This window comes from Cheilinus undulatus, linkage group 3 (genome assembly GCF_018320785.1).
Source record: "Cheilinus undulatus linkage group 3, ASM1832078v1, whole genome shotgun sequence".
Classification (NCBI taxonomy): Eukaryota; Metazoa; Chordata; class Actinopteri; order Labriformes; family Labridae; genus Cheilinus; species Cheilinus undulatus.
This window is the reverse complement of record NC_054867.1, coordinates 520163-651752: the sequence shown is the minus strand read 5'-3', so window position 1 is coordinate 651752 and position 131590 is coordinate 520163. Positions and strand designations below refer to the sequence as shown.

Below are 131590 nucleotides of genomic sequence, written 5' to 3'. Positions count from 1 at the left end.
TCCCCTGACCTTTAACCCTACTGAGAACCTTTGGAGCATCCTCAAGCTAAAGATCTATGAGGGTGGGAGGCAGTTCACATCAGAACAGCAGCTCTGGGAGGATATTCTGACATCCTGCAAAGAAATTCAAGCAGAAACTCTCCAAAAACTCACAAGTTCAATGGATGAAGAATAGTGAAGGTGATATCAGAGAAGGGCTCCTATGTTAACATGAACTTGGCCTGTTCAGATGTTTTTGATTGAAATAGCTTTGATTTCAGTAAATATGACCTCCTAATGCTGCAGGTTCAACACATGACCATGTTCACTTCTTTACAGCCTATAAAATCTTTATAAACTCTGTTGTGCTTCATAATGTGGAACAGTTTTAGTTTTCTATTTTAATAAAATGGTTATCACTGGGAGGTTTGTTCTATAAAATGTGAATGATGCTCTAATGGTGGATGATTTGAATATTTTACTCATTTTCATTTGCATGATAATTTGGAGCGTGGTGTTTTTATGTCTAACCCCCTTCTTCACGCTAACTCTGTCTCTACACATGAGTACAAGTCTGATTCTTTTTTGGGAATTCCCTTATTTCTGTTTTAACATTCAGGCAGTTCTTAATTTTAATGCTTGTAGGAAACAGCCTGTTTAATATGCTGGGTCCTTTTATTAGCAGGTACATCTGTCAAAGAATAAAGTACAGGGAACCAGGAGTCCTTGTACTGATCTTCATAGGTTTATTGATTTATTTCTTTAAAATGGTCATAGAAAGCATTCAGATGTTAAAATTCACAAGTTGAATAAACAAAGTTAAATGTCCAACATTAATCAGTTAAAACATTTATAGCACTGTTTAATCAGAGTTAGAGAATACACTTATTAATTTACAGCCATTAAGGGTTAATTGGTCACAAAAATAAATAATCATTTATAATAATTTACTCTATTAACATTTAAATTGTTATATAACTACAACCAAAAATCTGCAAAATCTTTGAGTGCAATAGTTAATGCTTTGAGGGGTCAGTTATCTGTAGTTCCTATAAATAAAATGATTTTAATAAAGCTGTAAAATAAATTAGACTAGGAAAAACAAAAAGACGGTAATACAAATAATAGGGGCGTAGCGGTTCACAGAGATCACGGTTCATCGATGAAAAAATAAAAAGGTCCAGATTTATGATTCTAGATGTCCCTTACCTATAATTATAATAATAATAATTATTATTATTGACCTTTTACTGACATTAGTGCCACTAACGCCTTTGTTACATGTTTCAAACATACATGTGAATCAATCCTTTTCTCTATCTAGTGTTATTTAGAACTGTCATAATAGTTGGTACAGCCCAGATATTACACTAGAAAACAAAAAACGTGAAAATAAAATCAACACAGAAAACAACCTGATATCTCCTCATTTAAAAAAATTAAAAATAAAGATGAACATGATATAAAATGCAAATAAAATGTGTGCTTTTTAGAGCCATCTATCACATTCATGATTTATAAAGTCTGCTGTCATTTTGTTTAAAACGCCGCTGCAGTAGTTAGCGGTGCTAAATCCTGATCTCAGACTGGCTGCAAACAGGAAGGGCCGTTGTTGTCGGTGTTTTTGCTTCTACAGGTCCGTGAAGAGTCTTTAAAATGTTTTAGCAGCAGTAAAGTATTCAAGCCTTTCTGCTTTCACATACAGAGGCTTTTTTAAAAACACGCAGACATAAAGAGAGAGAGTTTTAACTGTTAGGACATATTCATCGTGGGACTGAACCGTGACCCCTGAACCGCAACAGTTCAGGACAAATACAAAAACCGTTACACCCCTAACAAATACATTCATGAATAAGGTATACAAATGTCCATACTTCATTCTTTATGGGTTTAAAAATGTGCAGTTATCGTTACTTTAACGATTACTCCTATCAAAAGTATTTTACAGATCTTCAGTGAAAGGAAGCAGTGTCTGCGTTGCACAAATAAGTTGGCAACGCTTCAGCCTAAGTCTGTCCATCCATCAGTGATCTGAACCGTCTGTCCCAGTGGGGTTGGAAACCATCCCCACTGTTATTACTCCCTGGACTGGTCACCCGCCAAACAACCAGGCAGGTCACTCTCACAACTACGGGCAATTTAGAGCCACCCATTAACCTAACGAGCAGGAAGCCAGAGAACCTGGAGAGAACTCACAGATGCACGGGGAGGATATGTAAACATGGTGTGTCTGCTGGAAAGAATGAACGGTGAGAATGAGCCAGCAGCTAAGAGGCTAACATTGCCTCTTTAACAGCTTTTCTCCCTCACGATGACATAAACATGCTTTAAAGGAAACGCTGATATACTTGAGGGAGCTGGTTAGACTGGAAAATAACTGGGGGCCATGATGGCAAGGATGGAGTGATTTGTAGACTACAAAGGATGACATCATCCTTCTGAAGTCTATGAAAGGAATAAAATGATTATATATAAAAAGGCAAGGCTGTTTAAGACTGTTCTAAAAGCCTTCATCTATAAACACAAGGATGGAATGTTTTATAAGCTTCAAAGGATGACATCATCATTACAGGCATAAGACAGATTGTTTGTGAAGCTTGGGATGTTGGGTCTTTTTCCTTCATTTGTGTGTAACTGAGGCCATAGCTGGCAACTTCTGGAAAAGTGGATGGAGCTGGAGAGGAGTTCAGGCTTCCCTCACTGCCACCAAAGGACAGTTAACATAAGAGACGGATTATCAGCAGATATTTGTTCTAATAATGATAGAGGAAGTCAACCAGCTGGCTCTCCTCTCTGAGGTGGTTTTCTTTCCCCCATTTTGAGGTTTTAAAAGCTCAGAAGAATCATCCAGACCTCTAAAAGGTCCACAGCACCATCTCTCTGAGCGAGGCTGGGCAGAAAAAGATTCTGTTGTTGAAACAATCCCATTTAGGAAAATAAAACTAGTTAAAACACACAGCGGTCAGAGGTCAGAGGTCAACAGGTGTTTGCACAGGTGTCAGAGTTCAGGAGCTCTCCTGCTGCAGCAGCAGGTCGATGGCGGCCTCCACATCCTCCACTATATGGTTTGGCTCCACAAGGTCTGGCTCCAGAACCAGGTCTCTGTGACCGTGGAATACCGTCTCTGAGACCGCGTTGCTCTGGTCGCTGGGCAATGGGGAGCGAGGGTTGTACACGCCAGTGCACACCTGAAGACGAGAGGAGCAGCTATGAGCGAAGGAATGTATGAGAGCACGGGGTTATCAGAGAAGATCTGTGATAGGTTAGTCGGACTGAGAGGGTTTAGTTCCTGGTGACCAGTTTAACTCGGTAACACTAACCACGGAGGGCCGGGTCTAACACATGGTCAGTTATATGATTGTTGATTGTCCCACAAATGGACCTTTCAACACTAAACATCACAATGTTGTAGATTTTAAATTACCAGTTGAATAAAGCTACAGACGCCCTACCAGTATGGAATGACACTGAGCAGCAGCTGACACCAGATCCTCCTCCCCCGGCACCGCCATCGTCACATGACTTCCTGTTCCCTGTGCGACAAGCTTGGTAGTGGTTGTCATGGCAGCGTGCTGCTGAGCCAGGTAGCGGTTGTACAGGTTAGCACCATAGATATCCGTCATCAGGTTGTCCCTAGGGAACAAGACCAACACAGCTTGGTTACTAAGCTGTAGAGACGATGACATGGACAGTTTGGTTACCTAACAGTTTAGTGTCTCTGACAGAGTGTCTCATGGTGTCATGGACAGTTTGGTTACCTAACAGTTTAGTGTCTCTGACAGAGTGTCTCATGGTGTCATGGACAGTTTGGTTACCTAACAGTTTAGTGTCTCTGACAGAGTGTCTCATGGTGTCATGGACATTTTGGTTACCTAACAGTTTAGTGTCTCTGACAGAGTGTCTCATGGTGTCATGGACGGTTTGGTTACCTAACAGTTTAGTGTCTCTGACAGAGTGTCTCATGGTGTCATGGACGGTTTGGTTACCTAACAGTTTAGTGTCCCTGACAGAGTGTCTCATGGTGTCATGGACGGTTTGGTTACCTAACAGTTTAGTGTTCCTGACAGGTTGTCTCATGGTGTCATGGACGGTTTGGTTACCTAACAGTTTAGTGTTCCTGACAGGTTGTCTCATGGTGTCATGGACGGTTTGGTTACCTAACAGTTTAGTGTCACTGACAGAGTGTCTCATGGTGTCATGGACGGTTTGGTTACCTAACAGTTTAGTGTCACTGACAGAGTGTCTCATGGTGTCATGGACGGTTTGGTTACCTAACAGTTTAGTGTCCCTGACAGGTTGTCTCATGGTGTCATGGACGGTTTGGTTACCTAACAGTTTAGTGTCACTGACAGAGTGTCTCATGGTGTCATGGACGGTTTGGTTACCTAACAGTTTAGTGTCCCTGACAGGTTGTCTCATGGTGTCATGGACGGTTTGGTTACCTAACAGTTTAGTGTCCCTGACAGGTTGTCTCATGGTGTCATGGACGGTTTGGTTACCTAACAGTTTAGTGTCCCTGACAGGTTGTCTCATGGTGTCATGGACGGTTTGGTTACCTAACAGTTTAGTGTCACTGACAGAGTGTCTCATGGTGTCATGGACGGTTTGGTTACCTAACAGTTTAGTGTCTCTGACAGAGTGTCTCATGGTGTCATGGACGGTTTGGTTACCTAACAGTTTAGTGTCCCTGACAGGTTGTCTCATGGTGTCATGGACGGTTTGGTTACCTAACAGTTTAGTGTCACTGACAGAGTGTCTCATGGTGTCATGGACGGTTTGGTTACCTAACAGTTTAGTGTCCCTGACAGGTTGTCTCATGGTGTCATGGACGGTTTGGTTACCTAACAGTTTAGTGTCCCTGACAGGTTGTCTCATGGTGTCATGGACGGTTTGGTTACCTAACAGTTTAGTGTCACTGACAGAGTGTCTCATGGTGTCATGGACGGTTTGGTTACCTAACAGTTTAGTGTCTCTGACAGAGTGTCTCATGGTGTCATGGACGGTTTGGTTACCTAACAGTTTAGAGTCACTGACAGAGTGTCTCATGGTGTCATGGACGGTTCGGTTACCTAACAGTTTAGTGTCACTGACAGAGTGTCTCATGGTCATGGACCAGTTCGGTTACCTAACAGTTTAGTGTCACTGACAGAGTGTCTCATGGTGTCATGGACGGTTCGGTTACCTAACAGTTTAGAGTCACTGACAGAGTGTCTCATGGTGTCATGGACGGTTCGGTTACCTAACAGTTTAGTGTCACTGACAGAGTGTCTCATGGTGTCATGGACGGTTCGGTTACCTAACAGTTTAGTGTCACTGACAGAGTGTCTCATGGTGTCATGGACAGTTTGGTTACCCGATGGCGTAGATGGTGGTTAGCTTGCGGTTGTGGTTTTGCTGTCTCAGCAGGTGCTCGGCGTACTGGTACGTCAGCAGACTTGGTTTCCCGAGCAGGGCCTGGTACTGAAGCTCTCTTCCTGTCAGCTTCCTGTAGACTGACTCCAGACACAGCATGAACATCCCATGACCAAACCTACGGCAAAACATCAGGGTCAATGACCAGTATGACCACATTAAGGAGATCCTGATATAACGGATCAAACATTTACACCAGAGCTTTTCTACAGTTATGCATTAACTCCAACCTACCAGGATGTGTTCTAGCTATTTAATATGCGCTGGTTACCGTGGTGACGGGGCCTCGGCCATCCACACCAGGTCCATGTTACAGGCGAGCACTGGCAGCTGGGTGCTCAGCTGAGGATCGTACGCACTCCCAGGACTCCCATTGGTCAGGAGCACGTCGACCAGCAGCTGCAGGTTAGTCTCCCATCTGATTGGCTCGCCAAACAAGATGATTGCTATAGCAACACAGGAAGTCAGAGAAGAGGGTCAACAAAATAAGAGCAAGGAGACATTAGAACAGAAGAAGCTTTCTGCATTTGTTTCTATTTTTATTGCTTTGGTTTTTTTTAAACATTTGTGTCTGAAATCGTCTTTATCTGACAGGACTATAGGAGACTTTCTTGCTGCTGAGACAGAACATCAGTAGGAAATGAAACATGGACATTATCCAGGAATGACTAAATGAAGTAGGGCTGTCTCACACTGAGGCTTTACATCGTCAAATCTGATTGGTCATATTGTGACAACAATCAACAAATCAAATATTGTTTTGTTGCTTACTGATCCATTTTTTCATTTGTAACAGAAAAGATAATCCACAGAACTAAAGTTTCATCACGTCCCTCCTTTTGGAGTGCCCCCCAGCCTCCTGAAACAAAGTGGGGGGGGGGCTCTTCCTCTATGAAAGGGGGCGGAGCTTCAAGTTCTTCATCAGTAGTCCCATGAACAGAGAAAACTTAGAGCTCAAATCAGGCACAGAAATTCAAACCGGACCCTAGCTGAGCTCGTTCCCTCTCATTTACTGTAGTCATGGGCTCTTCAAATAATGGACTATAACCTGATGGGGGTCAGGAAGTGGGGGGCAGATATTAGGAATGAACAGGAACAGAGGACTACCATCCCAACACTTTCTTACACAGTTCAACTGATTTACCTGGTGTGGAGGTGATCCAGATCACTGATAGTCAGTCCTGCAGATCTCCTAGTGTGGTCTATCTAGATGAAGGGAGACCAGAGTCTAGAGGAGTCTAGTCCTGAGCTAAGAGTCTAGCTGAGCCCCTCTAACATCTAAAAATCCACATTTAGTCTCCAACAGCCTTTTATGTAAACGCTGATGTTCTATCAACAGGATAAACCTTGGTGGCTGAGAGAGCGAGGAATGATGGACGAGTCTGTTCTACTAAACGACTCTTTAATGTGAATCTCTGTAGCTAGCTCCTGTTTGAGTGCCAGTTTCCTTTCCTCCATCCTTTCTCCTTGTTTAATCCACATTTAAAGACAAACTGGAACCAGATGAAGAACCAGCTCTACTGAGCTGAGCCACATGATCCGGATCTCTAAAAAGAGACGGATTTCTCATCAGAGAGAGAGACTGGATAGACATCAGCTGAGGAAACACGGGTCAGATCGGAGTTACCGGGCTAGCCCAGGACAGAACTGGACTGGACCAAACCAGACTGCTTTGTGGAAACAGACCATACAGGAGTGTTGGCGCAGCACTCATCCCAGTTTAGGCGGAGGAATTTTATATTTTCACTCTTTGTTTTCTACTTTTTAAACTTTTTTTCTGCATATTTCACTTCCTGTGGGACACAGAAGAAGCTCAGGAATGTAGAATGTTCTTATTTTCACACTCTGAAGCCGTGGCATCGTCTTAAACTGCTGTCTTGGCCAGGACACTCTTGAAAAGGAGTTAAATAAAAATAAATAAATAGATAGACGGAGTGTCTCTATCCAGGAGTCTATTCTCTATGGGGAGTTCTCATCTGTAAAGAACATGTTTTAGGCCTCCTCTAGTCTGAATACTGAGCTGCATGTACAGCGAGGTGAGGGAGTAAATATAAACAGCTGATTATAATAAAAGCATAAACAAAGGGATGTTGTGTTTTACCTTCTATTTTAGGAGGAGTCTGCAGAGGAGACGCCTGAGGGGAAAAACGAAACATTAAAACCTGCCGTCCCATCTTTTGATAAAAACTGAAAAAGGACAGACTAGTCCATAAAATCTTCCCCACTCACCGCTGGTCTGGGTCTCCTGTTATGATCCACCATGTCCAGTAGGGGGTGATGTTCTCTGAGCTGCTCGATGTCTACGACCTTTTTAAAACCCAAACTGACGACACGGTCAAGGTTTCAAAGTGTGAAGAGAAGCAGTCAGACCTCTACTATTAATAAAATTATTTTCAGTTTTATTTTCAAACACATGAATCTACATTTATCTTCATTCTACACTGTGTCCAATATTTAAAAAGTAACATTTCAAGTTCGTGTCATATTTAAATCTCTACCATCTTTATTTGTACAGGATGAAACTACTTTGGCAGAACTGTCCCACTACTGAGTCGTGGTTCTGTCTGTCCTCTGGGGGGCGCTACAGAACTGTTTTATCTGAGATATATGAACCCAGTCCACGATGTCAGTGAATGATCACTCATCTCAGTTAATGTGTTGGATACACATTCTGACCTCCGGCTTTCTGTCCCTTTGTTATTACTACATTACCCATGAGCCTCTGCTGCTACAAAGGAAATAAACAATTATAAGATTAAGTGTGAAGGATACGTGTTGGCGATGTCTGTCACTGGTCCCTGTCCAGAAACTAAGACACATTTATCATGAAAACTCTTCAACATCCGCAAAGGACTGTGGGAAAGAACCACCTGCTCTGGGGCGATCTACAGAGAGAGAGAGAGAGAGAGGATGTAAAAAGGTGCAAACTGACAGTGAGACAACAGAAAAAGGAGACTAATTTATCTCATTAAAATCATAAATCTTTGTACACTAGTGGGATGACATTAACCGTATTATAACTGTCATAGAATGTCAATTAATAAAGACTACAACAAAAATATGATTTAAAAGTCCCAGTTCATATTCTTTAAACATAAAAGGAGTTGGTATGATGTACAAAAAAAAGAAATGTCAAACATTTTGTGAAACATAAATAATTTATAAATTACACAAAATAAACACATTAAAAAAGAAAAATCAGGAAACTCACTATTTTAAGGAAATGTTAGTTAATGAAAGTCTATAGTATTGATCAAATATTAAATAATTCTTTCATTGTCTTGAAAAAATTCTCCAAAGTTAAGTGTTCTGTTTTTAAGTTCTTATTCTGTGTTCTTATTTAAGTTCTTATTGTTTCTGCAGTGGACTCTCTGGACCACCATACTGACAATCTGTTAGTCTACCTGTCTGTTAGTCTACCTGTCTGTCTATTGGTCTACCTGTCTGTCTATTAGTCTACCTGTCTGTTAGTCTACCTGTCTGTCTATTGGTCTACCTGTCTGTCTATTAGTCTACCTGTCTGTCTATTAGTCTACCTGTCTGTTAGTCTACCTGTCTGTCTATTGGTCTACCTGTCTGTCTATTAGTCTACCTGTCTGTCTATTAGTCTACCTGTCTGTTAGTCTACCTGTCTGTCTATTAGTCTACCTGTCTGTCTATTGGTCTACCTGTCTGTCTATTGGTCTACCTGTCTGTTAGTCTACCTGTCTGTCTGTTAGTCTACCTGTCTGTCTATTGGTCTACCTGTCTGTCTAATAGTCTACCTGTCTGTTAGTCTACCTGTCTGTCTATTGGTCTACCTGTCTGTCTGTTAGTCTACCTGTCTGTCTGTTAGTCTACCTGTCTGTCCATTAGTCAACCTGTCTGTCTATTGGTCTACCTGTCTGTCTGTTAGTCTACCTGTCTGTCCATTAGTCAACCTGTCTGTCTATTGGTCTACCTGTCTATTAGTCTACCTGTCTGTCTATTGGTCTACCTGTCTGTCTATTAGTCTACCTGTCTGTTAGTCTACCTGTCTGTCTATTGGTCTACCTGTCTGTCTATTAGTCTACCTGTCTGTTAGTCTACCTGTCTGTCTATTGGTCTACCTGTCTGTCTATTAGTCTACCTGTCTGTCTATTAGTCTACCTGTCTGTCTATTAGTCTACCTGTCTGTCTATTAGTCTACCTGTCTGTTAGTCTACCTGTCTGTCTATTGGTCTACCTGTCTGTCTATTGGTCTACCTGTCTGTCTAATAGTCTACCTGTCTGTTAGTCTACCTGTCTGTCTGTTAGTCTACCTGTCTGTCTATTGGTCTACCTGTCTGTCTGTTAGTCTACCTGTCTGTCTGTTAGTCTACCTGTCTGTCCATTAGTCAACCTGTCTGTCTATTGGTCTACCTGTCTGTTAGTCTACCTGTCTGTCTATTGGTCTACCTGTCTGTCTGTTAGTCTACCTGTCTGTCCATTAGTCAACCTGTCTGTCTATTAGTCTACCTGTCTGTCTGTTAGTCTACCTGTCTGTCTATTAGTCTACCTGTCTATTAGTCTACCTGTCTGTCTATTGGTCTACCTGTCTGTCTATTAGTCTACCTGTCTGTCTATTGGTCTACCTGTCCGTCTATTAGTCTACCTGTCTGTCTGTTAGTCTACCTGTCTGTCTATTGGTCTACCTGTCTGTCTATTGGTCTACCTGTCTATTGGTCTACCTGTCTGTTAGTCTACCTGTCTGTCTTTTAGTCTACCTGTCTGTCTATTGGTCTACCAGTCTGTCTATTAGTCTACCTGTCTGTCTATTAGTCTACCTGTCTGTCTATTGGTCTACCTGTCTGTTAGTCTACCTGTCTGTCTATTAGTCTACCTGTCTGTCTATTGGTCTACCTGTCTATTAGTCTACCTGTCTGTCTGTTAGTCTACCTGTCTGTCTTTTGGTCTACCTGTCTATTGGTCTGCCTGTCTGTCTATTAGTCTACCTGTCTGTTAGTCTACCTGTCTGTCTATTGGTCTACCTGTCTGTCTGTTAGTCTACCTGTCTGTCCATTAGTCAACCTGTCTGTCTGTTAGTCTACCTGTCTGTCTGTTAGTCTACCTGTCTGTCTATTGGTCTACCTGTCTGTCTATTGGTCTACCTGTCTATTGGTCTACCTGTCTGTTAGTCTACCTGTCTGTCTTTTAGTCTACCTGTCTGTCTATTGGTCTACCAGTCTGTCTATTAGTCTACCTGTCTGTCTATTAGTCTACCTGTCTGTCTGTTAGTCTACCTGTCTGTCTATTAGTCTACCTGTCTGTCTATTAGTCTACCTGTCTGTCTGTTAGTCTACCTGTCTGTCTATTAGTCCACCTGTCTGTCTATTGGTCTACCTGTCTGTTAGTCTACCTGTCTGTTAGTCTACCTGTCTGTTAGTCTACCTGTCTGTCTTCTGGTCCACCTGTCTGTCTATTGGTCTACCTGTCTGTTAGTCTACCTGTCTGTTAGTCTACATGTCTGTCTATTGGTCTACCTGTCTGTCTATTAGTCTACCTGTCTGTCTGTTAGTCTACCTGTCTGTCTATTAGTCTACCTGTCTATTAGTCTACCTGTCTGTCTATTGGTCTACCTGTCTGTCTATTAGTCTACCTGTCTGTCTATTGGTCTACCTGTCCGTCTATTAGTCTACCTGTCTGTCTGTTAGTCTACCTGTCTGTCTATTGGTCTACCTGTCTGTCTATTGGTCTACCTGTCTATTGGTCTACCTGTCTGTTAGTCTACCTGTCTGTCTTTTAGTCTACCTGTCTGTCTATTGGTCTACCAGTCTGTCTATTAGTCTACCTGTCTGTCTATTAGTCTACCTGTCTGTCTATTGGTCTACCTGTCTGTTAGTCTACCTGTCTGTCTATTAGTCTACCTGTCTGTCTATTGGTCTACCTGTCTGTTAGTCTACCTGTCTGTCTATTAGTCTACCTGTCTGTCTATTGGTCTACCTGTCTGTTAGTCTACCTGTCTGTCTATTAGTCTACCTGTCTGTCTATTGGTCTACCTGTCTGTTAGTCTACCTGTCTGTCTGTTAGTCTACCTGTCTGTCTATTGGTCTACCTGTCTGTCTATTGGTCTACCTGTCTATTGGTCTACCTGTCTGTTAGTCTACCTGTCTGTCTATTAGTCTACCTGTCTGTCTATTAGTCTACCTGTCTGTCTATTGGTCTACCTGTCTGTTAGTCTACCTGTCTGTCTATTAGTCTACCTGTCTGTCTATTGGTCTACCTGTCTGTCTATTGGTCTACCTGTCTGTTAGTCTACCTGTCTGTCTATTGGTCTACCAGTCTGTCTATTAGTCTACCTGTCTGTCTATTAGTCTACCTGTCTGTTAGTCTACCTGTCTGTCTATTAGTCTACCTGTCTGTCTATTGGTCTACCTGTCTGTTAGTCTACCTGTCTGTCTATTAGTCTACCTGTCTGTCTATTGGTCTACCTGTCTATTAGTCTACCTGTCTGTCTGTTAGTCTACCTGTCTGTCTATTGGTCTGCCTGTCTGTCTATTAGTCTACCTGTCTGTTAGTCTACCTGTCTGTCTATTAGTCTACCTGTCTGTCTATTGGTCTACCTGTCTGTCTGTTAGTCTACCTGTCTGTCTATTGGTCTACCTGTCTGTCTATTAGTCTACCTGTCTGTCTATTGGTCTACCTGTCTGTCTTTTGGTCTACCTGTCTATTGGTCTACCTGTCTGTTAGTCTACCTGTCTGTCTATTAGTCTACCTGTCTGTCTATTGGTCTACCTGTCTGTCTTTTGGTCTACCTGTCTATTGGTCTACCTGTCTGTTAGTCTACCTGTCTGTCTATTAGTCTACCTGTCTGTCTATTAGTCTACCTGTCTGTCTATTGGTCTACCTGTCTGTCTGTTAGTCTACCTGTCTGTCTATTGGTCTACCTGTCTGTCTATTAGTCTACCTGTCTGTCTATTGGTCTACCTGTCTGTCTTTTGGTCTACCTGTCTATTGGTCTACCTGTCTGTTAGTCTACCTGTCTGTCTATTAGTCTACCTGTCTGTCTATTGGTCTACCTGTCTGTCTTTTGGTCTACCTGTCTATTGGTCTACCTGTCTGTTAGTCTACCTGTCTGTCTATTAGTCTACCTGTCTGTCTATTGGTCTACCTGTTAGTCTTTTGGTCTACCTGTCTATTGGTCTACCTGTCTGTTAGTCTACCTGTCTGTCTATTAGTCTACCTGTCTGTCTATTGGTCTACTTGTCTGTCTATTAGTCTACCTGTCTGTCTATTGGTCTACCTGTCTGTTAGTCTACCTGTCTGTCTATTAGTCTACCTGTCTGTTAGTCTACCTGTCTGTCTATTAGTCTACCCGTCTATTAGTCTACCTGTCTATTAGTCTACCTGTCTGTCTATTAGTCTACCTGTCTATTAGTCTACCTGTCTGTCTATTAGTCTACCTGTCTATTAGTCTACCTGGCTGTCTATTAGTCTACCTGTCTATTAGTCTACCTGTCTGTCTATAAGTCTACCTGTCTGTTAGTCTACCTGTCTGTCTATAAGTCTACCTGTCTATTAGTCTACCTGTCTGTCTATTAGTCTACCTGTCTGTCTATAAGTCTACCTGTCTGTTAGTCTACCTGTCTGTCTATAAGTCTACCTGTCTATTAGTCTACCTGTCCGTCTATTAGTCTACCTGTCTGTCTATAAGTCTACCTGTCTATTAGTCTACCTGTCTGTCTATTAGTCTACCTGTCTGTCTATTAGTCTACCTGTCTGTCTATTAGTCTACCTGTCTGTCTATAAGTCTACCTGTCTTTTAGTCTACCTGTCTGTCTATTGGTCTACCTGTCTGTCTATAAGTCTACCTGTCTATTAGTCTACCTGTCTGTCTATTAGTCTACCTGTCCGTCTATTAGTCTACCTGTCTGTCTATAAGTCTACCTGTCTATTAGTCTACCTGTCTGTCTATTAGTCTACCTGTCTGTCTATTAGTCTACCTGTCTGTCTGTTAGTCTACCTGTCTGTCTATTAGTCTACCTGTCTGTCTATTAGTCTACCTGTCTGTCTGTTAGTCTACCTGTCTGTCTATTAGTCCACCTGTCTGTCTATTGGTCTACCTGTCTGTTAGTCTACCTGTCTGTTAGTCTACCTGTCTGTTAGTCTACCTGTCTGTCTTCTGGTCCACCTGTCTGTCTATTGGTCTACCTGTCTGTTAGTCTACCTGTCTGTTAGTCTACCTGTCTGTTAGTCTACATGTCTGTCTATTGGTCTACCTGTCTGTCTATTGGTCTACCTGTCTGTTAGTCTACCTGTCTGTCTATTAGTCTACCTGTCTGTCTATTAGTCTACCTGTCTGTCTATTAGTCTACCTGTCTGTCTGTTAGTCTACCTGTCTGTCTATTAGTCTACCTGTCTGTCTATTAGTCTACCTGTCTGTCTATTAGTCTACCTGTCTGTCTGTTAGTCTACCTGTCTGTCTATTAGTCCACCTGTCTGTCTATTGGTCTACCTGTCTGTTAGTCTACCTGTCTGTTAGTCTACCTGTCTGTTAGTCTACCTGTCTGTCTTCTGGTCCACCTGTCTGTCTATTGGTCTACCTGTCTGTTAGTCTACCTGTCTGTTAGTCTACATGTCTGTCTATTGGTCTACCTGTCTGTCTATTGGTCTACCTGTCTGTTAGTCTACCTGTCTGTCTATTAGTCTACCTGTCTGTCTATTAGTCTACCTGTCTGTCTATTAGTCTACCTGTCTGTCTGTTAGTCTACCTGTCTGTCTATTAGTCTACCTGTCTGTCTATTAGTCTACCTGTCTGTCTGTTAGTCTACCTGTCTGTCTATTAGTCCACCTGTCTGTCTATTGGTCTACCTGTCTGTTAGTCTACCTGTCTGTTAGTCTACCTGTCTGTTAGTCTACCTGTCTGTCTTCTGGTCCACCTGTCTGTCTATTGGTCTACCTGTCTGTTAGTCTACCTGTCTGTTAGTCTACATGTCTGTCTATTGGTCTACCTGTCTGTTAGTCTACCTGTCTGTTAGTCTACCTGTCTGTTAGTCTACCTGTCTGTCTATTAGTCTACCTGTCTGTCTTACATACCTGAACCTCCAGCAGGCGAGACAGCTGCTGGGCCTTGTGATGTCTGTGACAACTTCCTGCGTTGGTGACAAAGACAACAGGATACAGGAAGTTGTTGTTTCGGTCCAGAAGTTTCCTGAAAGCTCGTTTAGCGGCGGGAATCACTGAGCCGCCACGGAGCAGGACACCATCTACATCGAAGAGAACGCCAGCCTGGTGGAGAATTAAATGAGGCTTAGGCCGAGGCTTAGGCCAAGGCTGAGGCCAAGGCTTAGGCCGAAGCTTAGGCCGAGGCTGAGGCTGAGGCTGAGGCTGAGGCTGAGGCTGAGGCTTAGGCTGAGGCTTAGGCTGAGGCTTAGGCTGAGGCTTAGGCTGGGGCTGAGGCTGAGGCTTAGGCTGAGGCTTAGGCTGAGGCTTAGGCTGGGGCTGAGGCTGAGGCTTAGGCTGAGGCTTAGGCTGGGGCTGAGGCTGAGGCTTAGGCTGAGGCTTAGGCTGGGGCTGAGGCTGAGGCTTAGGCTGAGGCTGAAGCTTAGGCTGAGGCCGAGGCTTAGGCCGAGGCTGAGGCTAGGGCTGAGGCTGAGGCTTAGCCTTAGGCCGAGGCTTAGGCTGAGGCTGAGGCTGAGGCTTAGGCTAAGGCTGAGGCTTAGGCTGAGGCTTAGGCTGGGGCTGAGGCTGAGGCTTAGGCTGAGGCTTAGGCTGAGGCTTAGGCTGGGGCTGAGGCTGAGGCTTAGGCTGAGGCTGAAGCTTAGGCTGAGGCCGAGGCTTAGGCCGAGGCTGAGGCTAGGGCTGAGGCTGAGGCTTAGGCTTAGGCCGAGGCTGAGGCTAGGGCTGAGGCTGAGGCTTAGGCTTAGGCCGAGGCTGAGTCTTAGGCTGAGGCTGAGGCTGAGGCTGAGGCTGAGGCTTAGACTGAGGCTGAGGCTTAGCCTTAGGCCGAGGCTTAGGCTGAGGCTTAAGCTGAGGCTTAGGCTGAGGCTTAGGCTGAGGCTTAGGCTGAGGCTGAGGCTGAGGCTTAGGCTAAGGCTGAGGCTTAAGCTGAGGCTTAGGCTGAGGCTTAGGCTGAGGCTGAGGCTTAGGCTTAGGATGAGGCTGAGGCTGAGGTTGAGGCTGAGGCTTAGGCTGAGGCTGAGGCTGAGGCTTAGGCTGAGGCTTAGGCTGAGGCTGAGGCTGAGGCTTAGGCTGAGGCTGAGGCTGAGGCTTAGGCTGAGGCTGAGGCTGAGGCTGAGGCTGAGGCTGAGGCTGAGGCTGAGGCTGGCTGCACAGAGATGATTTTAAATCTTTTAAGAGGGAGACAGACGGACTGTTGAACATTCTCCTCTCAGAGTAAATTCTGGAATATTCAGCCAGACTGTCAGACCAAACTCCTGCTGTTCAACATTTCACAGACATGAGATCTCAGAAACTCAGTAAACTCCAGGGATAAGACAATCATCGAGGACCAGACCACCTTGGAAGTATTCCTGTTGTATATTTATACATGGGTGTAGCACAGGTGGGAAAAAGGGTGCTGAGTACCCAGGCCCCCAGTAGGGAGGGGCCCTGAAGAAGCCTGCAATGACAAGTGTATGTTTTTTTTCTCTGGTCAACAGACTGAAATTTATATAAATTAGAGTGGAATAAAATACTGGAGGCCCTGCTCCTCCCTTAAAAATGTCCAAATGGTGTCGTCCAGCGGCGTGAAGTAACACAAGTAAATTTAATTTAACCAAAGTAAAAATATTGCTTTTGAAGTGGGAAATTATGGTTCAGAAAAAAATATATAAATGCACAGATAATGTAAAAATGCTACTGTCATGCAGCCCCTCCATGTTTTCACTGATGTTTGAAAATTCATGAATGATCAGAGGTGATCCTAATCCTGTGCGAATATATTCACAAACATCTATAAATCAGTGGTTCATAACATGTGTGGTAATGGCAGATAAAAGGTTCCTAGATGACTGAAGATGCCAATAAGTCAGCCTGTAGACTTTACGTTTATAAAGGAATATTGTTTCTTATCTTTTGAGCTCTTTCATCACGCCGTCATTCGTCTCTGCAAATGGATAAAATCTGTGTATTTGTGGACAATTTTTCCTCTTTTAGACAGGAAGACTTTCAGGCTTAATCAGTTCTATTTCAGTTAAAAAACTCTTCTTCTCTGTATAACTGAGGACATATTCTATCTGTATTTCTGGTTAGGAATTAAAACTGTTTGGAAGTTATTTCGGGCTTTGTTTAGACAGCTGAATCCAGGTCTGAACCCTAAATCTCAGAGGGTCCACTCTAAAAGGACGGCGGTCCTCATGATGTGGTAAAAACCAGGAAGAGGTACCCGTAAACCACAAACACACATGTATGCCAACACTGACCTGTCTGCTGGTCGACATGAGCCTGACGCTCTGCTGCAGGAACCCTCGACACCACATGATGCTGTCCGTCCGTCCGTCCGTCTGTCCAAGATGAGCATTGTGCTCTTCATTTATACCAACAGAGCTGTGACATCACTGAGGGGCGGGGCTTCAATGTCACATACCATAGCTGTGTCCCACAGACAGCCTGATTCTTTTCTCTAAACTCCACCGTGATCTCTGCAGGGCAGAGATTTATCTGTCAGTTTAAACACATCACTACTTCCTTTACATCAGTTTGGACTTTTTTACATTTCACAGCTGTGTACCTCTGAGCCGCTCCTTTCCTCTCAGAACGCCATCCAGCCACACAATATTCTCTTTAATTCAAATTAAACTCAGTGAATTTGCTCGGACTGGCCCCTCTAGGCTGTATTTACACTTCTTTATTGGGGGCTTACAGGCTTATCCGTGTGCATGTATTAGTATGGACAACCAGTCTCCTTCTGATGTACAAAACTGAAGCCAAGTAACCCCTGCTAAGGGCACTAGCATGTTTTACTGGTGACACAATCTGTGCCAAGACACGAGAAGAATATTCAAAACATTTTAAAATATTTTACATTCCAAGAATATTCTTTAAAAAATATACATAATAGGTTTAGATAATTGCAGAGTAGCTAAAATACAGCGAAGGTTCATCCACCCTGGAATAAAAAAAAAGGGAGGGAGGGGGGGGATAAGACCCCCACCCCCCTCTGGCTACTGTCCCTCATCAGCCACATCATTCAGTCTCTGCTGCTGTTTAGGTTTAGATTATTAGCCAGAATGTCAGAACCATTCCAGGTAGACTCACCTCAAGCTGAGAGAAATGCTGGTATATGCTCCTGTAAAAAAGCTTGCTTTACATTACCCACAATCCTAGAGTGTCACACCAACGTCTCAGATTGGTTGAACCAAATTTTACCCTGAAAACAAAAGTTTGAGCACGAGTACAGCGATATTTGCCCATCTATGACCCCCTACAGTGAGATACCGCCTCTGTCAGGATGTAAGTCGTGCAACAGAAGTCCTGTTCAGAATAGTTTTTAAAATTCAGCTTTCTTCATTGAGAAACAACTACGCCGCATACTCTACAGACTAAACATTTAATAAATAAAACTGAGAAAAGGTCAGAGGTCATATCTGGGGCTGAATCATGTAGAGACTCGTTTAGAAGTAGTTACACCAACAGTGGCTTCTTTTAGCCTCTTAGCTTAGCTAGCTACGTAGTTATCATTTCTACGTAACCAATGAAGCTATGTTGACTTTAGTTTTAGCAATGTGAGCTTTGGCAAATGTAGCTAATGCTACACAGCTATGTTTGCTACATTGGTAGCCTAGCTACATAGGTAAAGTAGCTGCGTTAGCTTTAGCCTTAGCTACGTTACATATTCCTGTATGTGGTGATTACTCACCTTTAACATTTTGTATTCCGGTTTTGCAGGTCAGGTTTTTAACCCTTACCTTGACCTTAAACAGAAGACTAATCCAGTTTCATTTGAAGTTGTAGAGCGTATTTCTATCCTGACAGAGGCGGCATCTCACAGTAGTGGTCTGCAGGGAGGGAGTCTGAGAGCTGAGGTCTGCAGACTGTGCTGGAACTTTCTGAGGAAATCTAGCCGACTACTGTGAGAGTTGTTAGACACTACAAACTATTTATTCTGTCAGCTCATCAGGGAACAAGAAGAGAAAACTACCGCTGAACAGTGGGGTGGAGGACAGACGTCGAAAGACCAGGTAGGTGTGAGACGCTGGCCTTTATTCATTCTTCAACGTCGTAGTAACAGACGAGCGTGAGCAGTGGTGGCTGCACAGTTTAACATTCACAGATCTATTCTTGTACTAAAGGAGCAGAAATGAGTCTAAAGTCTCAGGATATTGGTAGGTAAACATGCTTAACCAGTGGAAGGTTAAACTTCTACTTTAGCTGACAAAAATGCTGAAATAATAAAATGATTATTTTCATGAAACTGCAGATTTACTTTTGTTCCTCTCATGTTGTTTCAGTGCAGCAGGATCATTTAAATCAACAAATAAAATAAAACCAAATCTAACGTTTTCCTCCAGGCAGAGGTCAAACTCACGGGAATAAAAGCTGTAGAATCAGTAGATGAGAGAAACCTCCAGAATAAACCTACAAACTGAAGAGAAACGCTGCAGAGAGACACACACTCTCACACACACTCTGATTAAATGTGGCTGACGGTAGTTTTCTCCTCACATGACATCACATGCAGCCTTCAGCTATTAATCAGCCAATCACATGCTGCAGAATGCTGCCACCAATCAACCAATCAGCAGCCAGATCTAAACCTTATGATGAGAGCTGGAGAGGACAGAGACTCTGCCTCTCAAACATTCTTCTTGGTGCCGTTATTTTAGGAAAAGTGTCCTGACAATAAAAGTCTTTAAATGTGACATGAAGCGTTCACAGACAGTTCTGTAAGGCCAAAAATATTCAAGCGTGTCTCCAGGTAGCAGAGAGATCACCTCTCTGAGTCTGTTTCATCTCACAGAGCTGGGCACCATGACGATCAGTTCATTGTAGATAGAGACCTCAGACTGTGGTGTTACAGCAGGTTATCGAGCAGGCAGAGTAGTATAAAATTAAGTTTACTGTAACTAACACTAACACACTATGGAGAACAATAAACATTACAGTGCAGTGAAAAAGTATTTGCTCCCTTCCTGATTTATTTTTCCATATTTGTCACCCTTAAATGTTTCAAATCATCAAACTGATCTCATTATTAGACAAAGAAACCCTGAGTAAATACTAAAGTCTGTTTTTAAAAATATTGTTATTCTGTATAAAAGTCCTCCCCCCTAACCCTGATAACATCTGTGGTAACTGTCAGTGAGTCTCTTACATCCCTGTGGAGGAATGTTGTCCCATTCTTCTCTGCAGAATAGTTCTCATTGGAGGGTTTTCCAGCATGAACGGCCTGTTTAAGGTCATCACAGCATCTCAGTCAGATCTAAGTCCAGACTTTGACTAGACCACTCCAGAACCTTCATCTAGTCTTTAGTCCATCCAGAGGTGGACTTGCTGGTGTGTTTGGGATCATGGTCCTGCTCCATAACCCAAGTGGTCTTGATCTTGAGGTCATGAACTGATGGTTGGACATTCTCCTTCAGGATTTTCTGCTAGAGAGCAGAATTCATGGTTGTAGTGGTCCAGGTCCTGGTCCAGACCATCACACTACCACCACCATGTCTGACTGCTGGTCTGATGTTCTTCTGTGTTAGTTTGACTCCAGATGAACGGGATGCACACCTTCCAGAAAGTTCCTCTTCTGTCTGGTCAGTCCTCAGAATATTTCCCAGAAGTCTTTGGGATCATCAGGATGTTTTTAGTCAAATGTGACACGAGCCTTTGGCCTTGGAACTCTCCCATGATGCCATTGTTGCCCAGTCTCTTTCTGATAGTTGAACCATGAACTCTGACCTTAACTGAGTCAGTGAGGCCTGCAGGTCTTTAGATGTGGTTCTGGATTCTTCTGGGACCTCCTGGACGAGTCGTCCATGTTCTCTTGGAGTCATGTTGGTAGGCCGGCCTCTCCTGGGAAGGTTCACCACTGTTCAGTTTTCTCCATTTGTGGATAATGGCTCTCAGTGTGGCTGGCTGGAGTCCCAAAGCCTCGGAAATGTCTTTTTAACCCTTTCAGACTGATAGATGTCAGAGACTTTGTTCCTCATCTGTTCTCTTTAGATGTTCCATGATGAGTTGGAGATCTTTTAGTCTACAGGTTTTATTTAAGGGTTTATTCATCCAACAGGTCTGGCAGTGATCAGGTCTGGATCAAACTGAACCCAGCCTTATTAAAAATGTGGTTAATCAGAGTTACTTCATGATTTAAGGAGGGGGCGATGACTTTTCCACAGGTAGGTTTAGATGGCTTTTTTCTGTAATAAATGAAATCATTTAAAAACTGACTTTTGCATTTACTCTGGTTATCTTTGTCTAATATTAACATTAGTTTAAAGATCTGAAACATCTAAGTTTGACCGATTTGCAGAAATTCAGAAATCATGAAGGGGGACAAACTTTATCACGGTGCTGTCGTTCCCATTTCAGTCCCTCCAACAAAACAGATGCAGAACAGCTGAGCTGATCAAAGATTTAATATGAAACGGTTCAAGTACAAAAACAGTGAATATTTACATCAACAGACGGACAGAGACGGACGGGTTAGAGTCCTAACAGAGTTTTAGCCGTCTGACTCTGAGCCTGGAGAGTCTCGCTGGCGTAACGCTGTAACAGCTCCATCTTCTTCCTCCTGACTAGAGCCTCCTCCACCTAGAGAGACGGTAGCAGCCGTTAACAAAGGATGGACCAGCTGATTCAGCAGACAGGACAGGGCATGATGGTTACAGAGCACAGACTAGCAGTAGTCAGACATTCCCTTATCTCATGGCAGTTTCACTCTAAAAACATGAATGTGCAGGATTTTCATTCCTTCCTTCCTCCTGTGTCTCCCTGTGATGAAGACTAAACCTGAGAGGTGCTTCTATCATTAAGGTCAGTTACTGTCATCACTAAACACCTGCTGGATTTAAATACAGAAATATAAGAGACAAATGGAGTTCATGAGAGGAAACCCTCGCTGATCAGGCGGCGTTAACATCCCGCTGCAAACATTTAAAGAAACAGCCAGCGTGACGGCGTCTCACCTCTTTCTGTGAGGGAACAGGGACATGTGCGATGAAGGTGAGTCCTCCCTCCTCTCCCTCCAGCTCTTCTCGGCTTTCCTCATCTTCTGGCTGCACAAACACACAAAGCAAACACGTTCCCCTCAGTACGTTTACATCCACAGTGAAGCCCAGCTACTGTCACAGTCCGGCATCCATCCAAACAGGCACCCCCTTTATTTTAACTAGAAATAACACCAACCGGAGCTTCTACACATCTAAGTCACAACTGTAGCTGATGCATGTAAGGTTGTATGTAATGTGTCATTCCTCTACATGGAGAGGGAAGCTAACCACAGTCCACATCATTGTTGTGCAAGCATTGGCCAATAAAGCTGATTCTGAGTTAAGACCGCCCTGGGCCCAGGACACTATTGGAGCTTTTCTACTACGGCTTCAGGCCGTGTCACGCTCAAATGGTCCCGCTAATCTCAGGATCAGTTTTATCCATGACACCCTTCTGGTCCTCTTAAACCGGTGTTCTGAATGCGGTTTAGCTTTAGGACCCACTACCACCTCCAACAGTCCCCCTTGTGGGACTAATAAAGGAATATCATAATTCCCTAATTTTACATCATAGCCGAATATTTGTAATGATAAAGGAGGCAGGTGTGACAGAACAAAGAGATGGAGACATTCCCTTCAAAATAAAAGCACATCATAGACTTCATCTCACATCCACGACCCACTAGAAACGCCTTTGTGGGTCTGACTGATCTTAAAGGTCACATATTATCCAAATACACTTTTTCAGGTTTTTCTAACAAGCATAAAAAAAACATGTGCCCCTGGCCTTGTGTACCTTTTCTACCTGGATTTTCTACATTGCTCCTCTCTGCCTCCTGCTGCATGTCTCTAAATCAGTCTCGCTCCTGTCTCACGTGCCCCTGACTGTCCAACCAACAAGATCCAGTTGGGATGAAAGCGCATCGACTAGGAGCTGCCAGTCCTTAACTAACCCAGTGGGGTGAGGTGCTGAGCCCTGGACAGGCTCTCCCTCTGGTCTCCAGACCCTGGTTTAGCAGTGGCTGGTTGGTACCAGACTAGTGCCGTCATGGCCCTGGTGTGTTTTGGGCTTTAACTGGATTTCTGACCTCATCCCAGCAAACCAGCAACAGAAGAAAATGGTGGGTTGGGACCCATTATTGTCTGAAGGTTACCTCTTCATTGTGGACAGTGTAGATGCTCTCCTCTTCTTCCTCTTCCTGTTGTTGTTTATCTCCTGACAGACGAGACTCCCTCTCTGCTTTCCACTTCTGCACCGCCTCCATCACCGCTGCACACAGTCACACACACAGTTCTATTAAAAACACAAGGTACACACAGTACACGCACAAATCTAACACTCTAAGATTCTCCAGCACCTAATCAGTGACGTGTGGTTCTTATGAAGACGGTAGGGTCCAGGTAGGGTCAAAGGTAGTTCTGATACTGATATCAGTGTCTCTGGGGCCTACACTATAGACGGACTAAATAACAACATTCAGCTAAAACATCCATCTACATGAAGAACTGATGCCGCCATTTTAAAGACTAGAAAAACACTCGTCTTAACGGACGCAACACGGCGAGAAAATCTGGGCTGCCACCAGAGGAGGCCAGATCTTTTCTTCTTTTTTGTTTCCTCTGATTGGTGGATACTACGATGCTAAGTTAAACTGGCCTCCTCTGATTGGTGGATGCTTTAATAAAGATAATGTGACTCCAGTGATCCTAACTCTGTCCCACCTTGTTTCTCGTACTGGGCCTCCAGAGGCAGCAGCACGCCGTCGTCCTCGTCTCTGTAGCCGTAATATTCGGCGTCCACATCCTTCATCAGCTCTGCCCTTGTTTTCCTCTGTGCTGGGGCAGCTGGGGGGTCACATGATCAGAGAGGACCAATTAGACGAAGGCTCAGAGATAAACAGTTTGAATCAAACAGGGAGTGAAAACAGAGACTACGTACGCTCCTTCTCAAAGAGCTCTCTGACTCCAGGAAGATCTCTGGCTGCTCCAAAGTATTTATACCCCCGATTACCAGGAACCTCCTTTCCTTCATGATCCAGCATCCTCGGACCCACTCTCTGAAACACAAACCATTAAGGCATTTTCATATCAGGTCTGGCCATCTCAGACCATACCTGAGCCTGACTGTACAGGATCCACAGCTGGTACTGGTTCTAGATAGGTCCTGGTTCTGTTTTGATATTTACCGCGTAGTCGGGGCCTCCCAGCTCTTTGATCCGGACTTCCCAGTGACCTTTTTCTCTCAGCAGCTTGTTGATCTCATCGTTTAGATCACGGATCCTGAACTCGCCGAGACCAGCTGTACACAGAGGCACAGACAGACAGGTCAGACACAGACGGATCTTTCTCTCTCAGCATGTGGATCTGACTCCAGATCCCTCTGACATGAACCCTCTCTGTTAGCTGCAGTCATTTAAATCCACCTGTTCATCATCCAGGTGAATCTTCAGGTTCAGGACACTCACCGTTCTGGATCTGAGCCACTTTCTTCGAGATCTCACTGATGATCTGAAACACAATCACACATATTTCACGTTCATTCATCCTTCTGGTGACTCTGAAACGTTCCTACTTCATAGTTCTCAAACTACAGACTGAAAGACAGGTCAACTACGACTCCCAGGGTGCATTTCACCGACAAACAGCCAGGCTGGAACGTTAAAGTTAAAGACCCTGCAGAGTAAAAATAAATCTGTATTAGGGTTGCTGTTTGCAAAATCGTGTCTGTTGAATGAAATGAAGCCACGCCCACTCAGGAGATATATGATCCCCTCAAATTAAAAAAAATGCTACAATATGATTGGAGGAAAGCTCTCATGCTTTGAGCCCGCCCCCTGACCTTATGTTGACCTCATGATCAGAGCAGCTGCCTGGCTCTTCTGAGTGAACATTGTTATTCACGATATAGTGCACTCATTCCATCCCACAATGCATTGTGAAAAGTAGTGAACAACTGATGGTCACTAGCCCAGCAATATTTACCATAATGCATCACGGTTGCTGCTCTCAAACATGACGGATGAATGAGAGGAGCACAGGAACATGTACAAAAACTTTTTTAGATGCTGTTTTGTCTGTTGGTTTAACCAAATCTGTGAGAAAATATTAAGGATTCAAAACGGACTAACTTTTTCCCCCATTATGATTACAGGGCATGAGACCATCATCTTTGTGCAAAAATAATACACACAAAAATGTAGATTACTTTGTCACTATAGAGACAGCCTTTTTTTAATCTATTAGTATATCTATCTTGTGTGAAAATCCGTTACATTTTTTATCAGTTTTCATTGAAATTCTACCGTTAATTTCGATCCTCAGCCGTTTTCAAGGAAATTTACGAGCCGTTGCTGCTAAATGTTTTAATTGTGAGACGGTGATGGCGTCATCGCCCGCAGCCAGAGTCCAAAATCATTTTTGTGTTTTGCAGTTGAGTCCACTATATAGTCCACTATATAGTCCACTATATGCTGCTCACTATAGAGGGGATAGGGAGGAGGGAATGAGTGCGTGGTTTCACACACAGCGAAAGTCTGTTTCCTGTCTCCAGTCTCTGTTCTGATGCTGTCAGTGATCCATAGACCACTGTGGCTGATAGATTTGGTAAATTTACCTCACAATGAAGAAAAAAACAGCATTTAATCCAGAATTCAGTCACATGTAGATCTCAGAGTTTTCATGTTTGCAGAAACCAGATTCACACATTTCTAGAGTTCAGACAAACTCTGGATTTCACTTTACAGGATCTTTAACCGTCACAAACACAGAGAACATCTCAGAGAGAGGAGCTGACACCACAGGAAGTTAACGTCATGTTGTACTCAGATCTTTAAAGGTCTTACCTGCCGTCTCCATTTCTCTGCTTTAGGGAGTTCGCTGCACTCTGAGGCCAGAAACGGCCTCCTCTCCTGCAGACAGACGGAAAGAAGCAGACGCTCGGTTTGTTTTTCTGTCTTTTAACACTTTAAGAGCAAAATGACCCTGAAACTACAACGCCGCTCTGAGAACACGGTGATTTACCAGAACATCTCTGATCCCTGGTTGTCTTAGTTAAAGGAGAGGTGTTATTTAAGTATTATTATTTATTTATACCTGTGAGAGTGGGCGGGACAAAACATGATAAAGTGACAGCAGTGCTCTGTACTAAAAAGGAGTAAACCTTCATTTAACTTCATGGTCAATCAAAGCAAGATGAAAAAGAATATAACATCTGTCAGTAAGATCACGGTACCTCAGGCTCTGGTGTGTAAGTCAGACTTTTCATACCAGTTTGTTTATCTGCAGGTTGGCTGCTTGGTTAAAGGCTGAGGTCATCTATGCTGTAAAAGATGCAGAGACCACCTTCACAGTGGAACAGCCCTAACGTTAGGGCTGAACCATTCACAAAAATAATCTAATCGCCTTTTTTTTTCCAAATATAGTGATTCCAATTTAATGTGTGATTATTATAAGGTTCCTTATTTTATGAAGATTTGAAAAAATATATCTAAGTGCAACTGATTTTGCTCTTATTGCAAATTTGATACCAACTGCTTATTGAAGGGTATTATCATTTTTATATCAATCTGTTATGATGAAGTGAAACAAGCATAAAAAGGAAGATTTTGTACACCATATATTACATATATATATAAAAACTGAAACTTGAATGTTTGAATAATGTGCTCTGCTCCTGCAAAAATGAAAGCATTAACCTGGTATTCTGGCACATTTCCAGTTAAAGAAGTACTGCACCTTCTGTGGTTCGTAAACTGCACCAGACTATATTACGGTTTGATCTAATCTGTGATTAATTACCCAGCCCTACCTAACATGACTGATAACTCGCCCCATTCATTGTGGAGCAGCTGATGAAATACACAAGACAGACCAGATCGGCTGGGGTTGGCACCACTTTTTAACCACTTTTCCCATTTTTGGGCCTCAATCCTTCATTTAAAGAAAACAGGGAGTTTACTGGTAATTAAATAAAAGCAGTTTGGCTGGAGACTGTCCTCAGAGGAGCTGGGCAGAGAGCTGCGAGTCTGTCACATGGCTGCAGGCTCAGAGCTCAACTACCATAATACAGCTAGAAGATGTGCAAACACCATAACTGGACTAAACTGGACTACCATCAACACAAACGATCTCCACAAAGGACAGTTAAACCTCTTTAGCCCTGGGAGACTCCACACAATAGCCTGCAGCCTTTCTGCTGGGGCGATTTAAATTCTGGGTTTCACAGCGAGGAAAAGAACAATAACGTAAGAACCATGAGGTAAAAACATGGCAGTATAAACAGACTACAGATACAGAAAAGCCCATCAGCCTTTCCTCTTCTGAGTCTCCAAGCTTGGACATCTTCAGAGAAACGCAGAGTTACGTCAAAATGAGGAAGGAGAGACGGTCAAAGGTGGCGTTAATCTGGTCTGCTTTGTTTCTCAGCTCGCTGTGAGCCATGAAGACGCAGCTACAATAAAACAAAGGATGAGGGTGAAAGTCACCATGTCAAACTCGCAGTGAAGACAAAATGTCCCAGCATTTTATCCTGTTATACTGGCTGTAAAAGAAGACAGCCAACGTTTCAGATGAAGGACAGGGAATAAGTCAGATGTTAGAGTACTTGTTTTATGGGAACGTTTTTGGAGCCTTTAGGGAACATTTGTTGGATTCTTTTTGTCCCTACAAGAACTTAAGGTTTATTTTTCACCATTCCAGGGTTTGAAGATTTATACCGTCACATGAGAAAGAAATGCAGGACTCTGAGCAGAAGTGAAAACATAAAGCTGAACAGAAGCCCTACCTTGACTTTCCCCTCCTCGAGCTGAGCCTGTCTGAAGCGAGCCAGCGCCGTCCTGAAACACAGCAGAGGTCAGACGTTACTCAGTTATCCCACCACTTCTCCTCCCTTAAAGCTGAGCCATTGTGAACAATGAGAATAAAACCAGAATATGCCGAAACCTGGTCCCCAAACTATCAGACGTGACTAGAATCATATCAGGGTTTAAGCTAAATAGGCATCACAGACAGACGAGTACTCACATGGCCTTCTCTGCGTTTCTCGCCTGTAAAACAACAGACACACACGTTTATTACAGACTCAGATTCATTCCTACTTGTTTTTCTCTGTTATTCTAATTCTAAAAACTTAATAATACTAGAGATGCTCTGAGGGCTGGTACAGAGGTTTGGAATAAACCCTCAGCTGATGTTCATTCCCACTGCCATGTTTGACCAAAGACTTCTCCAGCCAGCATGGCTACTGGGATCTCTTCTGGGCCAGCTAAAGTGTTTATCAGACAAAGATAACCTGAGTTAATAAAGTCAGAGTTTAAATGATGATTTCATTTATTAAGGGTAAATCCATTCAAACCTCCCTGGTCCTACGTGAAACGGTCTTCCCCTCTAACCCTGATAACAGGACGTTCCATCCTCGGTGTTAGTGATAACTGTCAGTGAGTCTTCCTCATCTCTGTGGAGGAATGTTGTCCCACTCTTCTCTGCAGAATAGTTTCCAGTCAGCCTCACTGGAGGGTTTTCCAGCCTGTTTAAGGCATTTGGAGGTGATGCTAAACGGCTGCACTTCAGCTGTCACGTGCCTGTCCATGCTTCTGTCCAGAGGTATTTCCAAACTGTGTGCAGTGGTGGCTACAGCGGCATGTCTGCGAGGCATCCCTAACCAATGACCAACTGCTGGGATGTCACTGCGCTGCACTCGGAGGCTGGCGCTCTGGCCCTGCTCCAGAGCAGGACCGTACCTGGCGAGGTGCGGCACGGACGAACGATAGAAAAGTACATTAGCACAGCTTGGTTTGGAAGTCACAGTGAAAAAGCTCCATTAGAGTCATGTTGGTGGGAAGGTTCACCACTGTTCACAGTTTTCTCCATTTGTGGGTAATGGCTCCCAGAGTCCCTAAGCCTTCTCAATGTCTCAGTGACCCTTTCAGACTGGTAGATGTCAGAGACTCTGGTCCTCGTCTGTTCTTCTTTACATGGATCCATGATGAGTTGGAGATCTTTCAGCCTACAGGGTCTAGTTCAGGGTTTCTGGGTTCTTCAGGTCTGGGTGTGGATAGTTAGCTAATCCTGATCTAACGAGGGGGGTTCGGACTTTCCCACACAGGGCCAGGCAGGCTGGCTTTCCTCCTTTAATACATGAAACCATCGTTAAAAACGGACTTTTTCTTTCAGAGCTGGAGCCAGACTCCGGTCTCTGGTCTGAAACACTCTCACCGCGACTCTACTCTGACCTTTGGTCTCTGTTCAGTTAGCGCTACCCAGCTAACTGTGGCTACGATGCTAACATGCTAACTAGCTTCATATCAGGGCTAAGCAAACAAGCTCCGCTCCGGTACTCACCATCTCTGGTTATTATTTCCACTGTTAGAGAAGAATCTCAGAAAAGTTCTCCACAAACGACCAACACACGCCGACACAAACAGGAAGTACTCCTTCAAGTTCTTCCTGGTTTCTCGGGAGTGCTACAAGCTAGTCAACGGTGCCTACCGCCACCTAGTGTACCGGAGACGCTTTACATTCAGGAGACCGACGGCGGTGTCAGAGCAGGATGGTTTTAGGCCATAAAACAACAGAAATACAAATGATACAAAAATAAGATGCGACCAGATAGAATAGAATAGGTTCTTTACAGATGACGTCATCATGAAACAGCAGGGGGGGGGGCACCTCCCCAGAGATAAACTCTACAATAATGTTTTTAACTGTTTGCTATTTTGCCAAGTGTTCAAAGTATGAAAATATAAACATTCTTACGTCTTAAACTACCTTTGTGAGCTGAAATTAGTGAAATATTCAGGCAAAAAAAACAAACAACAGTTACAGAGAAACAGCAGAAATCCTGACTTTCCTACGTTCCCATTCATTCCTGATGGCTGTTCCCCACTTCCTGACCCCCGACAGACATTCTGGATCATGTGATCAGAAACAACCTATAAGATAGAATAAAATAGAAATACATACATGAATGACAGGATGAAATAAAATAAGATAAAATAAAAAATAATGATCAAAAAAAGACATGAAATATGAACAAAAGCAAAGGGGTCCCAGTACCACTCGGTGCTAGGACCCTAATGACCCAGGCATTCACCGAGCGGTGCTAGGACCCTAATGACCCAGGCATTCACCGAGCGGTGCTAGGACCCTAATGACCCAGGCATTCACCGAGCGGTGCTAGGACCCCGTTCCTCTGCTGCGGTGAAATGAGGTGAGCAGACGGCGGCGGTCTCTTCATCCTCCTCCATGTTTTTATTGTCAGATAAACTTACAGGCTTCAGTACAACCAAAGACATTTTATAGTAGCTCTAAGTGATATATTGTACAAAAATAACATTTGGATTTTTTGTGAAAACATTCTCCCTCTCCAAACTGAAATCCTTGTTTTCAAAGGCGTTTTAGCGTCGTTATTATCTTTATTATTATTGTTAGGCTCCGTCTGCTCCATGAGGTCCAAACAGCAACAAAAAGCACCGTAAAAATATTTAAATTAATGTTCCTTTTTCGTCTGTGTGACATGCTCTGATTGGCTCTTTTGTTCGTCCATGTTGCAATGACGTGGTCAGACCTGCGACGTGATTGGCTGTTTGCTGGAGTCAGAGCCAATCACATTTCAGATAGAGAAACTTGTTGTTTTGTCCAGAAAAAGAAAGTAAAAGTTAATCACTGTGTTGGAAGTAAGAAACTTCTGTCATATTCCCTCTATGTCAGCCCCGCCCCCTTTAACCCAGGAGGAGGGGCTTTGTTTTCTAATGCTAACCTTCTCAGCCAATCGGCTGGGCAGAAATGATTCTTACTCAAAGCTTTGTACATTATGACACTGCTACCAAACTAAAAACACAAATCTGTTGTTTTTTTCCTTTAAAAATGCAGAACAAAGTTGTTTTTGTTTTTTAGTGTCCGCCCCTTTTTCTTCCTCCGTCTGCTCTGATTGGCTGCTGTGAGTCTGACTGACAGTACTCCCGGCCAATGAGAAGAGGAGGATCAGAGGAAAAGAATAAAGAGAAAGAAAGAAGAGAAAAAAGAGGTGAGGGTTGGGGGGTTATGCGGCAGCTAGGCGGTGGCCTCGATGGTGCATTCCTTTGCCAGGTGACCAGATTTCCCACAGTTGTAGCAGTTTAACTCCGACGCCTTGCTGCAGTGCACGGCAACATGGCCGATCTCTCCACACCTGCAGAAAACACAACAAAGACCAGGATGAGCGAACCTGGTTCACACCAACAAACCCAAAGACTACTCAGACACTCCCAGTCCTGCTGCAGCATCATTCAGTCTACGCTGGTTAGAAGGTGGAGGTGGTGAATCCAGAAGCAGCCATGACACTTCAGTGACACACATGTGGTTTCTCTCCTCCAGACCAGCGCTGATTTCATCCACTTCAGCTCTGTCTAAAGATGTCTGTCTACCGTTGTTCCACGAGGAAGATGAGACTGACGACAGCTGAAAACAGATCTTTAGTGTTTCAATTTAATCTACACATTCAAAATCCATGATATTCTTCCCTGTGGGGAAATCTGTGAAAAACACACCTGTAGCTCCTCTAGCTCAGGGATTTGAGGTTTTGCAGAATGCACAGAAGACACTAGAATGATCTGGCATCAGATTCTAAAATGTGATTAAACTAATGAACAGACTTGGGCTGGGTGATTACGGCAAAATTCAAAATGAAATGAATGATTATTCCACCCCCAACACCCAGCTCTGTTTGTTCTGTAAATATCTGTATATTTTAAAACGAACTAGAAAAGCACTCGGAGGGCGCAGACCTCCACCATTAGCTCTATCTCCCAACAGTGCAGAATCCTTTTAAAAATTCCTGGATCCGTCCCCATGTGCCCCCCACCACGGCATTCGCCGACTACTCCCTCCCTGGTGGGGTGGAAACACAGGGAGGCAAAGCATTGGCTTTGCTACGGGTGGACTGTCATGGTGGAAGCATTGCCTGCTGGTGCCAACAGATGCACTGACAGTCTCACCCATGGTCTCACTGGACGACTGGAAGTCATGTCAGAGGATGAATATTCCTCTATTCCTCCCAGCATTGTGAGTATTCTCGTTACAGTTCGCCGTCTTTCTCTCTGTTATGCTCCAGCTCGTCTCCTTGACCGGGCATGTGTCTTTCAAACTCTATAAACTCCAAAACTTTGAATAGAAACACACCCAAAAATGCTGCTGGGATTGAAGTTACTCATGTCCGCCATCTCCTGGTGTAAAGTGGTAACAGCGCAGACCCCCACCATTAGCCCTATCTCCCAATAGTACAGAATCCTTTCAAAAATTCCTGGATCCAGATGGTGATCCGGATCACTCCCAAAATCTAATCAGTTCTTCCTTATGCCATATCTGACAGTTCCTGAAAATTTCCTGAAAATCCGTCCACAACTCTTCGAGTTACATTGCTAACAAACTAACAAACGAACAAACAAACAAACCCACCCGATCACATAACCTCCTTGGCAGAGGTAATAACTGAGTATAATAACTTATTTATTGAGACAACTGAAATCAAATACACAGCTGAAATGAAACTACCTGGCTGCCGATCACGTGACTACACAGCTAAAAGTTTAGTTTTAAGGGGGTGGTGCATTAGTAGAGAGAGATATTACAAGGGAAAAAATTGAAATAATTGACATGGCAGGGTTTGGTCATTTAGAAGTCTGGTGGTCCAGACCTGTTCCTGTAGCATGTGTCTAACTGTAGCATTGGTCTACCTGTAGCATTCATCTACCTGTAGCATTTGTCTCCCTGTGGCATTTGTCTACCTGTAGCATATGTCTCCCTGTAGCATTTGTCTCCCTGTAGCATTGGTCTACCTGTAGCATTCATCTACCTGTAGCATTTGTCTATCTGTGGCATTTGTCTACATGTAGCATATGTCTCCCTGTAGCATTCGCTCCCTGTAGCATATGTCTCCCTGTAGCATATGTCTCCCTGTAGCATTTGTCTCCCTGTAGCATTTGTATACCCTTTAGCATATGTCTACCTGTAGCATTTGTCAACCTGTAGCATTTGTCTCCCTGTAGCTTATGTCTCCCTGTAGCATTTGTATACCCTTTAGCATTTGTCTCCCTGTAGCATTTGTGTCCTTGTAGCATATGTCTCCCTGTAGCATTTGTATACCCTTTAGCATATGTCTACCTGTAGCATTTGTCTCTCTGTAGCATATGTCTCCCTGTAGCATTTGTCTCCCTGTAGCATTTGTCTACCTGAAGCATTGGTCTACCTGTAGCATTTGTCTACCTGTAGCATATGTCTCCCTGTAGCATATGTCTCCCTGTAGCATTTGTCTCCCTGTAGCATTTGTATACCCTTTAGCATATGTCTACCTGTAGCATTTGTCAACCTGTAGCATTTGTCTCCCTGTAGCATTTGTCTCCCTGTAGCTTATGTCTCCCTGTAGCATTTGTATACCCTTTAGCATTTGTCTCCCTGTAAATTTGTAAACCCTTTAGCATATGTCTACCTGTAGCATTTGTCTCTCTGTAGCATTTGTCTCCCTGTAGCATTTGTCTCCCTGTAGCATTTGTCTACCTGTAGCATTGGTCTACCTGTAGCATTTGTCTCCCTGTAAATTTGTGTCCTTGTAGCATATGTCTCCCTGTAACATTTGTATACCCTTTAGCATATGTCTACCTGTAGCATTTGTCTCTCTGTAGCATTTGTCTCCCTGTAGCATTTGTCTCCCTGTAGCATTTGTCTACCTGTAGCATTGGTCTACCTGTAGCATTTGTCTACCTGTAGCATATGTCTCCCTGTAGCATTTTTCCCCCTGTAGCATTGGTCTCCCTGTAGCATTTGTCTACCTGTAGCATTTGTCTCCCTGTAGCATTGGTAACCCTGTAGCATATGTCTCCCTGTAGCATATGTCTCCCTGTAGCATTTGTCTCCCTGTAGCATTTGTCTACCTGTAGCATATGTCTCTCTGTAGTATATGTCTCCCTGTAGCATTGGTCTCCCTGTAGCATTTGTCTCCCTGTAGCATTTGTCTACCTGTAGCATTTGTCTCCCTGTAGCATATGTCTACCTGTAGCATTTGTATACCTTTTAGCATATGTCTACCTGTAGCATTTGTCTCCCTGTAGCACTTGTCTCCCTGTAGCTTATGTCAACCTGTAGCATTTGTCTCCCTGTAGCATTTGTCTCCCTGTAGCATTTGTATACCCTTTAGCATTTGTCTCCCTGTAGGATTTGTATACCCTTTAGCATATGTCTACCTGTAGCATTTGTATACCCTTTAGCATATGTCTACCTGTAGCATTTGTCTCCTTGTAGCATTTGTCTACCTGTAGCATTTTGTCTACCTGTAGCATTAGTCTTCCTGTTGCATTTGTCTAACTTAAGCATATGTCTCCCTGTAGCATTTGTCTACCTGTAGCATATGTCTCCCTGTAGCATTTGTCTCCGTTTAGCACTGGTCTACCTGTAGCATTTGTCTCTCTGTAGCATTTGTATACCTGTAGCATATGTCTACCTGTAGCATTTGTCTCCCTGTAGCATTGTATACCTGTAGCTTATGTCCACCTGTAGCATTTGTCTCCCTGTAGCATTTGTATACCTGTAGCTTATGTCTAACTGTAGCATGTGTCTCCCTGTAGCATTTGTATACCCTTTAGCATATGTCTCCCTGTAGCATTTGTCTCTCTGTAGCATTTGTCTCCCTGCAGCATTTGTCTCCCTGTAGCATTTGTCTGCCTGTAGCATATGTCTCCCTGTAGCATTTGTCTGCCTGTAGCATATGTCTCCCTGTAGCATTTGTCTCCCTGTAGCATTTGTCTGCCTGTAGCATTTGTCTCCCTGTAGCATTTGTCTACCTATAATTTGTCTCCCTGTAGCATTTGTCTACCTGTAGCATTTGTCTCCCTGTCGCATTTGTCTACCTGTAGCATATGTCTCCCTGTAGCATTGGTCTCCCTGTAGCATTTGTCTGCCTGTAGCATATGTCTCCCTGTAGCATTTTTCTCCCTGTAGCATTTGTCTCCGTTTAGCACTGGTCTACCTGTAGCATTTGTCTCTCTGTAGCATTTGTCTCCCTGTAGCATATGTCTCCCTGTAGCATTTGTCTACCTGTAGCATTTGTGTACCCTTTAGCATATGTCTCCCTGTAGCATTTGTCTCTCTGTAGCATTTGTCTCCCTGCAGCATTTGTCTCCCTGTAGCATTTGTCTGCCTGTAGCATATGTCTCCCTGTAGCATTTGTCTGCCTGTAGCATATGTCTCCCTGTAGCATTTGTCTCCCTGTAGCATTTGTCTGCCTGTAGCATTTGTCTCCCTGTAGCATTTGTCTACCTATAATTTGTCTCCCTGTAGCATTTGTCTACCTGTAGCATTTGTCTCCCTGTCGCATTTGTCTACCTGTAGCATATGTCTCCCTGTAGCATTGGTCTCCCTGTAGCATTTGTCTGCCTGTAGCATATGTCACCATGTAGCATATGTCTCCCTGTAGCATTTGTCTCCGTTTAGCACTGGTCTACCTGTAGCATTTGTCTCTCTGTAGCATTTGTCTCCCTGTAGCATATGTCTCCCTGTAGCATTTGTCTACCTGTAGCATTTGTATACCCTTTAGCATATGTCTACCTGTAGCATTTGTCTCTCTGTAGCATTTGTCTCCCTGCAGCATTTGTCTCCCTGTAGCATTTGTCTGCCTGTAGCATATGTCTCCCTGTAGCATTTGTCTGCCTGTAGCATATGTCTCCCTGTAGCATTTGTCTCCCTGTAGCATTTGTCTGCCTGTAGCATTTGTCTCCCTGTAGCATTTGTCTACCTATAATTTGTCTCCCTGTAGCATTTGTCTACCTGTAGCATTTGTCTCCCTGTCGCATTTGTCTACCTGTAGCATATGTCTCCCTGTAGCATTGGTCTCCCTGTAGCATTTGTCTGCCTGTAGCATATGTCTCCCTGTCGCATTTTTCTCCCTGTAGCATTTGTCTACCTGTAGCATTTGTCTCCCTGTCGCATTTTTCTCCCTGCAGCATTTGTCTGCCTGTAACATTTGTCTACCTGTAGCATATGTCTCCCTGTCGCATTTGTCTCCCTGTAGCACTTGTCTCCCTGTAGCTTATGTCAACCTGTAGCATTTGTCTCCCTGTAGCATTTGTCTCCCTGTAGCACATGTCTTCCTGTAGCATTTGTCTCCCTGTAGCATTTGTATACCCTTTAGCATTTGTCTCCCTGTAGCATTTGTCTCCCTGTAGCATTTGTTTGCCTGTAGCATTTGTCTACCTGTAGCATTTTTCTCCCTGTCGCATTTTTCTCCCTGTAGCATTTGTCTACCTGTAGCATATGTCTCCCTGTCGCATTTGTCTCCCTGTAGCATTTGTCTGCCTGTAGCATATGTCTCCCTGTAGCATTTGTCTCCCTGTAGCATTTGTCTACCTGTAGCATATGTCTCCCTGTAGCATTTGTCTCCCTGTAGCATTTGTCTGCCTGTAGCATATGTCTCCCTGTAGCATTTGTCTCCCTGTAGCATATGTCTCCCTGTAGCATTTGTCTCCCTGTAGCATTTGTCTGCCTGTAGCAATTGTCTCCCTGTAGCATATGTCTCCCTGTAGCATTTGTCTCCCTGTAGCATTTTTCTCCCTGTAGCATTTGTCTCCCTGTAGCATTTGTCTACCTGTAGCATATGTCTCCCTGTAGCATTTGTCTCCCTGTAGCATTTGTCTCCCTGTAACATTTGTCTCCCTGTAGCATTTGTCTCCCTGTAGCATTTGTCTCCCTGTAGCATATGTCTCCCTGTAGCATTTGTCTACCTGTAGCATTTGTGTACCCTTTAGCATATGTCTCCCTGTCGCATTTGTCTCCCTGCAGCATTTGTCTACCTGTAGCATATGTCTCCCTGTAGCATTTGTCTCCCTGTAGCATTTGTCTGCCTGTAGCATATGTCTCCCTGTAGCATTTGTCTCCCTGTAGCATATGTCTCCCTGTAGCATTTGTCTCCTGTAGCATTTGTCTGCCTGTAGCATATGTCTCCTGTAGCATTTGTCTCTCTGTAGCATTTGTCTCCTGCATTTGTCTCCCTGTAGCATTTGTCTGCCTGTAGCATATGTCTCCCTGTAGCATTTGTCTGCCTGTAGCATATGTCTCCCTGTAGCATTTGTCTCCCTGTAGCATTTGTCTGCCTGTAGCATTTGTCTCCCTGTAGCATTTGTCTACCTATAATTTGTCTCCCTGTAGCATTTGTCTACCTGTAGCATTTGTCTCCCTGTCGCATTTGTCTACCTGTAGCATATGTCTCCCTGTAGCATTGGTCTCCCTGTAGCATTTGTCTGCCTGTAGCATATGTCTCCCTGTCGCATTTTTCTCCCTGTAGCATTTGTCTACCTGTAGCATTTGTCTCCCTGTCGCATTTTTCTCCCTGCAGCATTTGTCTGCCTGTAACATTTGTCTACCTGTAGCATATGTCTCCCTGTCGCATTTGTCTCCCTGTAGCACTTGTCTCCCTGTAGCTTATGTCAACCTGTAGCATTTGTCTCCCTGTAGCATTTGTCTCCCTGTAGCACATGTCTTCCTGTAGCATTTGTCTCCCTGTAGCATTTGTATACCCTTTAGCATTTGTCTCCCTGTAGGATTTGTCTATCTGTAGCATATTTTTTCCTGTTGCATTTGTCTCCCTGTAGCATTTGTATACCCTTTAACATTTGTCTCCCTGTAGCATTTGTCTCCCTGTAGCATATGTCTCCCTGTCGCATTTGTCTCCCTGCAGCATTTGTTTGCCTGTAGCATTTGTCTACCTGTAGCATTTTTCTCCCTGTCGCATTTTTCTCCCTGTAGCATTTGTCTCCCTGTCGCATTTGTCTCCCTGTAGCATTTGTCTGCCTGTAGCATATGTCTCCCTGTAGCATTTGTCTCCCTGTAGCATTTGTCTACCTGTAGCATATGTCTCCCTGTAGCATTTGTCTCCCTGTAGCATTTGTCTGCCTGTAGCATATGTCTCCCTGTAGCATTTGTCTCCCTGTAGCATATGTCTCCCTGTAGCATTTGTCTCCCTGTAGCATTTGTCTGCCTGTAGCAATTTTCTCCCTGTAGCATATGTCTCCCTGTAGCATTTGTCTCCCTGTAGCATTTTTCTCCCTGTAGCATTTGTCTACCTGTAGCATATGTCTCCCTGTAGCATTTGTCTCCCTGTAGCATTTTTCTCCCTGTCGCATTTTTCTCCCTGTAGCATTTGTCTACCTGTAGCATAAGTCTCCCTGTCGCATTTTTCTACCTGTAGCATTTGTCTCCCTGTAGCATTTGTCTGCCTGTAGCATATGTCTCCCTGTAGCATTTGTCTCCCTGTAGCATTTGTCTCCCTGTCGCATTTTTCTCCCTGTAGCATTTGTCTCCCTGTCGCATTTGTCTCCCTGTAGCATTTGTCTGCCTGTAGCATTTGTCTCCCTGTCGCATTTGTCTCCCTGTAGCATTTGTCTGCCTGTAGCATTTGTCTCCCTGTAGCATTTGTCTGCCTGTAGCATATGTCTCCCTGTAGCATTTGTCTACCTGTAGCATTTGTCTCCCTGTAGCATTTGTCTACCTGTAGCATATGTCTCCCTGTAGCATTTGTCTACCTGTAGCATTTGTCTCCCTGTAGCATTTGTCTACCTGTAGCATTTGTCTGCCTGTAGCATTTGTCTCCCTGTAGCATTTGTCTCCCTGTAGCATTTGTCTGCCTGTAGCATATGTCTCCCTGTAGCATTTGTCTACCTGTAGCATTTGTCTGCCTGTAGCATTTTTCTCCCTGTCGCATTTTTCGCCCTGTAGCATTTGTCTCCCTGTAGCATTTTTCTCCCTGTCGCATTTGTCTCCCTGTAGCATTTGTCTGCCTGTAGCATTTGTCTCCCTGTAGCATTTGTCTGCCTGTAGCATATGTCTCCCTGTAGCATTTGTCTACCTGTAGCATATGTCTCCCTGTCGCATTTTTCTCCCTGTAGCATTTGTCTCCCTGTCGCATTTGTCTCCCTGTAGCATTTGTCTGCCTGTAGCATTTGTCTCCCTGTAGCATTTGTCTGCCTGTAGCATATGTCTCCCTGTAGCATTTGTCTACCTGTAGCATTTGTCTCCCTGTAGCATTTGTCTACCTGTAGCATTTGACCTTCTCGCAGCATTTCTGGATGTGTCCAAATCCACCGCAGGAGTAGCACTTCTGCTCGTGGGCGTGGTTGCAGTCCCGGGCCATGTGTCCGGCCTTCCCACAGTTGTAGCAGAGCTGCTCGCGCTCCTTCTTCGGCTCCTTACAGTCTCTGGAGATGTGACCTCCTCTGCCACAGTTATAACAGGCTGCAGGGAAGATTAAGACCATGAATATCACGTTAAACAGCCTCAACGGAAACAAAGACTGAGAACCTCCCAGGAGCCGTGGAGCTACATCCAGAGGGCCGATTCTGGGTTAAAGTGGTTTAATGAAGGATCCTATAATTCTAACTTGTGTAGAGGAGTGTAGAGGACGTGTTTTTTAACAGAATAAATCTTTGGGTGTCCCTAAAAACGATATGTGATATTAGCTAATGATAGGCCTCAGCTGTGGCGTATCTAACAGCTGAGGTTTGACCGTGGATCTATGGAGGCCGTGTGTTTGTGTCCTCACCGTCTTCAGTCCTCTCGCAGTCCCTGGCAACATGGCCCAGCTCCCCACAGCGATAACAAAAAAGGTCTGAAAAATAAACGGAAATATTAAAGTGAAGGAGATGACAGTCTTGTTTAGAGTCATGTTTCTGAAAACCTGCATAGACTTTAAATCTGCTGATTCAGCAAAACTACATCCACATCAGTCAGTTTCAAAGTTTTACCAGAGTAACACTGTAAATACCCAGCAGCCCTGCCCTGATAGACATCTGCATGTTAGAGCTGAGTTACTGTCATGAACGTTACATATTAGTTAAACAGCTGAATCCAGGACAGATGTTAGCCTCATGAAGAGGAGGGGAGGATTACGGTTTTATCTGGACCTGCTGATACCAAAGGTTTACAGTTTCCTCTTCTGTTCCACTGTTCTATCATTCCTCTGAAACGTTTAACCTATGACAGCCTTCTGTTCAAGTGTGGAGCGCTCAGCAGTCTTTAATGAATGAATGAACGGATAGGCACCAGTAAAGCATGCAGCTGTGATTGTCCAATAAGATCTGTTTTTGACCTCTGACCTCTAGTCTCTAACTTAAACTCTCTTTGTAAGACAGAGCTGAGTGATTATTAGCTGACAGTAGACCGGTCCACTTTACTGTGTGATGACTGTTTTAGTCTCTCATCCCTAGACCAGGCATTCATGCCTACTGTGTAGCCTTCTGATTGATTTATCTGAGGTGTCTGACTGTGTAGACCACAGTTAACTGATAAATGAGCTTCATCACATCCACATGTACCAAGCAGCATCATGGAGCCAAGAATAAGAATTATAATAGTATTATTATTCTTATATATCATTATTAGTATTATTAATATTATTATATAATAACAACAATAATTATTATCATTATATATTATTATTATTAATAATATCATCATCATTTTTATTATCATTATATTATATTATTATTATTATTAGTAGTAGTGGTATTAGTAGTGGTATTGATAATGTCATTATTATTACTATAATCATTATATTATTAATATTAATAACATAATAAAGGATTATGAGAGTCACCTTTCCCTCTGCCGCGTCCTTTTCCACGCCCTCGACTTCCACTCGGACAGTTCTTCACCCAGTGACCGCTACGGCCACATCCAAAACACTCGCTGCTGCTCATCACCACGACAACGGCTGGAGAGAGAGAGAGAGAGAAAGAGACAGAGAGAGAGTACAATACTTTTTTCTATATTTATAATTATTCTAAATGTGTAATCTGCTTTGGCAAAGAAAAATGATGTTTTCTGTGCTAATAAAACTTTCTGAATTAAACTGAAGCTGAGAAATGATCCTGCTTTCCACAGACACTAATTATCATCTATGAAACCCACAACAACACCTGTTATGCCTGTGACACCTGCGACACCTGGACACCTGTGACGCCTGTGACACCTATGACACCTGTTACACCTGTGACCCCTGTGACGCCTGTGACGCCTGTGACACCTGTGACGCCTGTGACATCTGTGACCCCTGTGACGCCTGTTACACCTGTGACGCCTGTGACGCCTGTTACACCTGTGACGCCTGTTACGCCTGTGACGCCTGTGACGCCTGTTACACCTGTGACCCCTGTGACGCCTGTGACACCTTGTACACCTGGGACGCCTGTGACACCTGTGACACCTGTTACACCTGTGACGACTGTGACACCTGTGACGCCTGTTACACCTGTGACCTCTGTGACGCCTGTGACGCCTGTTACACCTGTTACAACTGTGACGCCTGTGACACCTGTGACACTTGGACACCTGTGACACCTGTGACACTTGGACACCTGTGACACATCTACATTTGAACTAGAGAAAGTGTACGTTGGTTTCTCTTCCTACTAATTTGTGGCCATGAAATACTAATGACTAATATTAATATCATTCCTGGACAGATGGGTAAGCAAATGGAGAGCACCTTCTCCAAGGTCAAAGGTCGAGGCAGTAGAGGGGCTAAAGCTACACGATGGACAGGGATAGTGTGTTTGAATTTGATTTTAGGCTGGAATGAGCTCCAGAGACATTCTAAAGCCTGGCAGAGGGATTCAAACAGAATACAGAGCCAGGTTACTTTACCGTACTAGGTACGACTTGGATGGATAGGAAGGTGCACTAGATTTGCTTACCCAGCTGTCCAGGAATGATATTAATATTATGAATTAGCATTACGTGTGCAGGTTACAGCTATATTGTGGCCACCACTGAATTTTTTTTTGACCATGTCATGTCTGGGGCTCCGTAGAGACCTGAGACTGGGCCGTCCTGTTTGTAGGATGTCTGTACGACCAGTTTTCTTCAAACTTTACACAAATGTCCTCTCTAATTCAAAGGTGATGAGGTCATATTTTGGGGGTCATAGGCCAAAGGTCAAGGTCACAGGACCTTACGGTCAGCTCTTGTTCCTGAACGTAATATTGAAGGAACACTTTGAGGGATTTTCTCAAAAGTCTGCAAAAATATCCACAAAGACTTGCAGACAGACTGAGAAGCAGACCGGCCCCTCCTCTTAGCTGAGAACTGGACTTTCACTTTCTGGTATCTATATCCCCAGAAAACACACATAACCAACAGGCAGAGTTTTTTAATGATAATTAATATTTCCATGATTAATCTTAAATGAAAACCAACATTTCTGAGGTAGCTAAACCGTTCCTAATGTTTGCTGTAAACTTTATTTCCAGCTGCAGCCTAATTCTGTCCTGTAGCTGTTGACTGGATGGTGCGTTCACGTGAAACTTGTTTTTTCCAGCTTCAGCTCTGCCGTTTCTGTTTTCACTGAGTAGAGAGAAACTTATGCAGAAGCGGAGAGTTTCAGTATTTTCACTTTAATATCTACTGGAAAAAGCAGGGTTAGGGCTGTGGTTTCTGAAGGATTCATTGAGTTTATTCCGGTTATTCTGCCTCCTCCATCTCTGGCTAGCCACTGTTTGTTATTGAGCTCCAGCAGCCCTCAGAGGCAGCACCGCCCCCTCGGCTCCTCTCGGCCTGACGCCGCTAATAGACGGCTCTGAGCGGCCGCAGCCCGGCTCTCCTCCCCGGGGTGATCCCCTCCTCCACCCCCGGGAGCCCAGCTCCTCCTCCGGTATAGCTCTGAGATTTCTCCCCACTGTTAGAGCACCGAAAGGCGGCCTGTACCGAGGCCCATCGCGGTCATACTGTCAGCTAGGATGCTAGCAGGTTAGCATATGCTGAGAGCGGATTTACCAGCAGGAGACTGTCCGCTTCCACATGAATCACCCCGGGGCGGAGCGACGCCTCAGCCCGGCGAGGTGAGCCGGCCGCGGGGAGAAAAGAGCAGAAAGATCGGCCGGAGCCCAAACTCACCTCAGACCCCGAAACTGTGTTTGTTGTCAGTCCTCCTCTGCGCCACACGCGGTCTGCACACGGTCCACATATACACAACCAAACAGACACAAATAGATACAAATACACACCAGCGAAACACGCAACTTCTGATGCATTCAGGGACCGTGGTAAATGTCAAAGATCCAAGCAACAAATACGACAACAGAGCCGTGAGGTAATACAACAGTAACCATGTGTTCAATAAAGTCTGCTGTTGGTCTTTGACACAGGTGGGGGTAACTCATGAGTTCTAATACCTAGTTAACCACGATTAACCGCGATTAACTAACTGCTGGTAAACCAGGTGAAGTTTGTTGTTGTTCTTTTAGATTTTGACCATTTCTAATGGAAACGCAGCTACTGGGAACATTTTTCCAGTCACCTTCCTGGTTTGTTTTAATGGTTCTGCCCCTCCCAGTCACCGTCAGGCACTGGTCATCAACTGGCGGCCAAAGCTTCCTGAAAGGTCATTAAAGTCAGAAAAGGAGGGAAAGAAGATGCTGTGGTTTACAGATGCTTTGGCTTTAAATGTCTGCAGCTGATAAATCCACCCAACTAACAGTGAATGTTAAAATAGTTTGAGGATGACTTCACAGTTCATCTGTTTTACAGAAATTTACTGTCATGATGAGCAGATATTTGAAAACAGGGTTAAGGTTGGCAGAAGTGCTGCAAAAATGACCAGATGATGTGTCAAAAAGAGATTAAAATGTGGCAAAAAAAGGATCATAAATATGTTAAAAATGACAAAAAAATAGTTCAAAAAAGTAATGAAAATGGGTTAAAATAGGCAAAATAGAAGAAAAGTGGCAGAAATAGATAAAAGAGTGGCAAAAAAAATGGTTTAAGGAAGCAAAAAGGGACAAAAAGTACCAACGATGGGTTAAAAGTGGAAAAAATGCAGCAAAAATATCCTGGTAGGTTGGTGAAAGGGGGATCAAGAGTGGCACACAAGGGAAATCATTTACAGGAAGATGCAAAAGGAGTTAGAGTGGCAAAAAATGGGTGAAAAGGCAAAAAGGGGTTAAAATGAGTTAATTAGCGCTAACAGAGGCACAGACGGGGACGCCTCCACGCCACGCCGCACTGATGCTGAGGTTCATCCTGAAGGATGGCTGATGAACTTCTGAGAGCATGGACGGACCGGAGGACGTTTCTGTCTTTAAATCCTTAACTCATTTAATGTTTTAGACCCTGGATGTTTGAGTTTTTTCAGCTATAATCCGTAATCATCACGGTAAAAACAAAAACATCTGACTGTCTAGAAGCATCTTTCCTCCTCACAGAGTCTGACAGCTTCTGTATTACATTGAGTTCACTTCCCTCTAGTGTCATGTTTTTATTGATCCACCCTCTTGGCTCTCTTCGCTCTCCTGAGGAAGAAGAAGGAAATGTTGAAGCTGAGATTTTTCCACAGACACTGAGCACAGTCCTGGAGAGGGGGGCGGAGCTAAAGCTGCTCCAGGTTTATGGATTACCGATTACTGACTGAGTTATGAAGCTGTCAAAGGTCACAGACGGAGAGAACGTGCAAACAACCTTCAACAGCGAAGAGGTCATGACCTCGGTGAAGAGAACCGAGCCGTCTCAGGAAACAAGGCCACTCTGTCAGTACCTGTCGGAGGATTTAAACAAGGGGTTAACCAGGAGGATAAACGCCGCTGCAAACACACGGTGAGCTCTGAACTTCATTAACATGTTGAGGTTTTAGTCCGAGTCGGGGAGGAAGAGTTTAGATCAGCTGGTCTCTGCTGGAGAGCGGAAAGTTCCAGACTAGGGTACGGCCCAGTGTCAGACCGCAGCAGGTGGACTGGGATGTCTAAAGACCAGCAGGTGAACAGAGAGAGCAGAAACCTCTGCTGGAGACACGAGCTAAAAACTGCAGTTCTCAGGGTGTCCACTAGAGGCTGCGTCCAGAAGTGAATCAACCCTCATTAGCTCTCACTTATTCAGCAGGTACAGACCCGTCTGCAGCCTGGTTCAGGAAACAAACGCCACCGTCAGCTGGTGATTTCATAGGCTCAGTGACAGCAGTCAGTCCACTATCACTCTGGTTTATCACAGAGTCACTGTCAGGGGCTGGGGGGTGTTAGCAATAAAATAATAATCCATGTGTAACTATGAATAGAAGAATATGTGCACAATTCCAAAAATGTTGGGTCGCTGCATGAATGTAAATAAGAGCAGAAGTCAGTGATGGGCTAATCTCATGAACCATATTTGATCCACACTAGAACAGACAGATCTAGGACTGCAGCCAGCCAAAGAAAAGCCTGGCTGGCTAAAACCTTCATGTTATTTCTACTGACAGTGTAGTCAGAGCATTTAGGTGGTGATTAAAATTCAAAATTAACCCAAAATGAACATAAAATTGTACGGTTTTTGCAGTATAACCACCTTATGCTGTAATTAAATAATAATCCTTTTTAACACACCGCTGACTGTAGTTGTTGTCAATTAACAGGAAACGGAGTATAAACGCGCTTCACAGGCTTCGCTCTCCTCTAAGGTGGGAGGGTCCTAGTGACGTTGGTTTGACTTTCTGGGTATTTAACCTGTAATTTATTACCCTTAAAGGCATGAGTCAGTTATATTTGAACAGTTATATTCATAGTTTTGTTTTGTAAATTACATTTTGTAACACTAGATAACTGAAAAAAATAAAAAACACGTGACCTCTCCCTTCTCACCCCTGCAAAAAATGGATTCTTCCAATTAAAGTAGCACGCGTTCGACCAGTTGGGTTAGGTTGGACATGAGGTCATCGACCCATAATCGACCAATCGACTTGAGGCTGTCAGCCCTGAACAGATCAGACGTTAAAATGAGACAATTTAACGTTTCATGACAAAGATGAGCTCATTCTGAATCAGCAACACGTCTCAGAAAAGAAGGGACGGGTCTGACTAATGAAAAACAGCTGGAGGAGCATTTTGACACCTACTAGGTTACTTATCATCAGGTCAGTCACATGACTGGGTATGAAAGGAGCAGTTTAGAGAGGCAGAGTCTCTCAGAAGTAAAGATGGGCAGAGGTTCACCAATCTGTGAAAAACTGAGGCTAAAACTGTGGAACAATTTCAAAAAAATGCTCCTCAGACGTTGAATCTTCCCGATCTCCAGTCCATCATATCATCAACAGATTCAGAGAATCTGGAGAAATCTCTGAGAGCAAGGGACCAGGCTGAAGGGGCCCTCAGGGGCCACTGCATTAAAAACAGACATGATTCTGTAGTGAAATCACTGCATGGGCTCAGGAACATTCCAGAAATCCTCGTCTGTCAACACAGTTGGCCGTGCCATCCACCAATGACAGTTAAAGCTGATCATGGAGAGAAGAAGCCAGATGTGACCAGGATCCAGAAACACCGAGGTCCGTCTTCTCTGGACCAAAGCTCATTTCACATGGACTGAGGAAACATGGAAAACTGTTCTGTGGTCAGAGGAAACATGGAAAACTGTTCTGTGGTCAGAGGAAACCTTGGATGCCGTGTCCTGTGGACTAAAGAGGAGAGGGAGCATCCAGCTGGTTCTCCTGGCTCAGGTCTAAAGCCTGGTCCTCTGATGCATTAGGGGTTGCATTAGTGCCCATGGCGTGGGCAGCTCTAACATCTGGAAGTATCAATGCTGAGTAGAGAGAGCTTTCAGAGACACACGGGGTCTAACGGGTTAATGAGACCTGACAAACATTAACTTCTGTTTTCTTTTGCTTCTACACAGTGCCCCATCTCTTTTGGAGTTGTGTAGTAGATGTGAGGTATATCATGTGTTTGTGTTTCTGTAGCCTCAGTGAACTCACCAGTAAATCTCTTTTGTCTTCGGCGCCCCGTCGTCCTCCAGGTGAGCGGCCATGCTGGGACGAACAGGAGCTCTCTGTGGTCGCTGTTGGTTTGAACTGCAGATGGTCTGCTCCCTCTCCTCGTCTGTTCCTCCCCCTGAGATACCCAGACTCCATCTCCCATCAGCCAGTGGGAGCAGGAAGTACAGGACGGGGCAGGAGTCTGGGCCGATGAGTTTGGCTCAGATCAGTCGTGTCTTAAAGGTGAGATCGTCGATCAAAGACGTCCGTAGATCAAAACGTCAAACTCCTGATTCCTCACCCTCCTCTGTTACAGGCCAACGAGTACAGCCACACCCTCCCCAGAGGCCCCGCCTCCCATGGAGTCCTGGGTTTCCATAGTAACATGTTGCTATCCAACCAGCCTGGTGAGGACCGTCGGAGCAGCGCCACCTGCCTGCCGGGCCGTGGCGGCGTTCTGTTCGGCGTGTTCGATGGTCATGCCGGGCCGGCGTGCGCTCATGTGGTCAGTCAGAGGCTCTTCTACTACATCGCCGTGGCAACACTGCCGCTGAGGATGCTGGCAGAGCTTGAACGTGCCGTGGAGGAAGAACGAGCCGTACCGCCGCTGCTGGAGTGGCACAAATACCCACAAGACCACCCTGACGGAGGGGCGAGCTCCTCCCACAGCCTCAGGAACTACTGGCAGGAGAGGCTGGAGGACGAAGATGAGGAGGAGGAGGAGGAGGATGAGGTAACCAGGTGTTCAGATATGTGGGAGGAGCCAATCAAAGAAATCACGTACATAAATACGGGTTTATAAAGGACCAATGGAGACCCACTGAGAGGTCTCACCGTCCAATCACGAGCTGAACACAGAAACGTACAAACGTGAGCGACTTAGACCATAAAACCCGCCGCCGTAGAACCAAGAACCATGACACACATTTCTACAGTAGTACCACATACTTTCATGGAACTGGAGCTGAGAGAGAACACAGGATGTAATGAATCAAAGAGACGGAGACCTTCAAAATAAAAGCACATCATAGACTTATTTCACCTGAGCACAGATCCACAGCCCTCTGAAAATGGCTGCATGACCCACTTTTGGGTCCTGAACCACCAGTTGAGACACAAGGCCTTACGCTATAATGAATCTAAACAGGATTTAAGGAAAATTCAAAAACCTGTTTCAACACATCAGCAACTAAAATAAAATTTTGGAAACCCCAAAATGAGAAAATGTCTTGTTTTAAATCCTAACAGCTGCAGGCAAACTCCTGAAAGGTGTCTAAATGATAAAACAAAGAACTTTAGCAAAAATGACTGGAGGACTCCTTATGATTTACAACCCCAATTCCAAAAAAACTGGGACGCTGTTGAAATGTCAACAAAAACAAGTCAATGATTGTCAAATCTCATAAACCCACATTTAAGCTCGTTAGAACAGAAACATGTCAGAGGTTAGACTGAGCCCTTTAATCATCCCAGGAAAAATATGAACCCCTTTAAAAAGGCTGGAAAAGTAAGTGGTACTACTGTCAAACAGCTGGAGAAGCACGTCAGCTTAAGAAGAGAGGCTTCAGTGTGGAGATACGTGTTTGTCCAGCAGGGGTTAAGAGTGGAGATACGTGTTTGGTCCAGGAGGGGTTAAGAGTGGAGATACGTGTTTGGTCCAGGAGGGGTTAAGAGTGGAGATACGTGTTTGGTCCAGGAGGAGTTAAGAGTGGAGATACGTGTTTGGTCCAGGAGGGGTTAAGAGTGGAGATACGTGTTTGGTCCAGGAGGAGTTAAGAGTGGAGATACGTGTTTGGTCCAGGAGGGGTTAAGAGTGGAGATACGTGTTTGTAACAGGTTTTTATGACATATTTTAAAATCTGTGTGTAACCTACATTGTAGGCATGCAAACGAGTGTTGTAAACTGGAACATAAAAAGCACATTCTGCCATGGTCACTCTGTGGTCATGGTCAGTGTGTCCACCTCTAGGTGGTTTCTCTGTGCTGATTGTTGTTGATGTCTTAATTTTCCTGTCTTTTTAGAAATTCCCAACAATCTGTGAACAACTGAAATTTTTCAGAAAAATGTTCTCCCTCCTCTCCTCTGATTGGCTGCAGGATGGTGGGAGAGTGACATCAGCACTGATCAACGCTTTTCGTCGCCTTGACTACGACATCTCTGTGGAGGCCCAGGTCCACCTGTCCACGTCCTCGCCCAGGTGCTCACTGTTCCCCTCCCTCACAGTAACGCTCCTAGCAGAGAAATCCGAGTTAGTTTGATTTAAGGCTACAGGAGAAAAATCAGCCGAGTCACTGAGGTAGGAATGTTCAGTTTGGATCTGGTTATTTAAACACCATGGTCAGGTTCCAATCCCCAGTCCAGTTTTCTTTAATTAGCCAGAAACAAACATGGTGTAGATTCAGAACTACGTAGTAGAGTGATGGCTGACGTAGACTCCGATTCCTGAAAGACCTAAGGGGAAGTTTACCGAAGAAACCTCATAGATCCATGGAAGTAGGTCGACATTCCATGAAGATCTACGTCCTAGATTCAAGACTAAGGGTGTAGTTTAAAGGTAGACTAAGGGTGTAGTTTAAAGGTAGACTAAGGGTGTAGTTTAAAGGTAGACTAAGGGTGTAGTTTAAAGGTAGACTAAGGGTGTAGTTTAAAGGTAGACTAAGGGTGTAGTTTAAAGGTAGACTAAGGGTGTAGTTTAAAGGTAGACTTAGTATGTGTAGTTTAAAGGTAGACTAAGGGTGTAGTTTAAAGGTAGACTAAGGGTGTAGTTTAAAGGTAGACCAAGGGTGTAGTTTAAAGGTAGACTTAGTATGTGTAGTTTAAAGGTAGACTAAGGGTGTAGTTTAAAGGTAGACCAAGGGTGTAGTTTAAAGGTAGACTAAGGGTGTAGTTTAAAGGTAGACTAAGGGTGTAGTTTAAAGGTAGACTAAGGGTGTAGTTTAAAGGTAGACTAAGGGTGTAGTTTAAAGGTAGACTAAGGGTGTAGTTTAAAGGTAGACTAAGGGTGTAGTTTAAAGGTAGACTTAGTATGTGTAGTTTAAAGGTAGACTAAGGGTGTAGTTTAAAGGTAGACTAAGGGTGTAGTTTAAAGGTAGACTAAGGGTGTAGTTTAAAGGTAGACTAAGGGTGTAGTTTAAAGGTAGACTTAGTATGTGTAGTTTAAAGGTAGACTAAGGGTGTAGTTTAAAGGTAGACTAAGGGTGTAGTTTAAAGGTAGACTAAGGGTGTAGTTTAAAGGTAGACTAAGGGTGTAGTTTAAAGGTAGACTAAGGGTGTAGTTTAAAGGTAGACTAAGGGTGTAGTTTAAAGGTAGACCAAGGGTGTAGTTTAAAGGTAGACTAAGGGTGTAGTTTAAAGGTAGACCAAGGGTGTAGTTTAAAGGTAGACTAAGGGTGTAGTTTAAAGGTAGACCAAGGGTGTAGTTTAAAGGTAGACTTAGTATGTGTAGTTTAAAGGTAGACTAAGGGTGTAGTTTAAAGGTAGACTAAGGGTATAGTTTAAAGGTAGACTAAGGGTGTAGTTTAAAGGTAGACAAAGTGTGTGTATTAAAATTTGAGAGTCTGTGTGTAGTTTAAAGGTAGACTAAGGGTGTAGTTTAAAGGTAGACTAAGGGTGTAGTTTAAAGGTAGACCAAGGGTGTAGTTTAAAAGTAGACTTAGTATGTGTAGTTTAAAGGTAGACTAAGGGTGTAGTTTAAAGGTAGACTAAGGGTGTAGTTTAAAGGTAGACTAAGGGTGTAGTTTAAAGGTAGACCAAGGGTGTAGTTTAAAGGTAGACTAAGGGTGTAGTTTAAAGGTAGACTAAGGGTGTAGTTTAAAGGTAGACTAAGGGTGTAGTTTAAAGGTAGACCAAGGGTGTAGTTTAAAGGTAGACTAAGGGTGTAGTTTAAAGGTAGACCAAGGGTGTAGTTTAAAGGTAGACTAAGGGTGTAGTTTAAAGGTAGACCAAGGGTGTAGTTTAAAGGTAGACTAAGGGTGTAGTTTAAAGGTAGACTAAGGGTGTAGTTTAAAGGTAGACTAAGGGTGTAGTTTAAAGGTAGACTAAGGGTGTAGTTTAAAGGTAGACCAAGGGTGTAGTTTAAAGGTAGACTTAGGATGTGTAGTTTAAAGGTAGACTAAGGGTGTAGTTTAAAGGTAGACCAAGGGTGTAGTTTAAAGGTAGACTAAGGGTGTAGTTTAAAGGTAGACCAAGGGTGTAGTTTAAAGGTAGACTTAGTATGTGTAGTTTAAAGGTAGACTAAGGATGTAGTTTAAAGGTAGACTAAGGGTGTAGTTTTAAGGTAGACTAAGGGTGTAGTTTAAAGGTAGACTAAGGGTGTAGTTTAAAGGTAGACTAAGGGTGTAGTTTAAAGGTAGACTTAGTATGTGTAGTTTAAAGGTAGACTAAGGGTGTAGTTTAAAGGTAGACTAAGGGTGTAGTTTAAAGGTAGACCAAGGGTGTAGTTTAAAGGTAGACTTAGTATGTGTAGTTTAAAGGTAGACTAAGGGTGTAGTTTAAAGGTAGACTAAGGGTGTAGTTTAAAGGTAGACTAAGGGTGTAGTTTAAAGGTAGACTAAGGGTGTAGTTTAAAGGTAGACTTAGGATGTGTAGTTTAAAGGTAGACTAAGGGTGTAATTTAAAGGTAGACTAAGGGTGTAGTTTAAAGGTAGACCAAGGGTGTAGTTTAAAGGTAGACTTAGTATGTGTAGTTTTAAGGTAGACTAAGGGTGTAGTTTAAAGGTAGACCAAGGGTGTAGTTTAAAGGTAGACTTAGGGTGTAGTTTAAAGGTAGACTAAGGGTGTAGTTTAAAGGTAGACTAAGGGTGTAGTTTAAAGGTAGACTTAGTATGTGTAGTTTAAAGGTAGACTAAGGGTGTAGTTTAAAGGTAGACTAAGGGTGTAGTTTAAAGGTAGACTAAGGGTGTAGTTTAAAGGTAGACTAAGGGTGTAGTTTAAAGGTAGACTAAGGGTGTAGTTTAAAGGTAGACTTAGGGTGTAGTTTAAAGGTAGACCAAGGGTGTAGTTTAAAGGTAGACTAAGGGTGTAGTTTAAAGGTAGACCAAGGGTGTAGTTTAAAGGTAGACTAAGGGTGTAGTTTTAAGGTAGACCAAGGGTGTAGTTTAAAGGTAGACTTAGTATGTGTAGTTTAAAGGTAGACTAAGGGTGTAGTTTAAAGGTAGACTAAGGGTATAGTTTAAAGGTAGACTAAGGGTGTAGTTTAAAGGTAGACTAAGGGTGTAGTTTAAAGGTAGACTAAGGGTGTAGTTTAAAGGTAGACCAAGGGTGTAGTTTAAAGGTAGACTAAGGGTGTAGTTTAAAGGTAGACTAAGGGTGTAGTTTAAAGGTAGACCAAGGATGTAGTTTAAAGGTAGACTTAGTATGTGTAGTTTAAAGGTAGACTAAGGGTGTAGTTTAAAGGTAGACTAAGGGTGTAGTTTAAAGGTAGACCAAGGGTGTAGTTTAAAAGTAGACTTAGTATGTGTAGTTTAAAGGTAGACTAAGGGTGTAGTTTAAAGGTAGACTAAGGGTGTAGTTTAAAGGTAGACTAAGGGTGTAGTTTAAAGGTAGACTAAGGGTGTAGTTTAAAGGTTGACTAAGGGTGTAGTTTAAAGGTAGACTAAGGGTGTAGTTTAAAGGTAGACTAAGGGTGTAATTTAAAGGTAGACTAAGGGTGTAGTTTAAAGGTAGACCAAGGGTATAGTTTAAAGGTAGACTAAGGGTGTAGTTTAAAGGTAGACTAAGGGTGTAGTTTAAAGGTAGACTAAGGGTGTAGTTTAAAGGTAGACCAAGGGTGTAGTTTAAAGGTAGACTAAGGGTGTAGTTTAAAGGTAGACCAAGGGTGTAGTTTAAAGGTAGACTAAGGGTGTAGTTTAAAGGTAGACCAAGGGTGTAGTTTAAAGGTAGACTAAGGGTGTAGTTTAAAGGTAGACTAAGGGTGTAGTTTAAAGGTAGACTAAGGGTGTAGTTTAAAGGTAGACTAAGGGTGTAGTTTAAAGGTAGACCAAGGGTGTAGTTTAAAGGTAGACTTAGGATGTGTAGTTTAAAGGTAGACTAAGGGTGTAGTTTAAAGGTAGACCAAGGGTGTAGTTTAAAGGTAGACTAAGGGTGTAGTTTAAAGGTAGACCAAGGGTGTAGTTTAAAGGTAGACTTAGTATGTGTAGTTTAAAGGTAGACTAAGGATGTAGTTTAAAGGTAGACTAAGGGTGTAGTTTAAAGGTAGACTAAGGGTGTAGTTTAAAGGTAGACTAAGGGTGTAGTTTAAAGGTAGACTTAGTATGTGTAGTTTAAAGGTAGACTAAGGGTGTAGTTTAAAGGTAGACTAAGGGTGTAGTTTAAAGGTAGACCAAGGGTGTAGTTTAAAGGTAGACTTAGTATGTGTAGTTTAAAGGTAGACTAAGGGTGTAGTTTAAAGGTAGACTAAGGGTGTAGTTTAAAGGTAGACTAAGGGTGTAGTTTAAAGGTAGACTAAGGGTGTAGTTTAAAGGTAGACTTAGGATGTGTAGTTTAAAGGTAGACTAAGGGTGTAATTTAAAGGTAGACTAAGGGTGTAGTTTAAAGGTAGACCAAGGGTGTAGTTTAAAGGTAGACTTAGTATGTGTAGTTTTAAGGTAGACTAAGGGTGTAGTTTAAAGGTAGACCAAGGGTGTAGTTTAAAGGTAGACTTAGGGTGTAGTTTAAAGGTAGACTAAGGGTGTAGTTTAAAGGTAGACCAAGGGTGTAGTTTAAAGGTAGACTAAGGGTGTAGTTTAAAGGTAGACCAAGGGTGTAGTTTAAAGGTAGACTTAGTATGTGTAGTTTAAAGGTAGACTAAGGATGTAGTTTAAAGGTAGACTAAGGGTGTAGTTTTAAGGTAGACTAAGGGTGTAGTTTAAAGGTAGACTAAGGGTGTAGTTTAAAGGTAGACTTAGTATGTGTAGTTTAAAGGTAGACTTAGGATGTAGTTTAAAGGTAGACTAAGGGTGTAGTTTAAAGGTAGACTAAGGGTGTAGTTTAAAGGTAGACTAAGGGTGTAGTTTAAAGGTAGACCAAGGGTGTAGTTTAAAGGTAGACTAGGGGTGTAGTTTAAAGGTAGACTTAGGATGGAGTTTAAAGGTAGACTAAGGGTGTAGTTTAAAGGTAGACTAAGGGTGTAGTTTAAAGGTAGACTAAGGGTGTAGTTTAAAGGTAGACTAAGGGTGTAGTTTAAAGGTAGACCAAGGGTGTAGTTTAAAGGTAGACTTAGGATGTGTAGTTTAAAGGTAGACTAAGGGTGTAGTTTAAAGGTAGACTAAGGGTGTAGTTTAAAGGTAGACTAAGGGTGTAGTTTAAAGGTAGACCAAGGGTGTAGTTTAAAGGTAGACTTAGTATGTGTAGTTTAAAGGTAGACTAAGGATGTAGTTTAAAGGTAGACTAAGGGTGTAGTTTTAAGGTAGACTAAGGGTGTAGTTTAAAGGTAGACTAAGGGTGTAGTTTAAAGGTAGACTTAGTATGTGTAGTTTAAAGGTAGACTTAGGATGTAGTTTAAAGGTAGACTAAGGGTGTAGTTTAAAGGTAGACTAAGGGTGTAGTTTAAAGGTAGACTAAGGGTGTAGTTTAAAGGTAGACTAAGGGTGTAGTTTAAAGGTAGACTAGGGGTGTAGTTTAAAGGTAGACTTAGGATGGAGTTTAAAGGTAGACTAAGGGTGTAGTTTAAAGGTAGACTAAGGGTGTAGTTTAAAGCTAGACTAAGGGTGTAGTTTAAAGGTAGACTAAGGGTGTAGTTTAAAGGTAGACTTAGTATGTGTAGTTTAAAGGTAGACTAAGGGTGTAGTTTAAAGCTAGACTTAGTATGTGTAGTTTAAAGGTAGACTAAGGGTGTAGTTTAAAGCTAGACTTAGTATGTGTAGTTTAAAGGTAGACTAAGGGTGTAGTTTAAAGGTAGACTAAGGGTGTAGTTTAAAGGTAGACTTAGTATGTGTAGTTTAAAGGTAGACTAAGGGTGTAGTTTAAAGCTAGACTTAGTATGTGTAGTTTAAAGCTAGACTAAGGGTGTAGTTTAAAGGTAGACTAAGGGTGTAGTTTAAAGGTAGACTAAGGGTGTAGTTTAAAGGTAGACTAAGGATGTAGTTTAAAGGTAGACTAAGGGTGTAGTTTAAAGGTAGACTAAGGGTGTAGTTTAAAGGTAGACTAAGGGTGTAGTTTAAAGGTAGACTAAGGATGTAGTTTAAAGGTAGACTAAGGGTGTAGTTTAAAGGTAGACTAAGGATGTAGTTTAAAGGTAGACTAAGGGTGTAGTTTAAAGCTAGACTTAGTATGTGTAGTTTAAAGGTAGACTAAGGGTGTAGTTTAAAGGTAGACTAAGGGTGTAGTTTAAAGCTAGACTTAGTATGTGTAGTTTAAAGGTACACTAAGGGTGTAGTTTAAAGGTAGACTAAGGGTGTAGTTTAAAGGTAGACTAAGGGTGTAGTTTAAAGGTAGACTAAGGATGTAGTTTAAAGGTAGACTAAGGGTGTAGTTTAAAGGTAGACTTAGTATGTGTAGTTTAAAGGTAGACTAAGGGTGTAGTTTAAAGGTAGACTTAGTATGTGTAGTTTAAAGGTAGACTAAGGGTGTAGTTTAAAGCTAGACTTAGTATGTGTAGTTTAAAGGTAGACTAAGGGTGTAGTTTAAAGGTAGACTAAGGATGTAGTTTAAAGGTAGACTAAGGGTGTAGTTTAAAGGTAGACTAAGGGTGTAGTTTAAAGGTAGACTAAGGGTGTAGTTTAAAGGTAGACTAAGGATGTAGTTTAAAGGTAGACTAAGGGTGTAGTTTAAAGGTAGACTAAGGGTGTAGTTTAAAGGTAGACTAAGGGTGTAGTTTAAAGGTAGACTAAGGATGTAGTTTAAAGGTAGACTAAGGGTGTAGTTTAAAGCTAGACTTAGTATGTGTAGTTTAAAGGTAGACTAAGGGTGTAGTTTAAAGGTAGACTAAGGGTGTAGTTTAAAGCTAGACTTAGTATGTGTAGTTTAAAGGTACACTAAGGGTGTAGTTTAAAGGTAGACTAAGGGTGTAGTTTAAAGGTAGACTAAGGGTGTAGTTTAAAGGTAGACTAAGGGTGTAGTTTAAAGGTAGACTAAGGGTGTAGTTTAAAGGTAGACTAAGGATGTAGTTTAAAGCTAGACTTAGTATGTGTAGTTTAAAGGTAGACTAAGGGTGTAGTTTAAAGGTAGACTAAGGGTGTAGTTTAAAGGTAGACTAAGGGTGTAGTTTAAAGGTAGACTAAGGGTGTAGTTTAAAGCTAGACTAAGGGTGTAGTTTAAAGCTAGACTTAGTATGTGTAGTTTAAAGAGTGCATTTGTTTTGGTCTGAGGGTCACAAAGACTGCTAACATTGCTGCTGCTGGGTTCAAAGTCTAGTCACAAAATTCATATTTTCATTTTATCCACAGGCGTCTGTCTCTTCCTGGGGAGGGTCTGTCTCTGTCCTCCCCCCTCCGGGTGGCGCTGTCTGGCTGCACGGCATGCGTTGCTCACATCTCCAATGGCGTCCTACACGTTGCCAACCTGGGCGACAGCCGGGCCGTCCTTGGCGTCCAGGAGTCTGACGGGAGCTGGTCGGCGGTCAGCCTCACCAACGATCACAATGCACAGAACCCCGATGAGCTGCAAAGGGTTCTGGAAGAACACCCTCCATCAGAGTGGAGGACGGTGGTCCGCCATGACCGCCTGCTGGGTCTGCTGCTGCCGTTCAGGGCGTTCGGGGACGTCCGCCTCAAGTGGAGTGCTGAGATGTTGAATCGAGTTTATGAAACCAGACCGGACGTCATGTCTGTGGCCGCGGAGGCCGTCAGGACTCAACCCCTCCACTACCTGACCCCGCCCTACCTGAGTGCCCAACCAGAGGTCACCAGACACCAAATCAGGCCGTGCAATAAGTTCCTGGTGCTGGCGACGGACGGCCTGTGGGAGCTAATGCACCGACAGACCGTGGTGCAGCTGGTGGGGGAACAGCTGACAGGTGAGAGGAGACAGGTTCTGGTTAAAGACGGGGACTTCAGGAGTCTGATGATAAAAACACTCACCCCCTTAGATGTTTGACCCATTTATTGATTTTATAAACCAATCATGGTCAACATCATCTGGCTTTATTGACCAACAAAAACATCTTTTTAATGTCAAAGTGAAACAGATTTCTACAAAGTTATGCCACATAAAAAATCTGTGATGTAAAATCAGAGACTGCATAAATATTCACCCTCAGACAGCTGGTTCTAGCAGTCTCAGAATCAGTGAAATGAGCATCAGCTGAGGTCAGTGAATGTCTCTCAGTGATTGTAGGATAAAGACACCTGAGTCTGGAAGGCCCAGTCACTGGTTCATCAGTATTCCTGGCTACCATTACACCATGAAGACAAAAGAACACTCAGAGAAAAGGTTATTGAAAAGTCTAAGTCAGAGGATGGAGACAGAAACATCTCCAAGCCTCTGAACATCCCCCAGAGTTCAGTTAAATCCATCCTGAAGAAATGAAGGAGTGTCACATGTGTAAATCTGCCTAGATCAGACCGTCCTCACACACTGAGTGGGCGTGCAAGAAGGAGACTAGTGAGAGAGGACACCAAGACACCTATGACTACTCTGAAGGAGCTCCAAGCTTCAGCAGCTGAGATGGAGAGACTCTGCAGACAACAACTGTTGGCCGGGTTCTTCACCAGTCAGAGCTTTATGGGAGAGTGGCAAAGAGAAAGACACTGTTGAAGAAAACTCAGATTCAATCTGGACTAGAGTTCACCAGAAGGACTGTGGGAGACTCCATGGTCAAGAGGAAGAAAGGTCTTTGGTCTGATGAGACCAGAATGGAGCTTTGAGACCATCAGACAAGACGCCAAACACTGACATCACCACAAACACACCATCCCCACTGTGGAGCACGCTGGTGCCAGCATCATGCTGTAGGGATGCTTCTCAGCAGCATCATGCTGTGGGGATGCTTCTCAGCAGCATCATGCTGTGGGGATGCTTCTCAGCAGCATCATGCTGTGGGGATGCTTCTCAGCAGCATCATGCTGTGGGGATGCTTCTCAGCAGCATCATGCTGTAGGGATGCTTCTCAGCAGCATCATGCTGTAGGGATGCTTCTCAGCAGCATCATGCTGTGGGGATGCTTCTCAGCAGCATCATGCTGTAGGGATGCTTCTCAGCAGCATCATGCTGTGGGGATGCTTCTCAGCAGCATCATGCTGTAGGGATGCTTCTCAGCAGCATCATGCTGTGGGGATGCTTCTCAGCAGCATCATGCTGTGGGGATGCTTCTCAGCAGCATCATGCTGTGGGGATGCTTCTCAGCAGCATCATGCTGTGGGGATGCTTCTCAGCAGCATCATGCTGTAGGGATGCTTCTCAGCAGCATCATGCTGTGGGGATGCTTCTCAGCAGCATTGTGCTGCTGAACCTAACAGACTGGATATAAAAATGTCTTTAAAAAGTCTGAATTCATGGTTTCCATGGATCTTTCATGATATTTTTTTTTTTATTTCATCTTTGATTTGGACACTTAAAAATTTTAAATGAGAATCATTGGATTTATAGATGTGTGAAGTGTGAACTAATAGTTTTTCTTGTTTTTGTACAGGTCTTCAGCAGCAAGGCCCCATAATTCCTGGTGCCGGCATGACGCTGGGTGGCCTGCAGCGCCTCCTGCTGGAGAGGAAGGGCCGGGTTCTATCAGTCCTGGAGGATCAGAACACTGCCACCCACCTTCTCCGCCACGCCCTGGGGGATGATGGGTACGGGTCGGTGGCTCCAAACCGCCTGGCTAAGATGCTGAGTCTGCCGACGGACCTGGCCAGGAGGTACCGCGATGACATCACCATCACCGTCATCCACCTGAACGAGGTCGACCTTTGACCCAATCACCTGAGGGAGCTAACGGGTCATTGATCAGCGTGGTGACTGATGGGAGACTGTCAGTTTTACTGTGTTACATTTCCTCCTCCTCCTGTCTTTAAATGAACTTCTTCTGATGGTTTTTTGCTGTTCTACGGAAGCCCTAATAGACAAAACCATGCATTTTATTTTACTGTTCTTCTGTGATAACGAATAAATATCATGTCCCATCCTGTCTTATGTTGTGATAGAAATGCTGATGATCATATGACACAGTGACGGCCTATCAGAATGCTTCATCATTCCCCTGATAAAAACATGAAACCTACAGAAATTATGATTTTTAAGAATAATAAATCTGTTTTGAGAGTGTTGTAAGATAAGGATGTTTAAAAAGCTGAACAGGTTTGAGATCATATTCAGGCTGAGTGTACTTCTAATTTAATTAAAGAAGTGAAATCTAAAAAAGAGCCTGGTCATGTTCTACCATCTTTAAAAGACGAGAATCTCATCATTTTAACTACAATAAAGGCCCAAAGACTCAAAGCAACAGCACCAGGTCTTTTTAGGAGAACAGGATGTGCTGCCTGCATCCTCCATCCCACGACTGTCCAACAGAATAAAACCTGGAAATGTGGTAAACACCCAACAAACTAACTGACATCTTTATTTATTCCTGATAGGCTGCCCACTCAGGTAATATTGATTAAACAAACTTTATTGGCTCAGGTGATCAGCGACGCAGACTTACGTGTGTTTATTAAATTCACGCAACTCTTCGAAAACTCCCGAAAAACACACAAAACCATCGTTGGCATCAAAATGTCATTTTCCAACATCATTATTACGATGAGTGTCTGCGTCCAGGAACATCCTGGAGGACAGTCTTCTCCAGTCTGACAGAGAACTACGGCTTAGAGATTTATTTTCCAGTCAGACAATGAGCCGAAGCATCCAGAGAAAGATACACAGAAATGGTTTAAAGACGACGAGGAGAATGTTCTGGAGTGGCCGAGTCAAAGACCAGACCTCAGTCCAAGAGAGGATTAGTGTCTGAACTAGAAAAGGTCTGTTCAGTCCTGATCCCTGATCAACCTGACAGAGCTTGAGCAGCTTATCAAAGAAGAATGGAGTAAAATTCCAGAGTCCAGCAACCTGTTGCACCAGCTGTGCTTAACCCTCGGTCCCTTGTAATTTTTAGCTCCATCTGTCCTTGTTTGTCCTGAAAACAGACATGCAGAAAAGTGTTAATAAAATAATCATTTTTCAACATTTTTTTTAACTTTCACTGCTTCAGATCTCTTCAACAACTTCAACCCTGACCACTAAAAGAAATTTTTTTTTTTTTAATTCAATGTTACACCCTTTTTATTCCAGTTATTGTCCACCATGTCACTGGTATTTTTATGGTAAAAAACACGAAAACACCATAATTCCCATATAAAATGATCTAGGAAATTTTTTTTTTCAATAAATAAAGTCTGGGCCATGTCAATGAGGAGCAGTAAAACTGATTTTGATGCATTGAAATTTTTTCTGTAGTGCTAATTTCCATATTTTAGCTCCATCTGTCCTTGTTTGTCCAGAAAACGGACATGCAGAAAGGTGTTAATGAAATACTAATTTTTCTTTTTTCTTCTTTTTTTTTTTTTTTACTTTTACTGCTTCAGATCTCTTCAACAACTTCAACCCTAACTACTAAAAAATAAATTAATTAAAAAAAAAGAAATTCAATGTTACACCCTTTTTATGCCACTTATTGTACACTATGCCTATGACTTGGATTCGTCCATGCTAAACAGATGAGTCCATCCATGCGTAAAACACGCCAGTTTCACATCCTTTTCTCCAGCCTCCTCCTCTACCAAATCATATGCGAGTGAATGCATTTGTTCATGTTAGGTTTATTTTATGTACAGGCATATAAAATCAGAGGAACTATGCAGGATATGAATCATGAATGCGCATTTCCACCTCTAACCAAAATGTGACCACAAATATGCCAACCACGCGCAGATATAAATTAACTGCATCTTTGAGATATGATATATTCTCTCCTATTGATGGAAAGGACCCGTGCATCCTCATGCATGTCCATCCACTCGCTATGAAGTGAGGGCAAAGTTGAAATTGTCCAAATGTCTCCCTTTCTTAGTCCCAGACTGCAGAACTCAGAGGTAACATTTTCGCCCGTTTATACTCTACTTACGGCATGTCTGACTGTGAACACAGATGCAGATTCACATCCGAGCACACAAGTAGGAGCCCACAAACTATTCCTTACACATGTAGCCCACTCTCAGACATCCATATCTAGTGGCACCAATCATTTCATTTGATTCTGATGATGTTTAGTGGGTGAAATAGCGCTTCAAACACTGAGTGCATGGAAGGTAAACAATGTCTGCGTTACCTAAGGGGTTAAAGTACACTGCCTGGCCAAAAAAAAAGTCGCCACCTTGATTTAACGAAGTAAATAGGTACGAGCCTCCTATTGGATAATTACTGCATGGGCGATTATCTTTCAGCTGGCAACAAGTTATTTAACCCCAGCTGATGCAATGAGTAACTTCTCATTTCTTAAACAATGGATTTTTTTCTTCCCTAATGGCACGGGCATATTCCAAGATGACAATACCAGGATTCATCGGGCTCAAACTGTGAAAGAGTGGTTCAGGGAGCATGAGACATCATTTTCACACATGGATTGGCCACCACAGAGTCCAGACCTTAACCCCATTGAGAATCTTTGGGATGTGCTGGAGAAGGCTTTGTGCAGTGGTCAGACTCTCCCATCATCAATATTAAAATTAATGCAACACTGGATGGAAATAAGTCTTACGACATTGCAGAAGCTTATCGAAACAACACCACAGCGAATGTGTGCTGTAATCAAAGCTGAAGGCGGTTTTTTTGGCCAGGCAGTGTAATAAGCTTGCACGATCTGCTGGATCACTGTGGAATAGTGAAATTTAGATCCCTGGTGATTGAGAGACTGCAATAAAACAGTTGTTATATATTGTTTTGGTTCCATAGACATACAGTCAAAAAACCTGTTTTTAATGGAAGTCTATGAGTCCAATTTCAGACAAACAAGGATGGAGCTATTTCGTGTCATGGGCGTTCTATGGGTGACACTTCATATATATATATATATATATATATATATATATATATATATGTATAAATATGAAGAAAAATAATAACTTTAGCCAAATTTGATGCCTCAAGCTGTAAAAATGTGACTATCAACTCAAAAAAAATGATGATAAAAATGATGAATGTCCTCAAAATGGACATAGTAGGATCTGAGGGTTAACCTCTGGTGTAAAGTCCTCACTAAACGCTTCAAACTAGTTCAGCTCTAACTGAAGCTGTGTCATTGTTCTGTTGCACCACAGAGATGTCAGGCTGACCTAATCTAGTAAAAATTTACATCCAAACCAGCGTTAATTTTGGCAGCTATTTTTAATCTTGGTTTCAGCCAATAATCTCACGTTGAAGTTTGTTTAACCATTTATTATGCAACATATGTTTGGCGTCAGGCTCCGACTTAATCACTCCTCACAGATTTTACATACAGAATTGGAGGAGTGATAATATAACAGCTTTAACCCTCAGTCGGAGCCAACAGGTGGACGCTGGGGTGGAGGTGGGTTGAAGCCGAGAGCGCAGCGTTGATCCAGGCGCAGCGTTGCAGCAGAGGAAGAGAAAGGAAATCTTGCAGCTTAAATAGCCCACTAGTTAAGGAGGATGTGAGTCATGTGATTTGATACATGTCAGGTGTGAATGATTGTGCTCGAGATTACTGGCATAACTAACTCACAGGCGTCGTCTCATTTTTAGTCTTTAAATGAAATGTCTTTTAGTTTTAGTCATATTTCAGTCATTTCTATCCTGTTTAGTTTTAGTCTAGTTTTAGTCCATAAAAGTCCTCACATTTTAGTCTTTACTTTTAGTCCAAGCATTTATCCTCTTGTCTAAATCTGGTACCAAATCATGGTAGTGTGTTCTCTGCCAACCCTGGGGTCCCTGCTTTCTACAGCTGAGAGGAAGAATAGATACAGATGTGTTGTTTTTAGACAGATTTACCCACAGTGGAGAAATATCACAGATTTAGGATGTCTGAAGAAAATTAAAAACATTTTAGTCTAGTTTTAGTCATCACAGATCTATTTTTATTAGTCTCAGTCTAGTTTTAGTCATCACAGATCTATTTTTATTAGTCTCAGTCTAGTTTTAGTCATCACAGATCTATTTTTATTAGTCTCAGTCTAGTTTTTAAAGGCAGTTTTAGTCGACAAAATGAACACTGGTCCAAACTTACCTATAGGTTGTTGCAGAGATGACGTTTTCTCTTTAACCAATCACTGAAAAGCATTTTTAACTCTGTGTTTGCTACAGATGCTAACAGCTAAAAATAATGTATGCTAACTGCTGTTAATCATCAAACAGCTTTCAGTGTGGATGAAAACTATGACATGACAGGCATTGTAAGTACTGAAGCCTGAACCAAGAGCAGGTATAAAATACCAACACTGACATCTAGTGGTGAAACCATTAACAACATGAGATAATCTTACAGTGGACGCCAGAAATTATTTCATGGAAAACAGATCTCATGTTATCATGGAGAACGCAGTGCTGACACCTAATTACCGTTAAAACCCTCAACTCCTCACCATCCTCCGGGTTCTCCTGTCTCTCAGAGCTATCACCATGACAACCGTATCCTACAGAGGACTTCAGCACTAGGAGGGGTTAGGTGTAAGCCTAAAGATAGAACTGAAGCCTACATCAAAACTATCACAGCTGGTGAAACACCTTAAATGTCAGGAGAGCGTAAAGTCTGTCGTAGGGAACAACTTACATTCAAACTGGGCTACGTCTGAACTTACAGCTGGTGGATTCAATGTCAGATGTTTGAGACCTATCCACACAGACTCAGAGAGACCGAGACCTATCCACACAGACTCAGAGAGACTGAGACCTATCCACAAAGACTCAGAGAGACTGAGACCTATCCACAAAGACTCAGAGAGACTGAGACCTATCCACAAAGACTCAGAGAGACCGAGACCTATCCACACAGACTCAGAGAGACTGAGACCTATCCACAAAGACTCAGAGAGACTGAGACCTATCCACACAGACTCAGAGAGACTGAGACCTATCCACACAGACTCAGAGACCGAGACCTATCCACACAGACTCAGAGACCGAGACCTATCCACACAGACTCAGAGACCGAGACCTATCCACACAGACTCAGAGACTGAGACCTATCCACACAGACTCAGAGACCGAGACCTATCCACACAGACTCAGAGACCGAGACCTATCCACACAGACTCAGAGACTGAGACCTATCCACACAGACTCAGAGAGACTGAGACCTATCCACACAGACTCAGAGAGACTGAGACCTATCCACACAGACTCAGAGACCGAGACCTATCCACACAGACTCAGAGAGACTGAGACCTATCCACACAGACTCAGAGAGACTGAGACCTATCCACACAGACTCAGAGAGACTGAGACCTATCCACACAGACTCAGAGAGACTGAGACCTATCCACACAGACTCAGAGACTGAGACCTATCCACACAGACTCAGAGACTGAGACTGCAGAGGAAGAAGACTCTACTAAACACTGACTAGAAGGAGGAATATTTATGCACTCATTCTCATGTATCTTTGCCTTCTGCTCTCTATTATTTAGTCAAATAGTCCTTTAAATGGAAATATTCCTTGTTTTTTTTAGATTGTTTTTATTTTGTCCCTGTTGTTCCCAATTTCTCAGAACGTCTCAGATCCTCATATTTCTATTGACCTTACACTTCTTGTAATTTATTACATTATTCTGTCCAGACTGTGTTCATATTATTGTTTAAAGACAGATTCTGTAACTTTTCACACGCTCCCCTCTGAGTACCTTCTTCGTCTCTATTGGCCTGAAAATGTTACATGTTGTTCTTGTACATGCGTGTTTATCTCGTTCTAGAGATGTTTTTTTAGATTTCTTATGTGTGTAATAAATAACAGCTGAATTTCCTTCAGGATCTGTTATTTTCTGTGAACACTGCTCTAAATATTCTCAGCAGCTTTAGTCCTCTTCAATAAAAACTCCTGATTTTCAGGATTTTAGCCCTCTTTATGGCTGTTTTTGCTCCTTAATGTGTAAATAATCTTGTAATTATTGATTAGCAGCGAAGTTTTACTTTAGTGTGTGATTTTAAAAATACCTGATCGTGAAAACAGGAAGTCAAACATCAGACACCACCACAGACACAGAAACAGAGGGCGGGGCTAGGCTGGGCTGGGCTGGGCGGGGCGGGGGGACGGGGTGGGGCGTGGCGTGTACCTCGGCGGAGTTCTTGTCCACGTAGATGTGAACCACTCCTCCATGTTTGTTGCACTCCTCGATGACGTCATGCTGGATGTCTGCCTCCCAACCAGGAACCTCCTCACTGAAACACACACACAGCTGCACATCAACACACACACGCACACATTACCCAGCATGCATTGGTGTCCAATAACACATTAAATGACTTCAGTCCACTTTCAGAGTTAAACTCTGAATTTAATCTGAGAAGAATCTGATCTAATCCAGCCTTGTGGTCCATCCTGATCTGATCTAATCTAATCCAGCCTAGTGGTCCATCCTGATGTGATCTAATCCAGCCTAGTGGTCCATCCTGATCTGATCTAATCTAATCCAGCCTAGTGGTCCATCCTGATCTGATGTGATCTAATCCAGCCTAGTGGTCCATCCTGATCTGATCTGATCTAATCCAGCCTAGTGGTCCATCCTGATGTGATCTAATCCAGCCTAGTGGTCCATCCTGATCTGATCTAATCTAATCCAGCCTTGTGGTCCATCCTGATCTGATCTGATCTAATCCAGCCTAGTGGTCCATCCTGATCTGATCTGATCTAATCCAGCCAAGTGGTCCATCCTGATCTGATCTAATCTAATCCAGCCTAGTGGTCCATCCTGATCTGATCTAATCTAATCCAGCCAAGTGGTCCATCCTGATGTGATCTAATCCAGCCTTGTGGTCCATCCTGATCTGATCTAATCTAATCCAGCCTAGTGGTCCATCCTGATCTGATCTAATCCAGCCTTGTGGTCCATCCTGATCTGATCTAATCCAGCCTTGTGGTCCATCCTGATCTGATCTAATCTAATCCAGCCTAGTGGTCCATCCTGATGTGATCTAATCCAGCCTAGTGGTCCATCCTGATCTGATCTAATCTAATCCAGCCTAGTGGTCCATCCTGATCTGATCTAATCTAATCCAGCCTAGTGGTCCATCCTGATCTGATGTGATCTAATCCAGCCTAGTGGTCCATCCTGATCTGATCTGATCTAATCCAGCCTTGTGGTCCATCCTGATCTGATCTGATCTAATCCAGCCTAGTGGTCCATCCTGATCTGATCTGATCTAATCCAGCCAAGTGGTCCATCCTGATCTGATCTAATCTAATCCAGCCTAGTGGTCCATCCTGATCTGATCTAATCTAATCCAGCCTAGTGGTCCATCCTGATCTGATCTGATCTAATCTAATCCAGCCTAGTGGTCCATCCTGATCTGATCTAATCTAATCCAGCCTAGTGGTCCATCCTGATCTGATCTAATCTAATCCAGCCTAGTGGTCCATCCTGATCTGATCTAATCTAATCCAGCCTAGTGGTCCATCCTGATCTGATCTAATCTAATCCAGCCTAGTGGTCCATCCTGATCTGATCTAATCTAATCCAGCCTAGTGGTCCATCCTGATCTGATCTGATCTAATCTAATCCAGCCTAGTGGTCCATCCTGATCTGATCTGATCTAATCCAGCCTAGTGGTCCATCCTGATCTGATCTAATCTAATCCAGCCTAGTGGTCCATCCTGATCTGATCTAATCTAATCCAGCCTAGTGGTCCATCCTGATCTGATCTAATCCAGCCTTGTGGTCCATCCTGATCTGATCTAATCCAGCCTTGTGGTCCATCCTGATCTGATCTAATCTAATCCAGCCTAGTGGTCCATCCTGATCTGATCTGATCTAATCCAGCCTAGTGGTTCATCCTGATCTGATCTAATCCAGCCTAGCGGTCCATCCTGATCTGATCTAATCTAATCCAGCCTAGTGGTCCATCCTGATCTAATCTAATCCAGCCTTGTGGTCCATCCTGATCTGATCTGATCTAATCCAGCCTTGTGGTCCATCCTGATCTAATCTAATCCAGCCTAGTGGTCCATCCTGATCTGATCTGATCTAATCCAGCCTAGTGGTCCATCCTGATCTGATCTAATCTAATCCAGCCTAGTGGTCCATCCTGATGTGATCTGATCTTATCCAGCCTTGTGGTCCATCCTGATCTAATCTAATCCAGCCTTGTGGTCCATCCTGATCTAATCTAATCCAGCCTAGTGGTCCATCCTGATCTGATCTAATCTAATCCAGCCTAGTGGTCCATCCTGATCTGATCTAATCTAATCCAGCCTTGTGGTCCATCCTGATCTAATCTGATCCAGCCTAGTGGTCCATCCTGATCTGATCTAATCTAATCCAGCCTTGTGGTCCATCCTGATCTAATCTGATCCAGCCTAGTGGTCCATCCTGATCTGATCTAATCTAATCCAGCCTTGTGGTCCATCCTGATCTAATCTAATCCAGCCTTGTGGTCCATCCTGATCTGATCTAATCTAATCCAGCCTAGTGGTCCATCCTGATCTGATCTGATCTAATCCAGCCTAGTGGTCCATCCTGATCTGATCTGATCTAATCCAGCCTAGTGGTCCATCCTGATCTGATCTAATCTAATCCAGCCTAGTGGTCCATCCTGATCTGATCTGATCTAATCTAATCCAGCCTAGTGGTCCATCCTGATCTGATCTAATCTAATCCAGCCTAGTGGTCCATCCTGATCTGATCTAATCTAATCCAGCCTAGTGGTCCATCCTGATCTGATCTAATCTAATCCAGCCTAGTGGTCCATCCTGATCTGATCTAATCTAATCCAGCCTAGTGGTCCATCCTGATCTGATCTAATCTAATCCAGCCTAGTGGTCCATCCTGATCTGATCTGATCTAATCTAATCCAGCCTAGTGGTCCATCCTGATCTGATCTGATCTAATCCAGCCTAGTGGTCCATCCTGATCTGATCTAATCTAATCCAGCCTAGTGGTCCATCCTGATCTGATCTAATCTAATCCAGCCTAGTGGTCCATCCTGATCTGATCTGATCTAATCTAATCCAGCCTAGTGGTCCATCCTGATCTGATCTGATCTAATCCAGCCTAGTGGTCCATCCTGATCTGATCTAATCTAATCCAGCCTAGTGGTCCATCCTGATCTGATCTAATCTAATCCAGCCTAGTGGTCCATCCTGATCTGATCTGATCTAATCCAGCCTAGTGGTCCATCCTGATCTGATCTGATCTAATCCAGCCTAGTGGTCCATCCTGATCTGATCTAATCTAATCCAGCCTAGTGGTCCATCCTGATCTGATCTGATCTAATCCAGCCTAGTGGTCCATCCTGATCTGATCTGATCTAATCCAGCCTAGTGGTCCATCCTGATCTGATCTAATCTAATCCAGCCTAGTGGTCCATCCTGATCTGATCTGATCTAATCCAGCCTAGTGGTCCATCCTGATCTGATCTAATCTAATCCAGCCTAGTGGTTCATCCTGATCTGATCTAATCTAATCCAGCCTAGTGGTCCATCCTGATCTGATCTGATCTAATCCAGCCTAGTGGTCCATCCTGATCTGATCTAATCCAGCCTAGTGGTCCATCCTGATCTGATCTAATCCAGCCTAGTGGTCCATCCTGATCTGATCTAATCCAGCCTAGTGGTCCATCCTGATCTGATCTAATCCAGCCTAGTGGTTCATCCTGATCTGATCTAATCTAATCCAGCCTAGTGGTCCATCCTGATCTGATCTGATCTAATCCAGCCTAGTGGTCCATCCTGATCTGATCTAATCCAGCCTAGTGGTCCATCCTGATCTGATCTAATCCAGCCTAGTGGTCCATCCTGATCTGATCTAATCCAGCCTAGTGGTCCATCCTGATCTGATCTAATCCAGTCCTAACTGATCAGAGTAATAAGTATCAGGACATACTACAAAATCCAGTAAAAGTTCAGTCCACTTTCTGTGTCTTCAAGAAGGACAAAGGTTAAACCATGTCACTGTGTGACCCGTCTGAGTCAGAGGAACGTAACTCCAGAGTTTCAGCCAATCTTCCACCCTGGTGTTAAAAACAGAATAATCCAGAATATCAGGACCATTTAAAGCAGAATCATCCATGAGCTACCTGAGTGAGAAGCCAGGATATATAGGACACACTATTCCCAACATAATCAACTCAGATTTTAGAAAAACCCTGTTTATTTGCAGTCTTGGCTAACAGCACTGCATTACCCACAATCCTTTAGTGCCACTAACCTGATTCACTAACCTGCCTTTTCCTGCCAAACTACAGTCTAGCAGCTCCACAGCAAATGAATTTAACGGTTGATTCTTTAAGACCTTCAAGCCCTAATCTATTTTTAACCATTTAGTCTCTCCTGGAGTTTTTGTCTTAAAAAGATTGTAAAACATCAACAGCGGTTCTCTAAACATCCTTTCATCAGGACAACCTGGGCTTTAAAAACAGGTGTGCTGCAGGAATATCCACTGGATATTTAAGCAGTTATGGGACTATAGGGACCAAACAGAAAACTACATGAAGTTAAAACTCAAAGACTGTACTCTGAGGACCACATCACAGACTGAGGACCACATCACAGACTCTGAGGACCACATCACAGACTGAGGACCACATCACAGACTCTGAGGACCACATCACAGACTCTGAGGACCATCACAGACCCTGAGGACCACATCACAGACTCTGAGGACCATCACAGACCCTGAGGACCACATCACAGACTCTGAGGACCACATCACAGACTCTGAGGACCACATCACAGACTCTGAGGACCACATCACAGACTCTGAGGACCACATCACAGACTCTGAGGACCACATCACAGACTCTGAGGACCATCACAGACCCTGAGGGTATGAAACAGAGCGCCAAAGTGATAAGGAGTGATAACCAGTTATCAGTAAGCTGTTAAAGCAGTGAGGGACTCTGGTCTATATAACTTTTAGGCTTTGTTTTACAAAGATGATGACAAAGCTGCAGACTGACAGGTGAGTGTACCTGTTGGGGTTGAACATGTTGGACAGCTGGAAGCAGTGTGTGGCGAGTGGCTGGGAGGGAAGATTCAGAGCAGCATTGTTCATGTTCATGTTGAGAGCCGGGTTCATGGCAGCTGAAACACAAAAATACACCAGTTAACACTGTGAAACAGCTTTTTTTAAAAGCCACACTAAAGCAACCCCAGAATGGTTTTCATTCTTACTAAAGGATTGATAAAGGTCTGGAATCAGGTTTTGGAAACAACTACTGTGCACACAGATCAGCCAAAACAAGTTAAAACATCAAGACTGTGAATCTAAGCTGTCACTGTTTCATTTTTGCATCATTCATCAATAACCAGCATGGTCCAGAAACCCAGGTTATCAGAGCTGAACAGCTACTGACACACCCTTAAACCATTCAGATCAAACCCGGACACAGACTCTGAGAAAAGCCAGATAATATGGTCATATAAATATCAGGCCACATTGTCCAACTCTAGAGTGTGCATTCACCTGACACAGCAGCCATGGCTCCGATGGCGATGGCTCCACTCATCTGCAGAGCCTGCTGAGCAGCAGGAGGGATCTGTAGCCCCGTACCTGTTAACAAACTCTCATCAGGTGGATGCACAGGTGAGGAGGAAGCCGGAGTCTGATGAGGGATGGAACTGTTGGGGTCTCACCTTCAGCAAGTCTCGCCATCAGCTGCAGTCGGCCTGTGGTTCCGAGGTCGATGCCGGTGCGTTCAAGTTCATCGCTGTCGAGGAAAGAGGAAGCCGAGGAGGCGTCTGTACGCTCCGTCACGTGCCCCACCTTCATTGGTCGACCTGCCAGCTCAAAGCCGTTCAGCTGCTCCAGAGCTTTTTTAGCACACTCTGCATCTGAGAACTGACACAGACGGAGGAGAACACGGTGAACCACACACTTCAACCAATCAGATCTGCCTGTTCTGCCTACATTCACCCGGGTGATGCAACGCTCCTTATGAATGAAGACGCCGGTGGATCAGAGGTGTTCATCAGTGAAGCACAACTGGAACATAGTAGGAAACAAATGCTTTGACACAGAAACTGAGGTGGTTGTTAATGAAAGGACATGTAGACAACGCTGAGTGTTAAAGGAACAGTCACAGCTGCTGCTGCACGCTCCTCTTACGGTGCAGAATAACACCTTTCACCCCTACACACCAGCATCAGTGCAGGTCTGACTGGTTTACACGCCCACACTGACTCCTTCATATGCCAGCTCTCTGCTCCACTAAAGGACATGATCAGAGTTATCACTGATCACTACAGGCTAGAAAAACTAAAGGCTTTGATTTATTGGCCTGTTTAATCCTGATGAGCTCAGCCTGGACTCTGACTGATTATTAGAACATTTCAATAGTGTGAGAGCTGCTTCATTTACACACTGAGCTCTGGTCTATGGTGACAGCGCAATGTGGTGGACTATGGTGGACTACAGTAGTCTACAGTGGACTACGGTGGACTATGGTGGACTACAGTAGTCTACGGTGGACTACGGTGGACTACGGTGGACTACAGTAGACTACGGTGGACTACGGTGGACTACAATAGACTACAGTAGACTATGGTAGACTACGGTGGACTACGGTGGACTACAGTAGTCTACGGTGGACTACGGTGGACTACGGTGGACTACAGTAGACTACAGTGGACTACAGTAGACTACGGTGGACTACGGTGGACTACAATAGACTACAGTAGACTATGGTAGACTACGGTGGACTACGGTGGACTACAGTAGACTACAGTAGACTATGGTAGACTACGGTGGACTACGGTGGATTACGGTGGACTATGGTGGACTACAGTAGACTACGGTGGACTACAGTGGACTACAGTAGTCTACGGTGGACTACGGTGGACTATAGTAAACTACAGTGGACTACGGTGGACTACAGTAGACTACGGTGGACTACGGTGGACTACAGTAGACTACAGTGGACTACAGTAGACTACGGTGGACTACGTTGGACTACAGTAGACTACAGTAGACTATGGTAGACTACGGTGGACTACGGTGGACAACAGTAGACTACAGTAGACGATGGTAGACTACGGTGGACTATGGTGGATTACGGTGGACTATGGTGGACTACAGTAGACTACGGTGGACTACGGTGGACTACGGTGCACTACGGTGGACTATGGTGGACTATGGTGGACTACAGTTGACCACAGTGGACTACGGTGGACTACGGTGGACTACGCTGGACTACGGTGGACTACAGTAGACTACGGTGGACTACGGTGGACTACAATAGACTACAGTAGACTATGGTAGACTACGGTGGACTACGGTGGACTACAGTAGTCTACGGTGGACTACGGTGGACTACGGTGGACTACAGTAGACTACAGTGGACTACGGTGGACTATGGTGGACTACAGTAGTCTACGGTGGACTACGGTGGACTACGGTGGACTACGGTGGACTACAGTAGACTACAGTGGACTACGGTGGACTACGGTGGACTACAGTAGACTACAGTGGACTACGGTGGACTATGGTGGACTACAGTAGTCTACGGTGGACTACGGTGGACTACGGTGGACTACGGTGGACTACAGTGGACTACAGTAGACTACGGTGGACTATGGTGGACTACAGTAGTCTACGGTGGACTACGGTGGACTATGGTGGACTACAGTAGTCTACGGTGGACTACGGTGGACTACGGTGGACTACAGTAGACTACGGTGGACTACGGTGGACTACAATAGACTACAGTAGACTATGGTAGACTACGGTGGACTACGGTGGACTACAGTAGTCTACGGTGGACTACGGTGGACTACGGTGGACTACAGTAGACTACAGTGGACTACAGTAGACTACGGTGGACTACGGTGGACTACAATAGACTACAGTAGACTATGGTAGACTACGGTGGACTACGGTGGACTACAGTAGACTACAGTAGACTATGGTAGACTACGGTGGACTACGGTGGATTACGGTGGACTATGGTGGACTACAGTAGACTACGGTGGACTACAGTGGACTACAGTAGTCTACGGTGGACTACGGTGGACTATAGTAAACTACAGTGGACTACGGTGGACTACAGTAGACTACGGTGGACTACGGTGGACTACAGTAGACTACAGTGGACTACAGTAGACTACGGTGGACTACGTTGGACTACAGTAGACTACAGTAGACTATGGTAGACTACGGTGGACTACGGTGGACAACAGTAGACTACAGTAGACGATGGTAGACTACGGTGGACTATGGTGGATTACGGTGGACTATGGTGGACTACAGTAGACTACGGTGGACTACGGTGGACTACGGTGCACTACGGTGGACTATGGTGGACTACAGTTGACCACAGTGGACTACGGTGGACTACGGTGGACTACGCTGGACTACGGTGGACTACAGTAGACTACGGTGGACTACGGTGCACTACGGTGGACTACGGTGGACTATAGAGGACTACGGTGGACTATAGTGCAGTGGTTGTCAACCTTTCTGAGTCGCGACCCCAGTTTAGCATGCACTGTTGTCCATGCCCCCCCCCGCTGCTAGTTGAGCCAGTTAACATGTAAACGAATAACGCAAACTTTTTTTTTCTTTTAAATTAAAGAAAAAATGTTGAACATTTCTGTTGCTGAGAGCTTGTTACCATGAAAACACACTGCAGGTATTCTGTGTTGTTTCCGCTCGTGCATGAAAAGCCGTATTTCAAAAAGTGGGGCTGATATTTACGGATTTCGAAGCTCTGATATCAGCCGGTGTCGGCCCAAGGGCCTGACGTTTCTCAGGTGGTGGAGCTGCTGTTAGGCTCTCTGGTGAATGACCTTGAGACCCCTGCTGTTGCTGCTGACCCAGGTCTGAGCTGGAACACTTTTTCTTTGAAGCCAATCACTCCATTTTTCATCAGGTAGCTAGCAAACTTCCTGCAGCTGCGGCTAAAGCTTTTTTCTTTCTCTTTGTTTCTTTTTTCCCGCTGTGTGTCAGTGAACTCAATCTCCCGTGCACAGGTCAGCTCGTACAAACTCAGTTGAGACAATGAATTTTTGACAAATAATGAATCAGAAAACAACTAAACAACTCCCTTTCTAAAATGATGTAATCTAATATTAATTATGTGCATTTATATTTTTCCAAAATGACTTGGCGACCCCCAGAAATCATTTGCGACCCCAGTTGGGGTCGGAACCCCAAGGTTGAGAATGGCTGCTATGGTGGACTCAACTGCTAAACTACAATGATTTCATACACTACAGGTACATCTCAAAAAATGAGAATATCATGAAAAAGTTCAATATTTTCTATCACTAAACCCATATATTAAGTTATATAGACTCATTACACATAGAGTGAAGTATTTCAAGCCTGTATTTCTTGAAATGTTGATGATTATGGCTTACAGATAAGAAAACCCAAAATTCAGAGTCTCAGAAAATTAGAATACAACAATACAATACAATACAATAACTTTATTTATCCCCGCAGGGACATTCAATCGTCTGGGAGTCTCATCTGTTTACTGTAGAACTATACAGTCTAATAGCTGATGGTATGAAAGATTTTCTAAATCTTTCTGTCCTGCAGCGCAGGGATAGGAGCCGTCCACCACCGTTGTTTCTTTGCTCACTGAAGGAGATATGAAGTGATGATCCATGTTCCTCAGAATGGCCTCCACCGTCTTCATTTCTCCTCCTCATCCTCCAATGAGTTCAGCCTGATTCCAACCACAGAGCCAGCTTTATTCACCAGTTTGTTCAGATGCCTTGCATCCTTGTGTTTTCCACTGCCTCCCCAGCAGACTGCAGCATAAAACAGAACACTTGCCACCACAGACTGATAAAACATCTGCAGCATCTTACTGCAGATGTCTATTGATTGGAGTCTTCTCAGGCAAAAGAGGCGGCTCTGCCCCTTTTTGCAGATGAAGTCCACGTTTTTAGACCAGTCCAACTTACTATCCAGGTGTACACCTAAATATTTATACCATGTCACCACCTCCATGTCCACGCCACAAGTGTTCACTGGCTGAAGAGCGGGTTTGGATCCGCGGAAATCTATGATCATTTCCTTTGTCTTTGAGGTGTTGAGTAGGAGGCAGTTTTTGTGACTCCAGTCTCTGAAGGCTCTTATCAGATCCCTGTATTCAGCTTCATATCCATTTCTGATACATGCCACCATAGCAGTGTCATCAGAGTATTTCTGGATGTGGCAGGACTCAGTGCTGTATTTGAAGTCTGATGTATACAGTGTGAACAGGAATGGAGCCAGGACTGTCCCTTGTGGAGCCCCTGTACTGCTCATTAATGTCCCAGAAACACAGTTCCCCAGCCTGACAAACTGTGGCCTTCCTGTCAGGTAATCTGTGATCCAAGAAACACAGGAAGGATCCACTCCCATCTCTGTGAGCTTGTCTTTGAGTATGGTGGGTTGGATGGAGTTGAATGTGTTTGAAAAATCAAAGAACATGATTCTCACATAAACTCCAGGTTCCTCCAGATGAGACAGGGCACGGTGAAGCATGAAGAGGACGGCATCATCCACTCCAATGTGTTCTTTGAATGCAAACTGCAGGGAATCGAGTTTGTCTTTGACCTCAAGCCTCAGTAGGCGTAGAATCAGCCGCTCCAGAGTTTTCATGATGTGTGAGGTAAGGGCAATAGGTCTGTAGTCATTTAGTTCAGCCGGACATTTGATTTTTGGTACCGGTACAATACAGGATGTTTTCCATATAGCAGACACCCGCCCCAGCTGTACACTCAGGTTGAAGATCCTGTGGAGAGGTTTTTACTGATCACAGACTTTGCTTGGACAGTGGTGCATGCCACCTTCAGGCCCTGATTCATGCTGCGATTATAAATGAGACCCCAGCTGATTAAGCTTTTAATGATGCAGAAGTTTGAACTCCAAACTGAATGGACCCCAACACTGGGAGCTACTAGTTTTAGAATTATCAGAAACTGCAGACGAACTCAAACGGTATAAATTGCACACATATGTTGGCGATGTTTAAAGTTTACCTGAAGTTTTTGATTCATTTCTCTCCATATGGAAGCAGTGTTGTAGTACTCGAGTCCGACTCGAGTCCTGATTTGGAGGACTCATGACTTGACTTGGACTCGAGTGCTGATGACTCGGACTTTGACTCGGACTCAAGCTTTAACTGTGCAGGGACACGAGGATGAAGAGGAGGACTTGGACCTTTTTTGCTGAAGACTATTTTATTCTGTAGTGTTTGTTGTTTTTGTGATAAACCCCTCATAACTGATCAGTGTTCACGCAGCGCCCAGCGTTCACCTGCATGCACGTTCACGTGAGTCTAACCTGTCCGTTAAAACAAGAGGAGAGAGGAGGAGGAGCGGGCGAGCCTGGGTGACAGAGAGAGGAGCTGATAGACTGATAGGTAGCTTAAACCTGTGGCTCTTCTCTGCATTCCCTCAGTAATCCACAAGAAATTAAACTAAAATGCAGCCAGCCTACCTTTGAATGTCTGAAAATCTCCATCAGCTGCTCAGACTGCTCATATTAGGTGCTGTTTCTGCTGTACAGTAATCCTCCTCAGTCTGGGACAGAGTGGTAAAAAGTCTTAAACCTTGTAGTCAGTCCTGTTAGTTAGAAATATCAATCTAATGTTGAAATGTGTGTTAACAACGGCGAGATAACGCTGATTAGTGAGCCAAACTAGGTAAAATTATGATATGTCTAATGACAACTCAGACTTTAGAGTATCGAAGGTGGGATGAAGTTAAGAGCTTTTAATGATGTGTTCAAATGTCACATGGAGAAAATTGGAATTTTAGTTTATAGTGAGAAATCTGAATAAATCCAGTCATTTTAAAGGAGGAATATTGAGTATAAGATAGATGTAAAGAGTTCCGTTAAAAACATGTTGTCTCATTTTTCCACCCTGAATACTCAAATAATCCTGTAAATATAACTAATACTATTGATGAAGACTGTAACTGCTCCTCTAGTCCTTTAGAATAAACAGTTGAAGAAATTCATACATTAATGAAACATCAGTGTAGCTCACCTGGAAATCTGGAATGGCTTAAAAATAATTGATCATTTAATTTAATTTGGCTGTAGGTTTTAGGTACTGGGGATTCGTCTAGGACTCGAACACAGGCAATGGGGACTTGACTCAGACTCGGGTAAAGAGGACTCGAATCGAATTTTTCTTTGGTGATTCAAGACTTGACTAGGACTCGAGGTTTGGTGACTCGACGACAACACCGTATGGAAGAAGATAATAAATGTTAGAATGGCACACAAGGACAGAGGTGAGGATGAAGAACTCACTGTGATGAAGCCGTAGCCTTTGGAGCGTGCGGTCTCACTGTCCATCATCAGCTGGATGTTCTCAATCTGTGAGACGACACAACACAACCTTTATCTTTCTGAGGGTTCATCAACATCAGAAATGTACTGCTCAAAAAATAAAGGAACTCTTAAATAACTCCTCCCAGATCTGGATGAATGAAATATTCCAGGTGAAAATCTTTATCCATTACAGAGTGGAATGTGTTGAGACCAAAATAACAGAGTAAGGATCAATGGAAACCAGAATCATTAACCCATGGAGGGCTGGATTCAGAATCAAAGCGGTAAAATCAGACCACAGGCTGATCCAACTTCAGTGAAATTCCTCCAGACCGCTCAGAATGAAGCTCAGTAGAGTGTTTGACCTCCTCGCGCCTGTCTGCACTCCCTACAACGCCTGGGCATGCTCCTGATGAGACCACAGAGGGTCTCCTGAGGGATCTTCTCCCAGACCTGGATCAGGGCATCAGTCAGCTCCTGGACAGTCTGTGGTGCAGCATGTGGTCTGACCATGGGTCTGAGGACCTCATCAGTACCTAATGACAGTCAGGGTACCTCTGGCTAGCACATGAAGGTCTGTGCAGTCCTCCAAGGATATGCCTCCCCAGACCTTCACTGATCCACAGCGGTCATGCTGGAGGATGTTGCAGGCAGCAGAGCGTCCTCCGCGGCGTCTCCAGACTCTCTCACGTCTGTCACATGTGCTCAGAGTGAACCTGCTCTCATCTGTGAGGAGCACAGGGCGCCAGTGGAGAATCTGACGGTTCTGGTGTTCTCTGGTCAATGCCAGTCAGGCTGCACGGTGCTGGGCTGTGAGACCAGACCCCACATGTGGACGTCAGGTCCTCATCCCACCCTCATGGAGTCTGGTTCTGACAGTCTGAGCAGAAACATAGGGTGCGTTCGAAAGTCCAGAAAATTACCTCCTAAGTCCTTTCCTATTCACTTTTCCTTAACCCCGAAGAAAAACGTCACAGGGTCAAGGAAAGGTGGGAGTTAGAGGATAGGAAAGGAGGGAGTTAGAGGATAGGAAAGGAGGGAGTAAGAGGATAGGAAAGGAGGGAGTTAGAGGATAGGAAAGGAGGGAGTTAGAGGATAGGAAAGGTGGGAGTTAGAGGATAGGAAAGGAGGGAGTTAGAGGATAGGAAAGGAGGGAGTTAGAGGATAGGAAAGGAGGATAGGAAAGGAGGGAGTTAGAGGATAGGAAAGGAGGATAGGAAAGGAGGGAGTTAGAGGATAGGAAAGGAGGATAGGAAAGGAGGGAGTTAGAGGATAGGAAAGGAGGATAGGAAAGGAGGGAGTTAGAGGATAGGAAAAGAGGATAGGAAAGGAGGGAGTTAGAGCATAGGAAAGGAGGGAGTTAGAGCATAGGAAAGGAGAACTGTGGTGATTAAGGAATCTGACTGCTCTTTCCCTAGGCGGATGTTACGGACGTGACGTGTGTTTTTTGTGTAAAAACTACAACTTAACGTTGATGGACTACAAAACTGGCATCCACCGCTCAGTGCGTTCTCTGTGTTGTTATGTGCTGGGAATGAAAGGCTGAAACGTCAGAGATATGAGCTCATTAAGATTTTTATATCCTAAAGTCTCTTCAGGAAGAGGAACTGTGGCTGTGAACGTCCAGAACAGCAGAAACTTTTCTCTTCATCTGAACTTTCTGCTAAGTCACTACGACTGCATGAATAATGTTCAAGTCCTTTTATTTCACAATGAATGGTTTTGCTTTATTCCCTACCTATCCATGTGTTTCTTTAATTCTCTCGTCTCTGTTAATGTTGTTAGTCTACTCTGGTTCTGTTTGTGAAAAGCTCTATAAACCGCGTCTTCCCTGCGTAATTATGATGATATAGGCTAATATAAAGCAACATGCCGAATTCATCGCTTTTATTGGTTGTGATTAGCAAACGTTTATCACATTTACTTTAATATTTCAAAATAGCAAAACAAATAGTTTAAAATCCTGACTGATCGCTTTACTGTTTGAATAAAATGGAAATGAGAAGAAGTGAAATGGTGATCATGAGTTGAATGATAAAGTTTTCATGTCTGTAATATTCCTCTGTTCATCCCTACTGCCTTCTGTTTATCACATGGATTATAGGTTTGACTGAATTCTACGGTTTAAATCGGGGCTAGTAAAGTTACAGTCAAGTTATTCACCTGTTCTGATGAGCGGTCAACAGCTGCGTCACTTTAAATGCAGTTTACGCAAAGCATTGTGGGTCGTCTTTTCATCTCTCCTTTGGTAAAGGATGCTCCAGTGTTTCCTAGGCTGAAGGAGACAATAAAGGAAACAATGAAGCTCCTTTCCTTTTCAGTTGGAGAATTTGAACGGCCTTTATCATGGCCGACACTAAAATGCTTCCGGGTCGTTTCACTGTTAGGAACCTTCCTAAGCAAAATGGACTTTTCGAACGCACCCATGAACAGTAGTGGTCTGCTGGAGGTCATTTTTAGGGCTCTGGCAGTGCTCCTCCTCCGTCACAGAGGAGCAGATAGAGGTCCTGCTTCAATCCTCCAGAGAGGATGAGGAGAGGTAGACGGTCTGCAGCCTCCACCTGCAGAACCATTCCTTTATAGGGATGTCTTGCTGATTGGCTCTCCACTCCACCTGTTGTCTGTGCCATTTAAACACCAGCAGGTGAGACTGATTCACCAGCGGTGCTGCTTCCTACCTGGACAGGTGGATATCCTGGAGCTGTGACTGACTCTGACTTACACTGTGATGATTCTGTGTTCCAGGGGTGAAAGTTAGATCATAGTTTGAGGTGTTGTGACACGGCGCCTTCTTTACTTAGGCTACCAGAAAAGTTCTCTTCATAAGGGTTGATCTGATTCTGATACCAGTCTCAGAAATAGGGCTGACAGCTTCCATTCGACTGGTCGAGTGTTTGGTCGAAAAGCTTTTGTCTGACCAAGATCACCCTGGTCAGCAAGTAGGAATAACTGAAGTTCCTCATCTTAATTTTCCAACAAATACAAGCAATAAGTTATTCTACATAATAACTAACATAATATTAGATCAAACTAGGGCTAAACTATACTGAAAATATCTTATTGTGATGATTTTGACTCGTATTGCAAAGTCAGTATGAATTGTTGTATTGAAGGGAAAGATGATTTTTATGTCATTCTCATATTTAATAAGAAAAACTTTCAAAAATTAAGAAAGTAGGATTTTTTGTGAATTAAAACAATGTCACTTGAATGAATCATCACATGTAATGCACAACATCTCTGCTGCAAAAATAAGTTTTAAACAAGTGACACACATTTCAGGTTAAAGAAAAATTTCCCCTTCTGTGATGTGATAATTGCAGCAGGACATATTGTGATTTAATCTAATTTTGCTCGTCTGCACAGTCAGTCCAGAAAGTTCACACCGGTATCAGACCAGTACTCGGTATCAGAATCGTATCAGGAAGGAAAAAATGGTAACATCCCTACTCTCAGTTGCATTGGTACTTGAGGTAAACTTGACACAGTGGAAGAGGAGAAACCTGCACACAAACTCAACTGGGCTGAAAAGCCCAGAGGCAGTCTACAGGCCAAGATGAATGAAAAAACAGTCTTTGTCTAAGACACTTCTGGGGCTTTGACTTTTGGCCAAACCAAGCAATGCAAACCAGGCAAAGCCCAAATGACTACTTCACACTAAATCAAGCAACCCCACCTGGCTATGTGTATATCCAAAAACCTGGCACCACTGGTCGCCGTGGGGGGCTGGCTGTGATATATAGAGAAGATTTCCAGGTTAAGGAGCTACCAGCACCCAGCACCTCAGCTCTTGAGTGTCTAATCATCTCTCTCACTGGATCAGCTCCGCTTCAGATCGTCCTCATCTACCGGCCTCCCAAAGCAACTACCACCTTCCTGTCTGACCTGTCTGAGCTCCCCACCTCTGTCTGCTCCAGGTCTTCTTCCATACTTCTCCTTGGAGACTTCAATATCCACGTTGACTCCACCAGCTGCACACTCACCTCCAAATTTCTATCACTACTGGACTGCTTCAACATCACACAGCATGTCCAAGGACCCACCCACTCCAAAGGTCACACACTGGATCTTGTGTGCTCCACTGGTCTCACCCCATTCATTCCACAATGCCTGGACCTAGCCATCTCAGATCACCATGCTGTTTTCTTCTCTATCCCCACCCCCCTCCCCAGACAGCTTACAAAACACAACATCACTTTCCGTAATCTCAAGTCAATAAGCATCCCAGCCCTCAAGAACATGTTAGCTACCAACCTGACCACTACACACCCTATAACCACAGTTGATGCCCTGGCCAATCACTACAATACAGCACTATCCCTCAGCCTGGATTCTCTCGCCCCTCTGAAGACTCGCTCAGTCTCCTTTACCCACCCAGCCCTCTGGTACACTGCTGAACTCCGCTCCATGAAGGCTTCTGGCCGACAGCTGGAGAGACTTTCTAAAAAATCTGGCCTCACCGTCCATCTGGAGGCCTATAAAGAGCATGTGCGCTCCTACAAAGAAGCTCTCTCCAGAGCAAAGTCCAGCTACTACTCATCCCTCATCAGTGACCAGCAAAACCATCCCCGGATGCTCTTCTCCACAATAAATCGCCTTCTCCGCCCCATTGACAACCTTCATCCCCCAGCCAACTTCGACCGCTGCACTAGGCACCTGCAGTTTTTCCAGGATAAAGTTGCCTCCATCCAGCAGCAACTTTCATCTGGACCTCCACCTCAGGATTTCACTTCACATCAGGACACCGCTCCTCCGTCTCACTGCCGTCTTTCCTGCTTCACACCCGTGGACACTCTCCAAGTGGCTGAATGGGTCAAGAAGGCCAAGGCATCCACCTGCTCCCTGGACCCCATGCCCACACCACTGGTGAAAGCATCTCTGTCTGTTCTGTGCCCCATCATGGTAGACATCATCAACACCTCATTATCATCTGGACTTGTCCCCTCATCCTTCAAAACTGCCTCAGTAACCCCCATCATCAAGAAGCCCGAGTCAGACCCGGAGAACCTCTCCAACTATCGACCGATCTCCAACCTTCCCTTCATCAGCAAAATTCTCGAAAAAGCAGTCGCTGTCCAACTCCAGCAACACATGTCCAACCATGAGCTCCATGAACCTCTTCAATCAGGATTTCACACTCACCACAGCACTGAGACCGCCCTTATCAAAATAACCAATGACCTCCTCACAGCTGCAGATTCTGGACACATCAGCCTCCTCATCCTCCTTGACCTAACCGCTGCCTTCGACACAATATCCCACACCGTCCTCTTTGACCGCCTGTCTCACCATCTTGGCATCACTGATACAGCTCTCTCCTGGTTTCACTCATATCTCTCACAAAGAAAACAGTTTGTTACCATCGGCACCTCTCACTCATCCCCCGCCCCAGTTAACCAGGGCGTGCCTCAAGGCTCTGTTCTTGGACCTCTCCTTTTCACCATCTACATGCTTCCCCTTGGACAGATTATTCACAAACACGGTCTCAGCTTTCACTCTTATGCAGATGACACCCAACTCTATCTCAGCACCAAACCATCCACTCAGCTCCCTCCCCACTCCCTGGTAAACTGCCTCCACGACATCAAAGCCTGGATGACCTCTAACCAACTCAAACTCAACAGCAATAAAACAGAGCTCATGGTGGTGGCCCCCAAAGCGCTGCTGCAGAAGGTTGGTGATCTCATGCTCCATGTGGACGGGACCTCCATCTGTCCATCCTCCGAGGTCCGAAACCTGGGCGTCATCCTGGACTCCACCCTCTCCTTCCAGTCCCACATAAAGTCTGTCACCAAATCTGCCTTCTATCATCTCAAGAACATCTCCAGACTCCGACCATCACTCCCTGATTCTGTGGCTGAAACACTCATTCATGCTTTCATAACCTCCCGCCTGGACTACTGTAATGGAGTCCTGTCTGGAGTTCCCAGCAAAACCCTGGACAGGCTTCAGTACGTCCAAAACTCTGCAGCTAGAGTTCTCACCCGCACTAGACCCTGGCAACACATCACTCCGACCCTAATCCACCTCAACTGGCTCCCTATCAAGTCCCGTATCAACTACAAAGTCCTCCTCCTCACATACAAATCTCTCCATGCTCTGGCTCCCCAGTACCTTTCTGATCTCCTCCATCCATACACACCATCCCGCAACCTTCCATCTTCAGATACCGGCCTACTTTCCATGCCCAAAACCAAACTCCGAACCTATGGAGACAGAGCCTTCAGTGCTGCAGCCCCCACCCTCTGGAACACTCTTCCTGCAGACATTCGTAGCGCTCCATCTCTGGACATTTTCAAAAAACGTCTCAAGCACCACCTGTTCACCACAGCCTACAGTCTTCACTAAACCAGCCCTACCTCATCCTACCCCTCACATAGTTTGTCCATGTCTATGTGTTCCTGTAAAGCGTCCTTGGGTTTCTTGAAAGGCGCTATATAAATTCAAGATATTATTATTATTATTATTATAATGCTGATTTACTGTCCATCACCAGTTTTGGCCATGCTGGTCTACGCCGTGCCCAGAACGGTCCTGGTCTGGAGGCAGGGCCAAACGTGCTTGTCTCACCTCCAAGCGCACCATGGTGACGTGACAAAGGTTTGCCATCATTCAGGGATGCCTTGTTTGCCATGCCATGTTTAAATACTGCTACAGCGGTCTGTGAAATACCTGGGAACATCAGCATGGATGAGTGGACAGCTAAACCAGACTGTGCTTCTTCTTTTTCCTCTGGAAGAACGAAGCAATGCTACCTAAAGCACAGCTATCTAAAACCACACTTCATCAGCTTTATGCTGCGTACCTCACCTCAGAAGTCAGACATCCAAGCTGAGGATGCTGTCACACCTGAGTTTATGTGTTTCATTTGCTTCAACTTTCCGAGTTTTTGATGAAAAATACTCTGAATTTCCGAGTTCCGAGATTAAATGGAATGCACCTTCAAACAGGTAGCTCGATCGTGGTTGAAAAGCAAATCCCTGCCACGCTGGGCAGCAGCAAAGTCAAACCAAGTAGAACCAGGCTGCTCAAATGTAATGGACAAGCCCCACAAGAGACCAGACAATGGATGCTCACAGGCTCTGAAGAACAACATCTAACAGGTCAGAGGACGACTATCATCAGGGCTGAAGGTATTCAGAACTCAAGGGGCAGTAACATACATGCACATTAAAACATGATATCAGTTCTTACAAAATTAAACTCATCAATGCAGCAATAGCTTGATGAATTTGAAAGACACAAGCGTTACTTTAATGCTGCCTTTTATATGACCCTTTATCTAAGATGTATCTTAAAACCTGATGTATGATGTCCCCAGCCCTAGCACGTCTGCTTTTATAGTTGTGTTTTGTGTCTGACCCGTCCAAACGGCTCGAAGATCCCTCTCAGCATCTCCTCGGTGATGTTAAAGTGCAGCGAGCCCACATAGAGCCTCATGGGTCCTGATGATCCTTTCTGCAGGTTGTTGGCTGCGGCTGCTGCTCGGTTCTTCTCTGCCTGCACACAAACAGGGTCAAGAGTCTGCAGAAGGTCTGACGTGATCAGAGCTGGCTGTTCTGATGAGTTTAAGATCTTTTACATTAATTATTCTGATCAGTCGATCAGTGTGTACCTGTGAGGCCTGTACGATGATGGGAACTCCCAGCAGCCTTTGCCCCGTCAGCCCGATGGCCAGAGGGACTGAGTTAGCCTCCACAAACTCGATGTAGGCGATGCCCTTTGACCTACGAGAGTTTCTGTCGGAGATCATCCTCACATCTCGAACCTGTGGAGAACGCAGCAGCTGTGAGCCCGACTAACTCTGGTGCCTCAGGAGTTCACGGAGAGTCCCACCACTGCCACAAACTGGTGAAACATTTCTTTATCAGACTGGTTACACAGAAGGGCTGGGTGGAGTTTCATTGTCCATAGTTTTAGAATTGTTTTAGACTTTCACTAATTAACACATCCGCTCATCCTGACTTCATACAGGAACTTTATAAAGAGGAAAGCAGAAAAATCCTGAATAAAGATGGGTGAAAAATTCAACAGCTGTCATAACTCAGCCCGAAAAGACCTGGAGATATTCAGGAATCTGATGCACGTATAGAAAGTGAAATAGTCAGAGATTACCTTCCCCACAGCAGAGAAGAAGTCCTCCAGATCTCGGGGTCGTATCCTGGCGGCCAGCTGCATACAGAAAACGGTCCGAGCATCACGCTCCTCTGGTGTCAGGTTGTCGATGGGCATCCTGAACACCAGACAGAAACAATCAGTGTCAGAAAAATGAGGAACATCATGTTTTATTGACAAACTCACCTGATGGGACTCTTCTCCTTCTTAAAGGGACTCTTACTCTTTGATCTCCGACGGCTGAAAAACACAAACAGAACATAAACAGAGCCAGCTGGAGCCTTTAAACTCAGCCTCAGGGTCAGAGAGAACCAGGTCTTCATGAAGATCCCAGACTCACTGTTTGTGGTGGTCTCTGTAGCGCCCGCCCCTCTCTCTGCTTCGACTTCTTCGTTTCTCTCTGCTCCGACTTCTTCGCTTCTCTCTGCTGCGGCTGCGTCTATGTTCTCGACTCCGGCTCCTCTTCCTGTCTCGACTCTTGCTGCATTTTCTGTCACGACTGCGGCTACGCTTCTTCCTGTCGGACACACAGCAGCATATGAAAGCCCTGCCTGACGCCAACGCCTGCCCTCGCGCCAACTTTGGAGCCACATTTTCAGCCAAAGCTATGCTGAATCTCAAGAACATTATAGCCGTGTTTCCATCAGGGGGTCCGGTTTGATTCAGTTCGGTTTGGTATGGTTTGGTTTTTGGTATGCTTTATTTCAGCTGAAAGTGCTTTTTAAAAAAAAACTACATCTTAATGATGTTAACCGCTGTCAGTACAGATCCTCAGCTGATGGAATTCGTGTACAGAGACAGTTTGAGTAGTAATGCTACGCTAATATGTGGATATATCTAGTCTAGAACAGTTTATACAACAAATTCTGAAAGTTTAGAGCTGTACTGTGAGAAATCACCGCATTAAAAAATAAAGTAAAAGTTCAGCTGGTGTTAAAATCAAGCTAGATTAAGTCAGAAATCCGGGGTGCACTGATCTCATTTTAAAATAGTCTGCAGCCTAAAGTTTTACAAATACGTTCAACAACCACAGAGCGATGTTTTCACAGTTTATCTAACGTAAGAATTAGATTAATAACTAGTTACAGATGAGAATGAACTGTTCTAAGGCTTCGTATTCACAAAACTTAAGCATTACATCCACATCCATCACGGATGGATCAGGCTGATGTGAGCCTTTGGGCTCTGCCTTGTGTTCTTAAAATCATCCAGATAAACGTCAGGAAACTGGATTTGTGGTCAGATACCAACATCCATAGACTAGGAAACAGTTTGGATCTCCGTTGAGTCCAAATATTTCCCATTTAGGCAGATATTAGTCAATTTTTCTCCCATTTTCGCCCGCTTCTCACAGCGCAGACTTTCGTGTTTGAAGCCCGGAGGCGAACAGCTGAGTGGCGCGCTGACATGACGTAAGTGCAGCCCCTATTGTTGTGTGTAGCTCCACCTTTTTGGTACGGGTAGGTAAGACTGGCACCCCTACAGAAGGGTGCCGAAAAGTGGGACGGTATGGGTCGGTTTTTTGGGACCCTTTCCAACTTTTGTTCTATGGAAACACAACAAAATGCGTGCGGTACCGCACCGAACTGAGCCAGACCACTTGGTGGAAACGACCTATAAATGAACGACAAACAGAACCTTCAGACAACAGATGACGCGCTCATCAATGATCAAAAACATAAAACTACAAATGTTTAAAGGCAAGAAGACATACACATGACCATCAGGTTAACAGAGCTGTGTCCGTCTCTGTTTTACATTTGTTCTCAAGAAGCAGCAGCAGCAGAGCAATGTCCGCAGCATTTTTAAAACAGAAATATCTCCTAAACATCTTCACACTAGACTCTTCTTTAGCCTGTCTACCTTTTATTCACTCGGCTGAACAAAGGGCGAGAAAATAACAGTCATTGATAACTTTCCTTGTTGTCCCTGTGGTACGCTGGTTGTTCATGTCTTTTACCAGACAAGAGTCCCATTTTTACTAATGTGCAGACTAGGGCTGTGAATCAGAGTTGGCAGAATGCTTTCATACAGCCCCAGCCCTATTCTCTCCTCTCTACTTATAAAACAAAAAGGAGAAAATCATGAGCACTTATGTGCTTGGAAGAGGATGTCTCAGGTTAACCTGACGGTTTCACTGATGTGTTCACATCCATCTCGGCCTCTCTCCATGGAAAGAACAAATTAACAAACCCAGAGGGTAAAAGGACAAATGTTCTATCTGTCACATACCTTGTGGGCCAATCAGAGCAGGAAAACACAGTAGAAAGCAGACGTGCTGCTGAGGAGTACAACGTTAGCTCGACAGAATCGTTCTCCATCAGTGGAGCCAGTTGGTAAACTCTTGAAGCCAGTCAGGAGAAGAGCAAACATCTTTTCCACCAGAAAAGCTTTCCGTGTGGTTCTTCTGCTGCATGCTAGCCTCTTCACTGACCACCATTGTTTGAAACTAAACTGCACCTGCAGCTACCATCTCTTCCCCCTGAAATGACCCTGAATGGTCCACTCTGACCACAAACGAGCAGATCAGCTTGAAACTCTTCAAGATGGATCTGCCTGATCACAGATAGAGGGTGCCACCTGTATGTCACTTGATGCGTCTCTCACTTGGGTGTTTTCTAACCAGAGACACATGGGGAGACAAAACAGAGGAGGGAAGACCAGGGACAATATCTGACATGAGACATCCTCTCCTTTGCAGCGTCAGCTAATCGACAATTAGCCATCAGGCAGCTTTAACGCTACTACCGCCGAGACGGCCTCACAGACTGACTGGGATTTAATGATGCAGATCTGTTGGAATCAAAACTACAAGCTTGTTATTCCATGAGTTTGCTAAATGTTTTCTGATGCTTATAAGCGCATCAGATAAAAAGACTTCTGAGTATTTATACATCCACCCACCGCTGCAGAAATTGTACCCATAATGATACACTCATGAGTCTGTGGTGTAACATAATCGACGACACCTCCAGGACATCCCAGGACCATGGTTCAACAAGACCAGAATACCAGATTTTCCTGCACTGTCGTCTAGTTTTACACCCTAACCTGACGAGGTAAATCCTGACTAGGGCTGGGCAATTAATCGCAAATTAGATTAGATCACAATATGGCCTGCAGCAACTTTCAATTGCAGAAGGTACTATATTTCTTTAACCTGAAATTTGAGTCAGAATACCAGTTTAAGACTTTTCTTTGCAGCAGAGACATTATGCATTGTATATCATGCAATCATTCTAGCGGCATATTTACAGAATACTGCACCAAAAAAATCCTGTTTTCTTCGTTTTTGTACGTTTTTCTTGTTAATATGAGAATTATCTAAAAATGATTATTTCCTTAAAACAACAGCTCATATCCAATTTGCTAAATGAGTTGAAATCATCACTATTAGATATTTTTTCAAAAGTGTCCAGCCCTAGTTTAATCTAATACTGTGTCGGTTATAGTACAGAATGAATTATTGCTTGTTTTTGTTGGAAAATACATGACATGAGGAACGTAACAATTAGTGGTATATAAAATTGCAATATTGGGTAAAAAAAATTGCAATTAGATTATTTCCCCCGTTCAGCCCCGTTTTCGTTCAGCCCTAATCCTGACGTCTAACAACAGCAGAGCATTTGCTGTTGTCTTTGTGTCTTCATTTACCAGAATGACATTAAACAAGCCATACTTCATCTAAAGGACATCCGGTCTGTATTGTTCTCCTCTTACTTCATGGAGAGGAGTCTATAATTGTTTCTTGTTTGGTTATTTTCTTCTTGTCAGATTCTCTCTCGTCGACCTCCCCCAGACTACCTGTTAACTTACACGCAGTGGCGAGGAAGTGGTGATGTCAGCAGACAGTGAGGGGTCAACACCACACCCGTAGCATGCCCAGGCTGTCGGCTGAGACGGGGCAAGAGTCTGACTTGGTGCTGGAGCAAAAGACCAAAACAATCATGTAGTCTGAGCCAGCCCTGAAATGGTCAATCTGGGGGCGGAGGTGGCCGAGTGGTTTTTGGCGCACCCCATGTACATGGACGGCCCGCGTTCGAATCTGGCCTGAGGCCCTTTACCGCATGTCTCTCCCCAGCTCTCGTCCCTGTTTCCAACTCTATCCACAACCTCCTCTATCAGTAAAGGCACAAAAATGCCCAAAATAAACCTTTAAAAAAAAAGCCAAGTTTTATTTTGGAGTGAGAGGAGATTAAAACTATTTCCTGTTTGTCGTTTTATTGTTTAGTAAAGAAGAGATTAAATCCATTTCCTATTGGCCTATTAGCTATCATTCAACAACAATCTTTTATAATGACGGCTAGTGATGCACGATAACTATTTTTTTTAACTGATACCGATAACTGATAATTTCCTACTCCTGATGGCTGATAACCGATAATAACTGAAATTTTTTTTTCAATTGTTGATTTAACAAAATAAGACATTGATGTTTTTATGCACATCTGGGGGTAACAAAGAACTATTCTGACTTTATAACTGTTATTGTAGTTCACTTTTCTTAGTTAAACATTTGTGTACCAAGTGCAGCAGACACAAACAACTGACAGACGGTTTTCCCCCATAAAACCAAATGCTAACAGGCTGTTATGTTTAACAAATGGAGATATTTGGGGGTCTGTTTTTTTTTTTTTTTTTTTTTTTGGTTAAGCCAGAATTAAAGCAAGCTGATGTTTTACATAAAGATTAAAATCATGCACTGACATAAGTCATATCAGAGATAGGTAAAGAATGTGAAGTCCACCGTGGTCTAACTGAATGAAACCACGTCAAACAGAGCAGGCAGGTCTACGTCTATGAAAGCAGTGATGGATCAGGAGCCTGTCAGACTGATTTTGTTATTATAGCGTTGGGCCTTTTGGCTCTGGCAAACTTTCTGCAGTTTTCAATGCCTGCTAATGCCCGCAGCTGAGGCTAGTGGCTGCTGCCGCTTCGTTTTACCGTTGTTAGGATGATGACTACAAGTGACTTATAAGATCTGTCGAGGACTTCTTTCTACTCTTTACGACCTACACACACGGTCATGTTATCCTCCCCGTAAATACTGTATAACGCCACCGTGTTGTTAGCATTTTAGCACAGGGGTTGCTGCTTCCTCTAATTCGCTGGTGCTGTAACAGCGGGTCGTGTACTGCGGCGCCACCTGCTGTTTCTGAATGTGTAGTCTCCAGAAAAAGAAAACAAACGCCAGCACTGCCGTGCTGACAAAAATATATAGTTATCGGGACTCGTCGTCATGTTATCGGACAGATAAGTATGACGTAATAATTTCCTGTTATCGGGCCGATAGTTATCGGGCACCAACTTGGCTGGGCATCGATGACTTTCAGGCGAGATTTCCTGTTCAACGTGCTGCATTGTTCCAGTCCAGTTAACAACAGAAGGTGAAACTGTGCTCAAGTCAAAGGTCAGGCTACAACGTCCCCTCTGGATGGACACAGACACACACACACAGACAGACACACACACACACACACACACACAGACACACCCCGACACCCAGACAGACACACACACACACCCCGACACACACACACACACACACAGACAGACACAGACACCCAGACAGACACACACACACAGACACCCAGACAGACACACCCCGACACACACACACAGACACATACACACAGACAGACACACACACACACAGACACATACACACAGACAGACAGACACACACACAGACAGACACACACACACACAGAGACACACAGACAGACGGACACACAGACACACACACAGACGGACACACAGACACGCACACAGACGGACACACACACAGACGGACACACAGACACGCACACACACAGACAAACAGATGGACACACAGACACACACACAGACAGACACACACACACACAGACAGACACACAGACACGTTACCTCTTGCTGCGGTCATCCTGTCCATTGGGACTCTGGCTCTTGGTGTCCTCCTAAGGTCGACAGAGAACAGCATGAGGAGGCAGACGCAACATTCAGGTGTCAAGGAGGGGGGCAGAGGAGAGGAGGGTAGGGGTAAAAGAGAATATAGACACAATTTAATGAGTCATACTGATACACATGGCTGTGTGGGGGTGGGAGGGTCAGTGTGGGGCAGTCAGTCTGTCTCAGGCTGCAGTCCGGCTGTTTGTGGGGGGAGGGGTCAGTGAGGATGGAGCTCCAGCAGCAGACAGACACTCCACAGTCCAGCTCTTCCTCAGCCGGGTGGATGCTGTACTGGTTTTGGGTGCTGGGACTCTTCTGAAGGGCCCTGAAGCAGACAGGAGTCTTAGTCACTCAACTCAGCCCAGAACCAGAATCAAGGCCCCCCCCCCCAACCAAAGCTCCCATCCTGCTCAGGGTTCTGTTCTTAGTGTCCTGTCTTGACTAGGTCCATGTTTACACAACAACAATTTCAGTCACCAGTAGTGACCTGTTTTAGCTGTTAGTTTACACCACAACAACAGTTTAAATGTGACATTTGGAAAACGTCACTGTTTCTGTCATATAGTCGGGTCATACACAGGTCCTATTGAAAACAGACTTATATGATACAGGACACTGGACAGTGATAAATAAACCTGGTTGTTGCCTAAAACATCAGTCCTTCAAACACATTTAAGTTTAGTACAATTGTAGATGTTTAAAAGGTGAAATATGACTGACCTTTAGGTCAAAGAACCACTGTCTTAACTGTAAAACTGTTTTTTTGGATTTTCATTTCTGTCACCAATGTCAGAAATAACCTAGTGCAGACAAAGACATATTTACGTGACTTTACTCTGATACATTTTCAGCTCTGAAAGAAGAGCTTATTTAAATTAGTTTCATTAAACAACACACCACTGGCATACTCCAGTGCTGCTGCTGCTGATAGCTGTTGTGGTCAAATAGTCACCTGAACCCAACACTGTTCTGAAAACAAAAATGAAAAGTGGACAGTTGTCATGTAAACATGGCCAACTTGTTCTAACACTGATAAACTTAACCACAGACTGAAAGCCTTTCTCTGAGAGAACGTAGGTGAATAAGCCCTCCCACCCAGGAAGTGACCTCAAGAGGACTGTCATTATCAGAATTTTAAACTTTGACATTAAACCCAGTAAAAATCAAACGCCAAGCCCAGTTCAGACCAAAGATTCAGGATGAGACGACGTCACTGTTGACATTTGCAGCTGTTTGAACTCCAATCAGACTTCTGATGAACGGTCTTCTTCAGTTTGTCAACTTTCAAACCACTGCTTTAGGTTGCTGCATGCAGATAAATGAGAAAGGGAAATGCAAGTCCTGTTTTGAAAGGCTATAAATGTCAATAAATATTTGTTCAAAGTCAAAATTTTGAAGATAAAATCATGCTGTGCAGTGGTGTTGCTCTTGTTGACAGGTTTGTTGCTCAGTACCTTCTGTAAATGGACTGACTAAGAGCATCGTCTCCTTCAGTCGCAGCGGTGTGAACTAAAATGCAGTGTTGAGTTTCACCTTCTCTTGTCTTGAATCTTTGGTCTGAACTATATTAGTAGTTATTATGGATTTTAACACCATGATTATAGCGAGAAACAAAATCATGGTTGATGTAATTTAATTTTAAGATCATTATAATTACTTTGCATTCTTTCCAAAATCTATAAAATCACATAAACATGATTTAAACGTTCATTTCAATGGTCTTTTTGTTGTCTAAAAATGTGATGAATACATTAAAATAACATTTCCTTTTGAATTGGAGCTATTAACGAGTTGATTTTTGTCCTTAAAGTATTTTCATTTATTTGAGACTAGGATTTACTTCTTTGCGCCCCCAGCTGAAAATTTTATCATGTAGATAATAAACTTAAGTGTTACTGTCACCAAACATCATGCTAATTTTCATGGTTGATCTACTCTAACAAAAGGCCTGAGAGAATCACTGTAAAACTGAGTAACATTTGTTTTAGGTTATAATGAAACTGCTTTAAATGTAGATGCTAGCATGTTTCCTGCAGTGTTTTTGGTGAGTTACAGAAATTAAGCTCTGTGTTATAGTGTAGGAAGCCTTCATGTTCTTGATGTTATCCAGAGTTTCAGATTGTGTTTATTAACCTACCATGTTTAAAGTCCCTGAGACATGAAACTCAAACTTTGTCTCTTAACACACGAGATAAATTGGAATGAGGCTGCTGTAAACATGCGAGACGCTGAGATCTGTGACTGAATTTTGGATTTAGAAAGTGAGAAAGTTGTTCACTTCTTTCCTGGCTGTGTTTGAGCAGGGCCAATATAGGAGTCCATGACATCAGCAGTATTGATTGGGAATAACTCCGCCCCCTAACGCTACAACGATCTAAAATCCCAGTGCAGTTCCTCTCAGTCCAGTCTGTTGTTAGCTGATGTCACTGCCTTTACTGAAAGTTAACAGCCAGCTTCATGCTGTGTTTTTGTTCATTGTGAGGTAAATTTACCAAATCCATCAGCCACGGTGGTCTATGGATCTTTAAAAGCATCAGAAGAAGAGATTTGTACCAGAAAACAGTAAATTTAATCCTCGACTTCTGTCTGTGCTCTGGCACAGACTCAGGAAGCTGCGCTCTAATACGTAGCATTTGTTTATTTGAGAGGATCATATGTCTCCTGAGTGGGCGTGGCTTCAGCTCATTCAACAGACACGCCCACACCATCCTGGAGCAGATTTTACTGCCTCATTTTTCATGATTTTGAAGCTGAATTTAATAAACACAGATGTTTTTCATGACTCAGATTTAGCCTGGAGGTTCATAACACAGAGACCTGCCACACAATTATTATTATATTATTATTATATTATAATTATCATCACTTTACAGGGACTTTAATGTTTCCACGCCAGGAGGAAACGCTGATGGTGTGATGCTCTGCAGAGGACTGAGGAGTCTTCCACTGACTAACTCCCTTCACTGCTGTTTGTTCATGTTATAGTTAACACCAAACACTAGGATACTGCTGGCACCTTTAGATTTACTGACCAACTCAACATGTAATTAGGTCACTTTTTGCTAACATATATATATATCCCTTGGTTATTGTGTAATGGCTGGCTGTTGACACTTATTTCATCCAGATTTAATGGGGGAGGCTCCATCGTACAGACTTTCACTGCCTGGTCTCTCTGCTACACTAAAGCTAATGTATCACAGACTACTACAGTAGAGTTTAGACAGTAAGAAGGAATTTGTGAGTGAGTTTTGATAACTAAAAATAAAGGCATTCCCAGCTCTGGGTACCAGTGGATTTACATGTCTGTTGTTGTATCAAACATTTGATATTGATATCATATTTTTAATCATATCAAAGTTTAAAATTCTGGTATCCTTCTCCTAAGTGGCTGTCTTATAAATGGACGGCATTTTTCAAAGCTCTGGCTCCTTTGATAGCATCAGTTATTTATATCACAGATGTAGCTTCATAATACAGAGTATCATTAGGTATCAGACATTTCTACAACCCTAGCTCTAACCCTGACCTGCACTTTGTTTAAGCCTGATTTTGAACCTGCTTCAGTTTCTCCTCAGCTCCCTGTCTTTGTCTGTCTGCTTCACTCCTGAGATGGAGAGTTGTCCTCATGCTAAGCTAATGGCTAACTGTGATCCTGAGTTGTCCTCATGCTAAGCTAATGGCTAACTGTGATCCTGAGTTGTCCTCATGCTAAGCTAATGGCTAACTGTGATCCCGAGTTGTCCTTATGCTAAGCTAACAGCTAACTGTGATCCCGAGTTGTCCTTATGCTAAGCTAACGGCTAACTGTGATCCTGAGTTGTCCTTATGCTAAGCTAACGGCTAACTGTGATCCTGAGTTGTCCTCATGCTAAGCTAACGGCTAACTGTGATCCTGAGTTGTCCTTATGCTAAGCTAACGGCTAACTGTGATCCTGAGTTGTCCTCATGCTAAGCTAACGGCTAACTGTGATCCTGAGTTGTCCTCATGCTAAGCTAACGGCTAACTGTGATCCTGCGTTGTCCTCATGCTAAGCTAACGGCTAACTGTGATCCTGAGTTGTCCTTATGCTAAGCTAACGGCTAACTGTGATCCTGAGTTGTCCTCATGCTAAGCTAACGGCTAACTGTGATCGTGAGTTGTCCTTATGCTAAGGGCTAACTGTGATCCTGAGTTGTCCTTATGCTAAGCTAACGGCTAACTGTGATCCTGAGTTGTCCTTATGCTAAGCTAACGGCTAACTGTGATCCTGAGTTGTCCTCATGCTAAGCTAACGGCTAACTGTGATCCTGAGTTGTCCTTATGCTAAGCTAACGGCTAACTGTGATCCTGAGTTGTCCTTATGCTAAGCTAACGGCTAACTGTGATCCTGAGTTGTCCTCATGCTAAGCTAACGGCTAACTGTGATCCTGAGTTAACCTTATGCTAAGCTAACAGCTAACTGTGATGCCGAGTTGTCCTCATGCTAAGCTAACAGCTAACTGTGATGCCGAGTTGTCCTCATGCTAAGCTAATGGCTAACTGTGATCCCGAGTTGTCCTTATGCTAAGCTAACAGCTAACTGTGATCCCGAGTTGTCCTCATGCTAAGTTAACGGCTAACTGTGATCCTGAGTTGTCCTTATGCTAAGCTAACGGCTAACTGTGATCCTGAGTTGTCCTCATGCTAAGCTAACGGCTAACTGTGATCCTGAGTTGTCCTTATGCTAAGCTAACGGCTAACTGTGATCCTGAGTTGTCCTCATGCTAAGCTAATGGCTAACTGTGATCCTGAGTTGTCCTTATGCTAAGCTAACGGCTAACTGTGATCCTGAGTTGTCCTTATGCTAAGCTAACGGCTAACTGTGATCCTGAGTTGTCCTTATGCTAAGCTAACGGCTAACTGTGATCCTGAGTTGTCCTTATGCTAAGCTAACGGCTAACTGTGATCCTGAGTTGTCCTTATGCTAAGCTAACGGCTAACTGTGATCCTGAGTTGTCCTTATGCTAAGCTAACGGCTAACTGTGATCCTGAGTTGTCCTTATGCTAAGCTAACGGCTAACTGTGATGCTGAGTTGTCCTTATGCTAAGCTAACGGCTAACTGTGATGCTGAGTTGTCCTTATGCTAAGCTAACGGCTAACTGTGATCCTGAGTTGTCCTTATGCTAAGCTAACGGCTAACTGTGATCCTGAGTTGTCCTCATGCTAAGCTAACGGCTAACTGTGATCCTGAGTTGTCCTTATGCTAAGCTAACGGCTAACTGTGATGCCGAGTTGTCCTCATGCTAAGCTAACGGCTAACTGTGATCCTGAGTTGTCCTCATGCTAAGCTAATGGCTAACTGTGATCCTGAGTTGTCCTTATGCTAAGCTAACGGCTAACTGTGATCCTGAGTTGTCCTCATGCTAAGCTAACGGCTAACTGTGATCCTGAGTTGTCCTTATGCTAAGCTAATGGCTAGCCGTATGCTAAGCTAACGGCTAACTGTGATCCTGAGTTGTCCTTATGCTAAGCTAACGGCTAACTGTGATCCTGAGTTGTCCTTATGCTAAGCTAATGGCTAACTGTGATGCTGAGTTGTCCTTATGCTAAGCTAACGGCTAACTGTGATGCCGCCTTCTCTTAATTGTCTGGTCAGTAAAAATCTGCTGCTCCCCGCTAACACTGTATCTCCCAGAATCCTGTGCTGCTCCATATCAGGGGTGGGCGGGGGTTAGGCCAAAACCAGGTGACACATTTACTGAGGGAACCACAGTCACGTTACCATGGGGACCACAGAACAGCAATGCATGATGGGGGCATTTTACTACCTTCATGTTTGTGACAGATCACACTGGCATTCAGGGGAGTAGAGGTGAGAAATCGTTAGGCAAGTCTACAAAGAGAGATAGATGGGCATTTATTCATGACAGTCTATAAAGGAAGGCCATGATCATCATCATCATCATCATCATCATCGCCAGCCTGACTCTACTGCTCAGACAGAAAACACTCCAGGCTGCTGTGAACATAAACTGATTGGTGCTTTGGAAGCTGAAGACCGGCTCTTGTTACTGAGACGCTTCTCTATAAAGAGCCACAGTTCTCATGACTGAGCGAGGCTGGATGGACATAAATAAAGACTGAGTTTTAGTTTTCCTGCAGACTACAGCAGATCACGCCAGTACGAGTTGCATCTACTTAACTAGTCCGATCCAGATTAGAGCGTCCCAGACCACCTACTGCAGGGGTGTCAAACTCAACTACAAGGAGCTGGATTCTGAATTAAGGTCTGACCTGAGGGCCTAACAGGGTCCACTTTAAACTGTCAACCTCAATTTTCACCAGTAATAAATTATAGGGGAAAAAATTAGCAATGTTGATAAATGATTTTGAGATTTAAAAAGTCGAAATGATAAGTTAAAAGGCTCCAAATCTGTTAAAATAATGCTTTTAAAAGGCAAAAATATAGATGAAAGAAAGTCAAAATCAGGTTTTGGGGCAAAAATATGACTTAAAATGTAAACTGGTGCCCCTAACAGGTCAAAATATGAGATAAAAGTCAAAATTAAAAATTGAAAATGATCAAAGGATTAGATTAAAAAGTCAAAATAATCAACTGAAAAGGTCAAAATTTGAGATAAGTGAAAATAATAAATTGACAGATTTAAGTATGACACAAAAAGTCAAAATAAAAAATTGAAAATGGTCAAAATATAAATAAAAGTCCAAATAATAGATTGAAGTCATAATTGTCCAATGCAAAATTGAAAATATGAAATTAAAACACAAATGAATTTGATTTTCCACATTTCTTTTGATCCAGTTATTTTTACTCTTTTTCTTTAAGACTTAAGGATATTTCATATCGAGGTTAAATTTACATTAATTTTACAGGAGGAAATCTGCAGACCTCATATTTTAGAGCCGGCTATAATGAGAATATGATATGACCTTGCGGCCCGGGTATAACTGAACCACGAGCCGGATTTGGCCCCCAGGCCTTTAGTTTAACACCGCTGACCTACTGGATACCAAACCACGCTCAGTATGCATGAAGGTAGGTACCGTTACAGTAACTTTACTGACTCTGTGGCTTAGTCTGACTGGATGTGGTCAGAGATAGCTCTCTAACACAGCGTATTTAACATGACTGCCGAGAGGAAGGGCTGTGCTGATTGTATGTTACGTCCACATCGTGTACACCTGCCTGAGTGCATGCAGGAGCAAACCTGTACGGCTCACACTGGACTGAGGGTCAGACTTGCTGAGGTGCCGTAGAGCCTCACGAGTGTGTCCTTCAGCAGAGTAAGCCTGTGTGTGCTGTAGCACGTGTTTCTGTCAGTGGCTGGTGAATCTGCTAAGCTAATGGACACACAGGTGGCTAAATTAGCATCTCTATTACAGCCAGGTATTTCTCTGGGGACCTGGAGCAGTAGAGTTAGGCTGACAGGCTCAGAGACACGGAAGACAAACAGATCCTCACCTTCCTGTACGGAGCCTCCAGCATGGCCTCGATGTCCAGGTCTTCTGCCATCCTGCTGCTGGTCTGCACACACACCCACACACACACACACACATTTAGCTAGGCTTGTTATCTTCCTGGAAGTTCACATTTTGATGTGACTCTGTATTTAAAACTTTGATGTCTGCATGTCAGTGTATGTTGGGGCTGTGTACACTGCACTAAAGCCCACAGCAAATAGCTTCTCAGGGACAATAAAGAATATCAGTCAGCAATATCAGTATCTTTTTAAAGAACGCAGCAGCTAAAATAGAGATCCCTAGCACCATACTTCCTGTTTTAAGCAGCAGATATTGCAGACAAACTCCTGCACTCCTCTACAAAAGTCACTCTGCCAGAACACACACCTCAGCCAGGCTCTTCTACAGCCATCCCAGAAAGATGCAGTCAGCTAGGACTAGGGTTTAACCTAGTCTCGCTGCATCCCCAGTAATCCTCATCATTTTACAGCATGATCTAAACCTCTCATTATTTGAGCTGGTATGTGAAGTTAAAGCCGGTTTGAATATTTTCCATGAATGAGGATGAGATCAGTGGAACAGACTGAGGTTCAGAGCTCTGCTCCTGCAGAAGGCCTCATGTCAGTGGGATCTGGTCTACGTAGAGCTTTGTAAAAGAAGACCGAAGACAGCGGGGAGGATGGATCAGGTTGTAGAGGCTCTGACTGAAGGCTCTGTGACCCAGTCTTTCGCTGATCTTTGGTTGTGATTGTTGAGATTTTTGTGTGTTTGTGGCTTCGTTAAACATCTGTCTGTGCCAGGACCCTGTAAATGAGATCCCTAATCTCAGCGAGGTGAAATACGGGTAAATGAAATAAAACTGACTACTAAATAAAACCTGCAATATCTAATGAAAATGAGCTTTCACTGGTTTATCAGGTATTCACATTTCACCCTGGTATCAGGGAGAACTTCAGCTGTTCTGTGGCGACCTGCCAGTCACTCCAGGTATTTAAGGTGAACAGCAGAGGCTTGTTTTAGTATTAGAGACAGCGCATTAAGAAAGGTGGAGGTACGGCTGTTCACAGACAGCCAACAGCTGCTCTAGAGCCGGTGACCGACATACCGCACCTTACTCTCTATGGCTCTGACACACCTGGACAGGTGATTCCTGACGGCTGGGACTCCAAAACAACCAAAGAACTCGGAGGCTACATTAGCTCTTAGCCGCTCTGCTAACAGTACCCTAACAACCTCCACCCAGCCACCGTTAACCATCACCGGGTGTCTCCGTAGTGGGTGACCGCCGTGCGTTAACCTGTCTGTCTGTGACAGGTTAAAGGTTAAAGGTTAACCTGTCTGTCTGTGACAGGTTAACGGGCAGCGGCTAGCTCTGAGGGCTAACCAGTTAGCTCAGTGAAGTAGCTACCCATATCCGAACAGGCCTCGCGGTGTTTCCCCAGGAACTCCCGCCACTCTACCGACTATAAACCGACTCTGTGGCGGTAACCGGGGGTAGAGAGGGGTTTTACCTGGGCTGACAGCGATTCAAAGGGGGAAATGAAGCGGACGGCCGCTCTGCCCGGGGAATCGTTGCCCTCTTGAAGGGAAGCTGCGCTTTAAATGGGGTTTTAAGGGAGCCGGTGTAATCTCGCGAGAAAGACCTTCCGCGAGATCATAACAGACATCACTACTAACGATTCAATGAAACACATGACAGACACGAAATAAAGCTCAGAGATTTTTAGGTAGCTAATGCAGATTACTCAACAGTCATCAGTGGTGGGCAACAGGCGGTCCGGGGGCCAAATGCGGCCCTCAAGTTAATTTCAAATATCATGAATATATTATGTTATACCTCTAATTAAACTGTATTTTCTGTAACTATAACATGCTGAAATGTTAGTCTGTTGTTGACATACCTTAAACCCACCAGAGTCTCTCACACCGTCCTTCATCTACTGCTCACCCCTCATATATCTAAGAAGTCTAGCTCCTATATCGTTTTATGTGTATTCCTGTTATCTAATTATCATTTCAACATAAAGCACCTCCAGCACTTGAATTATCCCTCTGAGGATCGATGAAAGATCATTTTATCTCTTGGCTGGAAAACTACCAAACAATGCCAGTGCCCCTGTATTTTAAATACACACATTTTACACACATGTTGGATCTCTGTCCTCTGCACTGAAAATAAATCAGACACCATGTTTGTGGACCAGCACACTGAAATACGGACTTGTTTTTGCTTCTTCCATTTAACAAACACTGCCAAACTAACATTGTGTCTGAATTAGAAATGTTCATTCATGCTCTTATAATAATAATAATAATAATAAATGTTATTTATAACTTTACATTTATACTCTGCTTAAATTATGTGATTCCCTTTGAGGATAGCTGTCCAAACAGCAGACAGTTCCCCCAGAACTCGCCTGTTGTCCTTGTGCTGGTTCTGGCGTTCAGTTAGGAGGATATTATTGAATATTTGGGGCCCACATCTGGCCAATCAGAGAGCACTGCAGACAGGAAATGAGGTGATCCTGTGGGGAGTAGAGGCAGAGCCAGAGGAGAGGACACTCCTCACAGCAGAGCCAAAGTGGCGATTCCAGGAATAAAACAGATAATCAGCTGATTCTCAGCCCTGATGGCGGCTGGGCTGATAGTCAGAAGACGTCTACCTTCTCTGTTTCCCTAACCCACTGATTCTGTTCACATTTAACACAACGCCACAGGGTTCCAGTACCAGGATGAACGTTCTGTTCTAACTAGGGCTGGGAAATTCATCACAAATGAGATTAAATCACAATATGGCCTGCTGCAACTTTCATATGGCAGAAGGGGAAATATTTCTTTAACCCAGTGGTTCCCAAACTCTTTCTGTCGGCAGATAAAAATATCTTCAAGCCCCCCCCGTATGTAGCCCTCATGTATGTACACACATAAAAACACTTAAATACATGACAAATACACCACATTAACAATTTTTGCTAAATAAATCCTTTTTTTTTTTTTTTTTAGAATTTACCAAACCTAAAAAATCTGAGTTTTAAAAACTTGACTCTGAAGATGGACAATTCCCTGAAAATAAGAACTAAATGAACATCTTAAAGATTCATAAACCCAGTCCTGCAATCACATCAGTGGAAACTGTGGGCTTATTGGTGCTTCAGATCTGTCAGACCTCAGATGCAGCTATCAGACTGGCACTCTCAGTTCATTATTAATGTCCAGTTCTGATCTGATTTTGTACTGTAGAGGCATCGGCCTTCTGCAGCATCCTCACGCAGGTAAGACGATGCAAAAGGACAACAGTGTGGCGAAGGCTCTCGGGCCTAGCTACTACTCCTCCTTTTCCACTTCAGTCCAAACTGCTGCCAATGTGGTGGACTTGAACTGCAATAATATGGATGACTCTGAGGAGACTTCAGTAAACTTCTCTTCTACAGGGCTGAAGTCATCAGCTGGTGCTGCTTAGCCTGGCCTTGCTGCGCCCCCCGTTATGATCCCCTGGGGGGGCCCACGGCCCACGGCCCACTCGGGAACCACTGATTAAACCTGAAATTTGTGACAAAATACCAGTTTAAACGTTTTTTTGCAGCAGGGACGTTATACATTACATATCATTAAATCCTTTTAGTGGCATAATTTTAGAACAGTGTACAGAAAAATCACATTTTCCTCATTTGTGCATGTTTTTCTTGTTAAATATGAGAATGACGCTAAAATGATCATTCCCTTTAATACAACGGTTCATATCCAATCTGCAAAATGAGTCAAAATCATCACAGTTAGAGTTTTTCACAATTGTCCAGCCCTAGTTTAATCTGATATTGTGTTGGTTATAGTATAGGATAAATTTTTACTTGTTTTGTTGGAAAACACGTGAGATGAGGAACTTAAGAAATAATCGCATATTAAATCGCAATATAAGGTCAAAAAAACTGCAATTAGATTTTTCTCCTAAATGGTTCAGCCGTAGTCCTAGATCATTATTGTCATCACATAAAACTGAAACAAAACTTCTTAACAAACTTCACATTTATTTATCAGCGACTCTCCCGCTACTCTGAAACAAATCTGCATTTATGCCCCCAGTAGACAGACCATGTAAACTTTTACATTCAGTAAGATAAAAAACAACTTAAGGCACTTGTTTCTCAAACAGTCATCAAACAGAACCCTTACTGTGATCGTCAGTATCAGAAGCCTCTGGAAAGAAAACCTGACCTTTAGATCTAACAGAGAATCCTGGACTATAAATACGCGGAAGGCCGTCAAACGTTTCTCCTTCTGAGCTCGCTCTGACTGCCAAACCTAAAAGTCAAAGATGCTAAAACTCTAACGTTCACACACGTGTGCATAAATAAAGAGACACCGTCCAGTCAAAGGGTCCCGCGGCGGTGCTCGGGTGTCACTGAGATCCTGGACTGGAGGATCTTCAGAGGGAGTTTATCCAGAATGCTGACGTAAGGAAACATCCTCTCAGTGAACGTGTGCGTGAAGGTGTGGATGTGCGTGTTCGTATCCAGATCAGAGAACAACAGCTCCCCTCGGTCCCAGACCAGACTCACTCGGACCCTCTCCAGCTGCGTCTGGACTACAGGATGGGTGGGGGGAGACGATGGCGAGCGGGCTGAGTATACGCCTCCAAGACACTCGATTCTCCAGAATCCAAACGGGAGGTTTCCCTTTCTCTCAGCAGACTGGGCTAAGACACCCAGGCACCAGTACCTGCTGTCTCCAACCTCAACGTCCCAGCTGTGAGTCCCGGACTGAAAGCCTTCAGAGCCCAGGACGGAGTGACGGAAAGGGTTAAACCTCTCTGGGTTACTGGGGAGCTGCTGCATCTCCTCCCGCCTCACAGAAGTCAGGTCTGCAGATAAGACCACTTGGGTTCCAGCGGTGTTCGGGTCAAGAATGACCGGAGAGTAGGAGACCAGGTCCTTCATGTTCCTCCAGACCTGGAAGCCCAGGTTGCCCAGGTGCTTGGCCTGGTCTATCAGAGCCCCTGAGGGGGGCCGTGGGTCCTCCAGCAGGGGGTGCTGTTGGACTCTTTCCACCAAAGCTTCGTAGTTGTGCAGGAAGGAGACGACTTCAGATCCCAGCTCGTCCTCTGCCTCTCTGATGGTCTGGGACAGAGCCGTTATCTCTCTCTTTAGAACCTCCACCTGCTCCCGGATCCTTCGACTCTTCTGCTCCTCTTCCTCCCTCAGCTGACACAGCCTGACCCTCTCTTCCTCAGCGAGAAACGTGTGAAACTTCTGAAACTGTTCTTTAATCTGTCTCTCTGTTTGCTGAGTCTGAGTCTTGATGTGTTCTGCGATCAGTTCAAAGTCTGCTCTGACATTTTTTAGACTCTGTAGCTTCTCTCTGAGGGGCTCCAGAGTTTCCTCCACCTCCACTCTGTGGATCTGAGCTATGTCATCAATGGGCCTGAACGTGTGGTTGGTGTGCTTCTCCGAGTCTCTGCAGATGAGACAGACCGGCTCCTGATGGTCCAGACAGAACAGACAGAGTTTTTCAGTGTGCAGACTACAAACACCGTCTGAGACTCTCTGGTCTCGTTCCAGTAAGAAGGCCTCACAGAGGTTCTTTAAAACCAGGCTCACTGGAGGGTTTTTGTTAGAGGAGATGGTCTTACACACCGGACACTCCCGGGACTTCTTCTGTCGCCACCAGCTCTGCTGACAGTCTTTACAGAAACTGTGGCTGCAGGGTAGAACCACCGGATCTCTGAAGATGTCCTGGCAGACCGGACAGCAGAGGTCTCCGCCCGATATGAACGCCATTTTAGCTCTGAAACAGAAAAAAAAGACCAGAAGAGAGGAATGATAGAGTCAGAATGCTGAAGGAGAGGGTGAAGGTTTAATACAGCCAGAGAGTGACGGGAGACAGTCCAGACTTTAGGGAAAATAAATCTGAATACTGAGAATAACTGCAGAAATATACAAACTTAAATATGTGAGAAAACAGTCAAAGGAGGGGTTAGAATGTGGACAAAAGTCGAAATATTAAACATGCAATACAAGAAGAAATGTGAAAAGACTACATGCAAAGAGAATTAAGCTGAAATCAGGGGAAATACAGACTTTCTGAAAAAAAAAGCAAAAATAAGTTTATAAGGGTTGAAATTAGGGCTGTGCAATTAATCGAAAATGAGATTAAATCGCAATATGGTCTGCCGCATTTTTCAAATCGCAGAGGGTGCAATATTTCTTTGACCTGATATTTGTGTCAAGATACCAGTTCTGAACTGTTTTTTTGCAGCAGAGATGCTATGCATGACATATCATACAATCTTTAAAGAGCCAATGTTTTTCAGAATAGTCTGTTTAAAACCCCTACCTTCATTTCTGTACATTTACTTATCAAATATGAGAACGACAGAAACCCTTCAATGCAACAATTATGTCCATTCTGCCATACGAGTCCAAACCATCAGAATTAGATGTTTTTGAATAATTTTTCAGCCCATGTTTAGGAACAAAAGAGAGTTAAGGAATAATCGCATATGAAATCGCAATATTGAAGAAAAAAATTGCAATTAGAATATTTTCCAAAATTGGTCAGCCCTGGCTGAGATGGAGGAAAAAAGTCAAAATGCTGTGAAAAAAAATTAAATAGTTAAATGAAGTCACAAATGTAGGACAAAAGTCTGAAAGAAGTCAAAATGTTGAATCTAAAAAAGGGAAATGAATCCAAAAGTTGGGCTGAAAATAATCTCAACACTTTCTTTTGGGAAAAATGTAAACGTAAAATAGTTTAGGTAAGAGTGGGTTAAACACTAACCTGGCACACATCCATCTGGAAAACCTCTCATAGACGGCGTTTAGCAAAGGGCGGAGACTTTAAGAAAATCTCGGAGGGTGATTGGATGAACGTTCTGTCTGTCACATCTTTACGGGCCAATCAGAGCAACGAGACACGTGACGTAGCCGCTACCGAGGAGTAAACTCCATAGAGAACTGCATAACGGTAACCATGGCGACTGTAGACATGTCAGTACTCGACTTCTGTGGTTTTTGAAAAGAAAACAGCTCACTGCTGTTCTTTGTTCTTCTTTTAACCAAGAAATGTCGTCAACTTCTGATAAACTGGCGCTTTAGCAGCATCCACGCTGATCTCTTCCTCCATAACTGCACCAGCTCTCGCTGCTGCTTGTTTACGTCACGACTCTGCCACGCCTGAAAGTACCGCCCCTCGTCTCTGATTGGTCTTGTCACTTTCTAACCGGCCCAAACGGTTCAGACAGGAGCTTTGAAGACGGATTCACCAGAGAAACACAGAAACAGGAGAATCCATCTGCTCTGAAGGTTAACAAACACGTCTGTGAGGAGAGGAAGCACCAAAGATGAAATAAGAGCTAAAAACATGAAGCTAATGACTGATAATTGATTACTAATTATTTGATTAGTTTGAGGTTGATTTGATGAAAACAGAGGTTAGCTTTTCATTTACCACTAAGCTCAAACATTTTCATAAATCATTTAAAGGTGCAGTGTGTAATATTTAGCCTAGTAGCATTTAGCAAAACAAGCTTGGTTAAAATGAAACATAACATTTATAAGTAGATTGATCTAAATTAGTGCTGACATCTGATTAAAGATTTTTTAAATTTATGTTTTAAATTAACTCAGAATAAGCCTTTTATTCATACATAGGGAGGGTCCCCTCCAAGGACGCTGCCATCTTGGATTTTTGCATTTAGCCTGTTTCTATGGCACCATAGAGGGAACCAATAACAGTAAAGCATGGATTGATTTTTAAACTTCACTGGTTCCCACAGTTATCACCAGAGAAATGAGCATCACACTCCAGAACTGACTGTTAGATGTTGATAGTCCCATTTTTACACACTGCTCCTTTAAAAGGCTTCAAGAGTAAAAAGTGATGAAGATTAAGGTGATGGAAATAAATGTGATCTGACTCATTAAACATTAAAATACACATGAATTTAAATATTAAGACATAAAAATGTTTGTTTAGTGTTAAAATCGATAATTCTGTGATTAAATTCTCCAGTTTTCATTAGAATGCTTTAAATGTCGCGGATATTTATTATTTTTATAGCTGGAGTTTTAATCACCTACCAGCTCTGTTCTTACTTTCCTCCTTATACCGGCGGAAAGATGAAACTGAGAGGAATAAAGGAGTTTTAGTTTTGAACTTCGGGTTCTCTCTGAGATTTCAGATCTTTCCAGGAGTTCATGCTGCCGAATTCCCCTCCGTTACTTCCGGTTGTCTGTCTGAGAAACGAGAATAAAACTTTACTTTCAGTTCCTCTCACCTTCAGCAGAGTCTGCAGGTCTGAGCAGGACTCCGGGTCCGGGACTATCCGAGTCTGTTTGACCACAGAGAGAATCTAAACGTCTATTTCAGGGTCTTTGACTGTCCCAGGTAAAAACATGCTTCCTGGTTTCCTCCAGGTGTGTCGGTCCAGGTGAACGCCCTTCAGAGTCTCTAGAGAGGACTCACCTCCTCTCAGCCACCGTGTCCAAACACCACATAAGAGTTTTTAATTCCCAACGACTCACATATTTTCACTCAAAAAGTTCCGCCATGTTCCTCCTCCTCCTTCTTCTTCTCGTTTTCCCAGACTCTGGACTCTCTGCTCCACGCCGCCCCGGTGTTTGAGGAGGTTTCCCGGTATGTGGTCTGTCTGTGAGTTTGGAGGACAGAGAGATCCTTTCTGCAGCCCGAGAATGAAGCACAGATGAAGCAGAATAACCAGGAGGTTCCTCTGAGCACCGGCAGCTCTGGTCACGCCTTCTCTTCTTCTCTGAGCTCTAAAGGCCGCTGACAAACAACGAGTCAGCGCATCTCCGCCCCCTACCGGTGAACGACAACATCTACTACCTAGGAAACATGAAACATGAGGTCTGCAGATAAAAATGTAGACTTAACATCGATGATATCAGATATCCTTAAGTCATAAAAATGTGAAAAAAAAGGAAAAATAATTCGATAAATGTGGGTAAAGAAATAAGTTAGTGTTTTCATATTTCCAATTTTACATTGCACAATTATGACTTCACCCAATTATTTGGACTTTCATTTCATATTTTGACTTTGTCAATGTAATATTTCCATGTTTAATCTCATATTTTGACCCTCTCCATTTATTATTTCAACCTTTATCTCATACTTTGACCTTTTAGGAGCACCATTTCACATATGAAGTCATATTGTTGCCTTAAAAACATGATTGTGAATGTCTTTTTTAATATATTTGGCTTTTTAAAGCATTATTTTAACATCTGATTTTGTGTTTTGACCTTTTGAACTAATAAGTTTGACTTTTCATCTCAGATTTTGAGCCTTTTAACATGATTTTGACTTTAAATCTCAAAATCCGTCATCATCAGTGTTTTTCCCCATAATTTATTACTGGCTAAAATGAGGTTGAATGTTTGGTTGAATGCGGACCCTGTTGGGCCCTCAGGTCAGACCTTAACTCAGAATCCGGCCCCCTAGGGTTAGGGTCAGGGGTGCCTGAGTTTGACAGCCCTGGGTTAGAACATTAAGTTTTATCCTGCTGGTTCAAACTTGGATTTCAGTTTTTAATAGTGTTTGAAAAGGACGTCTCACACCGTTCTCAGGTGATTGGATGACTGTTCTGTCAGTCATTGATTACAGGCCAATCAAAGCAAAATGAGGAAGCAGGCATGTTCAGCTCAGGGAAAGGCATGGCTGATAGTGAAAAAAATCCAGAGCCTGAACTTTTTTCCGGGTGGGGGACGTACACATAGGAAGGCCAATAGTGACAAAAGTACTGGATCTGACTGCAACTCAGAAAGTGAGTTAAAAGAACTTTAATATGTGTAGAACCACAGATGAACGCTTCTGTTGATTCTTGTTTTTATAACGTCAAAACTCCAACCCTCCTCCTTTATCTGGGCTTGGGACCGGCAAAAATGACTCGAGATACTCTGGCAGAACTACTTTAATTTTTAGTTTTAGTTTATTATTCTGTTTACTGTTCTATTCTTCTTAGAAAGTTAGTTTTCTTATGTTTGGTTTAGTTTAAAACCTTCTGGTCCACTTAAAAGCCTGCACCAAATCCCAGTGAAACATTAACATTTTTGACCGTACCACTTATAACATGTTTATATATATATTTACATATAAAGTCTTCATTAACAGTTTTAAATTGACCAAAAAGAGAAAATAGAAAAAACAGTCATGGTCCTTCACAGCGCGGTTCATTTGCAGTCTGGACATGGAGGCGCGAGCATCTCCTGCGACTGCAGCTGAGGGGGACGCTGCGCGAGGATTGGGCCGCCTGCGAGTGCTGTTGGACGTGGAGGGGCCGCACGCCAGCACCCGCGGAGCAACAACGATGTGTGCTTTCACGTCAGAGTCTCCAAAAGTCTCCAGTAACACCTGAAAAAGTCGCTAGATTTGTTGCTAGTCGCTTTTTTGAAAAAGAGTCGCTACAGGGGTCTGAAAACTCGCTAAATATAGCGACAAAGTCGCTAAGTTGGCAACACCGGTAGGGCTTCATCAGTAGCTTCACTGAACGGCAGAGCAGGAAATCAACCTAAGCTTTGTCTTCCGCAAGACCCGCCTCCGCTGTACTTCTGATTGGCTAGCAGGCCTAGTGTGGATGATGGACAGTGTCAGTTATCTTTATTGATTCAGGACTTGACGTCGGGCTGTCCCGCATAAACAAGCTCACAAAAGTAGTTTTTTTCACAGCAGTCAAACGCCGCCATGCCGGAAATCCGGCACGGTGCCGGAATACTATCACCTCTGGGAAAAGGAAGTGTGAGGTTGGCAGGCTGGCTGCTCTAACAGAGGAGCTGGTTGGTGGATAAAACTCATGCTGGGTAGAAGAGTAAAAACGTCGTCACCCTCTTCAAAAGCTTTCAGTGTGTCTCTGTGCTCCGGGTTTAATAAAATGTGCCCAGTTCTGATAAACCTGCTGCTAAACTTTAGCTACCTGAGCTAACCGCTACACTCAGCCATTGCTACCAGCTTCCAGTTCACCCGAACCCCGCCTGTAGCTACTGCCTCATTCTCCTCTAAGGATGCTGATTGGTCCTCAAAGCTTTACGAGCTGGATCAGCCTGACAGACGTGGAATCCTGACAGTCCATCTGCTTTAAAAGGCTGGAGAATTTTAGGGTCTGAGTGTTACAGCAGCAGGTAGAACTGACCTTTATCATCAGGTGCTTCACTCTGTTTAACATGAAAATCTACCACCCATGACCTAGACCCTCCTCACAGCCCCACGGCTCTTCACACAGGAACACACAGGCTCCTCATCTCTGCTCCTGTTTTCACAGAAATATCACATCTCTAACATTTAACAGCTCTATGTTAGCTTGTTTACATCCTGCATTTTTAATAGAAAAAAGGTTGTTAATGGACACATTTACTCATAGTTTCATTAGACCAAAATAAACACAGCTTAAAACACATTCAGTGCTGATGTCTGCCGTCTTTTCTCCTCAGTGGTCCAAGAAAAAAGGAAGTTATCCTCGTCTGCTGTCCCCGTCTGTCTGAAACTTTACTCCTGCGCCTCTCTGCATCTTCATCTTCAGCGTCCGACTCCTCCCCTCAGATGTCGTCCTGCTCTGCTCGCTCTCTGGATGAAACCCACCGGTTGACGATCACTTCCTGTTGAAAGAACATGTTAAAACTGTTTCAGTCGAACGAGCCGTCCACATGGCATTTATCAAAGATAATCCCATATGTTAGCCTGGTTTTAGAAATATTACAAACCTGAAGTATTCCCCTTTTAAAAGAAAGTTCATGAGCAGCTCTGACCTGTCCCTCATTAATAAACTTAATACAAAAAGTAAGGCAATTTGTGTTTGGTAGATTATTTCTCTGTTGTAACAATGCTTCTTGGTAATAAATCTTATCCTGTTGGAAAGCCTGTTTATTACTCTTTTTAATGAAGCCACATTTGTAAGGATCATGCATTTGTGGGATGAGCAGCAGAGCTGAGTATGTGGGCTGCACCCATGAGAAATGTGCCAAATCTTCTCTGCCAATGCCAAACAGCTGATTCTGCTGTTGACTCTTGTTTGGTGTTTGGTGGATTGGATGATTGAAGTTTGAAGAAACAAGAAATACTGACAATTTAACAATTTATTCTTTTCACAAACAGGAGCCTCAGTAGAAGAACCAATCACAGCCACAACAGCCTGGCTCCTCCCCCTCATGCTGGTCACCAGCCTGGCTCCTCCTCCTCATGCTGGTCACCAGCCTGGCTCCTCCCCCTCATGCTGGTCACCAGCCTGGCTCCTCCCCCTCATGCTGGTCACCAGCCTGGCTCCTCCTCCTCATGCTGGTCACCAGCCTGGCTCCTCCTCCTCATGCTGGTCACCAGCCTGGCTCCTCCCCCTCATGCTGGTCACCAGCCTGGCTCCTCCTCCTCATGCTGGTCACCAGCCTGGTCGCACACTGCTGTGGGATGGCATCCCATTCTTCCACCAGCTCTACTCCCAGATTCTGGAGGTAGTCTCTGATAAACCCCGCTCTGGGGGGGTGAGTGTTGTCATCTTGGAGGATAGAGTTCTTGCTGACAGGGTGAGAAAACAGTATTCTTGGGGTGTTGTCTTCTTGGGACGCCCACTTCACGTCCTGTCTCTGACATTCCCCGTTAGATGGAACTTGGTACTAGGGTTCACTCCAAACAATGCCCAACTTGGTTTAGAGGAACACCAGCTTCAAGTTTCCCAACTGACGGGCCCTATCCAGATCAGTCAAACATGGCATGCTGATTCTTGAAGCAGACATCTACTGACCACTGTGGCCCCGCCCATGCTCACAGGTGCTGCCAATCAGGCACCTGATTGGAGTACCTGGGGGTACCAGAAGCTCAACACAAGAGTCAATAGCAACAGCAGAATCAGCTGTTTGCCATTGGCAGAGATTTGGCACATTTTTCATGGGCGCAACCCACATACTCAGCTCTGCTGCTCATCCCACAAATGCATGATCCTTACAAATGTGGCGTCATTTAAAAGGGTAATAAACAGGCTTTCCAACGGTTTAAGATTTATCACCAAGAAGCATTGTTACAACAAAGAAATAATCTACCAAACACAAACTGCCTTACTTTTTGTTCTAAGTTTATAAAAATATGTAATAAAACGTCAGCGAGGACAGAGAAAACCAAGGGGATGAGCTGAGTTTGCTGCTGACGCTCGCCTGTTAAAGCCGTTAAGACACCGTTAGAGCCCTGCACTGGAGCCCTAGGCCCGAGGAGCCCGATAGCCTGAGCTTCGGGCCAATGATCATATCATTACCTTGGACACGGGCTGGGCTCGGGCTCTTTTGTTTTAAACCTGCCAATTAGAGCAGTGTCGTGTTTGTGTTTAACCAATTTAAATGGCAACACTTGAACGCAGCAGCTGCTCTGCCCCTCCCTGCCCGCTCTACGTGTCCCAGCCAGCGGTAGCAGCAGCGAGTGTGCTTTCAGTGCAGCTGTAAGAGTGATGGAAGAAAGGAGGACTGGACTTGCCCCTGAAACTGTGGATGCTATTCTTTTTCTGCATGATGCCAAGTAAACAGACTGTTCTTCCTGTGGTGTTTAAAGAACAGAGTTTGCCATGTTAAGCAGCTCACTGTTGTTGAATTGGACGTCGCCATGTTCAGCATTGATTAATAGTTCTACTATAGAATAGAAAAGAAGTGTTTATATGTTAACAGGCCTACAGTTGCTGCGATATGCAGGTCAGCTGTTGCTATGCGCTGCTGCATCGCGCGCGCAAAAAAAAAACAAAACAAAACAAAGTCGGGCTTGATACGGGTTCGGGCCTGATAATTCTGAAAACCTGTCGGGCCGGGCCGGGCTGGGGCTCCACCCCCTCGGGCCAGGGCCGGACTCGGGCCCAGATAATAGGCCCGTGCAGGGCACTAGACACCGTTATTCAGTTAGTCAAAGTGAGGTCCAGCTGCTGTTTCTTACCTGAACCTTCAGCCTGCTCAGACACACAGGTGAGTCCAGCTCAGCTTCTGATAGGTCGGCTGGGTAGATGATGTAACAGAACATCAGCTCCTGGAAAACAAACAAAGAACAGATGTAAACCTGGATGATGGAGTCTGACGCCTGTTTCCCTTTTTATTATTTAGGTTTATTTTAGCAGGAAAGCCTCACTGACATCAATAATCTCCAGGCTAAGACAGTTCACAGAGTTAGACACTTTAAACATAAAAACACTACAAACACAGATCAACCAATCAGAGTCACAGAAACATCTACATCCTGTTACATCTTCCTCCAAAGCCTTCAATGTACTTTATAAACTATTTAAAGAGAGCAGCTCCCAAAGACATACAGCCTCTGCAGAAGATTCCAGACCTGAAACGCCTTAAAGACGGACCGTTGGCTCAGATAGCAGAAATAAATCCTGTGACTGAGCCACAGAGCAGAGACTGAAGCTTCCAGAATTTTTGACATGAATAAGACTACAACAGTGTGATGGAGGCAGATTTAGTAAACCCTGATAAACACGGACATGCCAGTGATTTAGCGGACAAAGAAGTCCAACCAACTCCATCATACCTTGGAGACGTTAGCAGTGATTCTGCTGAGAGCGGCCAAAGAACGCCACGAAAACTGACGCAGCCCATGGCCCCTGAACTCATCATCCACCCGCTCAATCACCACCGAATAACTACGGGAAAGGAAAAGGGACAATCTGTGAAAACAGCTTTGACTGTTTTAAGACGGAGAGTTTTTTATGTCAGAAAGTGAAAATGTAAACCTCTCTTCAAACACAGGTGAGACACGCTTGTGAGGGAGTAACAGGTGTTACCTGGCGTGGTAGAAAGGTGGACCTTTCCTGTACAACACTGAAAAACAGAAAGAGTTCACATAGTGAGTATTCAAACAGTATAATCAACTAAAATCTCAGATTTTCACTTCTCTCAGCTTTATCGTTGTCCCATCCTTGGCTATGTCTACTCAGAGATGGCCCAGGGGTCACGGCGCCCGGTGAAATTGGGTCACCAACTCTCAGGTGACCTCTCAAAGTGTTTTCAGAGTAATGGAGGACAGATGCATATATTTTTAGCCCTGGCCTCAGTCAGCGTTGGGACTGGAGAAGCCTTTTGGAGGAGAGGGGAAAACATCTGAACCAAATCCAGATGTGTTTCTGAATCCATAAAATCCACATCCCTACCTGTTACGTTCGTTATGTCCTGTTCTTAAACACACATTTCTCTGCATGCTTCTTACTGAGGTCAACGCCGTACTTGGCTCCACCCCCTAGTTTAGGGATCCATCCCTTGCTGCGAAAGTGCTGATAGGCTGCAAAAGAGCTGACGAAGTCGGGCCGCATGGACCGGAACTTCCTCCACAGTTGGAGGATGGACAGGGGCTCCTAACCAATCACAAGAGAGGACATGGTGAGGTCATCTTAGATCTACAGAAATAAATATTAGTCTGCAGTTTCTCAGCTGTTAATGTGACAAACAGTCACCTGTGTATGAGAAGACCAGGGAAATCTAGTCTGTCTCATGTCCAGTAGGGGGCAGCTTCACTGGTTCCAGAAGAATTCTGAAGGTCTGATTCACTAAAGCTGAGGTTCCCTAAGTTTGAGCTGGTGTGCCATTAAACGGTCTGTTCTTAGTGAACCAGACCCTGATCAGAACAGGTCCATGATAAATGTTCCTACTCTTCAGTCCCTTTATTCCCTCAGTAAACATCTTCCTAAAGAGTTTACCGTCTCAGTCTCTAAAGCATGGTGCTAATTCAGTCAGTCACAGTCCTGTTAGACTCCTTTAATCAAACACAGAGACAGTTACCTGGTGCAGGTAGACGGACAGGCAGCCCAGACTGTAGACCAGGAAGAAGGCCTGTTGACAGAAGCAGACAGTCAGCTGGACTTCAAACCACAACTTCCTTACATCCATGTTTTTAATCCTGGAACAGAGATATCCTGATCCCTGAGGTCATGTGACTATCATAACAGGGACTACACGTCCCACAATCCATTGTGTTTGAAATGTTGATAACTGTGTAGATTCATGGAGTTTGGGTTGTATGCAGCACTGGTGCTGATCGCCATCATAAATGTCAGTCTTCATGAACAGACCTGACCAACTGTCTGATGGTGGATCCATCTGACAGAAATCCACCTGAGAGTGGTGTGTTACCTCCTCCAGACTGAGCTGCAGGTACTCTGTGAGAGACAGCGGAGACCGGCGGACCGTCCTGACCCCCTTACACTCCTGTGGACACACAAACAAACACAGTAAATCCACAGGCAGCTCTAGAAACAACACACACTGAAACAAAGTACCAGGAACCTGCTGTCTCACCTCACTGTCTGAGACCACAAGGACAAAACCTGGACCTGGAACCAAAGAATCAGGATCTGAACCAGAGTCTGAGTCAGAGCCTGTGTCGTGTTCAGGGCTCAGGTGTTGGTGCTCCATTCTGAAAAAGAAAATAGAGTTCAGTGTACTTCACTGCGTAACATCCAGCTGTTTAAAGAAACTAGACCTACCGCCTGCTGGTTACCCACTCTCACAGGTCTACAGGACTACAGGTCTACAGGACTACAGGACTACAGGACTACAGGTCTACAGGACTACAGGTCTACAGGTCTACAGGACTACAGGACTACAGGACTACAGGACTACAGGTCTACAGGTCTACAGGACTACAGGTCTACAGGACTACAGGACTACAGGACTACAGGACTACAGGTCTACAGGACTACAGGTCTACAGGTCTACAGGACTACAGGTCTACAGGTCTACAGGACTACAGGACTACAGGTCTACAGGTCTACAGGACTACAGGACTACAGGACTACAGGTCTACAGGACTACAGGACTACAGGTCTACAGGACTACAGGACTACAGGTCTACAGGACTACAGGACTACAGGACTACAGGTCTACAGGACTACAGGTCTACAGGACTACAGGTCTACAGGACTACAGGACTACAGGTCTACAGGTCTACAGGTCTACAGGACTACAGGACTACAGGTCTACAGGACTACAGGACTACAGGTCTACAGGACTACAGGACTACAGGACTACAGGACTACAGGTCTACAGGACTACAGGACTACAGGTCTACAGGACTACAGGACTACAGGTCTACAGGACTACAGGACTACAGGTCTACAGGACTACAGGACTACAGGTCTACAGGACTACAGGTCTACAGGTCTACAGGACTACAGGTCTACAGGACTACAGGTCTACAGGACTACAGGTCTACAGGTCTACAGGACTACAGGACTACAGGTCTACAGGACTACAGGACTACAGGTCTACAGGACTACAGGTCTACAGGACTACAGGACTACAGGTCTACAGGACTACAGGACTACAGGTCTACAGGTCTACAGGACTACAGGACTACAGGACTACAGGTCTACAGGACTACAGGACTACAGGTCTACAGGACTACAGGACTACAGGTCTACAGGACTACAGGACTACAGGTCTACAGGACTACAGGTCTACAGGTCTACAGGACTACAGGTCTACAGGACTACAGGTCTACAGGTCTACAGGACTACAGGACTACAGGTCTACAGGACTACAGGACTACAGGTCTACAGGACTACAGGTCTACAGGACTACAGGTCTACAGGTCTACAGGACTACAGGTCTACAGGTCTACAGGACTACAGGTCTACAGGTCTACAGGACTACAGGACTACAGGACTACAGGTCTACAGGACTACAGGACTACAGGACTACAGGACTACAGGTCTACAGGACTACAGGTCTACAGGACTACAGGTCTACAGGACTACAGGACTACAGGTCTACAGGACTACAGGACTACAGGACTACAGGTCTACAGGACTACAGGTCTACAGGACTACAGGACTACAGGACTACAGGTCTACAGGACTACAGGTCTACAGGACTACAGGTATACAGGTATACAGGTCTACAGGACTACAGGACTACAGGACTACAGGACTACAGGTCTACAGGACTACAGGTCTACAGGACTACAGGACTACAGGTCTACAGGACTACAGGACTACAGGACTACAGGACTACAGGTCTACAGGACTACAGGTCTACAGGACTACAGGACTACAGGACTACAGGACTACAGGACTACAGGTCTACAGGACTACAGGTATACAGGTATACAGGTCTACAGGACTACAGGACTACAGGACTACAGGACTACAGGACTACAGGACTACAGGACTACAGGACTACAGGTCTACAGGACTACAGGACTACAGGACTACAGGACTACAGGTCTACAGGACTACAGGTCTACAGGACTACAGGACTACAGGTCTACAGGACTACAGGACTACAGGACTACAGGTCTACAGGACTACAGGTCTACAGGACTACAGGACTACAGGACTACAGGACTACAGGTCTACAGGACTACAGGACTACAGGACTACAGGACTACAGGTCTACAGGTCTACAGGACTACAGGTCTACAGGACTACAGGTATACAGGTATACAGGTCTACAGGACTACAGGTCTACAGGACTACAGGTCTACAGGACTACAGGACTACAGGACTACAGGTCTACAGGACTACAGGACTACAGGACTACAGGTGGTTTCTGGACAGTGAAGGTTCAGAGGGCCAGGAAGAAGGGCTTCTGCGGTACAGTGAGCCACTAAACTTTGAAGTCCTTTTTCCCACATTCAACCCTGAGTGATGCTTCCTCTGTGCAGCACAGTCACATTTATTTAAACTAACTATCACACCCAGCGATAAGAAGGCATGTCTTTTAAAGGTCACATATTTTTCCCTTTAAGACAAGTTTATATCGGTCTCAGAGGTCCCCTAAACATGCCTGTGAAGTCTGTTTCTGTAAAAACCCCTCTGTTTCAGCCCTGCTCAGAGCCAGCTGTTTCTGTCTGTGGCTTCAAATGGTAATGATCTATCTGACTCCGCCCCTGACCACACCCCTCTCAGGAAATGGATATTGCTCTCCAGCTGAGAGGAGGATCAGGAAAGGAAGGTGGAGCTTTCTTCCAGGGAGGGAGGGCCAACCAAACCTGGGGGCGGGGCTAACTCCCCACATGACACCATGAGGGGAAAATCTGAGAAGGGCTTGTTTCAGCACACATTTTCTGAGAGCTGGAGAAAGATGGGTGGGTTGGATTGTGGACAGGTTCATATATTTTTGTTAGAAAAGCCTGAAAAAGATGATTATGCATAATCTGTGACCTTTAAACATTTACTGGTGCGGTGGTCTGGGCCGGCAGTGTTTCCTCTTTTTGGTGTTAGATTTCTAGATTAAAAAAAGGAGGTAACGGAGTTCTGGTTCAGCCCCCGACACTGAAGGAAAGACTTTGAGGGCAGACCTGGGTTTTGTAGTTCCTAGTCTTTGCATGTAAACTGGTTCACTGCCTTCAGTCCCTGTTTTGTGTGTACGCTACGCTTATAAATGAGACCCCCTGATGATGGAGTGAAGTCTAGACAACAGCTGATTCTACCTGCAGCTTCCTCTGCTCTTTGGTTCGTCCTCCCCTTCCATAAGTGACCTCTTGGCATGAGGACCGGCTCCAGCATCTGTTTCTGGCTCCTCCCCTTCCATAAGTGACCTCTTGGCATGAGGACCGGCTCCAGCATCTGTTTCTGGCTCCTCTTCTTTCTCATCCTCCTCCCTCTGACCGTTCTCCTCTCCTCCTATCTTCCCCCTCACCGCCTCCATCTCTACCTGCTGGGAAAGTCTTTCTAAAGTTTGACTGACAGAGTCTTTATCCAATCCCTGAGCAGAGAGGGTAAAGCCCGCCCACTGGAGGAGCTCATCGTACCTGTAGGAGGAGGAGAGGAGGAGGAGGATGAGCAGGCAGAAGGAGAATGTGCAGGTGGAGAAAGGAGGAAATGAAGACAGGAAGAGGAGGACAGAAGCTGAGGAAGGAGAAGGGCTGATCTGTGATGTCATCATGTAAACAAACAGACAGGAAATGATGTCACCGACCTGGCCTGTGAAATGAGAGGAAGCATCACACCTTCATGTTCTGTAACATAAACAAAGATCAGCTGACTGAAACAGCAGTCCTGACAGGACCAGACCAATGTAGATGTCAAAGTGCAGGTGAAAACTCACGCTCCCATTGGTCAGAGATGCTGTGATCCGGTCTGGCTCTGGACAGGACGCCTTTACCGAAATAACCCTGAAACAAGAGGAAACCTTTGAGGACAGAATATTAAAGAATCTAAATCTGTTTGATAGACCAAAATTTATAATGTAGGATCTGAAGGATTTAAATCTGCTTGACAAAAATGTAATAAAAAGCGATTTGTTCTAATGGTAGAGGGAGCTGAGAGCTGGTTTAGATAGTTACATGATCACTCAGACCTGGTTTAGATAGTTACCTGATCACTCAGACCTGGTTTAGATAGTTACATGTTAACTCAGACCTGGTTTAGATAGTTACCTGATCACTCAGACCTGGTTTAGATAGTTACATGTTAACTCAGACCTGGTTTAGATAGTTACCTGATCACTCAGACCTGGTTTAGATAGTTACCTGATCACTCAGACCTGGTTTAGATAGTTACCTGTTCACTCAGACCTGGTTTAGATAGTTACCTGTTCACTCAGACCTGGTTTAGATAGTTACCTGATCACTCAGACCTGGTTTAGATAGTTACCTGATCACTCAGACCTGGTTTAGATAGTTACCTGATCACTCAGACCTGGTTTAGATAGTTACCTGTTCACTCAGACCTGGTTTAGATAGTTACCTGATCACTCAGACCTGGTTTAGATAGTTACATGTTAACTCAGACCTGGTTTAGATAGTTACCTGATCACTCAGACCTGGTTTAGATAGTTACCTGATCACTCAGACCTGGTTTAGATAGTTACCTGATCACTCAGACCTGGTTTAGATAGTTACCTGATAACTCAGACCTGGTTTAGATAGTTACCTGTTCATTCAGACCTGGTTTAGATAGTTACCTGATCACTCAGACCTGGTTTAGATAGTTACCTGTTCACTCAGACCTGGTTTAGATAGTTACCTGATCACTCAGACCTGGTTTAGATAGTTACCTGATCACTCAGACCTGGTTTAGATAGTTACCTGATCACTCAGACCTGGTTTAGATAGTTACCTGATCACTCAGACCTGGTTTAGATAGTTACCTGATCACTCAGACCTGGTTTAGATAGTTACCTGATCACTCAGACCTGGTTTAGATAGTTACCTGATCACTCAGACCTGGTTTAGATAGTTACCTGATCACTCAGACCTGGTTTAGATAGTTACCTGATCACTCAGACCTGGTTTAGATAGTTACCTGATAACTCAGACCTGGTTTAGATAGTTACATGATCACTCAGACCTGGTTTAGATAGTTACCTGATCACTCAGACCTGGTTTAGATAGTTACATGATCACTCAGACCGGGTTTAGATAGTTACCTGATAACTCAGACCTGGTTTAGATAGTTACCTGATCACTCAGACCTGGTTTAGATAGTTACCTGATCACTCAGACCTGGTTTAGATAGTTACCTGATAACTCAGACCTGGTTTAGATAGTTACATGATCACTCAGACCGGGTTTAGATAGTTACCTGATAACTCAGACCTGGTTTAGATAGTTACCTGATCACTCAGACCTGGTTTAGATAGTTACCTGATCACTCAGACCTGGTTTAGATAGTTACCTGATAACTCAGACCTGGTTTAGATAGTTACATGATCACTCAGACCTGGTTTAGATAGTTACCTGATCACTCAGACCTGGTTTAGATAGTTACCTGATCACTCAGACCTGGTTTAGATAGTTACATGATCACTCAGACCGGTTTAGATAGTTACCTGATCACTCAGACCTGGTTTAGATAGTTACCTGATCACTCAGACCTGGTTTAGATAGTTACCTGATCACTCAGACCTGGTTTAGATAGTTACCTGATCACTCAGACCTGGTTTAGATAGTTACCTGATCACTCAGACCTGGTTTAGATAGTTACATGATCACTCAGACCGGGTTTAGATAGTTACCTGATAACTCAGACCTGGTTTAGATAGTTACCTGATCACTCAGACCTGGTTTAGATAGTTACCTGATCACTCAGACCTGGTTTAGATAGTTACCTGATAACTCAGACCTGGTTTAGATAGTTACATGATCACTCAGACCTGGTTTAGATAGTTACCTGATCACTCAGACCCGGTTTAGATAGTTACCTGATCACTCAGACCTGGTTTAGATAGTTACATGATCACTCAGACCGGGTTTAGATAGTTACCTGATCACTCAGACCTGGTTTAGATAGTTACCTGATCACTCAGACCTGGTTTAGATAGTTACCTGATCACTCAGACCTGGTTTAGATAGTTACATGATCACTCAGACCTGGTTTAGATAGTTACCTGATCACTCAGACCTGGTTTAGATAGTTACCTGATCACTCAGACCTGGTTTAGATAGTTACCTGATCACTCAGACCTGGTTTAGATAGTTACCTGATCACTCAGACCTGGTTTAGATAGTTACCTGATCACTCAGACCTGGTTTAGATAGTTACCTGATCACTCAGACCTGGTTTAGATAGTTACATGATCACTCAGACCTGGTTTAGATAGTTACCTGATCACTCAGACCTGGTTTAGATAGTTACCTGATCACTCAGACCTGGTTTAGATAGTTACCTGATCACTCAGACCTGGTTTAGATAGTTACATGATCACTCAGACCTGGTTTAGATAGTTACCTGATCACTCAGACCTGGTTTAGATAGTTACCTGATCACTCAGACCTGGTTTAGATAGTTACCTGATCACTCAGACCTGGTTTAGATAGTTACCTGATCACTCAGACCTGGTTTAGATAGTTACCTGATCACTCAGACCTGGTTTAGATAGTTACCTGATCACTCAGACCTGGTTTAGATAGTTACCTGATAACTCAGACCTGGTTTAGATAGTTACCTGATCACTCAGACCTGGTTTAGATAGTTACCTGATCACTCAGACCTGGTTTAGATAGTTACCTGATAACTCAGACCTGGTTTAGATAGTTACATGATCACTCAGACCTGGTTTAGATAGTTACCTGATCACTCAGACCTGGTTTAGATAGTTACCTGATCACTCAGACCTGGTTTAGATAGTTACATGATCACTCAGACCGGGTTTAGATAGTTACCTGATCACTCAGACCTGGTTTAGATAGTTACCTGATCACTCAGACCTGGTTTAGATAGTTACCTGATCACTCAGACCTGGTTTAGATAGTTACATGATCACTCAGACCGGGTTTAGATAGTTACCTGATCACTCAGACCTGGTTTAGATAGTTACCTGATCACTCAGACCTGGTTTAGATAGTTACCTGATCACTCAGACCTGGTTTAGATAGTTACCTGATCACTCAGACCTGGTTTAGATAGTTACCTGATCACTCAGACCTGGTTTAGATAGTTACCTGATCACTCAGACCCGGTTTAGATAGTTACATGATCACTCAGACCCGGTTTAGATAGTTACCTGATCACTCAGACCTGGTTTAGATAGTTACCTGATCACTCAGACCTGGTTTAGATAGTTACCTGATCACTCAGACCCGGTTTAGATAGTTACCTGATCACTCAGACCCGGTTTAGATAGTTACCTGATCACTCAGACCCGGTTTAGATAGTTACCTGATCACTCAGACCGGTTTAGATAGTTACCTGATCACTCAGACCGGTTTAGATAGTTACCTGATCACTCAGACCTGGTTTAGATAGTTACCTGATCACTCAGACCTGGTTTAGATAGTTACCTGATCACTCAGACCCGGTTTAGATAGTTACCTGATCACTCAGACCCGGTTTAGATAGTTACATGATCACTCAGACCCGGTTTAGATAGTTACCTGATCACTCAGACCCGGTTTAGATAGTTACCTGATCACTCAGACCTGGTTTAGATAGTTACATGATCACTCAGACCTGGTTTAGATAGTTACCTGATCACTCAGACCTGGTTTAGATAGTTACCTGATCACTCAGACCTGGTTTAGATAGTTACATGATCACTCAGACCGGGTTTAGATAGTTACCTGATAACTCAGACCTGGTTTAGATAGTTACCTGATCACTCAGACCTGGTTTAGATAGTTACCTGATCACTCAGACCTGGTTTAGATAGTTACCTGATCACTCAGACCTGGTTTAGATAGTTACCTGATCACTCAGACCAGGTTTAGATAGTTACCTGATCACTCAGACCAGGTTTAGATAGTTACCTGATCACTCAGACCGGTTTAGATAGTTACATGATCACTCAGACCGGTTTAGATAGTTACCTGATCACTCAGACCAGGTTTAGATAGTTACCTGATCACTCAGACCCGGTTTAGATAGTTACCTGATCACTCAGACCTGGTTTAGATAGTTACATGATCACTCAGACCTGGTTTAGATAGTTACCTGATCACTCAGACCTGGTTTAGATAGTTACCTGATCACTCAGACCCGGTTTAGATAGTTACCTGATCACTCAGACCCGGTTTAGATAGTTACCTGATCACTCAGACCCGGTTTAGATAGTTACCTGATCACTCAGACCTGGTTTAGATAGTTACCTGATCACTCAGACCTGGTTTAGATAGTTACCTGATCACTCAGACCTGGTTTAGATAGTTACCTGATCACTCAGACCTGGTTTAGATAGTTACATGATCACTCAGACCGGGTTTAGATAGTTACCTGATAACTCAGACCTGGTTTAGATAGTTACCTGATCACTCAGACCTGGTTTAGATAGTTACCTGATCACTCAGACCTGGTTTAGATAGTTACCTGATAACTCAGACCTGGTTTAGATAGTTACATGATCACTCAGACCTGGTTTAGATAGTTACCTGATCACTCAGACCCGGTTTAGATAGTTACCTGATCACTCAGACCTGGTTTAGATAGTTACATGATCACTCAGACCTGGTTTAGATAGTTACCTGATCACTCAGACCTGGTTTAGATAGTTACCTGATCACTCAGACCTGGTTTAGATAGTTACCTGATCACTCAGACCTGGTTTAGATAGTTACCTGATCACTCAGACCAGGTTTAGATAGTTACCTGATAACTCAGACCTGGTTTAGATAGTTACCTGATCACTCAGACCTGGTTTAGATAGTTACCTGATCACTCAGACCTGGTTTAGATAGTTACCTGATCACTCAGACCTGGTTTAGATAGTTACCTGATCACTCAGACCTGGTTTAGATAGTTACCTGATCACTCAGACCCGGTTTAGATAGTTACATGATCACTCAGACCCGGTTTAGATAGTTACCTGATCACTCAGACCTGGTTTAGATAGTTACCTGATCACTCAGACCCGGTTTAGATAGTTACCTGATCACTCAGACCCGGTTTAGATAGTTACATGATCACTCAGACCCGGTTTAGATAGTTACCTGATCACTCAGACCTGGTTTAGATAGTTACCTGATCACTCAGACCTGGTTTAGATAGTTACCTGATCACTCAGACCTGGTTTAGATAGTTACCTGATCACTCAGACCTGGTTTAGATAGTTACCTGATCACTCAGACCTGGTTTAGATAGTTACATGATCACTCAGACCGGGTTTAGATAGTTACCTGATAACTCAGACCTGGTTTAGATAGTTACCTGATCACTCAGACCTGGTTTAGATAGTTACCTGATCACTCAGACCTGGTTTAGATAGTTACCTGATCACTCAGACCTGGTTTAGATAGTTACATGATCACTCAGACCTGGTTTAGATAGTTACCTGATCACTCAGACCTGGTTTAGATAGTTACCTGATCACTCAGACCTGGTTTAGATAGTTACATGATCACTCAGACCGGGTTTAGATAGTTACCTGATCACTCAGACCTGGTTTAGATAGTTACCTGATCACTCAGACCTGGTTTAGATAGTTACCTGATCACTCAGACCTGGTTTAGATAGTTACATGATCACTCAGACCGGGTTTAGATAGTTACCTGATCACTCAGACCTGGTTTAGATAGTTACCTGATCACTCAGACCTGGTTTAGATAGTTACCTGATCACTCAGACCTGGTTTAGATAGTTACCTGATCACTCAGACCTGGTTTAGATAGTTACCTGATCACTCAGACCTGGTTTAGATAGTTACCTGATCACTCAGACCCGGTTTAGATAGTTACATGATCACTCAGACCTGGTTTAGATAGTTACCTGATCACTCAGACCTGGTTTAGATAGTTACCTGATCACTCAGACCCGGTTTAGATAGTTACCTGATCACTCAGACCCGGTTTAGATAGTTACATGATCACTCAGACCCGGTTTAGATAGTTACCTGATCACTCAGACCCGGTTTAGATAGTTACCTGATCACTCAGACCCGGTTTAGATAGTTACCTGATCACTCAGACCCGGTTTAGATAGTTACCTGATCACTCAGACCTGGTTTAGATAGTTACCTGATCACTCAGACCTGGTTTAGATAGTTACCTGATCACTCAGACCCGGTTTAGATAGTTACCTGATCACTCAGACCCGGTTTAGATAGTTACATGATCACTCAGACCCGGTTTAGATAGTTACCTGATCACTCAGACCCGGTTTAGATAGTTACATGATCACTCAGACCTGGTTTAGATAGTTACCTGATCACTCAGACCTGGTTTAGATAGTTACCTGATCACTCAGACCTGGTTTAGATAGTTACATGATCACTCAGACCGGGTTTAGATAGTTACCTGATAACTCAGACCTGGTTTAGATAGTTACCTGATCACTCAGACCTGGTTTAGATAGTTACCTGATCACTCAGACCTGGTTTAGATAGTTACCTGATCACTCAGACCTGGTTTAGATAGTTACCTGATCACTCAGACCTGGTTTAGATAGTTACCTGATCACTCAGACCTGGTTTAGATAGTTACCTGATCACTCAGACCCGGTTTAGATAGTTACATGATCACTCAGACCCGGTTTAGATAGTTACCTGATCACTCAGACCTGGTTTAGATAGTTACCTGATCACTCAGACCCGGTTTAGATAGTTACCTGATCACTCAGACCCGGTTTAGATAGTTACCTGATCACTCAGACCCGGTTTAGATAGTTACCTGATCACTCAGACCCGGTTTAGATAGTTACCTGATCACTCAGACCCGGTTTAGATAGTTACCTGATCACTCAGACCCGGTTTAGATAGTTACCTGATCACTCAGACCTGGTTTAGATAGTTACCTGATCACTCAGACCCGGTTTAGATAGTTACCTGATCACTCAGACCCGGTTTAGATAGTTACATGATCACTCAGACCCGGTTTAGATAGTTACCTGATCACTCAGACCTGGTTTAGATAGTTACCTGATCACTCAGACCTGGTTTAGATAGTTACCTGATAACTCAGACCCGGTTTAGATAGTTACATGATCACTCAGACCCGGTTTAGATAGTTACATGATCACTCAGACCTGGTTTAGATAGTTACCTGATCACTCAGACCTGGTTTAGATAGTTACCTGATCACTCAGACCCGGTTTAGATAGTTACATGATCACTCAGACCCGGTTTAGATAGTTACCTGATCACTCAGACCTGGTTTAGATAGTTACCTGATCACTCAGACCCGGTTTAGATAGTTACCTGATCACTCAGACCTGGTTTAGATAGTTACCTGATAACTCAGACCTGGTTACTAGAGGTCAAAGGTTGATCTCATACCTGGCTGTAGATCCTGTTGATGTCTTCTGGGTGACAGACTATCACGTGCTGGTTGAGGATCTCTGCCCTGAGGTCTCTCCTCTCTCCAGGACTTTGGTTGACCGGCAGAGGGGCCTCGTACTCCTCATAGACCCGGGCTCTCCTCTTCGGGGCCCGGAACTCTGCCTGCATGCTGCCGGGACCGAGTCAGACCCTCAGACAGGTGTTTCCAACGCTTTACCTGGACTGGCTGTTAGGAGACTCGCTGCTGACGTTAGCTTTCACCAAAATTAGCCTGTTAGCCATTTAGCTCCCTCCATTGTTCTCTAATGGCTCTGTTAGCATGTTAGCCTGTTAGCTTGTTAACAGAGGATTTATTTCAGGAACGTGTAGATTTCATTCATTCATAAAATCCTCTGCCGGGGTTGTTTTGCTGTCGGACGCTATGGTGTAACAAAATGATGGTCCGACTGGAAACGCTATCTTAATGAACCCGTTCCGCCTTCTGTCTGATTGGCTGATAGGTATTTGGGATAATCAGTGGTTATGATGCTGTAAATTAATGTTTTCATAGATGTATAAAAAATAGATGCCACTGTGATTTATTATAAATCAAGATACCAACGTGTTAACCTTCAGGTTTCCTCTAATTGCTTAATTAACTTCAAAGTTAATGTTCATGTCTGTGAGTAGATGATCTAAAGTAAGAAATATGATGTGCTGACTTATTTTAGATAGATAAACTTCCTTTAACTAGATTACTGGTCAACAAACAGCAGCAACAACTAATTTAGTTTGTTAACTTCATTTCGAGTTGTTCAATAAATCAGTTGTTATGTATATAACCAGTGTTTTATATATATATATATATATATATATATATATATATATATAACAACTGCTTGAACTCTGTTTTCTGAGTGTTTTATATTTTCCACGTTTATCTGGACTCATTGGATGAGTTTGGCACATACAGTCCTGTGAGAAAGTATTTACCCTGATTTCTGTTTTTTCTTCGGTGTATTTGTCACACTTAAACTTTTCAGATCATCAAAGACATTTCTGAGGCTCTGGGACTCCAGCCAACCACTCTGAGAGCCATTACCCACAAATGGAGAAAACTGTGAACAGTGGTGAACCTTCCCAGGAGAGGCCGGCCTACCAACATGACTCCAAGAGAACATGGACGACTCATCCAGGAGGTCCCAGAAGAACCCAGAACCACATCTAAAGACCTGCAGGCCTCACTGACTCAGTTAAGGTCAGAGGTCATGATTCAACTATCAGAAAGAGACTGGGCAACAACGGCATCATGGGAGAGTTCCAAGGCCAAAGGCTCGTCTCACATTTGACTAAGAACATCCTGATGATCCCAAAGACTTCTGGGAAATATTCTGAGGACTGACCAGACAGAAGAGGAACTTTCTGGAAGGTGTGCGTCCCGTTCATCTGGAGTCAAACTAACACAGAAGAACATCAGACCAGCAGTCAGACATGGTGGTGGTAGTGTGATGGTCTGGACCAGGACCTGGACCACTACAACCATGAATTCTGCTCTCTAGCAGAAAATCCTGAAGGAGAATGTCCAACCATCAGTTCATGACCTCAAGATCAAGACCACTTGGGTTCTGGAGCAGGACCATGATCCCAAACACACTAGCAAGTCCACCTCTGGATGGACTAAAGACTAGATGAAGGTTCTGGAGTGGTCTAGTCAAAGTCTGGACTTGGATCTGACTGAGATGCTGTGACCTTAAACAGGAAGTTCATGCTGGAAAACCCTCCAATGAGAGCTATGCTGCAGAGAAGAATGGGACAGCATTCCTCCACAGGGATGTTAGAGACTCACTGACAGTTATCAGAGATGTTATCAGGGTTAGGGGGGAGGACTGTTTCACAGAGGACCAGGTAGGTTTGGATGGATTTACCCTGAATAATGAAACCATCATTTAAACTCTGACTTTATTAACTCAGGTTATCTTTGTCTGATATGAAAGGTTGGTCTGAAACATTTAAGTCTGACAAATATGAAAAAATAACATGACTGTGATTCTAATATTTACAAATTCATGACAGATTGATCATGTTTTCTTCATCTATAGAATATTTTGGTATTAAAATAGACTTGGGGCCACATTCAGTAAGGAGGAGGGCCACATGTGGCCCCTGAGCTGCTGGTTGCCCACCCCTGTAGTAGATGTTAGGATTTTATTTTTCTATAGTGTCAGCATGTTAGTTTAGCACCAAGCTACAGTCTGTGCAAAGAGAAGGAATAAAAAGACATGTTCCCTGTTGTAACTGAACATTAGAATCATCAGGATGAGTCAAAGAGGACGGTCTAAAGTCACATATTCTATTAATAACTCAGATATTCTCATTTCACACCCTCATCATTTACAGATAGACCTGCTGCTTTAGCTTCATATGGCTCTGCTGCGTCTCTCTGAGTCTTTTATATTTTTATGGTGTGTTTTAAGCGTGTTTAATGGTTTTAAATGTGCCACCCTTTTTAATAGTCTATTTTTATAAATCTGGTTTTCCTCACTAGTTTATATCTGCACACAAAAGTGGATGAAAAAAGAGTTTTTATTCTCAGAAAGATTACAGGGAACAGAAATACAAACAACAGAAATGATCAATAATGTTCTTGGTCTGCTGACAGAGATGAAGGCTCTCTCTTCCACATTAGATCTGCTGATACCAGACAGGGCTGTTACCATGTGTCAGAGAGCTCAAACCTCCTGGTTGTTCTCAGACCGATGCTGGACCAGGTGAGGCTGGAGGTTCTCACCTGTAGTGTTGGAGATGCCGGTGTGAAGATCTGACGTCCCGTTAAAGTCTCTGAGGACCAACAGAGGGACACTGCTTAGACTCCTAGCTTTAACAGAAACCACCATTAGAGCTCATGATTAATCTCAGCATTACTGTAGTTAATCGTGATTAATCACATCCTTTTATAGCATTTTAAAATCCACTATTTGCACTTAAAACTGGTTTGAGACATTTTGGATTTTCTCCTGTCTTATACTAAGGGTTAATCACTTCCTGTGGAGTCAGAGTTCTGGGTGTGATAGTGGAAAGGTCCAGAAGGTTCTGCTGACTCTGACTCTTCCACTGAGCTTCTGTGAGGTTTTAAAAAGAAATGAGACAGTAAGGACTCTACATCTCTGTAACTCCTCCTGCAGCTCCTGATGAACTCCTCCCCTCGAGGCCGTGCTCCTTTTACTCCTCCATGACTGGCCGATCACGCTGAATGTTCTACCCTGAGGAAAGCCCCGTTTGTTTACCTGTTGATGTTGTCAAGGGCAGGAGCAACGAGGAGGCAGCAGGAGGTCTTGTGTCCGTTAGTGAAGGGGGAGGGGAGGCTGACCGGCGCCTCCTGCAGTCTGCTCCCCTTCAGCTCCTCCCCACAGCTGGGACACTCCTCTGGGACGGAGAAACAGAAGATCTCCTTCTGACAGTGACTCAGCCGGATCACGCTTCTATCCATCTCCTCTCCTAGCCTCCCCTTTACCTCCTAGACTCCTCCTTAACTCCTCTTTTAACTCCTAGACTCCTCTTTTAACTCTTAGATTCCTTCTTTACCTCCTAGACTCCTCCTTTAACTCCTAAACTCCTCCTTTAATTCCTAGACTCCTTCTTTACCTCCTAGACTCCTCCTTTACCTCCTAGACTCCTCCTTTAACTCCTAAACTCCTCCTTTAATTCCTAGACTCCTTCTTTACCTCCTAGACTCCTCCTTTACCTCCTAGACTCCTCCTTTAACTCCTAAACTCCTCCTTTAATTCCCAGACTCCTTCTTTACCTCCTAGACTCCTTCTTTACCTCCTAGACTCCTCCTTTAACTCCTACAATCCTTCTTTACTTCCTAGACTCCTCCTTTACCGCCTAGATTCCTCCTTTACCTCCTAGACTCCTCCTTTACCTCCTAGACTCCTCCTTTAACTCCTAGACTCCTCCTTTAACTCCTAGACTCCTTCTTTAACTCCTAGACTCCTCCTTTACCTCCTAGACTCCTCCTTTAACTCCTAGACTCCTCCTTTAACTCCTAGACTCCTCCTTTACCTCCTAGACTCCTCCTTTAACTCCTACAATCCTTCTTTACTTCCTAGACTCCTCCTTTACCGCCTAGATTCCTCCTTTAACTCCTAGACTCCTCCTTTACCTCCTAGACTCCTCCTTTAACTCCTAGACTCCTCCTTTACCTCCTAGACTCCTCCTTTAACTCCTAAAATCCTCCTTTAACTCCTAAAATCCTCCTTTAACTCCTAGACTCCTCCTTTAACTCCTAGACTCCTCCTTTACCTCCTAAACTCCTCCTTTAACTCCTAAAATCCTCCTTTAACTCCTAAAATCCTCCTTTAACTCCTAGACTCCTCCTTTAACTCCTAGACTCCTCCTTTAACTCCTAGACTCCTTCTTTAACTCCTAAAATCCTCCTTTAACTCCTAGACTCCTCCTTTACCTCCTAGTCTCCTCCTTTAACTCCTAGACTCCTCCTTTAACTCCTAAAACCCTCCTTTAACTCCTAGACTCCTCCTTTGCCTCCTAGACTCCTCCTTTAACTCCTAGACTCCTCCTTTAACTCCTAAAATCCTCCTTTAACTCCTAGACTCCTCCTTTAACTCCTAGACTCCTCCTTTACCTCCTAGACTCCTCCTTTAACTCCTAGACTCCTCCTTTAACTCCTAAAATCCTCCTTTAACTCCTAGACTCCTCCTTCAACTCCTAAAATCCTCCTTTAACTCCTAGACACCTCCTTTACCTCCTTAACTCCTCCTTTACCTCCTAGACTCCTCCTTTACCTCCTAGACTCCTCCTTTACCTCCTAGACTCCTCCTTTACCTCCTAGACTCCTCCTTTAACTCCTAAAATCCTCCTTTACCTCCTAGACTCCTCCTTTAACTCCTAGACTCCTCCTTTAACTCCTAAAATCCTCCTTTAACTCCTAAAATCCTCCTTTAACTCCTAGACTCCTCCTTTAACTCCTAGACTCCTCCTTTAACTCCTAGACTCCTTCTTTAACTCCTAAAATCCTCCTTTAACTCCTAGACTCCTCCTTTACCTCCTAGTCTCCTCCTTTAACTCCTAGACTCCTCCTTTAACTCCTAAAACCCTCCTTTAACTCCTAGACTCCTCCTTTGCCTCCTAGACTCCTCCTTTAACTCCTAGACTCCTCCTTTAACTCCTAAAATCCTCCTTTAACTCCTAGACTCCTCCTTTAACTCCTAGACTCCTCCTTTACCTCCTAGACTCCTCCTTTAACTCCTAGACTCCTCCTTTAACTCCTAAAATCCTCCTTTAACTCCTAGACTCCTCCTTCAACTCCTAAAATCGTCCTTTAACTCCTAGACACCTCCTTTACCTCCTTAACTCCTCCTTTAACTCCTAGACTCCTCCTTTACCTCCTAGACTCCTCCTTTACCTCCTAGACTCCTCCTTTAACTCCTAGACTCCTCCTTTACCTCCTAGACTCCTCCTTTAACTCCTAAAATCCTCCTTTACCTCCTAAACTCCTCCTTTAACTCCTAGACTCCTCCTTTAACTCCTAAAATCCTCCTTTAACTCCTAAAATCCTCCTTTAACTCCTAAAATCCTCCTTTACCTCCTAGACTCCTCCTTTAACTCCTAGACTCCTCCTTTAACTCCTAGACTCCTCCTTTAACTCCTAAAATCCTCCTTTAACTCCTAAAACCCTCCTTTAACTCCTAGACTCCTCCTTTACCTCCTAGACTCCTCCTTTAACTCCTAAAACCCTCCTTTAACTCCTAGACTCCTCCTTTACCTCCTAGACTCCTCCTTTACCTCCTAGACTCCTCCTTTAACTCCTAAAATCCTCCTTTACCTCCTAGACTCCTCCTTTAACTCCTAGACTCCTCCTTTAACTCCTAAAATCCTCCTTTAACTCCTAAAATCCTCCTTTAACTCCTAAAACCCTCCTTTAACTCCTAGACTCCTCCTTTACCTCCTAGACTCCTCCTT

The 131590-nt window shown here is 43.9% G+C and overlaps 8 protein-coding genes across 11 annotated transcripts; 1 reads left to right on the top strand and 7 right to left on the bottom strand.

The window, feature by feature from the left end:
• Positions 1–2984: 2984 nt before the first annotated feature.
• Positions 2985–18196, bottom strand: zgc:77375 (uncharacterized protein LOC402927 homolog). The gene is made up of 10 exons (XM_041782558.1): positions 18188–18196; positions 16752–16832; positions 14425–14616; positions 8164–8276; positions 7621–7714; positions 7493–7526; positions 5663–5837; positions 5333–5509; positions 3432–3612; positions 2985–3167 (listed from the first exon to the last, which is right to left on the bottom strand). Exons 1-10 carry the CDS (start codon positions 18194–18196, stop codon positions 2985–2987), a joined length of 1239 nt encoding a protein of 412 aa, XP_041638492.1.
• Positions 18197–20882: 2686 nt separating this feature from the next.
• isy1 (ISY1 splicing factor homolog) lies at positions 20883–28931 on the bottom strand. Its single transcript, XM_041782794.1, has 11 exons — positions 28809–28931; positions 27492–27514; positions 27253–27304; positions 25313–25378; positions 23936–23978; positions 23657–23769; positions 23410–23527; positions 23193–23315; positions 22625–22740; positions 21447–21536; positions 20883–21072 (listed from the first exon to the last, which is right to left on the bottom strand). Exons 1-11 carry the CDS (start codon positions 28809–28811, stop codon positions 20965–20967), a joined length of 855 nt encoding a protein of 284 aa, XP_041638728.1. The 5' UTR covers positions 28812–28931; the 3' UTR covers positions 20883–20964.
• A 763-nt stretch (positions 28932–29694) lies between these two features.
• Positions 29695–42532, bottom strand: cnbpb (CCHC-type zinc finger, nucleic acid binding protein b). The gene is made up of 5 exons (XM_041782795.1): positions 42378–42532; positions 40081–40197; positions 39028–39093; positions 38522–38720; positions 29695–30636 (listed from the first exon to the last, which is right to left on the bottom strand). The coding sequence occupies exons 2-5, from the start codon at positions 40181–40183 to the stop codon at positions 30519–30521; spliced, it is 486 nt and encodes a 161-aa protein (XP_041638729.1). The 5' UTR covers positions 40184–40197; positions 42378–42532; the 3' UTR covers positions 29695–30518.
• On the top strand, positions 42467–59134 carry LOC121506841 (pyruvate dehydrogenase [acetyl-transferring]-phosphatase 1, mitochondrial-like). 2 transcript variants are annotated; one of them, XM_041782793.1, is made up of 6 exons: positions 42467–42573; positions 46239–46440; positions 46514–46930; positions 48295–48395; positions 55561–56129; positions 57744–59134. In XM_041782793.1, exons 2-6 carry the CDS (start codon positions 46249–46251, stop codon positions 58016–58018), a joined length of 1554 nt encoding a protein of 517 aa, XP_041638727.1. In that variant the 5' UTR covers positions 42467–42573; positions 46239–46248; the 3' UTR covers positions 58019–59134. The 2 variants fall into 2 exon arrangements, with proteins under 2 accessions (XP_041638727.1, XP_041638726.1); XM_041782792.1 differs by lacking the exon at positions 42467–42573 and adding an exon at positions 43946–44072.
• Positions 59135–64266: 5132 nt separating this feature from the next.
• On the bottom strand, positions 64267–99644 carry LOC121506705 (RNA-binding protein 39-like). Its single transcript, XM_041782557.1, has 13 exons — positions 99527–99644; positions 98017–98079; positions 90529–90578; positions 84980–85156; positions 84826–84879; positions 84640–84757; positions 84140–84292; positions 83887–84024; positions 76504–76569; positions 69882–70086; positions 69712–69798; positions 69218–69329; positions 64267–64471 (listed from the first exon to the last, which is right to left on the bottom strand). The coding sequence occupies exons 2-13, from the start codon at positions 98065–98067 to the stop codon at positions 64267–64269; spliced, it is 1416 nt and encodes a 471-aa protein (XP_041638491.1). The 5' UTR covers positions 98068–98079; positions 99527–99644.
• A 2376-nt stretch (positions 99645–102020) lies between these two features.
• LOC121503565 (E3 ubiquitin-protein ligase TRIM39-like) lies at positions 102021–107241 on the bottom strand. 3 transcript variants are annotated; one of them, XM_041778050.1, is made up of 3 exons: positions 104790–104924; positions 103646–103796; positions 102021–103489 (listed from the first exon to the last, which is right to left on the bottom strand). In XM_041778050.1, the coding sequence occupies exons 1-3, from the start codon at positions 104798–104800 to the stop codon at positions 102383–102385; spliced, it is 1269 nt and encodes a 422-aa protein (XP_041633984.1). In that variant the 5' UTR covers positions 104801–104924; the 3' UTR covers positions 102021–102382. The 3 variants fall into 3 exon arrangements, with proteins under 3 accessions (XP_041633984.1, XP_041633977.1, XP_041633970.1); XM_041778043.1 differs by lacking the exon at positions 104790–104924 and adding an exon at positions 106288–107241 and having other exon boundaries at positions 102021–103796; XM_041778036.1 differs by having other exon boundaries at positions 102021–103796.
• Positions 107242–109321: 2080 nt separating this feature from the next.
• On the bottom strand, positions 109322–126044 carry tsen2 (TSEN2 tRNA splicing endonuclease subunit). Its single transcript, XM_041778331.1, has 12 exons — positions 125630–126044; positions 118034–118100; positions 117905–117944; positions 117417–117737; positions 114281–114398; positions 114116–114190; positions 113765–113815; positions 113196–113340; positions 112774–112810; positions 112521–112632; positions 111924–112013; positions 109322–109621 (listed from the first exon to the last, which is right to left on the bottom strand). The coding sequence occupies exons 1-12, from the start codon at positions 125798–125800 to the stop codon at positions 109562–109564; spliced, it is 1287 nt and encodes a 428-aa protein (XP_041634265.1). The 5' UTR covers positions 125801–126044; the 3' UTR covers positions 109322–109561.
• Positions 126045–128329: 2285 nt separating this feature from the next.
• LOC121527994 (MKRN2 opposite strand protein-like) lies at positions 128330–129727 on the bottom strand. Its single transcript, XM_041815073.1, has 2 exons — positions 128896–129727; positions 128330–128449 (listed from the first exon to the last, which is right to left on the bottom strand). Exons 1-2 carry the CDS (start codon positions 129096–129098, stop codon positions 128341–128343), a joined length of 312 nt encoding a protein of 103 aa, XP_041671007.1. The 5' UTR covers positions 129099–129727; the 3' UTR covers positions 128330–128340.
• Positions 129728–131590: the final 1863 nt, after the last annotated feature.

Excerpts from the sequence above, each read along its gene's own strand:
- zgc:77375 (XM_041782558.1), bottom strand. Across the intron at positions 14,617-16,751 it reads TCATGTCGACCAGCAGACAG|GCTGGCGTTCTCTTCGATGT; the intron begins GTCAGTGTTGGC and ends ATTCTCCACCAG. Across the intron at positions 3,168-3,431 it reads CTCAGTGTCATTCCATACTG|GTGTGCACTGGCGTGTACAA; the intron begins GTAGGGCGTCTG and ends TCTCGTCTTCAG.
- isy1 (XM_041782794.1), bottom strand. Across the intron at positions 23,979-25,312 it reads CAGAGAAATGGAGACGGCAG|ATCATCAGTGAGATCTCGAA; the intron begins GTAAGACCTTTA and ends ATTGTGTTTCAG. Across the intron at positions 21,073-21,446 it reads CTGTTCCCTCACAGAAAGAG|GTGGAGGAGGCTCTAGTCAG; the intron begins GTGAGACGCCGT and ends CCGTCTCTCTAG.
- cnbpb (XM_041782795.1), bottom strand. The coding sequence starts at position 40,183 with ATGAGCAGCAGCGAGTGTTTTGGATGTGGCCGTAGCGGTCACTGGGTG. Across the intron at positions 38,721-39,027 it reads CTGCGAGAGGACTGAAGACG|CCTGTTATAACTGTGGCAGA; the intron begins GTGAGGACACAA and ends TCTTCCCTGCAG. Across the intron at positions 30,637-38,521 it reads GAGAAGGTCAAATGCTACAG|GTGTGGAGAGATCGGCCATG; the intron begins GTAGACAAATGC and ends TGTTTTCTGCAG.
- LOC121506841 (XM_041782793.1), top strand. The coding sequence starts at position 46,249 with ATGCTGGGACGAACAGGAGCTCTCTGTGGTCGCTGTTGGTTTGAACTG. Across the intron at positions 46,931-48,294 it reads AGGAGGAGGAGGAGGATGAG|GATGGTGGGAGAGTGACATC; the intron begins GTAACCAGGTGT and ends GATTGGCTGCAG. Across the intron at positions 56,130-57,743 it reads GGTGGGGGAACAGCTGACAG|GTCTTCAGCAGCAAGGCCCC; the intron begins GTGAGAGGAGAC and ends GTTTTTGTACAG.
- LOC121506705 (XM_041782557.1), bottom strand. The coding sequence starts at position 98,067 with ATGGCAGAAGACCTGGACATCGAGGCCATGCTGGAGGCTCCGTACAGG. Across the intron at positions 85,157-90,528 it reads CAGGATGACCGCAGCAAGAG|GAAGAAGCGTAGCCGCAGTC; the intron begins GTAACGTGTCTG and ends TGTGTCCGACAG. Across the intron at positions 84,293-84,639 it reads TCTTCTCTGCTGTGGGGAAG|GTTCGAGATGTGAGGATGAT; the intron begins GTAATCTCTGAC and ends CGTTCTCCACAG.
- tsen2 (XM_041778331.1), bottom strand. The coding sequence starts at position 125,800 with ATGCAGGCAGAGTTCCGGGCCCCGAAGAGGAGAGCCCGGGTCTATGAG. Across the intron at positions 118,101-125,629 it reads TCAACAGGATCTACAGCCAG|GGTTATTTCGGTAAAGGCGT; the intron begins GTATGAGATCAA and ends CTCTTGTTTCAG. Across the intron at positions 114,399-117,416 it reads AAGAGCAGAGGAAGCTGCAG|AATGGAGCACCAACACCTGA; the intron begins GTAGAATCAGCT and ends TTTCTTTTTCAG.
- LOC121527994 (XM_041815073.1), bottom strand. The coding sequence starts at position 129,098 with ATGGATAGAAGCGTGATCCGGCTGAGTCACTGTCAGAAGGAGATCTTC. Across the intron at positions 128,450-128,895 it reads GCCCTTGACAACATCAACAG|AGACTTTAACGGGACGTCAG; the intron begins GTAAACAAACGG and ends GTTGGTCCTCAG.